Genomic DNA, 144,179 nt, shown 5'->3' with positions numbered 1-144,179 from the left:
CCATCGCAATCCATTTCTGGAATCCGCGGAAGGAATCAAAGCACAGATAGTCAGAAGCATTACTCTCTCGGACAGAAGTCTGCATGGTGCCTGTTGTAATCAATTCCGACGCAATTTCAGTATTTCATCGTCAAGCTGAAGGTCCACAAGTTACAGTAAACCTTTCCATGTCCATCGGAATCTTTTACTGGAATCCTAGGAAGGCATCAAAGCACAGATAGTTAGAAGCATTACTCTCACGGACAGAAGTCGGCATGGTGCCTGTTGTATTCAATTCCGACGCAATTTCAGTGCTCGATCGTGACGCCGAAGCTCCACAGGTTACAGTAAACCTTCCCATGTCCATCGGGATCTATTACTGGAATCCGCGGAAGGCATCAAACCACAGATAGTTAGAAGCATTACTCCCCCGGACAGAAAACGGCATGGTGCCTGTTGTATTCAATTCCGACGCAATTTCAGTGCTTCATGGTCAAGCTGAAGGTCCACAGGTTAGAGTACAATTTGAAGAGCAAAATAAAATAACATAGCAATGGAAATAATGTCTACTTAATTGCCAGCACAGCTGCGAAATACTTGGTGCAAATCTACATGCATGCCACAACTGTTTTACTGTACAACAATGAAAAACTACAACTACAAAGGAAATTCTCTCTATGATTACGCGCTACCAATAAACAATAGCTACACCAATTACACAAACTACAAGAAAAATCAGAAGATTCCAGTGAGGTATCCTAGGCGAGGGGTCGACATATGAAACGTCCCCTTTGAACAATTATGCAAGGACTGTGCTTAAACTGACACACAATATTTTGTTAGCGCAACGCAATCTGACTTTCAAAATTCCCTACAAAAGAATGGCCCTGACTAACATTAAACTATACCTTTCACAAATCACTTACCTCACAAAAATCTTCGCTGCTCAAGCTACTGCAATACAGCGAGCGCCACTACTGCCAGCTAAATAAAAGATTCAAACTACTGAAGGCACTAACTACTGATAGGGATAGTTAGCAAAATCCGAGGAAGGAATCAAAGCACAGATAGTTAGATGCATTACCCTCCCGGACAGAAGTCGGCATGGTGCCTGTTGTATTCAATTCCGACGCAATTTCAGTGCTTCATCGTCAAGTTGAAGGTCCACAGGTTACAGCAATGCTTCCCATGTCCATCGGAATCTATTACTAGAATCCCAGGAAAGAATCAAAGCTCAGACAGTTAGAAGCATTACTTTCCCGGACAGAAGTCGTATGGTGCCTGTTGTATTCAATTCCGACGCAATTTCAGGGCTTCATCGTCATGCTCAAGGTCCACAGGTTACAGTGAACCATTCCATGTCCATCTGAGTCTATTACTGGAATCCGAGGAAGGCATCAAAGCACAGATAGGTAGAAGCATTACTCTATCGGACAGAAGTCGGCATGGTGCCTGTTGTATTCAATTCCGACGCAATTACAGTGCTTCATTGTCAAGCTGGAGGTCCACAGGTTACAGTGAACCTTTCCAAGTCCATCGGAATCTATTACTGGAATCCGAGGAAGGCATCAAAGCTAGATAGTTAGAAGCATTACTCTCCCGGACAGAAGTCGGCATGGTGCCTGTTGTATTCAATTCCGACGCAATTACAGTGCTTCATTGTCAAGCTGGAGGTCCAGAGGTTACAGCAAACCTTCCCATGTTCATCGGAATCTATTTCTGGAATCCCAGGAAAGAATCAGAGCACAGACAGTTAGAGCATTGCTCTCCCGGACAGAAGTCAGCATGGTGCCTGTTGTATTCAATTCAGTCGCAATTTCTGTGTTTCATCGTCAAGTTGAAGGTCCACAGGTTACAGTAAACCTTCCCATGTCCATCGGAATCTATTACTGGAATCCCAGAAAAAATCAAAGCACAGACAGTTAGAAGCCTTACTCTCCCGGACAGAAGTCGGCATGGTGCCTGTTGTATTCAACTCAGTCGCAATTTCTGCGTTTCATCGTCAAGTTGAAGGTCCACAGGTTACAGTAAATCCTTCCCATGTCCATCGGAATTTATTACTGGAATCCCAGGAAAGAATCAAATCACAGACAGTTAGAAGCATTACTCTCCTGGACAGAAGTCGGCCTGGTGCCTGTTGTATACAATTCAGTCGCAATTTCTGTGATTCATCGTCAAGTTGAAGGTCCACACGTTACAGTAAACCTTCCCATGTCCATCGGAATCTATTACTGGAATCCCAGGCATGAATCAAAGCACAGACAGTTAGAAGCATTAATCTCCCGGACATAAGTCGGGATGGTGCAGGTTGTATCAGTGCCGACGCAATGACTGTGTTTCATCGTCAAGTTGAAGGTCCACAGGTTACATTGAACCTACCCATGTCCATCGGTATCTATTACTGGAATCCAAGGAAAGAATCAAAGCACAGACAATTAGGAGCACTACTCTCCCGGACAGAAGACGGCATGGTGCCGGTAGTATTTAGTTCTGACGCAATATCTGTGTTTCATTGTCAAGTTGAAGGTCCAAAGGTTACAGCAAACCTTCCCATGTCCATCGGAGTCTATTACTGGTATCCGAGGAAGGCATCAAAGCACAGATAGTTAGAAGCATTATCCTCCCGGACAGAAGTCGGCATGGTGCCTGTTGTATTCTATTCCGACGCAATATCAGTGCTTCATCGTCAAGTTGAAGGTCCACAGGCTACAGCAAACCTTCCCATGTCCAGCGGAATCTATTACTGGAATCCCAGGAATGAATCAAAGCACAGACAGTTAGAAGCATTCCTCTCCCCGACAGAAGACGGCACGGTGCCTGTTGTATTCAATTCCGGCGCAATTTCAGTGCTTCTTCGTCAAGCTAAATTTCCACAGGTTACAGAGAACCTTTCCATGTCCATTCGAATCTATTACTGGAATCCGACGAAGGCATCAAAGCACAGACAGTTAGAAGCATTACTCTCCCGGACAGAAGTCGGCATGATGCCTGTTGTATTCAACTCCGACGCAATTTCTGTGGTTCATTGTCAAGCTGAAAGTCCATACGTTACAGTAAACCTTCCTATGCCCATCGGAATATATTACTGGAATCCCAGGAAAGAATCAAATCACAGATAGTTAGAAGCATTACTCTCCCGGACAGAAGTGGGTATGGTGCCTGTTGTATTCATTTCCGACGCAATTTCAGTGCTTCATTGTCAAGCTGGAGGTCCACAGGTTACAGTAAATCTTTCCATGTCCATCGAAATCTACTACTGGAATACGAGGAAGGCATCAAAGCACAGATAGTTAGAAGCATTACTCTCCCGGACAGAAGTCGGCATGGTGCCTGTTGTATTCAATTCCTACGCAATTTTATGTGTTTCATCGTCAAGTTGAAGGTCCACAGGTTACAGTAAACCTTCCCATGTCCAACGGAATCTGTTACTGAAACCCCAGGAAGGAATCAAAACACAGATAGCTAGAAGCATTACTCTCCCGGACAGAAGACGACATGGTGCCTGTTGTATTCAATTCGGACGCAATTTATGTGGTTCATTGTCATTTTGAAGGTTCACAGGTTACAGTAAACCTTCCCATGTCCATCGCAATCCATTTCTGGAATCCGAGGAAGGGATCATAGCACAGATAGTTAGAAGCATTACTCTCCCGGACAGAAGTCTGCATGGTGCCTGTTGTAATCAATTCCGACGCAATTTCAGTGCTTCATCGTCAAGCTGAAGGTCCACAGGTTACAGTAAACCTTCCCATGTCCATCGGAATCTATTACTGGAATCCGAAGAAGGCATCAAAGCACAGATGGTTAGAAACATTACTCTTCCGGACAGAAGTCGGCATGGTGCCTGTGGTATTCAATTCCTACGCAATATCAGAGCTTCCCTCCCCCCATGAACCATGGACCTTGCCGTTGGTGGGGAGGCTTGCGTGCCTCAGCGATACAGGTAGCCGTACCGTAGGTGCAACCACAACGGAGGGGTATCTGTTGAGAGGCCAGACAAACGTGTGGTTCCTGAAGAGGGGCAGCAGCCTTTTCAGTAGTTGCAAGGGCAACAGTCTGGATGATTGACTGATCTGGCCTTGTAACAATAACCAAAACGGCCTTGCTGTGCTGGTACTGCGAACGGCTGAAAGCAAGGGGAAACTACAGCCGTAATTTTTCCCGAGGGCATGCAGCTTTACTGTATGATTACATGATGATGGCGTCCTCTTGGGTAAAATATTCCGGAGGTAAAATAGTCCCCCATTCGGATCTCCGGGCGGGGACTACTCAGGAGGATGTCGTTATCAGGAGAAAGAAAACCGGCGTTCTACGGATCGGAGCGTGGAATGTCAGATCCCTTAATCGGGCAGGTAGGTTAGAAAATTTAAAAAGGGAAATGGATAGGTTGAAGTTAGATATAGTGGGAATTAGTGAAGTTCGGTGGCAGGAGGAACAAGACTTCTGGTCAGGTGACTACAGGGTTATAAACACAAAATCAAATAGGGGTAATGCAGGAGTAGGTTTAATAATGAATAGGAAAATAGGAATGCGGGTAAGCTACTACAAACAGCATAGTGAACGCATTATTGTGGCCAAGATAGATACGAAGCCCACACCTACTACAGTAGTACAAGTTTATATACCAACTAGCTCTGCAGATCACGAAGAAATTGAAGAAATGTATGATGAAATAAAAGAAATTATTCAGATTGTGAAGGGAGACGAAAATTTAATAGTCATGGGTGACTGGAATTCGAGTGTAGGAAAAGGGAGATAAGGAAACATAGTAGGTGAATATGGATTGGGGGACAGAAATGAAAGAGGAAGCCGCCTGGTAGAATTTTGCACAGAGCACAACATAATCATAACTAACACTTGGTTTAAGAATCATGAAAGAAGGTTGTATACATGGAAGAACCCTGGAGATACTAAAAGGTATCAGATAGATTATATAATGGTAAGACAGAGATTTAGGAACCAGGTTTTAAATTGTAAGACATTTCCAGGGGCAGATGTGGACTCTGACCACAATCTATTGGTTATGACCTGTAGATTAAAACTGAAGAAGCTGCAAAAAGGTGGGAATTTAAGGAGATGGGACCTGGATAAACTAAAAGAACCGGAGGTTGTACAGAGATTCAGGGAGAGCATAAGGGAGCAATTGACAGGAATGGGGGAAATAAATACAGTAGAAGAAGAATGGGTAGCTTTGAGGGATGAAGTAGTGAAGGCAGCAGAGGATCAAGTAGGTAAAAAGACGAGGGCTAGTAGAAATCCTTGGGTAACAGAAGAAATATTGAATTTAATTGATGAAAGGAGGAAATATAATAATGCAGTAAGTGAAACGGGCAAAAAGGAATACAAACGTCTCAAAAATGAGATCGACAGGAAGTGCAAAATGGCTAAGCAGGGATGGCTAGAAGACAAATGTAAAGATGTAGAGGCCTATCTCACTAGGGGTAAGATAGATACCGCCTACAGGAAAATTAAAGAGACCTTTGGAGATAAGAGAACGACTTGTATGAATATCAAGAGCTCAGATGGAAACCCAGTTCTAAGCAAAGAAGGGAAAGCAGAAAGGTGGAAGGAGTATATAGAGGGCCTATACAAGGGCGATGTACTTGAGGACAATATTATGGAAATGGAAGAGGATGTAGATGAAGATGAAATGGGAGATATGATACTGCGTGAAGAGTTTGACAGAGCACTGAAAGACCTGAGTCGAAACAAGGCCCCCGGAGTAGACAATATTCCATTGGAACTACTGACGGCCGTGGGAGAGCCAGTCCTGACAAAACTCTACCATCTGGTGAGCAAGATGTATGAAACAGGCGAAATACCCTCAGACTTCAAGAAGAATATAATAATTCCAATCCCAAAGAAAGCAGGTGTTGACAGATGTGAAAATTACCGAACTATCAGCTTAATAAGTCACAGCTGCAAAATACTAACACGAATTCTTTACAGACGAATGGAAAAACTGGTAGAGGCCAACCTCGGGGAAGATCAGTTTGGATTCCGTAGAAACACTGGAACACGTGAGGCAATACTGACCTTACGACTTATCTTAGAAGAAAGATTAAGGAAAGGCAAACCTATGTTTCTAGCATTTGTAGACTTAGAGAAAGCTTTTGACAATGTTGACTGGAATACTCTCTTTCAAATTCTAAAGGTGGCAGGGGTAAAATACAGGGAGCGAAAGGCTATTTACAATTTGTACAGAAACCAGATGGCAGTTATAAGAGTCGAGGGACATGAAAGGGAAGCAGTGGTTGGGAAGGGAGTAAGACAGGGTTGTAGCCTCTCCCCGATGTTGTTCAATCTGTATATTGAGCAAGCAGTAAAGGAAACAAAAGAAAAATTCGGAGTAGGTATTAAAATTCATGGAGAAGAAATAAAAACTTTGAGGTTCGCCGATGACACTGTAATTCTGTCAGAGACAGCAAAGGACTTGGAAGAGCAGTTGAATGGAATGGACAGAGTCTTGAAAGGAGGATATAAGATGAACATCAACAAAAGCAAAACGAGGATAATGGAATGTAGTCTAATTAAGTCGGGTGATGCTGAGGGAATTAGATTAGGAAATGAGGCACTTAAAGTAGTAAAGGAGTTTTGCTATTTGGGGAGCAAAATAACTGATGATGGTCGAAGTAGAGAGGATATAAAATGTAGGCTGGCAATGGCAAGGAAAGCGTTTCTGAAGAAGAGAAATTTGTTAACATCCAGTATTGATTTAAGTGTCAGGAAGTCATTTCTGAAAGTATTCGTATGGAGTGTAGCCATGTATGGAAGTGAAACATGGACGATAAATAGTTTGGACAAGAAGAGAATAGAAGCTTTCGAAATGTGGTGCTACAGAAGAATGCTGAAGATTAGATGGGTAGATCACGTAACTAATGAGGAAGTATTGAATAGGATTGGGGAGAAGAGGAGTTTGTGGCACAACTTGACCAGAAGAAGGGATCGGTTGGTAGGACATGTTCTGAGGCATCAAGGGATCACCAATTTAGTATTGGAGGGCAGCGTGGAGGGTAAAAATCGTAGAGGGAGACCAAGAGATGAATACACTAAGCAGATTCAGAAGGATGTAGGTTGCAGTAGGTACTGGGAGATGAAAAAGCTTGCACAGGATAGAGTAGCATGGAGAGCTGCATCAAACCAGTCTCAGGACTGAAGACCACAACAACAACAACATCAGAGCTTCATCGTCAAGCTGAAGGTCCACAGGTTACAGTAGACCTTCCCATGTCCATCGGAATCTATTACTGGAATCCGAGGAAGGCATCAACGCACAGATAGTTAGAAGCATTACCCTCCCTGACAGAAGTCGGCATGGTGCCTGTTGTATTCAATTCCGACGCAATTTCAGTGCTTCATCGTCAATTTGAAGGTCCACAGGTTACAGCAATTCTTCCCATGTCCATCGGAATCTATTACTAGAATCCCAGGAAAGAATCAAAGCACAGACAGTTAGAAGCATTACTTTCCCGGACAGAAGTCGGCATGGTGCCTGTTGTATTCAATTCCGACGAAATTTCTGGGCTTCATCGTCATGCTCAAGGTCCACAGGTTACAGTGAACCTTTCCATGTCCATCTGAGGCTATTAATGGAATCCGAGGAAGGCATCAAAGCACAGATAGTTAGAAGCATTACTCTATCGGACAGAAGTCGGCATGGTGCCTGTTGTATTCAATTCCGACGCAATTACAGTGCTTCAATGTCAAGCTGGAGGTCCACAGGTTACAGTGAACCTTTCCATGTCCATCGGAATCTATTACTGGAATCCGAGGAAGGCATCAAAGCTAGATAGTTGGAAGCATTACTCTCCCGGACAGAAGTCGGCATGGTGCCTGTTGCATACAATTCCGACTTAATTTCAGTGCTTCATCGTCAAGCTGAAGGTCCACAGGTTACAGTTAACCTTCCCATGTCCATCGGAATCTGTCGCTGGAATCCGAGGAAGGCATCAAAGCACAGATAGTTAGAAGCATTACCCTCCCGGACAGCTGTCGGCATGGTGCCTGTTGTATTCAATTCCGACGCAATTTCTGTGTTTCATCGTCAAGACGAAGGTTCACAGGTTACAGTAAACCTTCCCATGTCCATCGGAACAAATTACTGGATACCCAGGAAAGAATCAAAGCACAGACAGTTAGAAGCATTACTCTCCCGGACAGAAGCCGGCATGGTGCCTGTTGTATTCAATTCCGACGCAATTTCAGTGTTTCGTCCTCAAGTTGAAAGTTCACAGGTTACAGTAAACCTTCCAATGTCCCTCGGAATCTATTACTGGAATCCCAGGAAAGAATCATAGCAAAGACAGTTAGAAGCATTAATCTCCCGGACATAAGTCGGGATGGTGCAGGTTGTATCAGTGCCGACGCAATGACCGTGTTTCATCGTGACGTTGAAGGTCCACAGGTTACATTGAACCTACCCATGTCCATCGGAATCTATTACTGGAATCCAAGGAAAGAATCAAAACACAGACAATTAGGAGCACTACTCTCCCGGACAGAAGACGGCATGGTGCCGGTAGTATTTAGTTCTGACGCAATATCTGTGTTTCATTGTCAAGTTGAAGGTCCACAGGTTACAGTAAACCTTCCCATGTCCATCGGAATCTATTACTGGTATCCGAGGAAGGCATCAAAGCACAGATAGTTAGAAGCATTACCCTCCCGGACAGAAGTCGGCATGGTGCCTGTTGTATTCTATTCCGAAGCAATATCAGTGCTTCATCGTCAAGTTGAAGGTCCACAGGTTACAGCAAAGCTTCCCATGTCCATCGGAATCTATTACTGGAATCCCAGGAAAGAATCAAAGCACAGACAATTAGAAGCATTCCTCTCCACGACAGAAGACGGCACGGTGCCTGTTGTATTCAATTCCGACGCAATTTCAGTGCTTCTTCGTCAAGCTAAAGGTCCACAGGTTACAGAGAACCTTTCCATGTCCATTCGAATCTATTACTGGAATCCGACGGAGGCATCAAAGCACAGATAGTTAGAAGCATTACTCTCCCGGACAGAAGTCGGCATGGTGCCTGTTGTAATCAATTCCGACTTAATTTCAGTGCTTCATCGTCAAGTTGAAAGTCCACAGGTTACAGTAAACCTTCCAATGTCCATCGGAATCTATTACTGGAATCCCAGGTCTGAATCAAAGCACAGACAGTTAGAAGCATTACTCTCCCGGACAGAAGTCGGCATGATGCCTGTTGTATTCAACTCCGACGCAATTTCTGTGGTTAATCGTCAAGCTGAAAGTCCATACGTTACAGTAAATCTTTCCATGTCCATCGAAATCTACTACTGGAATACGAGGATGGCATCAAAGCACAGATAGCTAGAAGCATTACCCTCTCGGACAGAGGTCGGCATGGTGCCTGTTGTATTCAATTCCGACGCAATTTCTGTGTTTCATCGTCAAGTTGAAGGTCCACAGGTTACAGTAAACCTTCCCATGTCCAACGGAATCTGTTACTGAAATCCCAGGAAAGAATCAAAACACAGATAGCTAGATGCATTACTCTCCCGGACAGAAGACGGCATGGTGCCAGTTGTATTCAATTCGGACGCAATTTAAGTGGTTCATCGTCATTTTGAAGGTCCACAGGTTACAGTAAACCTTCCCATGTCCATCGCAATCCATTTCTGGAATCCGAGGAAGGGATCAAAGCACAGATAGTCAGAAGCATTCCTCTCCCCGACAGAAGACGGCACGGTGCCTGTTGTATTCAATTCCGGCGCAATTTCAGTTCTTCTTCGTCAAGCTAAATTTCCACAGGTTACAGAGAACCTTTCCATGTCCATTCGAATCTATTACTGGAATCCGACGAAGGCATCAAAGCACAGTCCGTTAGAAGCATTACTCTCCCGGACAGAAGTCGGCATGATGCCTGTTGTATTCAACTCCGACGCAATTTCTGTGGTTCATTGTCAAGCTGAAAGTCCATACGTTACAGTAAACCTTCCTATGTCCATCGGAATATATTACTGGAATCCCAGGAATGAATCAAATCACAGATAGTTAGAAGCATTACTCTCCCGGACAGAAGTCGGTATGGTGCCTGTTGTATTCATTTCCGACGCAATTTCAGTGCTTCATTGTCAAGCTGGAGGTCCACAGGTTACAGTAAATCTTTCCATGTCCATCGAAATCTACTACTGGAATACGAGGAAGGCATCAAAGCACAGATAGTTAGAAGCATTACTCTCCCGGACAGAAGTCGGCATGGTGCCTGTTGTATTCAATTCCTACGCAATTTTATGTGTTTCATCGTCAAGTTGAAGGTCCACAGGTTACAGTAAACCTTCCCATGTCCAACGGAATCTGTTACTGAAACCCCAGGAAAGAATCAAAACACAGATAGCTAGAAGCATTACTCTCCCGGACAGAAGACGACATGGTGCCTGTTGTATTCAATTCGGACGCAATTTATGTGGTTCATTGTCATTTTGAAGGTCCACAGGTTACAGTAAACCTTCCCATGTCTATCGCAATCCATTTCTGGAATCCGAGGAAGGGATCATAGCACAGATAGTTAGAAGCATTACTCTCCCGGACAGAAGTCTGCATGGTGCCTGTTGTAATCAATTCCGACGCAATTTCAGTGCTTCATCGTCAAGCTGAAGGTCCACAAGTTACAGTAAACCTTTCCATGTCCATCGGAATCTTTTACTGGAATCCTAGGAAGGCATCAAAGCACAGATAGTTAGAAGCATTACTCTCACGGACAGAAGTCGGCATGGTGCCTGTTGTATTCAATTCCGACGCAATTTCAGTGCTTCATCGTGAAGACGAAGGTCCACAGGTTGCAGTAAACTTTCCCATGTCCATCGGAATCTATTACTGGAATCTGAAAAAGGCATCAAAGCACAGATGGTTAGTAACATTACTCTTCCGGACAGAAGTCGGCATGGTGCCTGTGGTATTCAATTCCTACGCAATATCAGAGCTTCATCGTCAAGCTGAAGGTCCACACGTTACAGTAAACCTTCCCATGTCCATCGGAATCTATTACTGGAATCCCAGGCATGAATCAAAGCACAGACAGTTAGAAGCATTAATCTCCCGGACATAAGTCGGGATGGTGCAGGTTGTATCAGTGCCGACGCAATGGCTGTGTTTCATCGTCAAGTTGAAGGTCCACAGGTTACATTGAACCTACCCTTGTCCATCGGTATCTATTACTGGAATCCAAGGAAAGAATCAAAGCACAGACAATTAGGAGCACTACTCTCCCGGACAGAAGACGGCATGGTGCCGGTAGTATTTAGTTCTGACGCAATATCTGTGTTTAATTGTCAAGTTGAAGGTCCAAAGGTTACAGCAAACCTTCCCATGTCCATCGGAGTCTATTACTGGTATCCGAGGAAGGCATCGAAGCACAGATAGTTAGAAGCATTAGCCTCCCGGACAGAAGTCGGCATGGTGCCTGTTGTATTCTATTCCGACGCAATATCAGTGCTTCATCGTCAAGTTGAAGGTCCACAGGCTACAGCAAACCTTCCCATGTCCATCGGAATCTATTACTGGAATCCCAGGAATGAATCAAAGCACAGACAGTTAGAAGCATTCCTCTCCCCGACAGAAGACGGCACGGTGCCTGTTGTATTCAATTCCGGCGCAATTTCAGTGCTTCTTCGTCAAGCTAAATTTCCACAGGTTACAGAGAACCTTTCCATGTCCATTCGAATCTATTACTGGAATCCGACGAAGGCATCAAAGCACAGACCGTTAGAAGCATTACTCTCCCGGACAGAAGTCGGCATGATGCCTGTTGTATTCAACTCCGACGCAATTTCTGTGGTTCATTGTCAAGCTGAAAGTCCATACATTACAGTAAACCTTCCTATGTCCATCGGAATATATTACTGGAATCCCAGGAAAGAATCAAATCACAGATGGTTAGAAGCATTACTCTCCCGGACAGAAGTCGGTATGGTGCCTGTTGTATTGAATTCGGACGCAATTTATGTGGTTCATTGTCATTTTGAAGGTCCACAGGTTACAGTAAACCTTCCCATGTCCATCGCAATCCATTTCTGAAATCCGAGGAAGGGATCATAGCACAGATAGTTAGAAGCATTACTCTCCCGGACAGAAGTCTGCATGGTGCCTGTTGCAATCAATTCCGACGCAATTTCAGTGCTTCATCGTCAAGCTGAAGGTCCACAAGTTACAGTAAACCTATCCATGTCCATCGGAATCTATTACTGGAATCCGAAAAAGGCATCAAAGCACAGATGGTTAGTAACATTACTCTTCCGGACAGAAGTCGGCATGGTGCCTATGGTATTCAATTCCTACGCAATATCAGAGCTTCATCGTCAAGCTGAAGGTCCACAGGTTACAGTAGACCTTCCCATGTCCATCGGAATCTATTACTGGAATCCGAGGAAGGCATCAAAGCACAGATAGTTAGAAGCATTACCCTCCCTGACAGAAGTCGGCATGGTGCCTGTTGTATTCAATTCCGACGCAATTTCAGTGCTTCATCGTCAATTTGAAGGTCCACAGGTTACAGCAATTCTTCCCATGTCCATCGGAATCTATTAGTAGAATCCCAGGAAAGAATCAAAGCACAGACAGTTAGAAGCATTACTTTCCCGGACAGAAGTCGGCATGGTGCCTGTTGTATTCAATTCCGACGCAATTTCAGGGCTTCATCGTCATGCTCAAGGTCCACAGGTTACAGTGAACCTTTCCATGTCCATCTGAGTCTATTACTGGAATCCGAGGAAGGCATCAAAGCACAGATAGTTAGAAGCATTACTCTATCGGACAGAAGTCGGCATGGTGCCTGTTGTATTCAATTCCGACGCAATTACAGTGCTTCATTGTCAAGCTGGAGGTCCACAGGTTACAGTGAACTTTTCCATGTCCATCGGAATCTATTACTGGAATCCGAGGAAGGCATCAAAGCTAGATAGTTGGAAGCATTACTCTCCCGGACAGAAGTCGGCATGGTGCCTGTTGCATACAATTCCGACTTAATTTCAGTGCTTCATCGTCAAGCTGAAGGTCCACAGGTTACAGTTAACCTTCCCATGTCCATCGGAATCTGTTGCTGGAATCCGAGGAAGGCATCAAAGCACAGATAGTTAGAAGCATTACCCTCCCACACAGAAGTCGGCATGGTGACTGTTGTATTCAATTCCGACGCAATTTCTGTGTTTCATCGTCAAGGTGAAGGTTCACAGGTTACAGTAATCCTTCCAATGTCCATCGGAATCTATTACTGGAATCCCAGGAAAAAATCAAAGCACAGACAGTTAGAAGCATTATTCTCTCGGAGAGAAGCCGGCAAGGTGCCAGTTGTATTCAATTCCGACACAATTTCTGTGTTTCATCGTCAAGTTGAAGGTTCACGGTTACAGTAAACCTTCCCATGTCCATCGGAATTTCTTACTGGAATCCCAGGAAAGAATCAAAGCACAGACAGTTAGAAGCATTATTTTCCCAGAGAGAAGCCGGCATGGTGCCTGTTGTATTCAATTCCGACGCAATTTCTGTATTTCATCGTCAAGATGAAGGTTCACAGGTTACAGTAAACCATCCCATGTCCATCGGAATCAATTACTGGATACCCAGGAAAGAATCAAAGCACAGACAGTTGGAAGCAATACTCTCCCGGACAGAAGCCGGCATGGTGCCTGTTGTATTCAATTCCGACGGAATTTCTGTGTTTCATCGTCAAGTTGAAGGTTAACAGGTTACAGTAAACCTTCCAATGTCCATCGGAATCCACTACTGGAATCCCAGGAAAGAATCAAAGCACAGACAGTTAGAAGCATTACTCTCGCGGACAGAAGTGGGCATGGTGACTGTTGTATTCAATTCCGACGCAATTTCTGTGTTTCATCCTCAAGTTGAAAGTTCACAGGTTACAGTAAACCTTCCAATGTCCCTCGGAATCTATTACTGGAATCCCAGGAAATAATCAGAGCACAAACAGTTGGAAGCAATACTCTCACGGACAGAAACCGGCATGGTGCCTGTTGTATTCAATTCCGACGCAATTTCTGTCTTTAATCGTCAGGTTGATGGTTCACAGGTTACAGTAAACCATCCAATGTCCATCGGAATCTTTTACTGGAATCCCAGGAAAGAATCAAAGCACAGACAGTTAGAAGCATTACTCTCCCGGACAGATGTCGGCATGGTGCCTGTTGCATTCAATTCCGACTCAATTTCTGTGTTTCATCGTAGAATTGAAGGTTCACAAAGTCACAGTAAACCTTCCCATGTCCATCGGAATCTGTTACTGGAATCCTTGGAAAGAATCAAAGCACAGACAGATAGAAGCATTACTCTGCCGGACAGAAGACTGCATGGTGCCTGTTGTATTCAATTCCGACGCAATTTCTTTGTTTCATCGTCAAGTTGAAGCTCCACAGGTTACAATAAACCTTCCCATGTCCATGGGAATCGATTACTGGAATCCCAGGAAAGAATCAAAGCACAGACAGTTAGAAGCATTTCTCTCCCGGACAGAAGTCGGCATGGTGCCTGTTGTATTATATTCCGACGCAAATTCTGTTTTTCATTGTCAAGTTGAAGGTCCACAGGTTACAGTAAACCTTCCCATGTCCATCGGTATCTATTACTGGAATCCCAGGAAAGAATCATAGCACAGACAGTTAGAAGCACTACTCTCGCGGACAGAAGTAGGAATGGTGCCTGTTGTATACAATTTCGACGCGATTTCTGTGTCTCGTCGTCAATTTAAAAGTCCACGGGTTACAGTAACCCTCTAGCTCTCCATCGGAAACTACTAGTATATTCCAGGAATGGAACAAAGCACAGAAAGTTTGATGCATTACTCCCCTGGACAAAAGTCAACATGGTGCCTGTTGTATCAACTCCGATGTGACTTCTGTGTTTCATCGTTAATTGGAAGGTCCACAGGTTACAGTAAACCTTCCCATGTCTTTCGGAATCTATTACTGCAATCCCAAGACAGAATCAAAGGACAGACGGTTAGAAGCATTACTCTCCCGGACAGAAATCGGCATGGTGCGTGTTGTACTCAATTTCGACGCAATTTGAGTGTATCATCGTCAAGTTGAAGATCGACAGGTTACAGTAAACCTTCCCATGTCCATCGGAGTCTATTGCTGGAATCCCAGGAACGAATCAAAACTCAGGCAGTTAGAAGCATTACTCTCCCAGACAGAAGTCGGCATGGTGAGTGTTGTATTCAATTCCGACGCAATTTGTGTATTTCATCGTCAAGTTGAACGTCAACAGGTTACAGTAAACCTTCCCATGTCCATCGCAATCTATTACTGGAATCCCAGGAAAGAATCAAATCACAGACAGTTAGAAGCATTACTCCCACCTGACAGAAGTCGGCATGGTGCCTGATGTATTCAATTCCGACACAAAATCTGTGTTTCAACCTCAACTTGAAGGTCCACAGGTTACAGTAAACCATCCCATGTCCATCGGAATCTATTACTGGAATCCTTGGAAAGAATCAAAGCACAGACAGATAGAAGCATTACTCTGCCGGACAGAAGTCGGCATGGTGCCTGTTGTATTCAATTCCAACGCAATTTCTTTGTTTCATCGTCAAGTTGAAGCTCCACGGGTTACAGTAAACTTTCCCATGTCCATAGGAATCTATTACTGGAATCCCAGGAAAGAATTAAAGCACAGACAGTTAGAAGCATTACTCTCCCGGACAGAAGTCGGCATGGTGCCTGTTGTATTATATTCCGACGCAATTTCTGTTTTTCATCGTCAAGTTGAAGGTCCACAGGTTACAGTAAACCTTCCCATGTCCATCGGAATCTATTACTGGAATCCGAGGAAGGCATCAAACCACAGATAGTTAGAAGCATTACTCCCCCGGACAGAAGACGGCATGGTGCCTGTTGTATTCAATTCCGACGCAATTTCAGGGCTTCATCGTCATGCTCAAGGTCCACAGGTTACAGTGAACCTTTCCATGTCCATCTGAGTCTATTACTGGAATCCGAGGAAGGCATCAAAGCACAGATAGTTAGAAGCATTACTCTGTCGGACAGAAGTCGGCATGGTGCCTGTTGTATGCAATTCCGACGCAATTACAGTGCTTCATTGTCAAGCTGAAGATCCACAGGTTATAGTTAACCTTCCCATGTCCATCGGAATCTGTTACTGGAATCCAGGGAAGGCATCAAAGCACAGATAGTTAGAAGCATTACCCACCCGGACAGAAGTCGGCATGGTGCCTGTTGTATTCAATTCCGACACAATTTCTGTGATTCATCGTCAAGTTGAAGGTTCACGGTTACAGTAAACCTTCAAATGTCCATCGGAATCTCTTACTGGATTCCCAGGAAAGAATCAAATCACAGACAGTTGGATGCAATACTCTAGCGGACAGAAGTTGGCATTGTGCCAGTTGTATTCAATTCCGACGCAATTTCTGTGTTTCATCGTCAAGTTGAAGGTCCACAGGTTACAGTAAACCTTCCCATGTCCATCGGAATCTATTACTGGAATCCAAGGAAAGAATCAAAGCACAGACAGTTAGAAGCATTACTCTCCCGGACAAATGTCGGCATTGTGCCGGTTGTATTCAATTCCGACGCAATTTCTGTGTTTCATCGTCAAGTTGAACGTCCACAGGTTACAGTAAACCTTCCCATATCTATCGGAATCAATTACTGGAATCCCAGGAAAGAATCAAATCACAGACAGTTAGAAGCATTACTCTCCCGGACAGAAGTCGGCATGGTGCTTGTTGTATACAATTCTGACGCAATTTCTGTGTTTCATCGTCATGTTGAAGGTCCACAGGTTAAAGTAAACCTTCGCATGCAAATCCGAATCTATTACTGGAATCCTAGGAAATAATCAAAGAACAGACAGGTAGAAGAATTACTCTCCCGGACAGAAGTCGCCATGGTGCCAGTTGTATTCAATTCCGAAGCAATTTCTGTGTTTCATCGTCAAGTTGAAGGTCCACAGGTTACAGTAAACCTTCCCATGTCCATCGGAATCTATTAATGGAATCCCAGGAAAGATTCATAGGAGAGTCAGTTAGAAGCATTACTCTCCCAGACAGAAGTAGGAATGGTGCCTGTTGTATTCAATTCCGACGCAATTTCCGTGTCTCGCCGTCTATTTAAACGTCCAGGGGTTACTGTAACCCTCTAGCTCTCCATCAGAAACCACTAGTGTAGTCCGGGAATGGAATAAAGCACAGAAATTTTAATGCATTACTCCCCTGGTTGGAAGTCGGCATGGTGCCTGTTGTATCAACTCCGATGTAACTTCTGTATTGCATCGTTAATTTGGAGGTCCACAGGTTACAGTAAAACTTCCCATACCCTTCGGAACCAATTACTGGAATCCCAGGAAAGATTCAAAAGACAGACAGTTAGAAGCATTACTTGCCCGGAGAGAAGTCGGCGTGGTGCCTATTGTATTCAATTCCGACACAATATCTGTGTTTCATCGTCTAGTTGAAGGTCCTCAGGTTACAGTAAACCTTCCCATATCTTTCGGAATCAATTACTGGAATCCCAGAAAAAAATCAAATCACAGACAGTTAGAAGCATTACTCGCCCGGAGAGAAGTCGGCATGGTGCCTATTGTATTCAATTCCGACACAATTTCTGTGTTTCATCGTCTAGTTGAAGGTCCTCAGGTTACAGTAAACCTTCCCATGTTCATCGGAATCTATTACTGGAATCCCAGGAAAGAATCAAAGCACAGGCAGTTAGAAGCATTTCTCTCCCGGAGAGAAGTCGGCATGGTGCCTTTTGTATTAGATTCCGACGCAATTTCTGTGTTTCATCGTCAAGTTGAAGGTCGACAGGTTACAGTAAACCTTCCCATGTCCATCGGAACCTATTACTGGAATCCCAGGAAAGAATCAAAGCGCAGATAGTTAGAAGCATTACTCTCCCGGACAAATGTCGGCATGGTGCCTGTTGTATTCAATTCCGACGCAATTTCTGTGTTTCATCGTCAGGTTGAAGGTCCACAGGTTACAGTAAACCTTCCCATATGTTTCGGAATCAATTACTGGAATCCCAGGAAAGAATCAAATTACAGACAGTTAGAAGCATTAATCTCCCGGACAGAAGTCGGCATGGTGCCTGTTGGATTCAATTCCGACGCAATTTCTGTGTTTCATGGTCACGTTGAATGTCCAAAGGTTAAAGTAAGCCCACCCATGTCCATCGGAATCTATTACTGGAATCCCAGGAAAGAAGCAAAGCACAGACGGTTAGATGCATTACTCTCCTGGTGAGTAGTCGGCATTGTGCCTGTTGTATTCAATTCCGACGCAATTTCTGTTTTTCATCGTCAAGTTGAAGGTCCACAGGTAACAGTAGACCTTGCCATGTCCATCGGAATCTATTACTGGAATCCCAAATAAGAATCAAAGCACAGACATTTAGAAGCATTACTCTCCTGGACAGAAGTCGTCATGGTGCCTGTTGTATTCCAATCCGGCGCAATTTCTGTGTTTCATCGCAAAGTTGAAGGTCCACAGGTTACGGTAAACCTTCCCATGTTCATCGGAATCTATTACTGGAATCCCAGGAAAGAATCAAAGCAAAGACTGTGAGTAGCATTACTCTACCGGACACAAGTCTGCATGGTGCCCGTTGTATTCAATTCCGACGCAATTTCTGAGTTTCATCGTCAAGTTGAAGGTCCACAGGTTACAGTAAACCTCCCCATGTCCATCTTAATCTATTACTGGAATCCCAGGAAAGAATCAAAGCAAAGACTGTGAGTAGCATTACTCTACCGGACACAAGTCTGCATGGTGCCTGTTGTATACAATTCCTACGAAATTTCTGTGTTTCATCGTCATGTTGAAGGTCCATAGGCTAAAGTAAACCTTCCCGTGTAAATCGGAATCTATTACTGGAATCCTAGGAAAGAATCAAAGCACAGACAGGTAGAAGCATTACTCTCCCGGACAGAAGTTGCCATGGTGCCAGTTGTATTCAATTCCGAAGCAATTTCTCTGTTTCATCGTCAAGTTGAAGGTCCACAGGTTACAGTAAACCTTCCTATGTCCATCGGAACCTATTACTGGAATCCTAGAAAAGATTCAGAGGAGAGTCGGTTAGAAGCATTACTCTCCCGTACAGAAGTCGGCATGCTGCCTGTTGTATTCAATTCCGACGCAATTTCTGTGTTTCATCGACACGTTGAAGGTCCACAAGTTGCAGTAAACTTTCCCATGTCCATCGGAAGCCTTTACTGGAATCCCAGGAAAGAATCAAAGCACAGACAGTTAGAAGCATTACTCTCCAGGACAGAAGTCGGCATGGTGCCTCTTGTATTCAATTCCGACGCTATTTCAGTGTTGCATCGACAAGTTGAAGGTCGACAGGTTACAGTAAACCTTCCCATGTCCATCGGAATCTATTACTGGAATCTCAGGAAAAAATCAAAACACTGACAGTTGGAAGCATTACTCTCCGAGACAGAAGTTGGCATGGTGCCTGTTGTATTCAATTCCGATGCAATTTCTGTGTTTCATCGTCAAGATGAAGGTCCGCAGGTTACAGTAAACCTTCCCATGTCCATCTTAATCTATTACTGGAATACCATGAAAGAATCAAAGCACAGACAGTTAGAAGCATTACTCTTCCGGACAGAAGTCAGCATCGTGCTTGTTGTATTCAATTCCGACGCAATTTCTGTGATTAATCGACACGTTGGAGGTCCACTGGTTAAAGTAAATCTTCCCATGTCCATCGGAATCTATTACTGGAATCCCAGGAAACAATCAAATCACAGACAGTTAGAAGCATTACTCTCACCTGACAGAAACCGGCATGGTGCCTGATGTATTCAATTCCGACACAAAATCTGTGTTTCAACCTCAAGTTGAAGGTCCACAGGTTACAGTAAACCATCCCATGTCCATCGGAATCTATTACTGGAATCCCAGGAAAAAATCAAAGCACAGACACTTAGAAGCATTATTCTCTCGGAGAGAAGCCGGCAAGGTGCCAGTTGTATTCAATTCCGACACAATTTCTGTGATTCATCGTCAAGTTGAAGGTTCACGGTTACAGTAAACCTTCAAATGTCCATCGGAATCTCTTACTGGATTCCCAGGAAAGAATCAAAGCACAGACAGTTAGAAGCATTACTCTCGCGGACAGAAGTCGGCATGGTGACTGATGTATTCAATTCCGACGCAATTTCTGTGTTTCATCCTCAAGTTGAAAGTTCACAGGTTACAGTAAAGCTTCCAATGTCCCTCGGAATGTATTACTGGTATCCCAGGAATGAATCAAAGCACAGACAGTTAGAAGCATTACTCTCCCGGACAGAAGTAGGCATGGTGCCTGTTGTATTCAATTCCGACGCAATTTCTTTGTTTCATCATCAAGTTGAAGCTCCACGGGTTACAGTAAACCGTCCCATGTCCGTCGGAATCTATTACTGCAATCCCGGGAAAGAATCAAAGGACAGACAGTTAGAAGCATTACTCTTCCGGAGAGAAATCGGCTTGGTGCCTGTTGTATTCAATTTCGACGCAATTTGAGTGTATCATCGTCAAGTTGAAGTCCACAGGTTAAAGTAAACCTTCCCATGTCCATCGGAACCTATTACTGAAATGCCAGAGAAGATTCAAAGCATAGACAGTTAGAAGCGCTACTGTCCCCGACAGAAGTAGGAATGGTGCCTGTTGTATACAATTCCGACGCAGTTTCTGTGTCTCGTCGTCAATTTAATCGTCCACGGTCTACAGTAACCCTCTAGCTCTCAATCGGAAACTACTAGTGTAGTATAGGAATGGAACATAGCACAGAAGGTTTGATGCATTACTCCCCTGGACAGAAGTCAGCCTGGTGCCTGTTGTATCAACTCCCATGTACCTTCTGTGTTTCATCGTTCATTTGAAGGTCCACAGGTTACAGTAAACCTTCCCATGTCCATTGGAATCTATTGCTGGAATCCCAGGAAAGAATCAAAGGACAGACTGTTAGAAGCATTTCTCTCCCGGACAGAAATCGGCATGGTGCCTGTTGCATTCAATTCCGACTCAATTTCTGTGTTTCATCGTAGAGTTAAAGGTTCACAAAGTCACAGTAAAACTTCCCATGTCCATCGGAATCTTTTACTGGATTCCCAGGAACGAATCAAAGCACAGACATTTAGAAGCATTACTCTCCCGGACAGAAGTCGGCATGGTGCCTGTTGTATTCAATTCCGATGCAATTTTTGTATTTTATCGTCAAGTTGAAAGTCAACAGGTTACAGTAAACCTTCCCATGTCCATCAAAAACTATTACTGGAATCCCAGGAAAGAATCGAAGCACAGACTGTTAGAAGCATTATTCTCCCGGGCACAAGTCGGCATGGTGCCTGTTGTATTCAATTCAGAATTAATTTCTGTGTTTCATCGTCAAGCTAAAGCTCCATAGGTTCCAGTAAACCTTCCCATGTCCTTCGGAATCTATTACTGGAATCCCAGGAAAGAATCAAAGCACAAACAGTTAGAAGCATTAGTCTCCCGGGCACAAGTCGGCGTGGTGCCAGTTGTATTCAATTCCGACGCCATTTCTGTGTTTCATCATCAAGCTAAAGCTCCATAGATTACAGTAACCCTTCCCATGTCCATCGGAATCTATTACTGGAATCCCAGGAAAGAATCAAAGCACAGACAGTTAGAAGCATTACTCTCCGGGACAGTAGTCGTCGTAGTGCCATTTGTATTCAATTCCGACGCAATTTCTGTGTTTCATTGTCAAGCGGAAGGTACACAGGTTAGAGTAAACTTTCCCATGTCTATCGGAATCTATTACTGGAATCCCAGGAAAGAATCAAATCACAGACAGTTGGATGCAATACTCTAGCGGACAGAAGTTGGCATTGTGCCAGTTGTATTCAATTCCGACGCAATTTCTGTGTTTCATCGTCAAGTTGAAGGTCCACAGGTTACAGTAAACCTTCCCATGTCCATCGGAATCTATTACTGGAATCCAAGGAAAGAATCAAAGCACAGACAGTTAGAAGCATTACTCTCCCGGACAAATGTCGGCATTGTGCCGGTTGTATTCAATTCCGACGCAATTTCTGTGTTTCATCGTCAAGTTGAACGTCCACAGGTTACAGTAAACCTTCCCATATCTATCGGAATCAATTACTGGAATCCCAGGAAAGAATCAAATCACAGACAGTTAGAAGCATTACTCTCCCGGACAGAAGTCGGCATGGTGCTTGTTGTATACAATTCTGACGCAATTTCTGTGTTTCATCGTCATGTTGAAGGTCCACAGGTTAAAGTAAACCTTCGCATGCAAATCCGAATCTATTACTGGAATCCTAGGAAATAATCAAAGAACAGACAGGTAGAAGAATTACTCTCCCGGACAGAAGTCGCCATGGTGCCAGTTGTATTCAATTCCGAAGCAATTTCTGTGTTTCATCGTCAAGTTGAAGGTCCACAGGTTACAGTAAACCTTCCCATGTCCATCGGAATCTATTAATGGAATCCCAGGAAAGATTCATAGGAGAGTCAGTTAGAAGCATTACTCTCCCAGACAGAAGTAGGAATGGTGCCTGTTGTATTCAATTCCGACGCAATTTCCGTGTCTCGCCGTCTATTTAAACGTCCAGGGGTTACTGTAACCCTCTAGCTCTCCATCAGAAACCACTAGTGTAGTCCGGGAATGGAATAAAGCACAGAAATTTTAATGCATTACTCCCCTGGTTGGAAGTCGGCATGGTGCCTGTTGTATCAACTCCGATGTAACTTCTGTATTGCATCGTTAATTTGGAGGTCCACAGGTTACAGTAAAACTTCCCATACCCTTCGGAACCAATTACTGGAATCCCAGGAAAGATTCAAGGGACAGACAGTTAGAAGCATTACTTGCCCGGAGAGAAGTCAGCGTGGTGCCTATTGTATTCAATTCCGACACAATATCTGTGTTTCATCGTCTAGTTGAAGGTCCTCAGGTTACGGTAAACCTTCCCATATCTTTCGGAATCAATTACTGGAATCCCAGAGAAAAATCAAATCACAGACAGTTAGAAGCATTACTCGCCCGGAGAGAAGTCGGCATGGTGCCTATTGTATTCAATTCCGACACAATTTCTGTGTTTCATCGTCTAGTTGAAGGTCCTCAGGTTACAGTAAACCTTCCCATGTTCATCGGAATCTATTACTGGAATCCCAGGAAAGAATCAAAGCACAGGCAGTTAGAAGCATTTCTCTCCCGGAGAGAAGTCGGCATGGTGCCTTTTGTATTAGATTCCGACGCAATTTCTGTGTTTCATCGTCAACTTGAAGGTCGACAGGTTACAGTAAACCTTCCCATGTCCATCGGAACCTATTACTGGAATCCCAGGAAAGAATCAAAGCGCAGATAGTTAGAAGCATTACTCTCCCGGACAAATGTCGGCATGGTGCCTGTTGTATTCAATTCCGACGCAATTTCTGTGTTTCATCGTCAGGTTGAAGGTCCACAGGTTACAGTAAACCTTCCCATATGTTTCGGAATCAATTACTGGAATCCCAGGAAAGAATCAAATTACAGACAGTTAGAAGCATTAATCTCCCGGACAGAAGTCGGCATGGTGCCTGTTGGATTCAATTCCGACGCAATTTCTGTGTTTCATGGTCACGTTGAATGTCCAAAGGTTAAAGTAAGCCCACCCATGTCCATCGGAATCTATTACTGGAATCCCAGGAAAGAAGCAAAGTACAGACGGTTAGATGCATTACTCTCCTGGTGAGTAGTCGGCATTGTGCCTGTTGTATTCAATTCCGACGCAATTTCTGTTTTTCATCGTCAAGTTGAAGGTCCACAGGTAACAGTAGACCTTGCCATGTCCATCGGAATCTATTACTGGAATCCCAAATAAGAATCAAAGCACAGACATTTAGAAGCATTACTCTCCTGGACAGAAGTCGTCATGGTGCCTGTTGTATTCCAATCCGGCGCAATTTCTGTGTTTCATCGCAAAGTTGAAGGTCCACAGGTTACGGTAAACCTTCCCATGTTCATCGGAATCTATTACTGGAATCCCAGGAAAGAATCAAAGCAAAGACTGTGAGTAGCATTACTCTACCGGACACAAGTCTGCATGGTGCCCGTTGTATTCAATTCCGACGCAATTTCTGAGTTTCATCGTCAAGTTGAAGGTCCACAGGTTACAGTAAACCTCCCCATGTCCATCGGAATCAATTACTGGAATACCTCGAAAGAATCAAAGCATAGACAGTTAGAAGCTCTTCTCTCCCGGACAGAAGTAGGAATGGTGCCTGTTGTATACAATTCCTACGAAATTTCTGTGTTTCATCGTCATGTTGAAGGTCCATAGGCTAAAGTAAACCTTCCCGTGTAAATCGGAATCTATTACTGGAATCCTAGGAAAGAATCAAAGCACAGACAGGTAGAAGCATTACTCTCCCGGACAGAAGTTGCCATGGTGCCAGTTGTATTCAATTCCGAAGCAATTTCTGTGTTTCATCGTCAAGTTGAAGGTCCACAGGTTACAGTAAACCTTCCTATGTCCATCGGAACCTATTACTGGAATCCCAGAAAAGATTCAGAGGAGAGTCGGTTAGAAGCATTACTCTCCCGTACAGAAGTCGGCATGCTGCCTGTTGTATTCAATTCCGACGCAATTTCTGTGTTTCATCGACACGTTGAAGGTCCACAAGTTGCAGTAAACCTTCCCATGTCCATCGGAAGCCTTTACTGGAATCCCAGGAAAGAATCAAAGCACAGACAGTTAGAAGCATTACTCTCCAGGACAGAAGTCGGCATGGTGCCTCTTGTATTCAATTCCGACGCTATTTCAGTGTTGCATCGACAAGTTGAAGGTCGACAGGTTACAGTAAACCTTCCCATGTCCATCGGAATCTATTACTGGAATCTCAGGAAAAAATCAAAACACTGACAGTTGGAAGCATTACTCTCCGAGACAGAAGTTGGCATGGTGCCTGTTGTATTCAATTCCGATGCAATTTCTGTGTTTCATCGTCAAGATGAAGGTCCGCAGGTTACAGTAAACCTTCCCATGTCCATCTTAATCTATTACTGGAATACCATGAAAGAATCAAAGCACAGACAGTTAGAAGCATTACTCTTCCGGACAGAAGTCAGCATCGTGCTTGTTGTATTCAATTCCGACGCAATTTCTGTGATTAATCGACACGTTGGAGGTCCACTGGTTAAAGTAAATCTTCCCATGTCCATCGGAATCTATTACTGGAATCCCAGGAAACAATCAAAGCACTGACAGTTGGAAGCATTACTCTCCGAGACAGAAGTTGGCATGGTGCCGCTTGTATTTAGTTCCGACGCAATTTCTGTGTTTCATCGTCAAGTTGAAGGTCCACAGGTTACAGTAAACCTTCCCATGTCTATCGGAATCTATTACTGGAATCCCAGGAGAGAATCAAAGGACAGACAGTTAGAAGCATTGTTCTCCCGGACAGCGGTCGGCATGGTGCCTGTTGTATTCAATTCCGAAGCAATTTCTGTGTTTCAGCGTCAAGTAGAAGGTCTACAGGTTAAAGTAAACCTTAACAAGTCCATCGCAATCTATTACTGGAATCCCAGGAATGAATCAGAGCTCAGACAGTTAGAAGCATTACTCTCCCGGACAGAATACGGCATGGTGCCTGTTGTATTCAATTCCGACGCAATTTCTGTGTTTCATCGTCAAGTTGAAGGTCCAAAGGGAACTGCAGACCTTGCCATGTCCATCGGAATCTATTACTGGAATCCAAGGAAAGAATCAAAGCATACACAGTTAAAAGCACTACTCTCCCGGACAGAAGTAGGATGGGAGCCTGTTGTATACAATTCCGACGCAATTTCTGTGTCTCGTCGTCAATTTAAAAGTCCACAGGTTACAGTAACCCTCTAGTTCTTCATTAAAAACTACTGGTGTAGTCCAGGAATGGAATAAAGCACAGAAAGTTTGATGAATTACTCCCCTAGTTAGAAGTCGGCATGGTGCCTGTTGTATCAACTTCGATGTAACTTCTGTGTTGCATCGTTGATTTTAAGGTACACAGGTTACAGTAAACCTTCCCATTCCCATCGGAATCTATTACTGGAATCCCAGGAGAGAATCAAAGGACAGACAGTTAGAAGCATTACTCTCATTTACAGAAATCGGCATGGTGCCTGTTGTATTCAACTCCGACTTAATATCTGTGTTTCATCGTCGAGTTGAAGGTTCACAGGTTACTGTAACCCTTCCCATGTCCATCGGAATCTATTACTGCAATCCCAGGAACGAATCATAGCACAGACAGTTAGAAGCATCATTCACACGGACAGAAGTCGGCATGGTGCCTGTTGTATTTAATTCCGAAGCAATTTTTGAGTTTAATCGTCAAGTTGAAGGTCCACAGGTTACAGTAAACCTTCCCATGTCCTTCGGAATCTATTACTGGAATCCCAGGAATGAATCAGAGCACCGCCTGTTAGAAGCATTACTCTCCCGGACAGAAGTCGGTATCGTGCCTGTTGTATTGAATTCCGACGCAATTTCTGTGATACATCGACACGTTGAAGGTCCACAGGTTAAAGTAAACCTTCCAATTGCCATCGGAATCTATTACTGGAATCCCAGGAGAGAGTCAAAGTACAGACAGTTAGAAGCATTACTCTCCCGGACAGATGTCGGCATGGTGCCTGTTGTATTCAATTCCGACGCAATTTCTGTGTTTCATGGTCATGTTGAAGGTCCAAAGGTATAGGTATACCTACCCACGTCCATCGGAATCTATTACTGGAATCCGAGGAAAGAAGCAAAGCACAGACGGTTAGACGCATTACTCTCCTGGAGAGAAATCAGCATTGTGCCTGTTGTATTCAATTCCGACGAAATTTCTGTGTTTCATCGTCAAGTTGAAGGGCCACAGGTAAAAGTAAACCTTCCCATGTAAATCGGAATCTATTACTGGAATCCTAGGAAAGAAACAAAGCACAGACAGGTAGAAGCATTACTCTCCCGGACAGAAGTCGCCATGGTGCCAGTTGTATTCAATTCCGAAGCAATTACTGTGTTTCATCGTCAAGTTGAAGGTCCATAGGTAACAGTAAACCTTCCCGTATCCATCGGAATCTTCTACTGGAATCCCAGGAAAGATTCAAACGAGAGTCAGTTAGAAGCATTACTCTCCCGGACAGAAGTCGGCATCGTGCCTGTTGTATTCAATTCGGACGCAACTTCTGTGACTCATCGACACGTTGAAGGTCCACAGGTTAAAGTAATCCTTCCCATCTCCATCGGAATCTGTTACAGGAATCCCAGGAGAGAATCAAAGCACAGACAGTTAGAAGCATTACTCTCCCGGACAGATGTCGGCATGGTGCCTGTTTTATTCAATTCAGACGCAATTTCTGTGTTTCATCGTCAAATTGAAGGTCCACAGGTTACAGTAAACCTACCCATGTCCATCGGAATCTATTACAGGAATCCCAGGAAAGAATCAAAATACAGACAGTTAGAAGCATTACTCTCTCCGAGAGAAGTCGGCATGGTGCCTGTTGTATTCAATTCCGACGCAATTTCTGTGTTTCATCTTCAAGTTGAAGGCCACAGGTTACAGTAAACGTTCCCATGTCCATCGGATTTTATTACTGGAATCCAAGGAAAGAATCGAATCATACACAAAGCACCACTCTCCCGGACAGAAGTAGGAGTGGTGCCTGTTGTATACAATTCCGACGCAATTTCTGTGTCTCGTCGTCTATTTAAACGTCCAGGGGTTACAGTAACACTCAAGCTCTCCATCAGAAACTACTAGTGTAGTCCAGGAATGGAATAAAGCACAGAGATTTTGATGCATTACTCCCCTGCTTGGAAGTCGGCATGGTGCCTGTGTATTCAATTCCGACGGAATTTCTGAGTTTCATCGTCAAGTTGAAGGTCCACAGGTTACAGTAAACCTTCCCATGTCCATCGGAAACTGTTACTGAAATCCCAGGACACACTGTGGACACAGGAGAGTCAGTTAGAAGCAATACTCTCCTGGACAGAAGTCGGCATGGAGCCTGTTGTATACAATTCCGACGCAATTTCTGTGTCTCGTCGTCTATTTAAACGTCCAGGGGTTAGAGTAACACTCAAGCTCTCCATCAGAAACTACTAGTGTAGTCCAGGAATGGAATAAAGCACAGAGATTTTGATGCATTACTCCCCTGCTTGGAAGTCGGCATGGTGCCTGTGTATTCAATTCCGACGGAATTTCTGTGTTTCATCGTCAAGTTGAAGGTCCACAGGTTACAGTAAAACTTCCCATGTCCATCGGAATCTATTACTGGAATCCCAGGAAAGAATCAAAGTACAGACAGTTAGAGGCATTACTCGCCCGGAGAGAAGTCGGCATGGTTCCTATTGCATTCAATTCCGACACAATTTCTGTGTTTCATCGTCTAGTTGAAGGTCCTCAGGTTACAGTAAATTTTCCCATGTTCATCGGAATCTATTACTGGAATCCCAGGAAAGAATCAAAGCACAGACAGTTAGAAGCATTTCTCTCCCGGAGAGAAGTCGGCATGGTGCCTGTTGTATTCGATTCCGACGCTATTTCTGTGTTTCATCGTCAAGTTGAAGGTCCACAGGTTACAGTAAACCTTCCCATGTCCATCGGAATCTATTACTGGAATCCCAGGAAAGAATCAAAACACAGACAGTTAGAAGCATTACTCGCCCGGAGAGAAGTCGGAATGGTTCCGATTGCATTCAATTCCGACACAATTTCTGTGTTTCATCGTCTAGTTGAAGGTCCTCAGGTTACAGTAAACCTTCCCATGTTCATCGGAATCTATTACTAGTATCCCAGGAAACAATCAAAGCACAGACAGTTAGAAGCATTTCTCTCCGGGACAGAAGTTGGAATGGTGCCTGTTGTATACAATTCCGACGCAATTTCTGTGTTTCATCGTCATGTTGAATTGCCACAGGTAAAAGTAAACCTTCCCATGTCCATCGGATTCTATTACTTGAGTCCCAGGAAGAATCAAAGCACAGACAGTTAGAAACATTACTCTCCCGGACAGAAGTCGGCATTGTGCCAGTTGTATTCAATTCGGACGCAACTTCTGTGATTCATCGACACGTTGACGGTCCACAGGTTAAAGTAATCCTTCCCATGGCCATCGGAATCTGTTACAGGAATCCCAGGAGAGAATCAAAGCACAGACAGTTAGAAGCATTACTCTCCCGGACAGAAGTCGGCATGGTGCCTGTTGTATTCAATTCCGACGCAATTTCTGAGTTTCATCGTCAAGTTGAAGGTCCACAGGTTACAGTAAACCTTCCCATGTCCATCGGAAACTGTTACTGAAATCCCAGGACACACTGTGGACACAGGAGAGTCAGTTAGAAGCAATACTCTCCTGGACAGAAGTCGGCATGGAGCCTGTTGTATACAATTCCGACGCAATTTCTGTGTCTCGTCGTCTATTTAAACGTCCAGGGGTTACAGTAACACTCTAGCTCTCCATCAGAAACTACTAGTGTAGTGCAGGAATGGAATACAGCACAGAAATTTTGATGCATTACTCCCCTGGTTGGAAGTCGGCATGGTGCCTTTGTATTCAATTCCGACGCAATTTCTGTGTTTCATCGTCAAGTTGAAGGTCCACAGGTTACAGTAAACCTTCCCATGTCCATCGGAATCTATTACTGGAATCCCAGGAAAGAATCAAAGCACGGACAGTTAGAAGCATTACTCGCCCGGAGAGAAGTCGGCATGGTTCCTATTGCATTCAATTCCGACACAATTTCTGTGTTGCATCGTCTAGGTGAAGGTCCTCAGGTTACAGTAAACCTTCCGTTGTTCATCGGAATCTATTACTGGAATCCCAGGAAAGAATCAAAGCACAGACAGCTAGAAGCATTTCTCTCCCGGAGAGAAGTCGGCATGGTGCCTGTTGTATTCGATTCCGACGCAATTTCTGTGTTTCATCGTCAAGTTGAAGGTCCACAGGTTACAGTAAACCTTCCCATGTCCATCGGAATCTATTACTGGAATCCAAGGAAAGAATCAAAGCACAGACAGTTAGAAGCATTACTCTCCCGGACAAATATCGGCATTGTGCCGGTTGTATTCAATTCCGACGCAATTTCTGTGTTTCATCGTCAAGTTGAACGTCCACAGGTTACAGTAAACCTTCCCATATCTATCGGAATCAATTACTGGAATCCCAGGAAAGAATCAAATCACAGACAGTTAGAAGCATTACTCTCCCGGACAGAAGTCGGCATGGTGCAATTCTATACAATTCTGACGCAATTTCTGTGTTTCATCGTCATGTTGAAGGTCCACAGGTTAAAGTAAACCTTCGCATGCAAATCCGAATCTATTACTGGAATCCTAGGAAATAATCAAAGAACAGACAGGTAGAAGAATTACTCTCCCGGACAGAAGTCGCCATGGTGCCAGTTGTATTCAATTCCGAAGCAAATTCTGTGTTTCATCGTCAAGTTGAAGGTCCACAGGTTACAGTAAACCTTCCCATGTCCATCGGAATCTATTAATGGAATCCCAGGAAAGATTCATAGGAGAGTCAGTTAGAAGCATTACTCTCCCAGACAGAAGTAGGAATGGTGCCTGTTGTATTCAATTCCGACGCAATTTCCGTGTCTCGCCGTCTATTTAAACGTCCAGGGGTTACTGTAACCCTCTAGCTCTCCATCAGAAACCACTAGTGTAGTCCGGGAATGGAATAAAGCACAGAAATTTTAATGCATTACTCCCCTGGTTGGAAGTCGGCATGGTGCCTGTTGTATCAACTCCGATGTAACTTCTGTATTGCATCGTTAATTTGGAGGTCCACAGGTTACAGTAAAACTTCCCATACCCTTCGGAACCAATTACTGGAATCCCAGGAAAGATTCAAGGGACAGACAGTTAGAAGCATTACTTGCCCGGAGAGAAGTCGGCGTGGTGCCTATTGTATTCAATTCCGACACAATATCTGTGTTTCATCGTCTAGTTGAAGGTCCTCAGGTTACAGTAAACCTTCCCATATCTTTCGGAATCAATTACTGGAATCCCAGAAAAAAATCAAATCACAGACAGTTAGAAGCATTACTCGCCCGGAGAGAAGTCGGCATGGTGCCTATTGTATTCAATTCCGACACAATTTCTGTGTTTCATCGTCTAGTTGAAGGTCCTCAGGTTACAGTAAACCTTCCCATGTTCATCGGAATCTATTACTGGAATCCCAGGAAAGAATCAAAGCACAGGCAGTTAGAAGCATTTCTCTCCCGGAGAGAAGTCGGCATGGTGCCTTTTGTATTAGATTCCGACGCAATTTCTGTGTTTCATCGTCAAGTTGAAAGTCGACAGGTTACAGTAAACCTTCCCATGTCCATCGGAACCTATTACTGGAATCCCAGGAAAGAATCAAAGCGCAGATAGTTAGAAGCATTACTCTCCCGGACAAATGTCGGCATGGTGCCTGTTGTATTCAATTCCGACGCAATTTCTGTGTTTCATCGTCAGGTTGAAGGTCCACAGGTTACAGTAAACCTTCCCATATGTTTCGGAATCAATTACTGGAATCCCAGGAAAGAATCAAATTACAGACAGTTAGAAGCATTAATCTCCCGGACAGAAGTCGGCATGGTGCCTGTTGGATTCAATTCCGACGCAATTTCTGTGTTTCATGGTCGCGTTGAATGTCCAAAGGTTAAAGTAAGCCCACCCATGTCCATCGGAATCTATTACTGGAATCCCAGGAAAGAAGCAAAGCACAGACGGTTAGATGCATTACTCTCCTGGTGAGTAGTCGGCATTGTGCCTGTTGTATTCAATTCCGACGCAATTTCTGTTTTTCATCGTCAAGTTGAAGGTCCACAGGTAACAGTAGACCTTGCCATGTCCATCGGAATCTATTACTGGAATCCCAGATAAGAATCAAAGCACAGACATTTAGAAGCATTACTCTCCTGGACAGAAGTCGTCATGGTGCCTGTTGTATTCCAATCCGGCGCAATTTCTGTGTTTCATCGCAAAGTTGAAGGTCCACAGGTTACGGTAAACCTTCCCATGTCCATCGGAATCTATTACTGGAATCCCAGGAAAGAATCAAAGCAAAGACTGTGAGTAGCATTACTCTACCGGACAGAAGTCTGCATGGTGCCCGTTGTATTCAATTCCGACGCAATTTCTGAGTTTCATCGTCAAGTTGACGGTCCACAGGTTACAGTAAACCACCCCATGTCCATCGGAATCAATTACTGGAATACCTCGAAAGAATCAAAGCATAGACAGTTAGAAGCTCTTCTCTCCCGGACAGAAGTAGGAATGGTGCCTGTTGTATACAATTCCTACGAAATTTCTGTGTTTCATCGTCATGTTGAAGGTCCATAGGCTAAAGTAAACCTTCCCGTGTAAATCGGAATCTATTACTGGAATCCTAGGAAAGAATCAAAGCACAGACAGGTAGAAGCATTACTCTCCCGGACAGAAGTTGCCATGGTGCCAGTTGTATTCAATTCCGAAGCAATTTCTGTGTTTCATCATCAAGTTGAAGGTCCACAGGTTACAGTAAACCTTCCTATGTCCATCGGAACCTACTACTGGAATCCCAGAAAAGATTCAGAGGAGAGTCGGTTAGAAGCATTACTCTCCCGTACAGAAGTCGGCATGCTGCCTGTTGTATTCAATTCCGACGCAATTTCTGTGTCTCGTCGTCTATTTAAACGTCAACGGGTTACAGTAACCCTATAGCTCTCCATCAGAAACTACTAGTGTAGACCAGGAATGGAGTAAAGCACAGAAATTTTGATGCCTTACTCTCCTGGTTGGAAGTCGGCATGGTGCCTGTTGTATCAACTCCGATGTAACTTCTGTGTTGCAACGTTAATTTGGAGATCCACAGGTTACAGTAAACCTTCCCATACCCATTGAAATCTATTACTGGAATCCCAGGAAAGAATCAAACCACGGACAGTTAGAAGCATTACTCCTGGACAGAAGTCGGCATGGTGCCTGCTGTATTCAATTCCGTCGCAATTTCTGTGTTTCATCGTCAAGTTGAATTTCCTCAGGTTACAGTAAACCTTCCCATGTCCATCGGAATCTATTACTGGAATCCCAGGAAAGAATTAAAAACACAGGCAGTGAGAAGCATTACTCTCCCGGACAGAAGTCGGCATGCTGCCTGTTGTATTCAATTCCGACGCAATTTCTGTGTTTCATGGCCATGTTGAACGTGCAAAGGTTAAAGTAAACCTACCCATTTCCATCGGAATCTGTTACTGGAGTCCCAGGAAAGAAGCAAAGCACAGACGGTTAGAAGCATTACTCTCCTGGAGAGAAGTCAGCATTGTGCCTGTTGTATTCAATTCCAACGCAATTTCTGTGTTTCATCGTCATGTTGAAGGACCAAAGTTTACAGAAAACCTTCCAATGTCCATCGGAAACTATTACTGTAATCCCAGGAAAGAATCAAAGCAGAGACAGTTAGAAACATAAATCTCTCGGAAAGAAGTCGGCATGGTGCCTCTTGTATTCAATTCCGACGCAATTTCTGCGGTTCATCGTAACGTTGAAGGTCAACAGGTTACAGTAAACCTTCCCATGTCCATCGGAATATAATCCCACATAAGAATCAAAACTCAGACAGTTAAAAGCTATACTCTCCCGGACAGAAGTTGGCATGGTGCCTGTTGTATTCAATTCCGAACCAAATTTCTGTGTTTCAACGTCACGTTGAAGGTCCACAGGTTACAGTAAACCATCCCATGTCCATCGGAATCTATAACTGGAATCCCAGGAATCAATCAAAACACAGTCAGTTAGAAGCATTACTCTCCCGGAGAGAAGTCGGCATGGTCCCTGTTGTATTCAATTCCGACGCAATATCTGTGTTTCATCGTCAAGTTGGGGGTCCACAGGTAACAGTAAACTTTCCCATGTCCATCGGAATCCGTTAATGGAATCCCAGGGTAGAAGCAAAGCTCAGACAGTTGGAAGCATTACCCTCCCGGAGAGAAGTCGGCATGGTGCCTGTTGTATTCAATTCCGACGCAATTTCTGTGTTTCATCGTCAAGTTGAAGGTCCACAGGTTACAGTTTACCTTCCCATGTAAATTGGAATCTATTACTGGAATCCCAGGAAAGAATCTAATCACAGACAGTTAGAAGCATTATTCTCCCGGAGAGAAGTCGGCATGGTGCCTGTTGTATTGAAGTCCGTTGCAATTTCTGTGCTCATCGTCAAGTTGAAGGTCCACAGGTTACAGTAAACATTCCCATGATCATCGGAATCCATTTCTGGAATCCCAGAAAAGAATCAAAGCACAGGCAGTTAGAAGGATGACTCTCCCGGAGAGAAGTCGGCATGGTGCCTGTTGTATTCAATTTCGACTCAATACCTGTGTTTCATCGTCAAGTTGAAGTTCCACAGGTTACAGTAAACTTTCCCATGTCTTTCGGAATCTATTAATGGAATCCCAGGGTAGAAGCAAAGCTCAGACAGTTGGAAGCATTACCCTCCCGGAGAGAAGTCGGCATGGTGCCTGTTGTATTCAATTCCGACGCTATTTCTGTGTTTCATCGTGAGGTTGAAGGTCCACAGGTTACAGTAAACCTTCCCATGTCCATCGGAATCTGTTACTGGAATCGCAGGAAAGAGTCAAAGCACAGACAGTTAGGAGGTTTATCCTCCCGGACAGAAATCGGCATGTTGCCTGTTGTATTCAATTCCGACGAAATTTCTGTGTTTCATCGTCAAGTTGAAGGTCCAAAGGTAACCGTCAACCTCCCCATGTCCATCGGAATCTATTACTGGAATCCTAGGAAAGAATCAAAATCACAGACAGTGAGAAGCATTACTCTCCCGGACAGAAGTAGGCATGGTGCCTGTTGTATTCAATTCCGACGCAATTTCTGAGTTTCATCGTCAAGTTGAAGGTCCACAGGTTACAGTAACCCTTCCCATGTCCATCGGAATCTATGACTGGAATCCCAGGAAAGAATCAAAGCATAGACAGGTAGAAGCTCTTCTCTCCCGGACAGAAGTAGGAGTGTTGCCTGTTGTATACAATTCCGACGCAATTTCTGTGTCACGTCGTCTATTTAAACGTCCACGGGTTACAGTATACCCTCTAGCTCTCCATCAGAAGCTACTAGTGTAGTCCAGGAATGGAATAAAGCACAGAAATTTTAATGCATTACTCCCCTGGTTAGTAGTCGGCATGGTGCCTGTTGTGTCAACTCCGATGTAACTCCTGTGTTGCATCGTTAATTTGGAGGCACACAGGTTACAGTAAACCTTCCCATGTCCATAGGAATCTATTACTGGAATCCCAGGAAAGAATCAAGGGACAGACAGTTAGAAACATTACTCTCCCGGACAGAAATTGGCATGGTGCCTGTGGTATTCAAATCGGACGCAATTTCTGTGTTCCATCGTCGAGTTGAAGGATCACAGGTTACAGTAAACCCTCCCATGTCCATAGGAATCTATTACTGGAATCCCAGGAAAGAATCAAAGCACAGACAGATAGAAGCATTACTCTCCGGGAAACATGTCGGCATGGTGCCTGTTGTATTCAATTCCGACGCAATTTCTGTGTTTCATCGTCAAGATGAAGGTCCACAGGTTATAGTAAACCTTCCCATGTCCATCGGAATCTATTACTGGAAACCCAGAAAGAATCAACGCACAGACAGTTAGAAGCATTACTCTTCCGGAGAGAAGACGGCATGGTGCTTGTTGAATTCAATTCCGACGCCATTTCTGTGTCTCATCGTGAAGTTGAAGGCCACAGGTTACAAGAAACCGTCTCATGTCCATCGGAATCTTTTACTGCAATCCCAGAAAAAAATCCAAGCACAGACAGTTAGAAGCATTACTCTCCCGGAGAGAAGCCGGCATGATGTCTGTTACATTCAATTCCGACTCATTTTCTGTGTTTCATCGTCAAGTTGAACGACCACAGGTTACAGGAAACCTTACCATGTCCATCGGAATCTATTACTGGAATCCCAGGAAAGAATGAAAGCACAGACAGTTAGAAGCATTACTCTCCCGGACAGAAGTCGGCATGATGCCTGTTGTTTTCAATTCCAACGCAATTTCTGGGTTTCATCGTCAAGTTGAAGGTCCACAAGTTACAGTAAACCTTCCCATGTCCATCGGAATCTATTACTGGAAACCCAGAAAGAATCAACGCACAGACAGTTAGAAGCATTACTCTTCCGGAGAGAAGACGGCATGGTGCTTGTTGAATTCAATTCCGACGCCATTTCTGTGTCTCATCGTGAAGTTGAAGGCCACAGGTTACAAGAAACCGTCTCATGTCCATCGGAATCTTTTACTGCAATCCCAGAAAAAAATCCAAGCACAGACAGTTAGAGGCATTACTCTCCCGGAGAGAAGCCGGCATGGTTCCTGTTGTATGCAATTCCGACGCAATTTCTGTGTTTCATCGTCAAGTTGAAGGTCCACAGGTTACAGTAAACCTTCCCATGTCCATCGGAATCTATTACTGGAATCCCAGGAAAGAATCAGAGCACAGACAGTTAGAAGCAGTACTCTCCCGGAGAGAAGTCGGCATGATGCCTTTTGTATTATGTTCCGACGCAATTTCTGTGTTTCGTCGTCAAGTTGAAGGTACACATGTTACAGTAAACCTCCCCATGTTAATCGGAATCTATTATTGGATTCCCAGGAAAGAATCAAAGCACAGACAGTTAGAAGCATTACTCTCCCGGAGAGAAGTCGGCATGGTGCTTGTTGTATTCAATTCCGACACAATGTCTGAGTTTCGTCGTCACGTTGAAGATCCAAAGGTTACAGTAAACCTTCCCATGTCCATCGTAATCTATTACTGGAAACCCAGGAAAGAATCAAAGCACAGACAGTTAGAAGCATTACTACCCCGGAGAGAAGTCGGCATGTTGCCTGTTGTATTTAATTCCGGCCCAATGTCTGTGTTTCATCGTCAAATTGAAGTTCCACAGGTTACATTAAATCTTCCCATGTCCATCGCAATCTATTACTGGAATCCCAGGAAAGAATCAAAGCACAGACAGTTAGAAGAATTACTCTCCCGGACAGGAGTAGGAATGGTGCCTCTTATATTCTATTCCGACGCAATTTCTGTGTTTCATCGTCAAGTTGAAGGTCCACAGGTTACAGTAAACCTTCCCATGTCCATCGAAATCTATTACTGGAATCGCAGGAAAGAATCACAGCACAGACAATTAGCAGCATTACTCTCCCGGACAGAAGTCGGCATGGTGCCTGTTGTATTCAATTCCGGCGCAATTAATGTGTCTCATCGTCAAGTGGAAGGTCCACAGGGTACAGCAAACCTTCCCATGTCCATGGGAATCTATTACTGGAATCCCAAGAAAGAATCAAAGCACAGACATTTAGAAGCATTACTCTCCCGGAGAGAAGTCCGCATGGTGCCTGTTGTATTCAAGTCCGTCGCAATTTCGGTGGTTCATCGTCAAGTCGAAGGTCCACAGGTTACAGTAAACATTCCCATGACCATTGGAATCTATTACTGGAATCCCAAAAAAGAATCAATGCACAGACAGTTAGAAGCATTACTCTCCCGGAGAGAAGTCGGCATGGTGTCTGTTGTACTCAATTCCGACGCAATTTCTGTGTTTCATCGTAAAGTTGAAGGTCCACAGGTTACAGTAAACAATCACATGTCCATCGGAATCTATTACTGGAATCCCAGGAAAGAATCAAAGCACAGACAATTAGAAGGTTTACCCTCCCTGACAGAAGTCGGCATGGTGCCTGTTGTATTCGATTCCGACACAATTTCTGTGATTCATCGGCAAGTTGAAGGTCCACAGGTTACAGTAAACGTTCCCATTTCCATCGGAACCTATTACTGGAATCCCAGGAATGAATCAAAGCACAGACAGTTAGAAGCATTACTCTCCCGGAGAGAAGTCGGCATAGTGCCTGTTGTATTCAATTCCGACGCAATTTCTGTGTTTCATCAACAAGTTGAAGGTCCACAGGTTACAGTAAACCCTCCCATGTTTATCGGAATCTATTACTGGAATCCCAGGAGTGAATCAAAGCGCACACAGTTAGAAGCATTACTCTCCCGGAGATAAGTCGGCATGGTGCCTGTTGTATTCAATTCCGACGCAATTTCTTTGTTTCATCGTCAAGGTGAAGGTCCACAGGTTACAGTAAACTTTCTCATGTCCATCGGAATCTATTAATGGAATCCCAGGGTAGAATCAAAGCTCAGACAGTTAGAAGCATTTCTCTCCCGGAGAGAGGCCAGCAGGGTGCCTGTTGTATTCAATTCCGACGCTATTGCTGTGTTTCATCGTCAAGTTGAAGGACCACAGTTTACAGAAAACCTTCCAATGTCCATCGGTATTTATTACTGTAATCCCAGGAAAGAATCAAAGCAGAGACAGTTAGAAACATTAATCTCCCGCATAGAAGTCGGCATGGTGCCTTTTGTATTCAATTCCGACGCAATTTCTGAAGTTCTTCGTCACGTTGAAGGTCCACAGGTTACAATAAACCTTCCCATGTCCTTCGGAAACTATTATTGGGATACCAGGAAAGAATCAATGCACAGACAGTTAGAAGCGTTACTCTCCCGGACAGAAAACAGCATGGTGCCCGTTATATTCAGTTCCGACGTAATTTCTGTGTTTCATCGTCAATTTGAAGGTCCACAGGTTACAGTAAACTATCCCATGTCTATCGGAATCTATTAATGGAATCCCACATAAGAATCAAAGCTCAGACAGTTAGTAGCAATACTCTCCCGGACAGAAGTCGGCATGGTGCCTGTTGTATTCGATTGCGACGCAAGTTCTGTGATTGATCGTCAAGTTGAATGTCCACAGGTTACAGTAAACCCTCCCATGTCAGTCGGAATCAGTTACTGGAATCCCAGGAACGAATCAAAGCACAGACAGTTAAAAGGATTACTCTCCCGGAGAGAAATCGGCATGGTGCCTGTTGTATTCAATTCCGAACCAAATTTCTGTGATTCAACGTCACGTTGAATGTCCACAGGTTACAGTAAGCCTTCCCATGTCCATCGGAATCTATAACTAAAATTTCAGGAATGAATCAAAGCACAGACAGTTAGAAGGTTTACCCTCCCTGACAGAAGTCGGCATGGTGCCTGTTGTATTCAAATCCGACGCATTTTCTGTGTTTCATCGTCAAGTTGAAGGACCACAGGGTACAGTAAACCTTCCCACGTCCATCGCAATCTATTACTGGAATCCCAGGAATGAATCAAAGCAGAGACAGTTAGAAGCATTACTCTCCCGGAGAGAAGTCGGCATAGTGCTTGTTGTATTCAATTCCGACGCAATTTCTGTGTTTCATCGTCAAGTTGAAGGTCCACAGGTTACAGTAAACCCTCCCATGTTTATCGCAATCTATTACTGGAATCCCAGGAATGAATCAAAGCAGAGACAATTAGAAGCATTACTCTCCCGGAGAGAAAACGGCATAGTGCTTGTTGTATTCAATTCCGTCGCAATTTCTGTGTTTCATCGTCACGTTGAAGGTCAACAGGTTACAGTTAACCTTGCCATGTCCATTGGAATCTATTACTGGAATCCCAGGAAAGAATCAAATCACAGACAGTTAGAAGCATTACTCTCCCGGAGAGAAGTCGGCATGGTGCCTGTTGTATTCAATTCCGAACCAAATTTCTGTGTTTCATCGTAAAGTTGAAGGTCCACAGGTTACAGTAAACCATCACATGTACATCGGAATCTATTACTTTTATTCCAGGAAAGAATCAAAGCACAGACAGTTAGAAGCATTACTCTCCCGTACAGAAGGCGGCAAGGGGCCGTATGTATTCAATTCCGACGGACGCAATTTCTGTGTTTCATTGTCAAGTAGAAGGTACACAGATTATAGTAAACTTTCCCATGTCCATCGGAATCTATTACTGGAATCCCAGGAAAGAATCAAAGCAGAGACAGTTAGAAGCATTACTCTCCCGGAGAGAAGTCGGCATAGTGCTTGTTGTATTCAATTCCGACGCAATTTCTGAGTTTCATCATCAAGTTGAAGGTCCACAAATTACAGTATACCCTCCCATGTATATCGGAATCTATTACTGGAATCCCAGGTAAGAATCAAAACACAGACAGTTAGAAGGATGACTCTCCCGGAGAGAAGTGGGCATGGTGCCTGTTGTATTCAATTCCGAACCAAATTTCTGTGTTTCATCGTCAAGGTGAAGGGCCACAGCTTACAGTAAACCTTCCCATGTCCATCGGAATCTATAACTGGAATCCCAGGAATGTATCAAATCACAGAAAGTTAGAAGCATTACTCCCCCGGAGAGAAGTCGGCATGGTGCCTGTTGAATTCAATTCCGACGCAATACCTGTGATTCATCGTCAAGTTGAAGGTACACTGGTTACAATAAACTTTCGAATGTCCATCGGAATCTATTAATGGAATCCCAGGATAGAACCAAAGCTCAGAGAGTTGAAGCATTACCCTCCCGGAGAGAAGTCGGCATGGTGCCTGTTGTATTCAAGTCCGACGCAACTTCTGTGTTTTATCGTCAAGTTGAAGGCCCACAGGTTACAGTAAACCTTCCCATGTCCAACGGAATCTATTAATGAAATCCCAGGGTAGAATCAAAGGTCAGACAGTTAGAAGCATTACTCTCCCGGAGAGAGGTCAGCGGGGTGCCTGTTGTATTCAATTCCGACGCAACTTCTGTGTTTCATCGTCAAGTTGAAGGACCACAGGTTAAAGAAAACCTTCCAATGTCCATCGGAGTCTATTACTGTAATCCCGGGAAAGAATCAAAGCACAGACAGTTAGAAGCATTACTCTCCCGGAGAGAAGTCGGCATGGTGCCTTTTGTATTCAATTCCGACGCAATTTTTGTGGTTCATCGTCACGTGGAAGGTCCACAGGTTACAGTAAACCTTCCCATGTCCATCGGAATCTATTACTGGAATCCTAGGAAAGAATCAAACACAGACAGTTAGATGCATTACCCTCCCGGACAGAAGTCGGCTTGGTGCCTTTTGTACTCAATTCCGACGCAATTACTGTGTTCCATCGTCAAGTTGAAGATCCACAAGTAACCGTAAACCTTCCCATGTCCATCGGAATCTATTACTGGGTTACCAGGAAAGAATCAATGCACAGGCAGTTAGAAGGTTTACCCTCCCGGAGAGAAGTCGGCATGAAGCCTGTTGTATTCAATTCCGACGCAAAGTCTGTGTTTCATCGTCAAGTGGAAGGTCCTCAGGTTACAGTAAACCCTCCCATGTCCATCGGAATCTATTACTGGAATCCCAGGAATAAATCAAAGCACAGACAGTTAGAAGCATTACTCTCCCGGAGAGAAGTCGGCATGGTGCCTGTTGCATTCAATTCCAACGCAGTTTCTGTGTTTCATCGTCAAATTGAAGGTCCACAGGTCACAGTAAACCTTCCCATGTCCATCGGAATCTATTAATGGAATCGCAGGAAAAAAATCAAAGCACAGACAGTTGGAAGCATTACTCTCCTGGAGAGAAGTCAGCAGGGTGCCTGTTGTATTCAATTCCGACGCAATTTCTGTGTTTCATCGTCACGTTGAAAGTCCACAGGTTACAGTAAACCTTCCCAAGTCCATCGGAATCTATTACTGGAATCCTAGGAAAGAATCATAGCACAGACAGTTAAATGCAATACTCTCCCGGACAGAAGTCGGCATGGTGCCTGTTGTATTCAATTCCGACGCCATTTCTGTGTGTATCGTCACGTTTAAGGTCCACAGGTTACAATAAACCTTCCCATGTCCATCGTAATCTATTAATGGAATCCCAGGAAAGAATGAAAGCAGAGACAGTTAGAAGCATTACTAACCCGGAGAGAAGTCGGCATGGTGCCTGTTGTATTACGACGCAATTTCTGTGTTTCATCGTCAAGTTGAAGGTCCACAAGTTACAGTAAACCCTCCCATGTCCAACGGAATCTTTTACTGGAAGCCCAGGAATGAATCAATGTACAGACAGTTAGAAGCATTACTCTCCCGGAGAGAAATCGGCATGGTGCCTGTTGTATTCAATTCCGACGCAATTTCTGTGTTTCATCGTCAAATAGAAGGTCCACAGGTTTCAGTAAACCTTCCCATGTCCATCGGAATCTATTAACGAAACCGCAGGAAAGAATCAAAGCACAGACAGTAGGAAGCATTACTCTCCCGGAGAGAAGTCAACAGTGTGTCTGTTGTATTCAATTCCGAAGCACTTTGTGTGTTTCATCGAAACGTTGAAGGTCCACAGGTTACAGTAAACCTTCCCATGTCCACCGGAATCTATTACCGGAATCCTAGGAAAGTATCAAAGCACAGAGAGTTAGATGCATTAATCTCCCGGACAGAAGTCGGCATAGTGCCTGTTGTATTCAATTCCCACGCAATTTCTGTGTTTCATCGTCAAGTTGAAAGACCACAGGTTACAGTAAATCTTCCCATGTCCATCGGAATCTATTACTGGAATCCCAGGAAGGATTCAAAGCACAGATAGTTAGAAGCATTACTCTCCCGGAGAGAAGTCGGCATGGTGCCTGTTGTATTCAATTCCGAACCAAATTTCTGTGTTTCATCGTCAAGGTGATAGTCCACAGCTTACAGTAAACCTTCCCATGTCCATCGGAATCTATAACTGGAATCCCAGGAATGAATCAAAGCACAGACAGTTAGAAGCATTACTCTCCCGGTGAGAAGTCGGCATGGTGCCTGTTGAATTCAATTCCGTCACAATTTCTGTGCTTCATCGTCAAGTTGAAGGTCCGAAGGTTACAGTAAACATTCCCATGACCATCGGAATCAATTACTGGAATCCCAGATAAGAATCAAAGCACAGACAGATAGAAGCATTACTCTCCCGGAGAGAAGTCGGCATGGTGTCTGTTGTATTCAATTCCGACGCAATTTCTGTGTTTCACCGTAAAGTTGAAGGTCCACAGGTTACAGTAAACCATCTCATGTACATCGGAATCTATTACTTTTATTCCAGGAAAGAATCAAAGCACAGACAGTTACAAGCATTACTCTCCCGGACAGAAGTCGGCAAGGGGCCGTATGTATTCAATTCCGACGCAATTTCTTTGTTTCATTGTCAAGTAGAAGGTACACAGATTACAGTAAACTTTCCCATGTCCATCGGAATCTATAACTGGAATCCCAGGAAAGAATCAAAGCAGAGACAGTTAGAAGCATTACTCTCCTGGAGAGAAGTCGGCATAGTGCTTGTTGTATTCAATTCCGACGCAATTTCTGTGTTTCATCATCAAGTTGAAGGTCCACAAATTACAGTATACCCTCCCATGTATATCGGAATCTATTACTGGAATCCCAGGTAAGAATCAAAGCACAGACAGTTAGAAGGATGACTCTCCCGGAGAGAAGTGGGCATGGTGCCTGTTGTATTCAATTCCGAACCAAATTTCTGTGTTTCATCGTCAAGGTGTAGGTCCACAGCTTACAGTAAACCTTCCCATGTCCATCGGAATCTATAACTGGAATCCCAGGAATGTATCAAATCACAGAAAGTTAGAAGCATTACTCTCCCGGAGAGAAGTCGGCATGGTGCCTGTTGAATTCAATTCCGACGCAATACCTGTGATTCATCGTCAAGTTGTAGGTACACTGGTTACAATAAACTTTCGAATGTCCATCGGAATCTATTAATGGAATCCCAGGGTAGAACCAAAGCTCAGACAGTTGAAGCATTACCCTCCCGGAGAGAAGTCGGCATGGTGCCTATTGTATTCAATTCCGACGCAATTTCTGTGTTTCATCGTCAAGTTGAAGGTCCAAAGGTAACCGTCAACCTTCCCATGTCCATCGGAATCTATTACTGGGATACCAGGAAAGAATCAAAACACAGACAGTTGGAAGCGTTACTCTCCCAGAGAGAAGTCGGCATGGTGCCTGCTGTATTCAATTCCGACGCAAGTTCTGTGTTTCATCGTCAAGTTGAAGGCCCACAGGTTACAGTAAACCTTCCCATGTCCAACGGAATCTATTAATGAAATCCCAGGGTAGAATCAAAACTCAGACAGTTAGAAGCATTACTCTCCCGGAGTGAGGTCAGCGGGGTGCCTGTTGTATTCAATTCCGACGCAACTTCTGTGTTTCATCGTCAAGTTGAAGGACCACAGGTTACAGAAAACCTTCCAATGTCCATCGGAGTCTATTACTGTAATCCCAGGAAAGAATCAAAGCACAGACAGTTAGAAGCATTACTCTCCCGGAGAGCAGTCGGCATGGTGCCTTTTGTATTCAATTCCGACGCAATTTCTGTGGTTCATCGTCACGTGGAAGGTCCACAGGTTACAGTAAACCTTCCCATGTCCATCGGAATCTATTACTGGAATCCTAGGAATGAATCAAACACAGACAGTTAGATGCATTACTCTCCCGGACAGAAGTCGGCTTGGTGCCTTTTGTACTCAATTCCGACGCTATTTCTGTGTTCCATCGTCAAGTTGAAGGTCCACAAGTAACCGTAAACCTTCCCATGTCCATCGGAATCTATTACTGGGTTACCAGGAAAGAATCAATGCACAGGCAGTTAGAAGGTTTACCCTCCCGGAGAGAAGTCGGCATGATGCCTGTTGTATTCAATTCCAACGCAGTTTCTGTGTTTCATCGTCAAATTGAAGGTCCACAGGTTACAGTAAACCTTCCCATGTCCATCGGAATCTATTAATGGAATCGCAGGAAAAAAATCAAAGCACAGACAGTTGGAAGCATTACTCTCCTGGAGAGAAGTCAGCAGGGTGCCTGTTGTATTCAATTCCGACGCAATTTCTGTGTTTCATCGTCACGTTGAAAGTCCACAGGTTACAGTAAACCTTCCCAAGTCCATCGGAATCTATTACTGGAATCCTAGGAAAGAATCATAGCACAGACAGTTAAATGCAATACTCTCCCGGACAGAAGTCGGCATGGTGCCTGTTGTATTCAATTCCGACGCTATTTCTGTGTGTCATCGTCACGTTTAAGGTCCACAGGTTACAGTAAACCTTCCCATGTCCATCGGAATCTATTACTGGAATCCCAGGAATGAATCAAAGCACAGACAGTTAGAAGCATTACTCTCCCGGAGAGAAGTCGGCATTGTGCCTGTTGTATTCAATTCCAACGCAGTTTCTGTGTTTCATCGTCAAATTGAAGGTCCACAGGTTACAGTAAACCTTCCCATGTCCATCGGAATCTATTAATGGAATCGCAGGAAAAAAATCAAAGCACAGACAGTTGGAAGCATTACTCTCCTGGAGAGAAGTCAGCAGGGTGCCTGTTGTATTCAATTCCGACGCAATTTCTGTGTTTCATCGTCAAATAGAAGGTCCACAGGTTTCAGTAAACCTTCCCATGTCCATCGGAATCTATTAACGAAACCGCAGGAAAGAATCAAAGCACAGACAGTAGGAAGCATTACTCTCCCGGAGAGAAGTCAACAGTGTGTCTGTTGTATTCAATTCCGAAGCACTTTGTGTGTTTCATCGAAACGTTGAAGGTCCACAGGTTACAGTAAACCTTCCCATGTCCACCGGAATCTATTACCGGAATCCTAGGAAAGTATCAAAGCACAGAGAGTTAGATGCATTAATCTCCCGGACAGAAGTCGGCATAGTGCCTGTTGTATTCAATTCCCAGGCAATTTCTGTGTTTCATCGTCAAGTTGAAAGACCACAGGTTACAGTAAATCTTCCCATGTCCATCGGAATCTATTACTGGAATCCCAGGAAGGAATCAAAGCACAGATAGTTAGAAGCATTACTCTCCCGGAGAGAAGTCGGCATGGTGCCTGTTGTATTCAATTCCGAACCAAATTTCTGTGTTTCATCGTCAAGGTGATAGTCCACAGCTTACAGTAAACCTTCCCATGTCCATCGGAATCTATAACTGGAATCCCAGGAATGAATCAAAGCACAGACAGTTAGAAGCATTACTCTCCCGGTGAGAAGTCGGCATGGTGCCTGTTGAATTCAATTCCGTCACAATTTCTGTGCTTCATCGTCAAGTTGAAGGTCCACAGGTTACAGTAAACATTCCCATGACCATCGGAATCAATTACTGGAATCCCAGATAAGAATCAAAGCACAGACAGATAGAAGCATTACTCTCCCGGAGAGAAGTCGGCATGGTGTCTGTTGTATTCAATTCCGACGCAATTTCTGTGTTTCATCGTAAAGTTGAAGGTCCACAGGTTACAGTAAACCATCACATGTACATCGGAATCTATTACTTTTATTCCAGGAAAGAATCAAAGCACAGACAGTTAGAAGCATTACTCTCCCGGACAGAAGTCGGCAAGGGGCCGCATGTATTCAATTCCGACGCAATTTCTTGGTTTCATTGTCAAGTAGAAGGTACACAGATTACAGTAAACTTTCCCATGTCCATCGGAATCTATAACTGGAATCCCAGGAAAGAATCAAAGCAGAGACAGTTAGAAGCATTACTCTCCCGGAGAGAAGTCGGCATAGTGCTTGTTGTATTCAATTCCGACGCAATTTCTGTGTTTCTTCATCAAGTTGAAGCTCCACAAATTACAGTATACCCTCCCATGTATATCGGAATCTATTACTGGAATCCCAGGTAAGAATCAAAGCACAGACAGTTAGAAGGATGACTCTCCCGGAGAAAAGTGGGCATGGTGCCTGTTGTATTCAATTCCGAACCAAATTTCTGTGTTTCATCGTCAAGGTGTAGGTCCACAGCTTACAGTAAACCTTCCCATGTCCATCGGAATCTATAACTGGAATCCCAGGAATGTATCAAATCACAGAAAGTTAGAATCATTACTCTCCCGGAGAGAAGTCGGCATGGTGCCTGTTGAATTCAATTCCGACGCAATACCTGTGATTCATCGTCAAGTTGAAGGTACACTGGTTACAATAAACTTTCGAATGTCCATCGGAATCTATTAATGGAATCCCAGGGTAGAACCAAAGCTCAGACAGTTGAAGCATTACCCTCCCGGAGAGAAGTCGGCATGGTGCCTATTGTATTTAATTCCGACGCAATTTCTGTGTTTCATCGTCAAGTTGAAGGTCCAAAGGTAACCGTCAACCTTCCCATGTCCATCGGAATCTATTACTGGGATACCAGGAAAGAATCAAAGCACAGACAGTTGGAAGCGTTACTCTCCCAGAGAGAAGTCGGCATGGTGCCTGCTGTATTCAATTCCGACGCAAGTTCTGTGTTTCATCGTCAAGTTGAAGGCCCACAGGTTACAGTAAACCTTCCCATGTCCAACGGAATCTATTAATGAAATCCCAGGGTAGAATCAAAGCTCAGACAGTTAGAAGCATTACTCTCCCGGAGAGAGGTCAGCGGGGTGCCTGTTGTATTCAATTCCGACGTAACTTCTGTGTTTCATCGTCAAGTTGAAGGACCACAGGTTACAGAAAACCTTCCAATGTCCATCGGAGTCTATTACTGTAATCCCGGGAAAGAATCAAAGCACAGACAGTTAGAAGCATTACTCTCCCGGAGAGCAGTCGGCATGGTGCCTTTTGTATTCAATTCCGACGCAATTTCTGTGGTTCATCGTCACGTGGAAGGTCCACAGGTTACAGTAAACCTTCCCATGTCCATCGGAATCTATTACTGGAATCCTAGGAAAGAATCAAACACAGACAGTTAGATGCATTACTCTCCCGGACAGAAGTCGGCTTGGTGCCTTTTGTACTCAATTCCGACGCAATTTCTGTGTTCCATCGTCAAGTTGAAGGTCCACAAGTAACCGTAAACCCTCCCATGTCCATCGGAATCTTTTACTGGAAGCCCAGGAATGAATCTAAGTACAGACAGTTAGAAGCATTACACTCCCGGAGAGAAATCGGCATGGTGCCTGTTGTATTCAATTCCGACGCAATTTCTGTGTTTCATCGTCAAATAGAAGGTCCACAGGTTTCAGTAAACCTTCCCATGTCCATCGGAATCTATTAATGAAACCGCAGGAAAGAATCAAAGCACAGACAGTAGGAAGCATTACTCTCCCGGAGAGAAGTCAACAGGGTGTCTGTTGTATTCAATTCCGAAGCACTTTGTGTGTTTCATCGAAACGTTGAAGGTCCACAGGTTACAGTAAACCTTCCCATGTCCACCGGAATCTATTACCGGAATCCTAGGAAAGTATCAAAGCACAGAGAGTTAGATGCATTAATCTCCCGGACAGAAGTCGGCATGGTGCCTGTTGTATTCAATTCCCACGCAATTTCTGTGTTTCATCGGCAAGTTGAAAGACCACAGGTTACAGTAAATCTTCCCATGTCCATCGGAATCTATTACTGGAATCCCAGGAAAGAATCAAAGCACAGACAGTTAGAAGCATTACTCTCCCGGAGTGAAGCCGGCATGGTGTCTGTTGTCTTACATTCCGACGCAATTTCTGTGTTTCATCGTAAAGTTTAAGGACCACAGGTTACAGTAAACATCCCATGTCCATCGGAATCTATTACTGGAATCCCAGGAAAGAAACAAAGCACAGACAGTTAGAAGCATTACTCTCCCGGAGAGAAGTCGGCATGGTGTTGTATTCTATTCCGACGCAATTTCTGTGTTTCATCGTAAAGTTGAAGGTCCACAGGTTACAGTAAACCCTCCCATGTCCATCGGAATCTATTACTGGAATCCCAGGAATGAATCAAAGCACAGACAGTTAGAAGCACTACTCTCCCGGAGAGAAGTCGGCATGGTGCCTGTTGTATTCAATTCCAACGCAGTTTCTGTGTTTCATCGTCAAATTGAAGGTCCACAGGTTACAGTAAACCTTCCCATGTCCATCGGAACCTATTAATGGAATCGCAGGAAAAAAATCAAAGCACAGACAGTTGGAAGCATTACTCTCCTGGAGAGAAGTCAGCAGGGTGCCGGTTGTATTCAATTCCGACGCAATTTCTGTGTTTCATCGTCACGTTGAAAGTCCACAGGTTACAGTAAACCTTCCCAAGTCCATCGGAATCTATTACTGGAATCCTAGGAAAGAATCATAGCACAGACAGTTAAATGCAATACTCTCCCGGACAAAAGTCGGCATGGTGCCTGTTGTATTCAATTCCGACGCTGTTTCTGTGTGTCATCGTCACGTTTAAGGTCCACAGGTTACAGTAAACCTTCCCATGTCCATCGTAATCTATTAATGGAATCCCAGGAAAGAATGAAAGCAGAGACAGTTAGAAGCATTACTCTCCCGGAGAGAAATCGGCATGGTGCCTGTTGGATTACGACGCAATTTCTGTGTTTCATCGTCAAGTTGAAGGTCCACAAGTTACAGTAAACCCTCCCATGTCCATCGGAATCTTTTACTGGAAGCCCAGGAATGAATCAAAGTACAGACAGTTAGAAGCATTACACTCCCGGAGAGAAATCGGCATGGTGCCTGTTGTATTCAATTCCGACGCAATTTCTGTGTTTCATCGTCAAATAGAAGGTCCACAGGTTTCAGTAAACCTTCCCATGTCCATCGGAATCTATTAATGAAACCGCAGGAAAGAATCAAAGCACAGACAGTAGGAAGCATTACTCTCCCGGAGAGAAGTCAACAGGGTGTCTGTTGTATTCAATTCCGAAGCACTTTGTGTGTTTCATCGAAACGTTGAAGGTCCACAGGTTACAGTAAACCTTCCCATGTCCACCGGAATCTATAACCGGAATCCTAGGAAAGTATCAAAGCACAGAGAGTTAGATGCATTAATCTCCCGGACAGAAGTCGGCATGGTTCCTCTTGTATTCAATTCCGACGCAATTTCTGTGTTTCATCATCACGTTCAAGGTCCACAGGTTACAGTACACCTTCCCATGTCCATCGGAATCTATTACTGGAATCCCAGGAAAGAATCAAAGCACAGGCAGTTAGCAGCATTACTCTCCCGGAGAGAAGTCGGCATGGGGCGTGTTAGATTCAATTCCGACGCAATTTCTGTGTTTCATCGTCAGGTTGAAGGGCCACAGGTTACAGTAAACCTTCCCATGTCCATCGGAATCTATTACTGGAATCCCAAGAAAGGATCAGAGGACAGACAGTTAGAGGGTCACCCTCCCGGACAGAAGTCGGCATGGTGCCTGTTGTATTCAATTTCGACCCAATTTCTGTGTTTCATCGTCAAGTTCAAGGTCCACAGGTAACTGTCAACCCTTCTATGTCCATCGGAATCTATTACTGGGATACCAGGATAGAATCAAAGCACAGACATATTAAAGTATTACTCTCCCGGAGAGAAGTCGGCATGGTGACTGTTGTATTCAAATCCGACGCAATTTCTGTGTTTCATCGTCAAGTTGATGATCCACAGGTTCCAGTAAACCATCCCATACCCATCGGAATCTACTACTGGAATCCCAGGAAAGAATCAAAGCACAGACTGTTTGAAGCAATACTCTCCCGGACAGAAGTCGGCATGGTGCCTGTTGTATTCAATTCCGCTGCAATATCTGTGTTTCACCGTCAAATTGAAGGTCCACAGATTACAGTAAACCTTCCCATATCCATCAGAATCTATTAATGGAATCGCAGGAAAGAATCAAAGCACAGACAGTTAGAAGCATTACTCTCCCGGAGAGAAGTCAACAGGGTGCCTGTTGTATTCAATTCCGACGCAATTTCTGTGTTTCATCGTACCGTTGAATGTCCACAGGTTACAGTAAACCTTCCCATGTCCATCGGAATCTATTACTGGAATCCCAGGAAAGAATCAAAGCACAGACAGTTAGAAGCATCACTCCCCTGGACAGAAGTCGGCAAGGTGCCTGTTGTGTTCAATTCCGACGCAATTTCTGTGTTTCACTGTCAGGTAGAAAATACACAGGTTACAGTAAACCTTCCCATGTCCATCGGAATCTATTACTGGAATCCCAGGAAACAATCAAAGCACAGATAGTTAGAAGGTTTACCTTCCCGGACAAAAGTCGGCATGGTGCCTGTTGTATTTAATTCTGAGGCAATTTCAGTGTTTCACCGTCAAGTTGAAGGTCCACACGTTACAGTAAACCTTCCCATGTCCAACGGAATCTTTTACTGGAATCCCAGGAATGAATCAAAGCAGAGACAGGTAGAAGCATTACTAACCCGGAGAGAAGTCAGCATGGTGCCTGTTGTATTACGACGCAATTTCTGTGTTTCATCGTCATGTTAGAGGTCCACAGGTTACAGTAAACCCACCTTTGTCCATCGGAATCTATTACTGGAATCCCAGGAATGAATCAAAGTACAGACAGTTAGAAGCATTACTCTCCCGGAGAGAAATCGGCATGGTGCCTGTTGTATTCAATTCCGACGCAATTTCTGTGTTTCATCGTCAATTAGAAAGTCCACAGGTTACAGTAAACCTTCCCATGTCCATCGAGATCTATTAATGGAATCGCAGGAAAGAATCAAAGCACAGGCAGCTAGAAGCATTACTCTCCCGGAGAGAAGTTAGCAGGGTGTCTGTTGTATTCAATTCCGAAGCACTTTGTGTGTTTCATCGAAACGTTGAGGGTCCACAGGTTACAGTAAACCTTCCCATGTCCATCGGAATCTATTACTGGAATCCTAGGATAGAATCAAAGCACAGACAGTTAAATGCATTAATCTCCCGGACAGAAGTCGGCATGGTGCCTGTTGTATTCAATTGCCACGCAATTTAAGTGTTTCATCGTCAAGTTGAAAGTCGACAGGTTACAGAAAAACCTGCCCATGTCCATCGTAATCTATTACTGGAATCCCTGGAAACAATCAAAGCACAGACAGTTGGAAGCATTACTCTCCCGGACAGACGTCGGCATGGTGCCTTTTGTATTCAATTCCCGCGCAATTTCTGTGTTTCATCGTCAAGTTGTAGGACCACAGGTTACAGGAAACCTTCCCATGTCCATCGGAATCTATTACTGTAATCCCAGGAAACAATGAAAGCAGAGACAGTTAGAAGCATTACTCTCCCTGAGAGAAGTCGGCATGGTGCCTGGTGTATTCAAGTCCGTCGCAATTTCTGTGTTTCATCATCACGGTGAAGGTCCACCGGCTACAGTAAACCTTCCCATGACCATCGAAATCTATTACTGGAATCCCAGGAAAGATTCAAAGCACAGACAGTTTGCAGCAATACTCTCCCGGACAGAAGTCGGCGCTGTGGCTGTCGTATTCAATTGCGACGCAATTCTTGTGTTTCACGGCCAAGTTGAAGGTCCACAGGTTACAGTAAACCTTCCCATGTTCATCGGGATCTATTACTGGAATCCCAGGAAAGAGTCAAAGCGCAGACAGTTAGAATTTTTATCCTCCCGGACAGGAGTCGGCATGGTGCCTGTTGTATTCAATTCCTACGCAATTTCTGTGCTTCATCGTCATGTGTAAGGTCCATAGGCTACAGTAAACCTTCCCATGTCCATCGGAATCTTTTACTGGAATCCCAGGAATGAATCAAAGCACAGACAGCTAGAAGCATTACTCTCCCGGAGAGAAGTCGGCATGTTGCCTGTTGTATTTAATTCCGGCCCAATGTCTGTGTTTCATCGTCAAGTTGAAGTTCCACAGGTTACATTAAATCTTCCCATGTCCATCGCAATCTATTACTGGAATCCCAGGAAAGAATCAAAGCACAGACAGTTAGAAGAATTACTCTCCCGGACAGGAGTAGGAATGGTGCCTCTTATATTCTATTCCGACGCAATTTCTGTGTTTCATCGTCAAGTTGAAGGTCCACAGGTTACAGTAAACCTTCCCATGTCCATCGAAATCTATTACTGGAATCGCAGGAAAGAATCACAGCACAGACAATTAGCAGCATTACTCTCCCGGACAGAAGTCGGCATGGTGCCTGTTGTATTCAATTCCGGCGCAATTAATGTGTCTCATCGTCAAGTGGAAGGTCCACAGGGTACAGCAAACCTTCCCATGTCCATGGGAATCTATTACTGGAATCCCAAGAAAGAATCAAAGCACAGACATTTAGAAGCATTACTCTCCCGGAGAGAAGTCCGCATGGTGCCTGTTGTATTCAAGTCCGTCGAAATTTCGGTGGTTCATCGTCAAGTCGAAGGTCCACAGGTTACAGTAAACATTCCCATGACCATTGGAATCTATTACTGGAATCCCAAAAAAGAATCAATGCACAGACAGTTAGAAGCATTACTCTCCCGGAGAGAAGTCGGCATGGTGTCTGTTGTACTCAATTCCGACGCAATTTCTGTGTTTCATCGTAAAGTTGAAGGTCCACAGGTTACAGTAAACAATCACATGTCCATCGGAATCTATTACTGGAATCCCAGGAAAGAATCAAAGCACAGACAATTAGAAGGTTTACCCTCCCTGACAGAAGTCGGCATGGTGCCTGTTGTATTCGATTCCGACACAATTTCTGTGATTCATCGGCAAGTTGAAGGTCCACAGGTTACAGTAAACGTTCCCATTTCCATCGGAACCTATTACTGGAATCCCAGGAATGAATCAAAGCACAGACAGTTAGAAGCATTACTCTCCCGGAGAGAAGTCGGCATAGTGCCTGTTGTATTCAATTCCGACGCAATTTCTGTGTTTCATCAACAAGTTGAAGGTCCACAGGTTACAGTAAACCCTCCCATGTTTATCGGAATCTATTACTGGAATCCCAGGAGTGAATCAAAGCACACACAGTTAGAAGCATTACTCTCCCGGAGATAAGTCGGCATGGTGCCTGTTGTATTCAATTCCGACGCAATTTCTTTGTTTCATCGTCAAGGTGAAGGTCCACAGGTTACAGTAAACTTTCTCATGTCCATCGGAATCTATTAATGGAATCCCAGGGTAGAATCAAAGCTCAGACAGTTAGAAGCATTACTCTCCCGGAGAGAGGCCAGCAGGGTGCCTGTTGTATTCAATTCCGACGCTATTGCTGTGTTTCATCGTCAAGTTGAAGGACCACAGTTTACAGAAAACCTTCCAATGTCCATCGGTATTTATTACTGTAATCCCAGGAAAGAATCAGAGCAGAGACAGTTAGAAACATTAATCTCCCGCATAGAAGTCGGCATGGTGCCTTTTGTATTCAATTCCGACGCAATTTCTGAAGTTCTTCGTCACGTTGAAGGTCCACAGGTTACAATAAACCTTCCCATGTCCTTCGGAAACTATTATTGGGATACCAGGAAAGAATCAATGCACAGACAGTTAGAAGCGTTACTCTCCCGGACAGAAAACAGCATGGTGCCCGTTATATTCAGTTCCGACGTAATTTCTGTGTTTCATCGTCAATTTGAAGGTCCACAGGTTACAGTAAACTATCCCATGTCTATCGGAATCTATTAATGGAATCCCACATAAGAATCAAAGCTCAGACAGTTAGTAGCAATACTCTCCCGGACAGAAGTCGGCATGGTGCCTGTTGTATTCGATTGCGACGCAAGTTCTGTGATTGATCGTCAAGTTGAATGTCCACAGGTTACAGTAAACCCTCCCATGTCAGTCGGAATCAGTTACTGGAATCCCAGGAACGAATCAAAGCACAGACAGTTAAAAGGATTACTCTCCCGGAGAGAAATCGGCATGGTGCCTGTTGTATTCAATTCCGAACCAAATTTCTGTGATTCAACGTCACGTTGAATGTCCACAGGTTACAGTAAGCCTTCCCATGTCCATCGGAATCTATAACTAAAATTTCAGGAATGAATCAAAGCACAGACAGTTAGAAGGTTTACCCTCCCTGACAGAAGTCGGCATGGTGCCTGTTGTATTCAAATCCGACGCATTTTCTGTGTTTCATCGTCAAGTTGAAGGACCACAGGGTACAGTAAACCTTCCCACGTCCATCGCAATCTATTACTGGAATCCCAGGAATGAATCAAAGCAGAGACAGTTAGAAGCATTACTCTCCCGGAGAGAAGTCGGCATAGTGCTTGTTGTATTCAATTCCGACGCAATTTCTGTGTTTCATCGTCAAGTTGAAGGTCCACAGGTTACAGTAAACCCTCCCATGTTTATCGCAATCTATTACTGGAATCCCAGGAATGAATCAAAGCAGAGACAATTAGAAGCATTACTCTCCCGGAGAGAAAACGGCATAGTGCTTGTTGTATTCAATTCCGTCGCAATTTCTGTGTTTCATCGTCACGTTGAAGGTCAACAGGTTACAGTTAACCTTGCCATGTCCATTGGAATCTATTACTGGAATCCCAGGAAAGAATCAAATCACAGACAGTTAGAAGCATTACTCTCCCGGAGAGAAGTCGGCATGGTGCCTGTTGTATTCAATTCCGAACCAAATTTCTGTGTTTCATCGTAAAGTTGAAGGTCCACAGGTTACAGTAAACCATCACATGTACATCGGAATCTATTACTTTTATTCCAGGAAAGAATCAAAGCACAGACAGTTAGAAGCATTACTCTCCCGTACAGAAGGCGGCAAGGGGCCGTATGTATTCAATTCCGACGGACGCAATTTCTGTGTTTCATTGTCAAGTAGAAGGTACACAGATTATAGTAAACTTTCCCATGTCCATCGGAATCTATTACTGGAATCCCAGGAAAGAATCAAAGCAGAGACAGTTAGAAGCATTACTCTCCCGGAGAGAAGTCGGCATAGTGCTTGTTGTATTCAATTCCGACGCAATTTCTGAGTTTCATCATCAAGTTGAAGGTCCACAAATTACAGTATACCCTCCCATGTATATCGGAATCTATTACTGGAATCCCAGGTAAGAATCAAAACACAGACAGTTAGAAGGATGACTCTCCCGGAGAGAAGTGGGCATGGTGCCTGTTGTATTCAATTCCGAACCAAATTTCTGTGTTTCATCGTCAAGGTGAAGGGCCACAGCTTACAGTAAACCTTCCCATGTCCATCGGAATCTATAACTGGAATCCCAGGAATGTATCAAATCACAGAAAGTTAGAAGCATTACTCCCCCGGAGAGAAGTCGGCATGGTGCCTGTTGAATTCAATTCCGACGCAATACCTGTGATTCATCGTCAAGTTGAAGGTACACTGGTTACAATAAACTTTCGAATGTCCATCGGAATCTATTAATGGAATCCCAGGATAGAACCAAAGCTCAGAGAGTTGAAGCATTACCCTCCCGGAGAGAAGTCGGCATGGTGCCTGTTGTATTCAAGTCCGACGCAATTTCTGTGTTTTATCGTCAAGTTGAAGGCCCACAGGTTACAGTAAACCTTCCCATGTCCAACGGAATCTATTAATGAAATCCCAGGGTAGAATCAAAGCTCAGACAGTTAGAAGCATTACTCTCCCGGAGAGAGGTCAGCGGGGTGCCTGTTGTATTCAATTCCGACGCAACTTCTGTGTTTCATCGTCAAGTTGAAGGACCACAGGTTACAGAAAACCTTCCAATGTCCATCGGAGTCTATTACTGTAATCCCGGGAAAGAATCAAAGCACAGACAGTTAGAAGCATTACTCTCCCGGAGAGAAGTCGGCATGGTGTCTGTTGTACTCAATTCCGACGCAATTTCTGTGTTTCATCGTAAAGTTGAAGGTCCACAGGTTACAGTAAACAATCACATGTCCATCGGAATCTATTACTGGAATCCCAGGAAAGAATCAAAGCACAGACAATTAGAAGGTTTACCCTCCCTGACAGAAGTCGGCATGGTGCCTGTTGTATTCGATTCCGACACAATTTCTGTGATTCATCGGCAAGTTGAAGGTCCACAGGTTACAGTAAACGTTCCCATTTCCATCGGAACCTATTACTGGAATCCCAGGAATGAATCAAAGCACAGACAGTTAGAAGCATTACTCTCCCGGAGAGAAGTCGGCATAGTGCCTGTTGTATTCAATTCCGACGCAATTTCTGTGTTTCATCAACAAGTTGAAGGTCCACAGGTTACAGTAAACCCTCCCATGTTTATCGGAATCTATTACTGGAATCCCAGGAGTGAATCAAAGCACACACAGTTAGAAGCATTACTCTCCCGGAGATAAGTCGGCATGGTGCCTGTTGTATTCAATTCCGACGCAATTTCTTTGTTTCATCGTCAAGGTGAAGGTCCACAGGTTACAGTAAACTTTCTCATGTCCATCGGAATCTATTAATGGAATCCCAGGGTAGAATCAAAGCTCAGACAGTTAGAAGCATTACTCTCCCGGAGAGAGGCCAGCAGGGTGCCTGTTGTATTCAATTCCGACGCTATTGCTGTGTTTCATCGTCAAGTTGAAGGACCACAGTTTACAGAAAACCTTCCAATGTCCATCGGTATTTATTACTGTAATCCCAGGAAAGAATCAGAGCAGAGACAGTTAGAAACATTAATCTCCCGCATAGAAGTCGGCATGGTGCCTTTTGTATTCAATTCCGACGCAATTTCTGAAGTTCTTCGTCACGTTGAAGGTCCACAGGTTACAATAAACCTTCCCATGTCCTTCGGAAACTATTATTGGGATACCAGGAAAGAATCAATGCACAGACAGTTAGAAGCGTTACTCTCCCGGACAGAAAACAGCATGGTGCCCGTTATATTCAGTTCCGACGTAATTTCTGTGTTTCATCGTCAATTTGAAGGTCCACAGGTTACAGTAAACTATCCCATGTCTATCGGAATCTATTAATGGAATCCCACATAAGAATCAAAGCTCAGACAGTTAGTAGCAATACTCTCCCGGACAGAAGTCGGCATGGTGCCTGTTGTATTCGATTGCGACGCAAGTTCTGTGATTGATCGTCAAGTTGAATGTCCACAGGTTACAGTAAACCCTCCCATGTCAGTCGGAATCAGTTACTGGAATCCCAGGAACGAATCAAAGCACAGACAGTTAAAAGGATTACTCTCCCGGAGAGAAATCGGCATGGTGCCTGTTGTATTCAATTCCGAACCAAATTTCTGTGATTCAACGTCACGTTGAATGTCCACAGGTTACAGTAAGCCTTCCCATGTCCATCGGAATCTATAACTAAAATTTCAGGAATGAATCAAAGCACAGACAGTTAGAAGGTTTACCCTCCCTGACAGAAGTCGGCATGGTGCCTGTTGTATTCAAATCCGACGCATTTTCTGTGTTTCATCGTCAAGTTGAAGGACCACAGGGTACAGTAAACCTTCCCACGTCCATCGCAATCTATTACTGGAATCCCAGGAATGAATCAAAGCAGAGACAGTTAGAAGCATTACTCTCCCGGAGAGAAGTCGGCATAGTGCTTGTTGTATTCAATTCCGACGCAATTTCTGTGTTTCATCGTCAAGTTGAAGGTCCACAGGTTACAGTAAACCCTCCCATGTTTATCGCAATCTATTACTGGAATCCCAGGAATGAATCAAAGCAGAGACAATTAGAAGCATTACTCTCCCGGAGAGAAAACGGCATAGTGCTTGTTGTATTCAATTCCGTCGCAATTTCTGTGTTTCATCGTCACGTTGAAGGTCAACAGGTTACAGTTAACCTTGCCATGTCCATTGGAATCTATTACTGGAATCCCAGGAAAGAATCAAATCACAGACAGTTAGAAGCATTACTCTCCCGGAGAGAAGTCGGCATGGTGCCTGTTGTATTCAATTCCGAACCAAATTTCTGTGTTTCATCGTAAAGTTGAAGGTCCACAGGTTACAGTAAACCATCACATGTACATCGGAATCTATTACTTTTATTCCAGGAAAGAATCAAAGCACAGACAGTTAGAAGCATTACTCTCCCGTACAGAAGGCGGCAAGGGGCCGTATGTATTCAATTCCGACGGACGCAATTTCTGTGTTTCATTGTCAAGTAGAAGGTACACAGATTATAGTAAACTTTCCCATGTCCATCGGAATCTATTACTGGAATCCCAGGAAAGAATCAAAGCAGAGACAGTTAGAAGCATTACTCTCCCGGAGAGAAGTCGGCATAGTGCTTGTTGTATTCAATTCCGACGCAATTTCTGAGTTTCATCATCAAGTTGAAGGTCCACAAATTACAGTATACCCTCCCATGTATATCGGAATCTATTACTGGAATCCCAGGTAAGAATCAAAACACAGACAGTTAGAAGGATGACTCTCCCGGAGAGAAGTGGGCATGGTGCCTGTTGTATTCAATTCCGAACCAAATTTCTGTGTTTCATCGTCAAGGTGAAGGGCCACAGCTTACAGTAAACCTTCCCATGTCCATCGGAATCTATAACTGGAATCCCAGGAATGTATCAAATCACAGAAAGTTAGAAGCATTACTCCCCCGGAGAGAAGTCGGCATGGTGCCTGTTGAATTCAATTCCGACGCAATACCTGTGATTCATCGTCAAGTTGAAGGTACACTGGTTACAATAAACTTTCGAATGTCCATCGGAATCTATTAATGGAATCCCAGGATAGAACCAAAGCTCAGAGAGTTGAAGCATTACCCTCCCGGAGAGAAGTCGGCATGGTGCCTGTTGTATTCAAGTCCGACGCAATTTCTGTGTTTTATCGTCAAGTTGAAGGCCCACAGGTTACAGTAAACCTTCCCATGTCCAACGGAATCTATTAATGAAATCCCAGGGTAGAATCAAAGCTCAGACAGTTAGAAGCATTACTCTCCCGGAGAGAGGTCAGCGGGGTGCCTGTTGTATTCAATTCCGACGCAACTTCTGTGTTTCATCGTCAAGTTGAAGGACCACAGGTTACAGAAAACCTTCCAATGTCCATCGGAGTCTATTACTGTAATCCCGGGAAAGAATCAAAGCACAGACAGTTAGAAGCATTACTCTCCCGGAGAGAAGTCGGCATGGTGCCTTTTGTATTCAATTCCGACGCAATTTTTGTGGTTCATCGTCACGTGGAAGGTCCACAGGTTACAGTAAACCTTCCCATGTCCATCGGAATCTATTACTGGAATCCTAGGAAAGAATCAAACACAGACAGTTAGATGCATTACCCTCCCGGACAGAAGTCGGCTTGGTGCCTTTTGTACTCAATTCCGACGCAATTACTGTGTTCCATCGTCAAGTTGAAGATCCACAAGTAACCGTAAACCTTCCCATGTCCATCGGAATCTATTACTGGGTTACCAGGAAAGAATCAATGCACAGGCAGTTAGAAGGTTCACCCTCCCGGAGAGAAGTCGGCATGAAGCCTGTTGTATTCAATTCCGACGCAAAGTCTGTGTTTCATCGTCAAGTGGAAGGTCCTCAGGTTACAGTAAACCCTCCCATGTCCATCGGAATCTATTACTGGAATCCCAGGAATAAATCAAAGCACAGACAGTTAGAAGCATTACTCTCCCGGAGAGAAGTCGGCATGGTGCCTGTTGCATTCAATTCCAACGCAGTTTCTGTGTTTCATCGTCAAATTGAAGGTCCACAGGTCACAGTAAACCTTCCCATGTCCATCGGAATCTATTAATGGAATCGCAGGAAAAAAATCAAAGCACAGACAGTTGGAAGCATTACTCTCCTGGAGAGAAGTCAGCAGGGTGCCTGTTGTATTCAATTCCGACGCAATTTCTGTGTTTCATCGTCACGTTGAAAGTCCACAGGTTACAGTAAACCTTCCCAAGTCCATCGGAATCTATTACTGGAATCCTAGGAAAGAATCATAGCACAGACAGTTAAATGCAATACTCTCCCGGACAGAAGTCGGCATGGTGCCTGTTGTATTCAATTCCGATGCCATTTCTGTGTGTCATCGTCACGTTTAAGGTCCACAGGTTACAATAAACCTTCCCATGTCCATCGTAATCTATTAATGGAATCCCAGGAAAGAATGAAAGCAGAGACAGTTAGAAGCATTACTAACCCGGAGAGAAGTCGGCATGGTGCCTGTTGTATTACGACGCAATTTCTGTGTTTCATCGTCAAGTTGAAGGTCCACAAGTTACAGTAAACCCTCCCATGTCCATCGGAATCTTTTACTGGAAGCCCAGGAATGAATCAATGTACAGACAGTTAGAAGCATTACTCTCCCGGAGAGAAATCGGCATGGTGCCTGTTGTATTCAATTCCGACGCAATTTCTGTGTTTCATCGTCAAATAGAAGGTCCACAGGTTTCAGTAAACCTTCCCATGTCCATCGGAATCCATTAACGAAACCGCAGGAAAGAATCAAAGCACAGACAGTAGGAAGCATTACTCTCCCGGAGAGAAGTCAACAGTGTGTCTGTTGTATTCAATTCCGAAGCACTTTGTGTGTTTCATCGAAACATTGAAGGTCCACAGGTTACAGTAAACCTTCCCATGTCCACCGGAATCTATTACCGGAATCCTAGGAAAGTATCAAAGCACAGAGAGTTAGATGCATTAATCTCCCGGACAGAAGTCGGCATAGTGCCTGTTGTATTCAATTCCCACGCAATTTCTGTGTTTCATCGTCAAGTTGAAAGACCACAGGTTACAGTAAATCTTCCCATGTCCATCGGAATCTATTACTGGAATCCCAGGAAGGATTCAAAGCACAGATAGTTAGAAGCATTACTCTCCCGGAGAGAAGTCGGCATGGTGCCTGTTGTATTCAATTCCGAACCAAATTTCTGTGTTTCATCGTCAAGGTGATAGTCCACAGCTTACAGTAAACCTTCCCATGTCCATCGGAATCTATAACTGGAATCCCAGGAATGAATCAAAGCACAGACAGTTAGAAGCATTACTCTCCCGGTGAGAAGTCGGCATGGTGCCTGTTGAATTCAATTCCGTCACAATTTCTGTGCTTCATCGTCAAGTTGAAGGTCCGAAGGTTACAGTAAACATTCCCATGACCATCGGAATCAATTACTGGAATCCCAGATAAGAATCAAAGCACAGACAGATAGAAGCATTACTCTCCCGGAGAGAAGTCGGCATGGTGTCTGTTGTATTCAATTCCGACGCAATTTCTGTGTTTCATCGTAAAGTTGAAGGTCCACAGGTTACAGTAAACCATCTCATGTACATCGGAATCTATTACTTTTATTCCAGGAAAGAATCAAAGCACAGACAGTTACAAGCATTACTCTCCCGGACAGAAGTCGGCAAGGGGCCGTATGTATTCAATTCCGACGCAATTTCTTTGTTTCATTGTCAAGTAGAAGGTACACAGATTACAGTAAACTTTCCCATGTCCATCGGAATCTATAACTGGAATCCCAGGAAAGAATCAAAGCAGAGACAGTTAGAAGCATTACTCTCCTGGAGAGAAGTCGGCATAGTGCTTGTTGTATTCAATTCCACCGCAATTTCTGTGTTTCATCATCAAGTTGAAGGTCCACAAATTACAGTATACCCTCCCATGTATATCGGAATCTATTACTGGAATCCCAGGTAAGAATCAAAGCACAGACAGTTAGAAGGATGACTCTCCCGGAGAGAAGTGGGCATGGTGCCTGTTGTATTCAATTCCGAACCAAATTTCTGTGTTTCATCGTCAAGGTGTAGGTCCACAGCTTACAGTAAACCTTCCCATGTCCATCGGAATCTATAACTGGAATCCCAGGAATGTATCAAATCACAGAAAGTTAGAAGCATTACTCTCCCGGAGAGAAGTCGGCATGGTGCCTGTTGAATTCAATTCCGACGCAATACCTGTGATTCATCGTCAAGTTGAAGGTACACTGGTTACAATAAACTTTCGAATGTCCATCGGAATCTATTAATGGAATCCCAGGGTAGAACCAAAGCTCAGACAGTTGAAGCATTACCCTCCCGGAGAGAAGTCGGCATGGTGCCTAGTGTATTCAATTCCGACGCAATTTCTGTGTTTCATCGTCAAGTTGAAGGTCCAAAGGTAACCGTCAACCTTCCCATGTCCATCGGAATCTATTACTGGGATACCAGGAAAGAATCAAAACACAGACAGTTGGAAGCGTTACTCTCCCAGAGAGAAGTCGGCATGGTGCCTGCTGTATTCAATTCCGACGCAAGTTCTGTGTTTCATCGTCAAGTTGAAGGCCCACAGGTTACAGTAAAACTTCCCATGTCCAACGGAATCTATTAATGAAATCCCAGGGTAGAATCAAAGCTCAGACAGTTAGAAGCATTACTCTCCCGGAGTGAGGTCAGCGGGGTGCCTGTTGTATTCAATTCCGACGCAACTTCTGTGTTTCATCGTCAAGTTGAAGGACCACAGGTTACAGAAAACCTTCCAATGTCCATCGGAGTCTATTACTGTAATCCCAGGAAAGAATCAAAGCACAGACAGTTAGAAGCATTACTCTCCCGGAGAGCAGTCGGCATGGTGCCTTTTGTATTCAATTCCGACGCAATTTCTGTGGTTCATCGTCACGTGGAAGGTCCACAGGTTACAGTAAACCTTCCCATGTCCATCGGAATCTATTACTGGAATCCTAGGAATGAATCAAACACAGACAGTTAGATGCATTACTCTCCCGGACAGAAGTCGGCTTGGTGCCTTTTGTACTCAATTCCGACGCTATTTCTGTGTTCCATCGTCAAGTTGAAGGTCCACAAGTAACCGTAAACCTTCCCATGTCCATCGGAATCTATTACTGGGTTACCAGGAAAGAATCAATGCACAGGCAGTTAGAAGGTTTACCCTCCCGGAGAGAAGTCGGCATGATGCCTGTTGTATTCAATTCCAACGCAGTTTCTGTGTTTCATCGTCAAATTGAAGGTCCACAGGTTACAGTAAACCTTCCCATGTCCATCGGAATCTATTAATGGAATCGCAGGAAAAAAATCAAAGCACAGACAGTTGGAAGCATTACTCTCCTGGAGAGAAGTCAGCAGGGTGCCTGTTGTATTCAATTCCGACGCAATTTCTGTGTTTCATCGTCACGTTGAAAGTCCACAGGTTACAGTAAACCTTCCCAAGTCCATCGGAATCTACTACTGGAATAGTAGGAAAGAATCATAGCACAGACAGTTAAATGCAATACTCTCCCGGACAGAAGTCGGCATGGTGCCTGTTGTATTCAATTCCGACGCTATTTCTGTGTGTCATCGTCACGTTTAAGGTCCACAGGTTACAGTAAACCTTCCCATGTCCATCGGAATCTATTACTGGAATCCCAGGAATGAATCAAAGCACAGACAGTTAGAAGCATTACTCTCCCGGAGAGAAGTCGGCATTGTGCCTGTTGTATTCAATTCCAACGCAGTTTCTGTGTTTCATCGTCAAATTGAAGGTCCACAGGTTACAGTAAACCTTCCCATGTCCATCGGAATCTATTAATGGAATCGCAGGAAAAAAATCAAAGCACAGACAGTTGGAAGCATTACTCTCCTGGAGAGAAGTCAGCAGGGTGCCTGTTGTATTCAATTCCGACGCAATTTCTGTGTTTCATCGTCAAATAGAAGGTCCACAGGTTTCAGTAAACCTTCCCATGTCCATCGGAATCTATTAACGAAACCGCAGGAAAGAATCAAAGCACAGACAGTAGGAAGCATTACTCTCCCGGAGAGAAGTCAACAGTGTGTCTGTTGTATTCAATTCCGAAGCACTTTGTGTGTTTCATCGAAACGTTGAAGGTCCACAGGTTACAGTAAACCTTCCCATGTCCACCGGAATCTATTACCGGAATCCTAGGAAAGTATCAAAGCACAGAGAGTTAGATGCATTAATCTCCCGGACAGAAGTCGGCATAGTGCCTGTTGTATTCAATTCCCACGCAATTTCTGTGTTTCATCGTCAAGTTGAAAGACCACAGGTTACAGTAAATCTTCCCATGTCCATCGGAATCTATTACTGGAATCCCAGGAAGGAATCAAAGCACAGATAGTTAGAAGCATTACTCTCCCGGAGAGAAGTCGGCATGGTGCCTGTTGTATTCAATTCCGAACCAAATTTCTGTGTTTCATCGTCAAGGTGATAGTCCACAGCTTACAGTAAACCTTCCCATGTCCATCGGAATCTATAACTGGAATCCCAGGAATGAATCAAAGCACAGACAGTTAGAAGCATTACTCTCCCGGTGAGAAGTCGGCATGGTGCCTGTTGAATTCAATTCCGTCACAATTTCTGTGCTTCATCGTCAAGTTGAAGGTCCACAGGTTACAGTAAACATTCCCATGACCATCGGAATCAATTACTGGAATCCCAGATAAGAATCAAAGCACAGACAGATAGAAGCATTACTCTCCCGGAGAGAAGTCGGCATGGTGTCTGTTGTATTCAATTCCGACGCAATTTCTGTGTTTCATCGTAAAGTTGAAGGTCCACAGGTTACAGTAAACCATCACATGTACATCGGAATCTATTACTTTTATTCCAGGAAAGAATCAAAGCACAGACAGTTAGAAGCATTACTCTCCCGGACAGAAGTCGGCAAGGGGCCGCATGTATTCAATTCCGACGCAATTTCTTGGTTTCATTGTCAAGTAGAAGGTACACAGATTACAGTAAACTTTCCCATGTCCATCGGAATCTATAACTGGAATCCCAGGAAAGAATCAAAGCAGAGACAGTTAGAAGCATTACTCTCCCGGAGAGAAGTCGGCATAGTGCTTGTTGTATTCAATTCCGACGCAATTTCTGTGTTTCTTCATCAAGTTGAAGCTCCACAAATTACAGTATACCCTCCCATGTATATCGGAATCTATTACTGGAATCCCAGGTAAGAATCAAAGCACAGACAGTTAGAAGGATGACTCTCCCGGAGAGAAGTGGGCATGGTGCCTGTTGTATTCAATTCCGAACCAAATTTCTGTGTTTCATCGTCAAGGTGTAGGTCCACAGCTTACAGTAAACCTTCCCATGTCCATCGGAATCTATAACTGGAATCCCAGGAATGTATCAAATCACAGAAAGTTAGAATCATTACTCTCCCGGAGAGAAGTCGGCATGGTGCCTGTTGAATTCAATTCCGACGCAATACCTGTGATTCATCGTCAAGTTGAAGGTACACTGGTTACAATAAACTTTCTAATGTCCATCGGAATCTATTAATGGAATCCCAGGGTAGAACCAAAGCTCAGACAGTTGAAGCATTACCCTCCCGGAGAGAAGTCGGCATGGTGCCTATTGTATTTAATTCCGACGCAATTTCTGTGTTTCATCGTCAAGTTGAAGGTCCAAAGGTAACCGTCAACCTTCCCATGTCCATCGGAATCTATTACTGGGATACCAGGAAAGAATCAAAGCACAGACAGTTGGAAGCGTTACTCTCCCAGAGAGAAGTCGGCATGGTGCCTGCTGTATTCAATTCCGACGCAAGTTCTGTGTTTCATCGTCAAGTTGAAGGCCCACAGGTTACAGTAAACCTTCCCATGTCCAACGGAATCTATTAATGAAATCCCAGGGTAGAATCAAAGCTCAGACAGTTAGAAGCATTACTCTCCCGGAGAGAGGTCAGCGGGGTGCCTGTTGTATTCAATTCCGACGTAACTTCTGTGTTTCATCGTCAAGTTGAAGGACCACAGGTTACAGAAAACCTTCCAATGTCCATCGGAGTCTATTACTGTAATCCCGGGAAAGAATCAAAGCACAGACAGTTAGAAGCATTACTCTCCCGGAGAGCAGTCGGCATGGTGCCTTTTGTATTCAATTCCGACGCAATTTCTGTGGTTCATCGTCACGTGGAAGGTCCACAGGTTACAGTAAACCTTCCCATGTCCATCGGAATCTATTACTGGAATCCTAGGAAAGAATCAAACACAGACAGTTAGATGCATTACTCTCCCGGACAGAATTCGGCTTGGTGCCTTTTGTACTCAATTCCGACGCAATTTCTGTGTTCCATCGTCAAGTTGAAGGTCCACAAGTAACCGTAAACCCTCCCATGTCCATCGGAATCTTTTACTGGAAGCCCAGGAATGAATCTAAGTACAGACAGTTAGAAGCATTACACTCCCGGAGAGAAATCGGCATGGTGCCTGTTGTATTCAATTCCGACGCAATTTCTGTGTTTCATCGTCAAATAGAAGGTCCACAGGTTTCAGTAAACCTTCCCATGTCCATCGGAATCTATTAATGAAACCGCAGGAAAGAATCAAAGCACAGACAGTAGGAAGCATTACTCTCCCGGAGAGAAGTCAACAGGGTGTCTGTTGTATTCAATTCCGAAGCACTTTGTGTGTTTCATCGAAACGTTGAAGGTCCACAGGTTACAGTAAACCTTCCCATGTCCACCGGAATCTATTACCGGAATCCTAGGAAAGTATCAAAGCACAGAGAGTTAGATGCATTAATCTCCCGGACAGAAGTCGGCATGGTGCCTGTTGTATTCAATTCCCACGCAATTTCTGTGTTTCATCGGCAAGTTGAAAGACCACAGGTTACAGTAAATCTTCCCATGTCCATCGGAATCTATTACTGGAATCCCAGGAAAGAATCAAAGCACAGACAGTTAGAAGCATTACTCTCCCGGAGTGAAGCCGGCATGGTGTCTGTTGTCTTACATTCCGACGCAATTTCTGTGTTTCATCGTAAAGTTGAAGGACCACAGGTTACAGTAAACATCCCATGTCCATCGGAATCTATTACTGGAATCCCAGGAAAGAAACAAAGCACAGACAGTTAGAAGCATTACTCTCCCGGAGAGAAGTCGGCATGGTGTCTGTTGTGTTCTATTCCGACGCAATTTCTGTGTTTCATCGTAAAGTTGAAGGTCCACAGGTTACAGTAAACCCTCCCATGTCCATCGGAATCTATTACTGGAATCCCAGGAATGAATCAAAGCACAGACAGTTAGAAGCACTACTCTCCCGGAGAGAAGTCGGCATGGTGCCTGTTGTATTCAATTCCAACGCAGTTTCTGTGTTTCATCGTCAAATTGAAGGTCCACAAGTTACAGTAAACCTTCCCATGTCCATCGGAACCTATTAATGGAATCGCAGGAAAAAAATCAAAGCACAGACAGTTGGAAGCATTACTCTCCTGGAGAGAAGTCAGCAGGGTGCCTGTTGTATTCAATTCCGACGCAATTTCTGTGTTTCATCGTCACGTTGAAAGTCCACAGGTTACAGTAAACCTTCCCAAGTCCATCGGAATCTATTACTGGAATCCTAGGAAAGAATCATAGCACAGACAGTTAAATGCAATACTCTCCCGGACAAAAGTCGGCATGGTGCCTGTTGTATTCAATTCCGACGCTGTTTCTGTGTGTCATCGTCACGTTTAAGGTCCACAGGTTACAGTAAACCTTCCCATGTCCATCGTAATCTATTAATGGAATCCCAGGAAAGAATGAAAGCAGAGACAGTTAGAAGCATTACTCTCCCGGAGAGAAATCGGCATGGTGCCTGTTGGATTACGACGCAATTTCTGTGTTTCATCGTCAAGTTGAAGGTCCACAAGTTACAGTAAACCCTCCCATGTCCATCGGAATCTTTTACTGGAAGCCCAGGAATGAATCAAAGTACAGACAGTTAGAAGCATTACACTCCCGGAGAGAAATCGGCATGGTGCCTGTTGTATTCAATTCCGACGCAATTTCTGTGTTTCATCGTCAAATAGAAGGTCCACAGGTTTCAGTAAACCTTCCCATGTCCATCGGAATCTATTAATGAAACCGCAGGAAAGAATCAAAGCACAGACAGTAGGAAGCATTACTCTCCCGGAGAGAAGTCAACAGGGTGTCTGTTGTATTCAATTCCGAAGCACTTTGTGTGTTTCATCGAAACGTTGAAGGTCCACAGGTTACAGTAAACCTTCCCATGTCCACCGGAATCTATAACCGGAATCCTAGGAAAGTATCAAAGCACAGAGAGTTAGATGCATTAATCTCCCGGACAGAAGTCGGCATGGTTCCTCTTGTATTCAATTCCGACGCAATTTCTGTGTTTCATCATCACGTTCAAGGTCCACAGGTTACAGTACACCTTCCCATGTCCATCGGAATCTATTACTGGAATCCCAAGAAAGGATCAGAGGACAGACAGTTAGAGGGTCACCCTCCCGGACAGAAGTCGGCATGGTGCCTGTTGTATTCAATTTCGACCCAATTTCTGTGTTTCATCGTCAAGTTCAAGGTCCACAGGTAACTGTCAACCCTTCTATGTCCATCGGAATCTATTACTGGGATACCAGGATAGAATCAAAGCACAGACATATTAAAGTATTACTCTCCCGGAGAGAAGTCGGCATAGTGCCTGTAGTATTCAATTCCGACGCAATTTCTGTGTTTCAGCGTCATGTTGAAGGCCCACAGGTTACAGTAAACCTTCCCATGTCCATCGGTTCCATTACTGGAATCCCAGGAAAGAATCAAAGCACAGACAGTAGGAAGCATTACTCTCCCAGAGAGAAGTCGGCATGGTGACTGTTGTATTCAAATCCGACGCAATTTCTGTGTTTCATCGTCAAGTTGATGATCCACAGGTTCCAGTAAACCATCCCATACCCATCGGAATCTACTACTGGAATCCCAGGAAAGAATCAAAGCACAGACTGTTTGAAGCAATACTCTCCCGGACAGAAGTCGGCATGGTGCCTGTTGTATTCAATTCCGCTGCAATATCTGTGTTTCACCGTCAAATTGAAGGTCCACAGATTACAGTAAACCTTCCCATATCCATCAGAATCTATTAATGGAATCGCAGGAAAGAATCAAAGCACAGACAGTTAGAAGCATTACTCTCCCGGAGAGAAGTCAACAGGGTGCCTGTTGTATTCAATTCCGACGCAATTTCTGTGTTTCATCGTACCGTTGAATGTCCACAGGTTACAGTAAACCTTCCCATGTCCATCGGAATCTATTACTGGAATCCCAGGAAAGAATCAAAGCACAGACAGTTAGAAGCATCACTCCCCTGGACAGAAGTCGGCAAGGTGCCTGTTGTGTTCAATTCCGACGCAATTTCTGTGTTTCACTGTCAGGTAGAAAATACACAGGTTACAGTAAACCTTCCCATGTCCATCGGAATCTATTACTGGAATCCCAGGAAACAATCAAAGCACAGATAGTTAGAAGGTTTACCTTCCCGGACAAAAGTCGGCATGGTGCCTGTTGTATTTAATTCTGAGGCAATTTCAGTGTTTCACCGTCAAGTTGAAGGTCCACACGTTACAGTAAACCTTCCCATGTCCAACGGAATCTTTTACTGGAATCCCAGGAATGAATCAAAGCAGAGACAGGTAGAAGCATTACTAACCCGGAGAGAAGTCAGCATGGTGCCTGTTGTATTACGACGCAATTTCTGTGTTTCATCGTCATGTTAGAGGTTCACAGGTTACAGTAAACCCACCTTTGTCCATCGGAATCTATTACTGGAATCCCAGGAATGAATCAAAGTACAGACAGTTAGAAGCATTACTCTCCCGGAGAGAAATCGGCATGGTGCCTGTTGTATTCAATTCCGACGCAATTTCTGTGTTTCATCGTCAATTAGAAAGTCCACAGGTTACAGTAAACCTTCCCATGTCCATCGAGATCTATTAATGGAATCGCAGGAAAGAATCAAAGCACAGGCAGCTAGAAGCATTACTCTCCCGGAGAGAAGTTAGCAGGGTGTCTGTTGTATTCAATTCCGAAGCACTTTGTGTGTTTCATCGAAACGTTGAGGGTCCACAGGTTACAGTAAACCTTCCCATGTCCATCGGAATCTATTACTGGAATCCTAGGATAGAATCAAAGCACAGACAGTTAGATGCATTAATCTCCCGGACAGAAGTCGGCATGGTGCCTGTTGTATTCAATTGCCACGCAATTTAAGTGTTTCATCGTCAAGTTGAAAGTCGACAGGTTACAGAAAAACCTGCCCATGTCCATCGTAATCTATTACTGGAATCCCTGGAAACAATCAAAGCACAGACAGTTGGAAGCATTACTCTCCCGGACAGACGTCGGCATGGTGCCTTTTGTATTCAATTCCCGCGCAATTTCTGTGTTTCATCGTCAAGTTGTAGGACCACAGGTTACAGGAAACCTTCCCATGTCCATCGGAATCTATTACTGTAATCCCAGGAAAGAATGAAAGCAGAGACAGTTAGAAGCATTACTCTCCCTGAGAGAAGTCGGCATGGTGCCAGGTGTATTCAAGTCCGTCGCAATTTCTGTGTTTCATCATCACGGTGAAGGTCCACCGGCTACAGTAAACCTTCCCATGACCATCGAAATCTATTACTGGAATCCCAGGAAAGATTCAAAGCACAGACAGTTTGCAGCAATACTCTCCCGGACAGAAGTCGGCGCTGTGGCTGTCGTATTCAATTGCGACGCAATTCTTGTGTTTCACGGCCAAGTTGAAGGTCCACAGGTTACAGTAAACCTTCCCATGTTCATCGGGATCTATTACTGGAATCCCAGGAAAGAGTCAAAGCGCAGACAGTTAGAATTTTTATCCTCCCGGACAGGAGTCGGCATGGTGCCTGTTGTATTCAATTCCTACGCAATTTCTGTGCTTCATCGTCATGTGTAAGGTCCATAGGCTACAGTAAACCTTCCCATGTCCATCGGAATCTTTTACTGGAATCCCAGGAATGAATCAAAGCACAGACAGCTAGAAGCATTACTCTCCCGGAGAGAAGTCGGCATGGTTCCTGTTGTATTCAATTCCGACGCAATTTCTGTGTTTCATCATCACGGTGAAGGTCCACAGGTTACAGTAAACCTTCCCATGTCCATCGGATTCTAATACTGGAATCCCAGGAAAGAATCAAAGCACAGACAGTTAGAAGCGTAACTCTCCCGGAGAGAAGTCGGCATGGTGCCCGTTGTATTCAAATCCGACGCAATTTCTGTGTTTCATCGTCAAGTAGAAGGTCCAAAGGTTACAGTAAACCCTCCCATGTCCATCGGAAACCATTACTGGAATCCCAGGAAAAAAATCAAAGAACAGACAGTTGGAAGCATTACTCTCCCGGAGAGAAGTCGGCATGGTGCCTTTAGTATTCAATTCCGACGCAAGTTCTGTGTTACATCGTCAAGTTGAAGGTCCACAGGTTACAGTAAACCTTCCCATGTCCATCGGAATCTATTACCGCCATCCCAGGAAAGATGCAAATCACAGACAGTTAGACGCATTACTCTCCCGCACAGAAGTCGGCATGATGCCTGTTGAATTCAATTCCGACACAATTTCTGTGATTCATCGTCAAGTTGAAGGTCGACAGGTCACCGTTAACCTTTCCATGTCCATCGGAAGTTATTACTGGAATCCCAGAAAAGAATCAAAGCACAGACAGTTACAAGCATTACCCTCCCGGAGAGAAGTCGGCATGGGAGCTGTTGTATTCAATTCCGACGCCATTTCTGTGTTTCATCGTCAAGTTGAAGTTCCACAGGTAACAGTAAACCTTCCCATGTCCACCGGAATCTATTACTGGAATCCCAGGAAAGAATCAAAGCGCAGACCGTTAGCAGCATTACTCTCCCGGAGAGAAGTCAGCATAATGCCTGTGGTATGCAATTCCGACGCAATTTCTGTTTTTCATCGTCATGTTGAAGGTCCACAGGTTACAGTAAACCTGCCCATGTCCATCGGATCCATTACTTTAATCCCAGGAAAGAATCAAAGCCCAAACAGTAGAAAGCATTACTCTCCCAGAGAGAAGTCGGCATGGTGACTGCTGTATTCAAATCCGCCACAATTTCTGTGTTTCATCGTCAAGTTGAAGGTCCACAGGTTCCAGTAAACCATCCCATACCCATCGGAATCTACTACTGGAATCCCAGGAAAGATTCAAAGCACAGACAGTTTGAACAATACTCCCCCGAACAGAAGTCGGCATGGTGGCTGTTGTATTCAATTCCGACGCAATATCTGTGTCTCATTGTCAAGTTGAACGACCACAGGTTACTGAAAAACTTCCCATGTCCATCGGAATCTATTACTGGAATCCTAGGAAAGAATCAAAGCACAGACAGTTAGAAGCAATACTCTCCCGATAAGAAGTCGGCATGGTGAACGTTGTATACAATTGCGACTCAATTTCTGTGTTTCATGGTCAACTTGAAGGTCCACAGGTTACAGTAAACCTTCCCATGTCCATCGGAATCTATTACTGGAATCCCAGGAAAGGGTCAAAGCACAGACAGTAAGAATTTTTACCCTCCCGGACAGAAGTCGGCATGGTGCCTGTTGTATTCAATTCCGACGCAATATCTGTGTTTCATCGTCAACTGTAAGGTCCACAGGTTACAGTAAACCTTCCCATGTCCGTCGGAAACTATTACTGGAATCCCAGGAATGAATCAAAGCACAGACAGTTAGAAGCATTACTCTCCCGGAGAGAAGTCGGCATGGTTCCTGTTGTATTCAATTCCGACGCAATTTCTGTGTTTCATCATCAAGTTGAAGGTCCACAGGTTACAGTAAACCGTCCCATGTCCATCGGAATCTATTACTGGAATCCCAGGAAGGAATCAAAGCACAGACAGTTAGCAGCATTACTCTCAGGGAGAGAAGTCGGCATGGTGACTGTAGTATTCAATTCCGACGCAAGTTCTGTGTTTCATCGGGAAGTTGAAGGTCCACAGGTTACAGTAAACCTTCCCATGTCCATCGGAAACTATTACCGGCATCACAGGAAAGATGCAAAACACAGACAGTTAGACGCATTACTCTCCCGGGCAGAAGTCAGCATGATGCCTCTGGAATCAATTCCGACACAATTTCTGTGATTCATCGTCAAGTTGAAGGTCCACAGGTTACAGTAAACCTTCCCATGTCCATCGGAATTTATTACTGGAATCCCAGAAAAGAATCAAAGCACAGACAGTTACAAGCATTACCCTCCCGGAGAGAAGTCGGCATGGGAGCTGTTGTATTCAATTCCGACGCCATTTCTGTTTTTCATCGTCATGTTGAAGGTCCACAGGTTACAGTAAACCTTACCATGTCCATCGGATCCATTACTGGAATGCCAGGAAAGATTTAAAGCACAGACAGTAGGAAGCATTACTCTCCAAGAAAGAAGTCGGCATGGTGACTGTTGTATTCAAATCCGACGCAATTTCTGTGTTTTATTGTCAAGTTGAAGGTCCACAGGTTGCAGTAAACCTTCCCATACCCATCGGAATCTACTACTGGAATCCCAGGAAAGAATCAAAGCACTGACAGTTTGAAGCAATACTCTCCCGGACAGAAGTCAGCATGGTGGCTGTTGTATTCAATTCCGACGCATTTTCTGTGTTTCTTCGTCAAGTTGAAAGTCTACAAGTTACAGTAAACCTTCCCATGTCCATCGTAATCTATTACTGGAATCCCAGGAAAGAATCAAAGCACAGACAGTTAGAAGCATTACTCTCCCGGACAGAAGTCGGCATGGTGCCTTTTGTATTCAAAAAATGGTTCAAATGGTTCTGAGCACTATGGGACTCAACTGCTGAGGTCATTAGTCCCTAGAACTTAGAACTAGTTAAACCTAACTAACCTAATGACATCACAAACATCCATGCCCGAGGCAGGATTCGAACCTGCGACCATAGCGGGCTCGCGGTTCCAGGCTGCAGCGCCTTTAACCGTACGTCCACTTCGGCCGGCCCTTTTGTATTCAATTCCGACGCAATTTCTGTGTGTCATCGTCAAGTTGAAGGACCACAGGTTACAGAAAACCTTCCCATGTCCATCGGAATCTATTACTGTAATCCCAGTAAACAATGAAAGCAGAGACAGTTAGAAGCATTACTCTCCCGGAGAGAAGTCGGCATGGTGCCTGTTGTATTCAAGTCCGTCGCAATTTCTGTGCTACATCGTCAAGTTGAAGGTCCACAGGTGACAGTAAACATTCCCATGACCATCGGAATCTATTACAGGAATCCCAGGAAAGAAACAAAGCACAGACAGTTAGAAGCATTACTCTCCCGGAGTGAAGTCGCCATGGTGTCTGTTGTATTCCATTCCGAGGAAATTTCTGTGTTTCATCGTAAAGTTGAAGGTCCACAAGTTACAGTACACCATCCCATGTCCATCGGAATCTATTACTGGAATCCCAGGAAAGAAGCAAAGCACAGACAGTATGCAGCAATACTCTTCGGATAGAAGTCGGCATGGTGGCTGTTGTATGAAATTGCGACGCAATTTCTGGGTTTCATCGTCACGTTGAAGGTCCACAGGTTACAGTAAACCTTCCCATTTCTATCGGAATCTATTACTGGAATCCTAGGAAGGAATCAAAGCACAGACAGTTAGATGCATTACTCTCCCCGACGGAAGTCGGCACGGTGCCTGTTGTATTTCATTCCGACGCAATTTCTGTGTTTCATCGTCAAGTTTAAGGTCCACAGGTTACAGTAAACCTTCCCATGTCCATCGGAATCTATTACTGGAATCCCAGGAAAGAATCAAAGCACAGACAGTGGGAAGCATTACTCTCCCAGAGAGAAGTCGGCATGGTGACTGTTGTATTCAAATCCGACGCAATTTCTGTGATTCATCGTGAAGCAGAAGGTCCACAGGTTGCAGTGAACCTTCCCATACCCATCGGAATCTACTACTGGAATCCCAAGAAAGAATCAAAGCACAAACAGTTTGAAGCAATACTCTCTCGGACAGAAGTCGGCATGGTCCCTGTTGTATTCAATTCCGACGCAATTTCTGTGTTTCATGGTCAAGTTGAAGGTTCACAGGTTACAGTAAACCTTCCCATGTCCATCGGATCCATTACTGGAATCCCAGGAAAGAATCAAAGCACAGACAGTAGGAAGCATTACTCTCCCAGAGAGAAGTCGGCATGGTGACTGTTGTATTCAAATTAGACGCAATTTCTGTGTTTCATCGTCAAGTTGAGGGTCCACAGGTTGCAGTAAACCTTCCCATGACCATCGGAATCTATAACTGGATTCCCAGGAAAGAACCAAAGCACAGACAGTTAGAAGCATTACTCCCTCGGACAGAAGTCGAGAAGGTGCCTGTTGTATTCAATTCCAACGCAATTTCTGTGTTTCATCGTCACGTTGAAGGTCCACAGGTTACAGTAAACCATCCCAAGTCTATGAAAATCTATTACTGGAATCCTAGGAAAGAATCAAAGCACAGACAGTCAGAAGCAATACTCTGTCGGACAGAAGTCGGCATGGTGCCTGTTGCTTTCAATTGCGACCCAATATCTGTGTTTCATAATCAAGTTTAAGGTCCCCAGGTTACAGTAAACCTTCCCATGTCCATCGGAATCTATTACTGGAATCCCAGGAATGAATCAAAGCACAGACAGTTAGAAGCACTACTCTCCCGGACAGAAGTCGGCATAGTGCCTGTTGTATTCAATTTCGACGCAGTTAATGTGTTTCATCGTCAAGTTGAAGGTCCACAGGTTACAGTAATCCTTACAATGTCCATCGGAATCTATTACTGGAATCCCAGGAGAGAATCAAAGCACAGACAGTTAGCAGCATTACTCTCCCGGAGAGAAGTCGGCATGGTGCTTGTTGTATTCAACTCCGATGCAATTTCTGTGTTTCACCGTCAAGTTGAAGGTCCAAAGGTTACAGTAAACCTTACCATGTCCATCGGAATCCATTACTGTAATCCAGGAAAGAATCAAAGTACAGACAGTTGGAAGCATTACTCTCCCGGGGAGAAGTCGGCATGGTGCCTGTAGTATTCAATTCCGACGCAATTTCTGTGTTTCTTCGTCAGGTTGAAAGTCCACAGGTTACAGGATACCTTCCCATGTCCATCGGAATCTATTACTGGAATCCCATGCAAGGATCAAAGCACAGACAGTTAGAAGGTTTACCCTCCCGGACAGAAGTCGGCATGGTGCCTGTTGTATTCAATTCCGACGCAATTTCTGTGTTTCATCGTCAGGTGGAAGGTCCACAGGTAACCGTCATTCTTCCTGTGTCCATCAGAATGTATTACTGGGATACCAGGAAATAATCAAAGCAAAGACAGTTAGAAGCACTACTCTCCCGGTGAGAAGTCAGCATGATGCCTGTTGTATTCAATTCCGACGCAAGTTCTATGTTTAATCGTCAAGTTGAAGGTCCACAGGTTACAGTAAACCTTGCCATTTCAATCGGAATCTATTACCTGCAACCCAGGAAAGATGCAAAGCACAGACAGTTAGACGCATAACTCTCCCGGACAGAAGTCGGCACGATGCCTGTTGAATTCATTTCCGACACAATTTCTGTTCTTCATCGTCAAGTAGAAGGTCCACAGGTTAGAGTAACCCGTCCCATGTCCATCGGAATGTATTACTGGAATCCCAGGAAAGATTCAAAGCACAGACAGTTACAAGCAATACTCTCCCGGACAGAAGTCGGCATGGTGGCTGTCGTATTCAATTCCGAAGCAATTTCTGTGTTTCATCGTCAAGTAGAAGGTCCACAGGTAACTGTCAACCTTCCTATGACCATCGGAATCTATTACTGGGATACCAGGAAAGAATCAAAGCACAGACATATAGAAGCATTACTCTCCCGGAGAGAAGTCGGCATGTTGCCTATTGTATTCAATTCCGACGCAAGTTCTATGTCTCATCGTCATATTAAAGGTCCACAGGTTACAGTAAACCTTCCCATCTCAATCGGAATTTATTACCTGCATACCAGGAAAGATGCAAACACAGACAGTTAGACGCATACCTCTCCCGGACAGAAGTCGGCATGGTGCCTGTTGTAATCAATTCCGATACAATTTCTGTTATTCATCGTCAAGTAGAAGGTCCACAGGTAGAAGTAACCCTTCCCATGTCCATCGCAATCTATTACTGGAATCCCAGGAAAGAATCAAAGCACAGACAGTAACAAGCATTACCTTCCCGGAGGGAAGTCGGCATGGTGCCGGTTGTATTCTATTCCGACGTAATTTCTGTGTTTCATCGTCAAGTGTAAGGTACACAGGTTACAGTAAACCTTCCCGTGTCCATCGGAATCTATTACTGGAATCCCAGGAAAGAATCAAAGCACAGACAGTTAGAAGCATTACTGTCCCGGAGAGAAGTCGGCATGGTGCTTGTTGTATTCAACTCCGATGCAATTTCTGTGTTTCACCGTCAAGTTGAAGGTCCAAAGGTTACAGTAAACCTTCCCATGTCCATCGGAATCCATTACTGTAATCCAGGAAAGAATCAAAGTACAGATAGTTGGAAGCATTACTCTCCCGGGGAGAAGTCGGCATGGTGCCTGTAGTATTCAATTCCGGCGCAAGTACTGTGTTTCATCATCAAGTTGAAGGTCCACAGGTTACAGTAAACCTTCCCATGTCCATCGGAATCTATTACCGGCATCCCAGGAAAGATGCAAAACACAGACAGTTAGACGCATTACTCTCCCGGACTGAAGTCGGCATGTTGCCTGTTGAATTCAATTCCGACACAATTTCTGTGATTCATCGTCAAGTTGAAGATCTACAGGTTACAGTAAACCTTCCCATGTCCATCGGAATTTTTTACTGGATCCCAGAAAAGAATCAAACCACAGACAGTTACAAGCATTACCGTCCCGGAGAGAAGTCGGCATGGTGCCTGTTGTATTCAATTCCGACGCAATATCTGTGTTTCATCGTCAAGTTGAAGGTCGACAGGTTACAGTAAACCTTCCCATGTCCATCGGAATCTATTACTGGAATCCCAGGAATGAATCAAAGCACAGACAGTTAGCAGCATTACTATCCCGGAGAGAAGTCGGCATAATGCCTGTTGTATTCAATTCCGACGCAATTTCTGTTTTTCATCGACAGGTTGAAAGTCCACAAGTTTCAGGCAATCTTCCCATGTCCATCGGAGACCATTACTGGAATCCCAGGAAAGAATCAAAGCACAGACAATTCGAAGCATTACTCTCCCGGAGAGAAGTCGGCATGTTTCCTGTTGAATTCAATTCCGATGCAATTTCGGTGTTTCATCGTCAAGTTGAAGGTCCACAGGATACAGTAAACCTTCCCATGTACATCGGATCCATTACTGAAATCCCAGGAAAGAATCAAAGCACAGACAGTAGGAAGCATTACTCTCCCAGAGAGAAGTCGGCATGGTGACTGTTGTATTCAAATCCGACGTAATTTCTGTGTTTCATCGTCAAGTTGAAGGTCCACAGGTTGCAGTAAACCTTCCCATACCCATCGGAATCTACTACTGGAATCCCAGGAAAGAATCAAAGCACAGACAGTTTGAAGCAATACTCTCCCGGACAGAAGTCGGCATGGTGGTTGTTGTATTCAATTCCGACGCAATTTCTGTGTTTCATCGTCATGTTGAAAGTCCACAGGTTGCAGTAAACCTTCCCACGTCCATCGTAATTTATGACTGGTATCCCAGGAAAGAATCAAAGCACAGACAGTTAGAAGCAATACTTTCCCGGACAGAAGACGGCATGGTGCCTTTTGCATACAATTCCGACGCAATTTCTGTGTTTCATCGTCCAGTTGAAGGACCACAGGTTACAGAAAACTTTCCCATGTCCATCGGATTCTATTATTGTAATCCCAGGAAACAATGAAAGCAGAGACAGTTAGAAGCATTACTCTCCCGGAGAGAAGTCTGCATGGTGCCTGTTGTATTCAAGTCCGTCGCAATTTCTGTGCTACATCGTCAAGTTGAAGGTCCACAGGTTACAGTAAACCTTCTCATGTACATCTTAATCTATTACTGGAATCCCAGGAAAGAATCAAAGCGCAGACAGTTAGTCGCATTACTCTCCCGGAGAGAGGTCGGCATGGTGCCTTTTGTATTCAATTCCGACGCAATTTCTACAATTCATCATGAAGTTGAAGGTTCACAGGTTACAGTAAACCATCCCATGTCCATCGGAATCTATTACTGGAATCCCACTAAAGAAACAAAGCACAGACAGTTAGAAGCATTATTTTCCCGGAGAGAAGTCGGCGTGGTGCCTGTTGTATTCAATTCCGACGCAATTTCTGTGTTTCATCGTTAGGTTGAAGGTCCACAGGTTACAGGAAACCTTCCCATGTCCATCGGAGTATATTACTGGAATCCCAAAAAAGAAACTAAGCACAGACAGTTTGCAGCAATACTCTCCCGGACAGAAGTCGGCATGGTGGCTGTTGTATGAAATTGCGACGCAATTTCTGTGTTTCATCGTCAGGTTGAAAGTCCACAGGTTACAGAAAACATTCCCATGTCCATCGGAATCTATTACTGGAATCCTAGGAAATAATCAAAGCACAGACAGTTAGAAGCAATACTCTGTCGGACAGAAGTCGGCATGGTGGCTGTTGTATGAAATTGCGACGCAATTTCTGTGTTTCATCGTCAACTGTAAGGTCCACATGTTACAGTAAACCCTCCCATGTCCATCGGAATCTATTACTGGAATCCCAGGAATGAATCAAAGCACAGACAGTTAGAAGCACTACTCTCCCGGAGAGAAGTCGGCATAGTGCCTGTTGTATTCAATTCCGACGCAATTTCTGTGTTTCATCGTCAGGTTGAAGGTCCACAGGTTGCAGGAAACCATCCCATGTCCATCGGAATCTATTACTGGAATACCATGAAAGGATAAAAGCTCAGACAGTTACAAGGTTTATCCTCACGGACAGAGGTCGGCATGGTGCCTGTTCTATTCAATTCCGACGCAATTTCTGTGTTTCATCGTCAAGTTGAAGGTCCACAGGTACCCGTCATTCTTCCTATGTCCATCGGAATCTATTGCTGGTATACCAGGAAAGAATAAAAGCACAGACAGTTACAAGCATTACTCTTCTGGTGAGAAGTCGGCATGATGCCTGTTGTATTCAATTCCAACACAAGTTCTATGTTTCATCGTCATGTTGAAGGTCCAAAGGTTGCAGTAAACCTTCCCATGTCCATCGGAATCCATTACTGGAATCGCAGGAAAGAATCAAAGCACAGTCAGTTGGAATCATTACTCTCCCGGAGAGAAGTCAGCATGGTGCCTGTAGTTTTCAATTCCGACCCAAGTTCTGTGTTTCATCGTCAAGTTGAAGGACCACAGGTTACAGAAAACTTTCCCATGTCCATCGGATTCTATTATTGTAATCCCAGGAAACAATGAAAGCAGAGACAGTTAGAAGCATTACCCTCCCGGAGAGAAGTCGGCATGGTGCCTGTTGTATTCAATTCCGACGCAATTTCTGCGTTTCATCGTCACGTTGAAGGTACAGGTTACAGTAAACCTTCCCAAGTCCATCGGAATCCATTACTGGAATCCCAGGAAGGAATCAAAGCACAGACAGTAGGAAGCATTACTCTCCCAGAGAGAAGTCGCATGGTGCCTGTTGTATTCAAATCCGACACAATTTCTGTTATTCATCGTGAAGTAGATGGTCCACAGGTTACAGTAACCCTTCCCATGTCCATCGAGATCTATTAATGGAATCGCAGGAAAGAATCAAAGCACAGGCAGCTAGAAGCATTACTCTCCCGGAGAGAAGTTAGCAGGGTGTCTGTTGTATTCAATTCCGAAGCACTTTGTGTGTTTCATCGAAACGTTGAGGGTCCACAGGTTACAGTAAACCTTCCCATGTCCATCGGAATCTATTACTGGAATCCTAGGATAGAATCAAAGCACAGACAGTTAGATGCATTAATCTCCCGGACAGACGTCGGCATGGTGCCTGTTGTATTCAATTGCCACGCAATTTAAGTGTTTCATCGTCAAGTTGAAAGTCGACAGGTTACAGAAAAACCTGCCCATGTCCATCGTAATCTATTACTGGAATCCCTGGAAACAATCAAAGCACAGACAGTTGGAAGCATTACTCTCCCGGACAGACGTCGGCATGGTGCCTTTTGTATTCAATTCCCGCGCAATTTCTGTGTTTCATCGTCAAGTTGTAGGACCACAGGTTACAGGAAACCTTCCCATGTCCATCGGAATCTATTACTGTAATCCCAGGAAACAATGAAAGCAGAGACAGTTAGAAGCATTACTCTCCCTGAGAGAAGTCGGCATGGTGCCTGGTGTATTCAAGTCCGTCGCAATTTCTGTGTTTCATCATCACGGTGAAGGTCCACCGGCTACAGTAAACCTTCCCATGACCATCGAAATCTATTACTGGAATCCCAGGAAAGATTCAAAGCACAGACAGTTTGCAGCAATACTCTCCCGGACAGAAGTCGGCGCTGTGGCTGTCGTATTCAATTGCGACGCAATTCTTGTGTTTCACGGCCAAGTTGAAGGTCCACAGGTTACAGTAAACCTTCCCATGTTCATCGGGATCTATTACTGGAATCCCAGGAAAGAGTCAAAGCGCAGACAGTTAGAATTTTTATCCTCCCGGACAGGAGTCGGCATGGTGCCTGTTGTATTCAATTCCTACGCAATTTCTGTGCTTCATCGTCATGTGTAAGGTCCATAGGCTACAGTAAACCTTCCCATGTCCATCGGAATCTTTTACTGGAATCCCAGGAATGAATCAAAGCACAGACAGCTAGAAGCATTACTCTCCCGGAGAGAAGTCGGCATGGTTCCTGTTGTATTCAATTCCGACGCAATTTCTGTGTTTCATCATCACGGTGAAGGTCCACAGGTTACAGTAAACCTTCCCATGTCCATCGGATTCTAATACTGGAATCCCAGGAAAGAATCAAAGCACAGACAGTTAGAAGCGTAACTCTCCCGGAGAGAAGTCGGCATGGTGCCCGTTGTATTCAAATCCGACGCAATTTCTGTGTTTCATCGTCAAGTAGAAGGTCCAAAGGTTACAGTAAACCCTCCCATGTCCATCGGAAACCATTACTGGAATCCCAGGAAAAAAATCAAAGAACAGACAGTTGGAAGCATTACTCTCCCGGAGAGAAGTCGGCATGGTGCCTTTAGTATTCAATTCCGACGCAAGTTCTGTGTTACATCGTCAAGTTGAAGGTCCACAGGTTACAGTAAACCTTCCCATGTCCATCGGAATCTATTACCGCCATCCCAGGAAAGATGCAAATCACAGACAGTTAGACGCATTACTCTCCCGCACAGAAGTCGGCATGATGCCTGTTGAATTCAATTCCGACACAATTTCTGTGATTCATCGTCAAGTTGAAGGTCGACAGGTCACCGTTAACCTTTCCATGTCCATCGGAAGTTATTACTGGAATCCCAGAAAAGAATCAAAGCACAGACAGTTACAAGCATTACCCTCCCGGAGAGAAGTCGGCATGGGAGCTGTTGTATTCAATTCCGACGCCATTTCTGTGTTTCATCGTCAAGTTGAAGTTCCACAGGTAACAGTAAACCTTCCCATGTCCACCGGAATCTATTACTGGAATCCCAGGAAAGAATCAAAGCGCAGACCGTTAGCAGCATTACTCTCCCGGAGAGAAGTCAGCATAATGCCTGTGGTATGCAATTCCGACGCAATTTCTGTTTTTCATCGTCATGTTGAAGGTCCACAGGTTACAGTAAACCTGCCCATGTCCATCGGATCCATTACTTTAATCCCAGGAAAGAATCAAAGCCCAAACAGTAGAAAGCATTACTCTCCCAGAGAGAAGTCGGCATGGTGACTGCTGTATTCAAATCCGCCACAATTTCTGTGTTTCATCGTCAAGTTGAAGGTCCACAGGTTCCAGTAAACCATCCCATACCCATCGGAATCTACTACTGGAATCCCAGGAAAGATTCAAAGCACAGACAGTTTGAACAATACTCCCCCGAACAGAAGTCGGCATGGTGGCTGTTGTATTCAATTCCGACGCAATATCTGTGTCTCATTGTCAAGTTGAACGACCACAGGTTACTGAAAAACTTCCCATGTCCATCGGAATCTATTACTGGAATCCTAGGAAAGAATCAAAGCACAGACAGTTAGAAGCAATACTCTCCCGATAAGAAGTCGGCATGGTGCCTGTTGTATACAATTGCGACTCAATTTCTGTGTTTCATGGTCAACTTGAAGGTCCACAGGTTACAGTAAACCTTCCCATGTCCATCGGAATCTATTACTGGAATCCCAGGAAAGGGTCAAAGCACAGACAGTAAGAATTTTTACCCTCCCGGACAGAAGTCGGCATGGTGCCTGTTGTATTCAATTCCGACGCAATATCTGTGTTTCATCGTCAACTGTAAGGTCCACAGGTTACAGTAAACCTTCCCATGTCCGTCGGAAACTATTACTGGAATCCCAGGAATGAATCAAAGCACAGACAGTTAGAAGCATTACTCTCCCGGAGAGAAGTCGGCATGGTTCCTGTTGTATTCAATTCCGACGCAATTTCTGTGTTTCATCATCAAGTTGAAGGTCCACAGGTTACAGTAAACCGTCCCATGTCCATCGGAATCTATTACTGGAATCCCAGGAAGGAATCAAAGCACAGACAGTTAGCAGCATTACTCTCAGGGAGAGAAGTCGGCATGGTGACTGTAGTATTCAATTCCGACGCAAGTTCTGTGTTTCATCGGGAAGTTGAAGGTCCACAGGTTACAGTAAACCTTCCCATGTCCATCGGAAACTATTACCGGCATCACAGGAAAGATGCAAAACACAGACAGTTAGACGCATTACTCTCCCGGGCAGAAGTCAGCATGATGCCTCTGGAATCAATTCCGACACAATTTCTGTGAGTCATCGTCAAGTTGAAGGTCCACAGGTTACAGTAAACCTTCCCATGTCCATCGGAATTTATTACTGGAATCCCAGAAAAGAATCAAAGCACAGACAGTTACAAGCATTACCCTCCCGGAGAGAAGTCGGCATGGGAGCTGTTGTATTCAATTCCGACGCCATTTCTGTTTTTCATCGTCATGTTGAAGGTCCACAGGTTACAGTAAACCTTACCATGTCCATCGGATCCATTACTGGAATGCCAGGAAAGATTTAAAGCACAGACAGTAGGAAGCATTACTCTCCAAGAAAGAAGTCGGCATGGTGACTGTTGTATTCAAATCCGACGCAATTTCTGTGTTTTATTGTCAAGTTGAAGGTCCACAGGTTGCAGTAAACCTTCCCATACCCATCGGAATCTACTACTGGAATCCCAGGAAAGAATCAAAGCACTGACAGTTTGAAGCAATACTCTCCCGGACAGAAGTCAGCATGGTGGCTGTTGTATTCAATTCCGACGCATTTTCTGTGTTTCTTCGTCAAGTTGAAAGTCTACAAGTTACAGTAAACCTTCCCATGTCCATCGTAATCTATTACTGGAATCCCAGGAAAGAATCAAAGCACAGACAGTTAGAAGCATTACTCTCCCGGACAGAAGTCGGCATGGTGCCTTTTGTATTCAAAAAATGGTTCAAATGGTTCTGAGCACTATGGGACTCAACTGCTGAGGTCATTAGTCCCTAGAACTTAGAACTAGTTAAACCTAACTAACCTAATGACATCACAAACATCCATGCCCGAGGCAGGATTCGAACCTGCGACCATAGCGGGCTCGCGGTTCCAGGCTGCAGCGCCTTTAACCGTACGTCCACTTCGGCCGGCCCTTTTGTATTCAATTCCGACGCAATTTCTGTGTGTCATCGTCAAGTTGAAGGACCACAGGTTACAGAAAACCTTCCCATGTCCATCGGAATCTATTACTGTAATCCCAGTAAACAATGAAAGCAGAGACAGTTAGAAGCATTACTCTCCCGGAGAGAAGTCGGCATGGTGCCTGTTGTATTCAAGTCCGTCGCAATTTCTGTGCTACATCGTCAAGTTGAAGGTCCACAGGTGACAGTAAACATTCCCATGACCATCGGAATCTATTACAGGAATCCCAGGAAAGAAACAAAGCACAGACAGTTAGAAGCATTACTCTCCCGGAGTGAAGTCGCCATGGTGTCTGTTGTATTCCATTCCGAGGAAATTTCTGTGTTTCATCGTAAAGTTGAAGGTCCACAAGTTACAGTACACCATCCCATGTCCATCGGAATCTATTACTGGAATCCCAGGAAAGAAGCAAAGCACAGACAGTATGCAGCAATACTCTTCGGATAGAAGTCGGCATGGTGGCTGTTGTATGAAATTGCGACGCAATTTCTGGGTTTCATCGTCACGTTGAAGGTCCACAGGTTACAGTAAACCTTCCCATTTCTATCGGAATCTATTACTGGAATCCTAGGAAGGAATCAAAGCACAGACAGTTAGATGCATTACTCTCCCCGACGGAAGTCGGCACGGTGCCTGTTGTATTTCATTCCGACGCAATTTCTGTGTTTCATCGTCAAGTTTAAGGTCCACAGGTTACAGTAAACCTTCCCATGTCCATCGGAATCTATTACTGGAATCCCAGGAAAGAATCAAAGCACAGACAGTGGGAAGCATTACTCTCCCAGAGAGAAGTCGGCATGGTGACTGTTGTATTCAAATCCGACGCAATTTCTGTGATTCATCGTGAAGCAGAAGGTCCACAGGTTGCAGTGAACCTTCCCATACCCATCGGAATCTACTACTGGAATCCCAAGAAAGAATCAAAGCACAAACAGTTTGAAGCAATACTCTCTCGGACAGAAGTCGGCATGGTCCCTGTTGTATTCAATTCCGACGCAATTTCTGTGTTTCATGGTCAAGTTGAAGGTTCACAGGTTACAGTAAACCTTCCCATGTCCATCGGATCCATTACTGGAATCCCAGGAAAGAATCAAAGCACAGACAGTAGGAAGCATTACTCTCCCAGAGAGAAGTCGGCATGGTGACTGTTGTATTCAAATTAGACGCAATTTCTGTGTTTCATCGTCAAGTTGAGGGTCCACAGGTTGCAGTAAACCTTCCCATGACCATCGGAATCTATAACTGGATTCCCAGGAAAGAACCAAAGCACAGACAGTTAGAAGCATTACTCCCTCGGACAGAAGTCGAGAAGGTGCCTGTTGTATTCAATTCCAACGCAATTTCTGTGTTTCATCGTCACGTTGAAGGTCCACAGGTTACAGTAAACCATCCCAAGTCTATGAAAATCTATTACTGGAATCCTAGGAAAGAATCAAAGCACAGACAGTCAGAAGCAATACTCTGTCGGACAGAAGTCGGCATGGTGCCTGTTGCTTTCAATTGCGACCCAATATCTGTGTTTCATAATCAAGTTTAAGGTCCCCAGGTTACAGTAAACCTTCCCATGTCCATCGGAATCTATTACTGGAATCCCAGGAATGAATCAAAGCACAGACAGTTAGAAGCACTACTCTCCCGGACAGAAGTCGGCATAGTGCCTGTTGTATTCAATTTCGACGCAGTTAATGTGTTTCATCGTCAAGTTGAAGGTCCACAGGTTACAGTAATCCTTACAATGTCCATCGGAATCTATTACTGGAATCCCAGGAGAGAATCAAAGCACAGACAGTTAGCAGCATTACTCTCCCGGAGAGAAGTCGGCATGGTGCTTGTTGTATTCAACTCCGATGCAATTTCTGTGTTTCACCGTCAAGTTGAAGGTCCAAAGGTTACAGTAAACCTTACCATGTCCATCGGAATCCATTACTGTAATCCAGGAAAGAATCAAAGTACAGACAGTTGGAAGCATTACTCTCCCGGGGAGAAGTCGGCATGGTGCCTGTAGTATTCAATTCCGACGCAATTTCTGTGTTTCTTCGTCAGGTTGAAAGTCCACAGGTTACAGGATACCTTCCCATGTCCATCGGAATCTATTACTGGAATCCCATGCAAGGATCAAAGCACAGACAGTTAGAAGGTTTACCCTCCCGGACAGAAGTCGGCATGGTGCCTGTTGTATTCAATTCCGACGCAATTTCTGTGTTTCATCGTCAGGTGGAAGGTCCACAGGTAACCGTCATTCTTCCTGTGTCCATCAGAATGTATTACTGGGATACCAGGAAATAATCAAAGCGAAGACAGTTAGAAGCACTACTCTCCCGGTGAGAAGTCAGCATGATGCCTGTTGTATTCAATTCCGACGCAAGTTCTATGTTTAATCGTCAAGTTGAAGGTCCACAGGTTACAGTAAACCTTGCCATTTCAATCGGAATCTATTACCTGCAACCCAGGAAAGATGCAAAGCACAGACAGTTAGACGCATAACTCTCCCGGACAGAAGTCGGCACGATGCCTGTTGAATTCATTTCCGACACAATTTCTGTTCTTCATCGTCAAGTAGAAGGTCCACAGGTTAGAGTAACCCGTCCCATGTCCATCGGAATGTATTACTGGAATCCCAGGAAAGATTCAAAGCACAGACAGTTACAAGCAATACTCTCCCGGACAGAAGTCGGCATGGTGGCTGTCGTATTCAATTCCGAAGCAATTTCTGTGTTTCATCGTCAAGTAGAAGGTCCACAGGTAACTGTCAACCTACCTATGACCATCGGAATCTATTACTGGGATACCAGGAAAGAATCAAAGCACAGACATATAGAAGCATTACTCTCCCGGAGAGAAGTCGGCATGTTGCCTATTGTATTCAATTCCGACGCAAGTTCTATGTCTCATCGTCATATTAAAGGTCCACAGGTTACAGTAAACCTTCCCATCTCAATCGGAATTTATTACCTGCATACCAGGAAAGATGCAAACACAGACAGTTAGACGCATACCTCTCCCGGACAGAAGTCGGCATGGTGCCTGTTGTAATCAATTCCGATACAATTTCTGTTATTCATCGTCAAGTAGAAGGTCCACAGGTAGAAATAACCCTTCCCATGTCCATCGCAATCTATTACTGGAATCCCAGGAAAGAATCAAAGCACAGACAGTAACAAGCATTACCTTCCCGGAGGGAAGTCGGCATGGTGCCGGTTGTATTCTATTCCGACGTAATTTCTGTGTTTCATCGTCAAGTGTAAGGTACACAGGTTACAGTAAACCTTCCCGTGTCCATCGGAATCTATTACTGGAATCCCAGGAAAGAATCAAAGCACAGACAGTTAGAAGCATTACTGTCCCGGAGAGAAGTCGGCATGGTGCTTGTTGTATTCAACTCCGATGCAATTTCTGTGTTTCACCGTCAAGTTGAAGGTCCAAAGGTTACAGTAAACCTTCCCATGTCCATCGGAATCCATTACTGTAATCCAGGAAAGAATCAAAGTACAGACAGTTGGAAGCATTACTCTCCCGGGGAGAAGTCGGCATGGTGCCTGTAGTATTCAATTCCGGCGCAAGTACTGTGTTTCATCATGAAGTTGAAGGTCCACAGGTTACAGTAAACCTTCCCATGTCCATCGGAATCTATTACCGGCATCCCAGGAAAGATGCAAAACACAGACAGTTAGACGCATTACTCTCCCGGACTGAAGTCGGCATGTTGCCTGTTGAATTCAATTCCGACACAATTTCTGTGATTCATCGTCAAGTTGAAGATCTACAGGTTACAGTAAACCTTCCCATGTCCATCGGAATTTTTTACTGGATCCCAGAAAAGAATCAAACCACAGACAGTTACAAGCATTACCGTCCCGGAGAGAAGTCGGCATGGTGCCTGTTGTATTCAATTCCGACGCAATATCTGTGTTTCATCGTCAAGTTGAAGGTCGACAGGTTACAGTAAACCTTCCCATGTCCATCGGAATCTATTACTGGAATCCCAGGAATGAATCAAAGCACAGACAGTTAGCAGCATTACTATCCCGGAGAGAAGTCGGCATAATGCCTGTTGTATTCAATTCCGACGCAATTTCTGTTTTTCATCGACAGGTTGAAAGTCCACAAGTTTCAGGCAATCTTCCCATGTCCATCGGAGACCATTACTGGAATCCAAGGAAAGAATCAAAGCACAGACAATTCGAAGCATTACTCTCCCGGAGAGAAGTCGGCATGTTTCCTGTTGAATTCAATTCCGATGCAATTTCGGTGTTTCATCGTCAAGTTGAAGGTCCACAGGATACAGTAAACCTTCCCATGTACATCGGATCCATTACTGGAATCCCAGGAAAGAATCAAAGCACAGACAGTAGGAAGCATTACTCTCCCAGAGAGAAGTCGGCATGGTGACTGTTGTATTCAAATCCGACGTAATTTCTGTGTTTCATCGTCAAGTTGAAGGTCCACAGGTTGCAGTAAACCTTCCCATACCCATCGGAATCTACTACTGGAATCCCAGGAAAGAATCAAAGCACAGACAGTTTGAAGCAATACTCTCCCGGACAGAAGTCGGCATGGTGGTTGTTGTATTCAATTCCGACGCAATTTCTGTGTTTCATCGTCATGTTGAAAGTCCACAGGTTGCAGTAAACCTTCCCACGTCCATCGTAATTTATGACTGGTATCCCAGGAAAGAATCAAAGCACAGACAGTTAGAAGCAATACTTTCCCGGACAGAAGACGGCATGGTGCCTTTTGCATACAATTCCGACGCAATTTCTGTGTTTCATCGTCCAGTTGAAGGACCACAGGTTACAGAAAACTTTCCCATGTCCATCGGATTCTATTATTGTAATCCCAGGAAACAATGAAAGCAGAGACAGTTAGAAGCATTACTCTCCCGGAGAGAAGTCTGCATGGTGCCTGTTGTATTCAAGTCCGTCGCAATTTCTGTGCTACATCGTCAAGTTGAAGGTCCACAGGTTACAGTAAACCTTCTCATGTACATCTTAATCTATTACTGGAATCCCAGGAAAGAATCAAAGCGCAGACAGTTAGTCGCATTACTCTCCCGGAGAGAGGTCGGCATGGTGCCTTTTGTATTCAATTCCGACGCAATTTCTACAATTCATCATGAAGTTGAAGGTTCACAGGTTACAGTAAACCATCCCATGTCCATCGGAATCTATTACTGGAATCCCACTAAAGAAACAAAGCACAGACAGTTAGAAGCATTATTTTCCCGGAGAGAAGTCGGCGTGGTGCCTGTTGTATTCAATTCCGACGCAATTTCTGTGTTTCATCGTTAGGTTGAAGGTCCACAGGTTACAGGAAACCTTCCCATGTCCATCGGAGTATATTACTGGAATCCCAAAAAAGAAACTAAGCACAGACAGTTTGCAGCAATACTCTCCCGGACAGAAGTCGGCATGGTGGCTGTTGTATGAAATTGCGACGCAATTTCTGTGTTTCATCGTCAGGTTGAAAGTCCACAGGTTACAGAAAACATTCCCATGTCCATCGGAATCTATTACTGGAATCCTAGGAAATAATCAAAGCACAGACAGTTAGAAGCAATACTCTGTCGGACAGAAGTCGGCATGGTGGCTGTTGTATGAAATTGCGACGCAATTTCTGTGTTTCATCGTCAACTGTAAGGTCCACATGTTACAGTAAACCTTCCCATGTCCATCGGAATCTATTACTGGAATCCCAGGAATGAATCAAAGCACAGACAGTTAGAAGCACTACTCTCCCGGAGAGAAGTCGGCATAGTGCCTGTTGTATTCAATTCCGACGCAATTTCTGTGTTTCATCGTCAGGTTGAAGGTCCACAGGTTACAGGAAACCATCCCATGTCCATCGGAATCTATTACTGGAATACCATGAAAGGATAAAAGCTCAGACAGTTACAAGGTTTATCCTCACGGACAGAGGTCGGCATGGTGCCTGTTCTATTCAATTCCGACGCAATTTCTGTGTTTCATCGTCAAGTTGAAGGTCCACAGGTACCCGTCATTCTTCCTATGTCCATCGGAATCTATTGCTGGTATACCAGGAAAGAATAAAAGCACAGACAGTTACAAGCATTACTCTTCTGGTGAGAAGTCGGCATGATGAATGTTGTATTCAATTCCAACACAAGTTCTATGTTTCATCGTCAAGTTGAAGGTCCAAAGGTTGCAGTAAACCTTCCCATGTCCATCGGAATCCATTACTGGAATCGCAGGAAAGAATCAAAGCACAGTCAGTTGGAATCATTACTCTCCCGGAGAGAAGTCAGCATGGTGCCTGTAGTTTTCAATTCCGACCCAAGTTCTGTGTTTCATCGTCAAGTTGAAGGACCACAGGTTACAGAAAACTTTCCCATGTCCATCGGATTCTATTATTGTAATCCCAGGAAACAATGAAAGCAGAGACAGTTAGAAGCATTACCCTCCCGGAGAGAAGTCGGCATGGTGCCTGTTGTATTCAATTCCGACGCAATTTCTGCGTTTCATCGTCACGTTGAAGGTACAGGTTACAGTAAACCTTCCCAAGTCCATCGGAATCCATTACTGGAATCCCAGGAAAGAATCAAAGCACAGACAGTAGGAAGCATTACTCTCCCAGAGAGAAGTCGCATGGTGCCTGTTGTATTCAAATCCGACACAATTTCTGTTATTCATCGTGAAGTAGATGGTCCACAGGTTACAGTAACCCTTCCCATGTCCATCGGAATCTCTTACTGGAATCCCAGGAAAGAATCAAAGAACAGACAGTTACAAGCATTACCCTCCCGTAGAGAAATCGGCATGGTGCCTTTTGTATTCAATTGCGACGTAATTTCTTTGTTTCATCGTCAAGTTGAAGGTCCACAGGCTACAGAAAACCTTCCCATGTCCATCGGATTCCACTACTGGAATCCCAGGCAAGAATCATATCACAGACAGTTAGAAGTATTACCCTCCCTGAGAGAAGACGGCATGGTGCCTGTTGTATTCACTTCCGACGCAATTTCTGCGTTTCATCGTCAAGTTGAAGGTACAGGTTACAGTAAACCTTCCCAAGTCCATCGGAATCCATTACTGGAATCCCAGGAAAGAATCAAAGCACAGACAGTAGGAAGCATTACTCTCCCAGAGAGAAGTCGCATGGTGCCTGTTGTATTCAAATCCGACACAATTTCTGTTATTCATCGTGAAGTAGATGGTCCACAGGTTACAGTAACCCTTCCCATGTCCATCGGAATCTCTTACTGGAATCCCAGGAAAGAATCAAAGAACAGACAGTTACAAGCATTACCCTCCCGTAGAGAAATCGGCATGGTGCCTTTTGTATTCAATTGCGACGTAATTTCTTTGTTTCATCGTCAAGTTGAAGGTCCACAGGCTACAGAAAACCTTCCCATGTCCATCGGATTCTACTACTGGAATCCCAGGAAAGAATCATATCACAGACAGTTAGAAGTATTACCCTCCCGGAGAGAAGTCGGCATGGAGCCTGTAGTTTTCAATTCCGACCCAAGTTCTGTGTTTCTTCGTCACGTTGAAGGTACACAGGTTACAGTAAACCTTCCCATGTCCATCGGAATCTATTACCGGCATCCCAGGAAAGATGCATAGCACAGACAAATAGACGCATTACTCTCCCGGACAGAAGTCGGCATGATGCCTGTTGAATTCATTTCCGACACAATTTCTGTGATTCATCGGCAAGTTGAAGATCCACAGGTTACATTAAACATTCCCATGTCCATCGGAATCTATTACTCGAATCCCAGGAGAGATTCAAAGCACAGGCAGTTACATGCATTACCCTCCCGGAGAGAAGTCGGCATGGTGCCTGTTGTATTCAATTCCGACGCAATTTCTGCGTTTCATCGTCAAGTTGAAGGTCCACAGGTTACAGTAAACCTTGCCATTTCAATCGAAATCTATTACCTGCATCCCAGGAAAGATTCAAAGTACAGACAGTTAGACGCATAACTCTCCCGGACAGAAGTCGGCATGGTGCCTGTTGTATTCAAATCCGACACAATTTCTGTTATTCATCGTCAAGTAGATGGTCCACAGGTTACAGTAACCCTTCCCATGTCCATCGGAATCTCTTACTGGAATCCCAGGAAAGAATCAAAGCACAGACAGTTACAAGCATTACCCTCCCATAGAGAAGTCGGCATGGTGCCTGTTGTATTCAATTCCGTCGTAATTTCTTTGTTTCATCGTCAAGTTGAAGGTCCACAGGCTGCAGAAAACCTTCCCATGTCAATCGGATTCTATTACTGGAATCCCAGGAAAGAATCATAGCACAGACAGTTAGAAACATTACCCTCCCTGAGAGAAGACGGCATGGTGCCTGTTGTATTCAATTCCGGCGAAATTTCTGTGATTCATCGTCAAGTTGAAGGTCCAAAGGTTACAGTAAACCTTCCCATGTCCATCGGAATCCATTACTGGAATCCCAGGAAAGAATCAAAGCACATCCAGTTGGAAGCATTACTCTCCCGGACAGAAGTCGGCATGGTGCTTGTAGTTTTCAATTCCGACCCACGTTCTGTGTTTCATCGTCAAGTGGAAGGTACACAGGTTACAGTAAACCTTCCCATGTCCATCGGAATCTATTACCGGCATCCCAGGAAAGATGCATAGCACAGACAAATAGACGCATTACTCTCCCGGACAGAAGTCGGCATGATGCCTGTTGAATTCATTTCCGACACAATTTCTGTGATTAATCGTCAAGTTGAAGGTCCACAGGTTACAGTAACCCTTCCCATGCCCATCGGAATCTATTACTGGAATCCCAGGAAAGAATCAAAGCACAGACAGTTTGAGGCCATACTCTCCCGGACAGAAGTCGGCATGATGGCTGTTGTATCAATTGCGACGCAATTTCTGTGTTTCATCGTCAAGTTGAAAGTCCACAGGTTACAGTAAACCTTCCCATGACCATCGGAACCTTTTACTGGAATCCCAGGAAAGAATCAAAGCATAGACAGTTAGAAGCATTACTCCCCCGGACAGAAGTCGGCAAGGTGCCTGTTGTATTCAATTCCGACGCAATTTCCGTGATTCATCGTCAAGTTTAAGGGCACACAGGTTACAGTAAACCTTCCCACGTCCATCGGAATCTATTACTGGAATCCCAGGAAGGAATCAAAGCACAGACAGTTAGAAGGTTTACCCTCCCGGTCAGAAGTCGGCATGGTGCCTGTTGTATTCAATTCCGAGGCGATTTCAGTGTTTCATCGTCAAGTTGAAGGTCCACAGGTTACAGTAAACCTTCCCTTACCCATCGGAATCTATTACTGGAATCCCAGGAGAGAATCAAACACAGACAGTTTGAAGCAATACTCTCCCTTACAGAAATCGGCGTGGTGGCTATTGTATTCATTTGCGACGAAATTTCTGTGTATCATCGTCAGGTTGAAAGTCCACAGGTTACAGTAAACGTTTCCATGTCCATCGGAATCTATTACTGGAATCCCAGGAATGAATCAAAGCAGAGACAGTTAGAAGCATTACTCTCACGGAGAGAAGTCTTCATGGTGCCTGTTGTATTCAACTCCGACGCAAGTTCTATTTTTCATCGTCAAGTTGAAGGTCCACAGGTTACATTAAACATTCCCATGTCCATCGGAATCTATTACTCGGATCCCAGGAGAGAATCAAAGCACAGGCAGTTACATGCATTACCCTCCCGGAGAGAAGTCGGCATGGTGCCTGTTGTATTCAATTCCGACGCAATTTCTGCGTTTCATCGTCAAGTTGAAGGTACAGGTTACAGTAAACCTTCCCAAGTCCATTGGAATCCATTACTGGAATCCCAGGAAAGAATCAAAGCACAGACAGTAGGAAACATTACTCTCCCAGAGAGAAGTCGGATGGTGACTGTTGTATTCAAATCCGTCGCAATTTCTGTGTTTCATCGTCAAGGTAAATGTCCAAAGGTTACAGTAAACCTTCCCTTACCCATCGGAATCTATTACTGGAATCCCAGGAAAGAATCAAACACAGACAGTTTGAAGCAATACTCTCCCTTACAGAAATCGGCGTGGTGGCTGTTGTATTCAATTGCGACGAAATTTCTGTGTTTCATCGTCAGGTTGAAAGTCCACAGGTTACAGTAAACCTTTCCATGTCCATCGGAATCTATTACTGGAATCCGAGGAATGAATCAAAGCACAGACAGTTAGAAGCATTACTCTCACGGAGAGAAGTCGGCATGGTGCCTGTTGTATTCATTTCCGACACAATATCTGTGTTTCATCGTCACGTTGAAGGTCCACAGGTTACAGTAAACCTTCCCATGTCCATCAGAATTTTTTACTGGATCCCAGAAAAGAATCAAAGCACAGACAGTTACAAGCATTACCGTCCCGGAGAGAAGCCGGCATGGTGCCTGTTGTATTCAATTCCGACGCAATATCTGTGTTTCATCGTCACGTTGAAGGTCCACAGGTTACAGTAAACCTTCCCGTTTACATCGGATCCATTACTGGAATCCTAGGAAAGAATCAAAGCACAGACAGTAGGAAGCATTACTCTCCCAGAGAGAAGTCGGCATGGTGACTGTTGTATTCAAATCCGACGTAATTTCTGTGTTTCATCGTCAAGTTGAAGGAGCACAGGTTACAGAAAACCTTCCCATGTCCATCGGATTCTATTATTGTAATCCCAGGAAACAATGAAAACAGAGACAGTTAGAAGCATTACTCTCCCGGAGAGAAGTCTGCATGGTGCCTGTTGTATTCAAGTCCGTCGCAATTTCTGTGCTACATCGTCAAGTTGAAGGTCTCCAGGTTACAGTAAACCTTCCCATGTACATCGTAATCTATTACTGGAATCCCAGGAAAGAATCAAAGCACATACAGTTAGTCGCATTTCTCTCCCAGAGAGAGGTCGGCATGGTGCCTTTTCTATTCAATTACGACGCAATTTCTACAATTCATCATCAAGTTGAAGGTTCACAGGTTACAGTAAACCTTCCCATGTCCATCGGAATCTATTACTGGAATCCTAGTAAAGAACTAAAGCACAGACAGTTGGAAGCATTACTTTCCCGCTGAGAAGTCGGCGTGGTGCCTGTTGTATTCAATTCCGACGCAATTTCTTTGTTTCATCGTTAGGTTGAAGGTCCACAGGTTACAGGAAACCTTCCCATGTCCATCGGAGTCTATTACTGGAATCCCAAAAAAGAAACTAAGCACAGACAGTTTGCAGCAATACTCTCCCGGACAGAATTCGGCATGGTGGCTGTTGTATGAAATTGCGACGCAATTTCTGTGTTTCATCGTCAGGTTGAAAGTCCACAGGTTACAGAAAACATTCCCATGTCCATCGGAATCTATTACTGGAATCCTAGGAAAGAATCAAAGCACAGACAGTTAGAAGCAATACTCTGTCGGACAGAAGTCGGCATGGTGGCTGTTGTATGAAATTGCGACGCAATGTCTGTGTTTCATCGTCAACTGTAAGGTCCACATGTTACAGTATACCTTCCCATGTCCATCGGAATCTATTACTGGAATCCCAGGAATGAATCAAAGCACAGACAGTTAGAAGCACTACTCTCCCGGAGAGAAGTCGGCATAGTGCCTGTTGTATTCAATTCCGACGCAATTTCTGTGTTTCATCGTCAGGTTGAAGGTCCACAGGTTACAGGAACCCTTCCCATGTCCATCGGAATCTATTACTGGAATACCATGAAAGGATCAAAACTCAGACAGTTAGAAGGTTTATCCTCCCGGACAGAAGTCGGCGTGGTGCCTGTTGTATTCAAATCCGACACAATTTCTGTTATTCATCGTCAAGTAGATGGTCCACAGGTTACAGTAACCCTTCCCATGTCCATCGGAATCTCTTACTGGAATCCCAGGAAAGAATCAAAGCACAGACAGTAGGAAGCATTACTCTCCCATAGAGAAGTCGGCATGGTGCCTGTTGTATTCAATTCCGACGAAATTTCTGTGTTTCATCGTCAAGTTGAAGGTCCAAAGGTTAGAGTAAACCTTCCCATGTCCATCGGAATCCATTACTGGAATCCCAGGAAAGAATCAAAGCACATCCAGTTGGAAGCATTACTCTTCCGGACAGAAGTCGGCATGGTGCTTGTAGTTTTCAATTCCGACCCACGTTCTGTGTTTCATCGTCAAGTGGAAGGTACACAGGTTACAGTAAACCTTCCCATGTCCATCGGAATCTATTACCGGCATCCCAGGAAAGATGCATAGCACAGACAAATAGACGCATTACTCTCCCGGACAGAAGTCGGCATGATGCCTGTTGAATTCATTTCCGACACAATTTCTGTGATTAATCGTCAAGTTGAAGGTCCACAGGTTACAGGAAACCTTCCCATGTCCATCGGAATCTATTACTGGAATACCATGAAAGGATCAAAGCTCAGACAGTTAGAAGGTTTATCCTCCCGGACAGAAGTCGGCATGGTGCCTGTTCTATTCAATTCCGACGCAATTTCTGTGTTTCATCGTCAAGTTGAAGGTCCACAGGTAACCGTCATTCTTCCTATGTCCATCGGAATCTATTACTGGGATACCAGGAAAGAATCAAAGCACAGACAGTTCAAGCATTACTCTCCCGGTGAGAAGTCGGCATGATGCCTGTTGTATTCAATTCCGACGTAACTTCTTTGTTTCTTCGTCAAGTTGAAGGTCCACAGGCTACAGAAAACCTTCCCATGTCCATCGGATTCTATTACTGGAATCCCAGGAAAGAATCATAGCACAGACAGTTTGAAGCAGTACTCTCCCTTACAGAAATCGGCGTGGTGGCTGTTGTATTCATTTGCGACGAAATTTCTGTGTTTCATCGTCAGGTTGAAAGTCCACAGGTTACAGTAAACGTTTCCATGTCCATCGGAATCTATTACTGGAATCCCAGGAATGAATCAAAGCAGAGACAGTTAGAAGTATTACTCTCACGGAGAGAAGTCGGCATGGTGCCTGTTGTATTCATTTCCGACACAATTTCTGTGATTCATCGTCAAGTTGAAGGTCCACAGGTTACAATACACCTTCCCATGTCCATCGGAATCTATTACTCGAATCCCAGGAAAGAATGAAAGCACAGACAGTTAGAAGCACTACTCTCCCGGAGAGAAGTCGGCATAGTGATTGTTGTATTCAATTCCGACGCAATTTCTGTGTTTCATCGTCAGGTTAAATGTCCACAGGTTACAGGAAACCTTCCCATGTCCATCGGAATCTATTAATGGAATGCCATGAAAGGATCAAATTTCAGACAGTTAGAAGGTTTATCCTCCCGGACAGAAGTTTTCATGGTGCCTGTTCTATTCAATTCCGACGCAAGTTCTATTTTTCATCGTCAAGTTGAAGGTCCACAGGTTACAGTAAACCTTGCCATTTCAATCGGAATCTATTACCTGCATCCCAGGAAAGATGCAAAGGACAGACAGTTAGACGCATAGCTCTCCCGGACAGAAGTCGGCATGGTGCCTGTTGTATTCAATTCCGACGCAATTTCTGCGTTTCATCGTCAAGTTGAAGGTACAGGTTACAGTAAACCTTCCCAAGTCCATCGGAATCCATTACTGGAATCCCAGGAAAGAATCAAAGCACAGACAGTAGGAAGCATTACCCTCCCTGAGAGAAGTCGGCATGGTGCCTGTTGTATTCAAATCCGACGCAATTTCTGTGTTTCATCGTCAGGTTGAAAGTCCACAGGTTACAGTAAACCTTTCCATGTCCATCGGAATCTATTACTGGAATCCCAGGAATGAATCAAAGCACAGACAGTTAGAAGCATTACTCTCACGGAGAGAGGTCGGCATGGTGCCTGTTGTATTCAATTCCGACACAATTTCTGTTATTCATCGTCAAGCAGAAGGTCCAAAGGTTACAGTAACCCTTCCCATGCCCATCGGAATCTATTACTGGAATCCCAGGAAAGAATCAAAGCATAGACAGTTAGAAGCATTACTCCCCCGGACAGAAGTCGGCAAGGTGCCTGTTGTATTCAATTCCGACGCAATTTCCGTGATTCATCGTCAAGTTTAAGGGCACACAGGTTACAGTAAACCTTCCCACGTCCATCGGAATCTATTACTGGAATCCCAGGAAGGAATCAAAGCACAGACAGTTAGAAGGTTTACCCTCCCGGTCAGAAGTCGGCATGGTGCCTGTTGTATTCAATTCCGAGGCGATTTCAGTGTTTCATCGTCAAGTTGAAGGTCCACAGGTTACAGTAAACCTTCCCTTACCCATCGGAATCTATTACTGGAATCCCAGGAAAGAATCAAACACAGACAGTTTGAAGCAATACTCTCCCTTACAGAAATCGGCGTGGTGGCTGTTGTATTCATTTGCGACGAAATTTCTGTGTTTCATCGTCAGGTTGAAAGTCCACAGGTTACAGTAAACGTTTCCATGTCCATCGGAATCTATTACTGGAATCCCAGGAATGAATCAAAGCATAGACAGTTAGAAGCAATACTCTCACGGAGAGAAGTCGGCATGGTGCCTGTTGTATTCAATTCCGACACAATTTCTGTTATTCATCGTCAAGTAGAAGGTCCACAGGTTACAGTAAACCTTCCCATGTCCATCGGAATCTATTACTCGAATCCCAGGAAAGAATGAAAGCACAGACAGTTAGAAGCACTACTCTCCCGGAGAGAAGTCGGCATAGTGCCTGTTGTATTCAATTCCGACGCAATTTCTGTGTTTCATCTTCAGGTTAAATGTCCACAGGTTACAGGAAACCTTCCCATGTCCATCGGAATCTATTACTGGAATACCATGAAAGGATCAAAGTTCAGACAGTTAGAAGGTTTATCCTCCCGGACAGAAGTCTTCATGGTGCCTGTTCTATTCAATTCCGACGCAAGTTCTATTTTTCATCGTCAAGTTGAAGGTCCACAGGTTACAGTAAACCTTGCCATTTCAATCGGAATCTATTACCTGCATCCCAGGAAAGATGCAAAAGACAGACAGTTAGACGCATAGCTCTCCCGGACAGAAGTCGGCATGGTGCCTGTTGTATTCAAATCCGACACAATTTCTGTTATTCTTCGTCAAGTAGTTGGTCCACAGGTTACAGTAACCCTTCCCATGTCCATCGGAATCTCTTACTGGAATCCCAGGAAAGAATCAAAGCACAGACAGTTACAAGCATTACCCTCCCGTAGAGAAGTCGGCATAGTGCCTGTTGTATTCAATTCCGACACAATTTCTGTGTTTCATCGTCAGGTTAAATGTCCATAGGTTACAGGAAACCTTCCCATGTCCATCGGAATCTATTACTGGAATACCATGAAAGGATCAAAGCTCAGACAGTTAGAAGGTTTATCCTCCCGGACAGAAGTCGGCATGGTGCCTGTTCTATTCAATCCCGACGCAATTTCTGTGTTTCATCGTCAAGTTGAAGGTCCACAGGTAACCGTCATTCTTCCTATGTCCATCGGAATCTATTACTGGGATACCAGGAAAGAATCAAAGCACAGACAGTTAGAAGCATTACTCTCACGGAGAGAAGTCGGCATGGTGCCTGTTGTATTCAATTCCGACACAATTTCTGTTATTCATCGTCAAGCAGAAGGTCCAAAGGTTACAGTAACCCTTCCCATGCCCATCGGAATCTATTACTGGAATCCCAGGAAAGAATCGAAGCACAGACAGTTTGAGGCCATACTCTCCCGGACAGAAGTCGGCATGATGGCTGTTGTATCAATTGCGACGCAATTTCTGTGTTTCATCGTCAAGTTGAAAGTCCACAGGTTACAGTAAACCTTCCCATGACCATCGGAACCTTTTACTGGAATCCCAGGAAAGAATCAAAGCATAGACAGTTAGAAGCATTACTCCCCCGGACAGAAGTCGGCAAGGTGCCTGTTGTATTCAATTCCGACGCAATTTCCGTGATTCATCGTCAAGTTTAAGGGCACACAGGTTACAGTAAACCTTCCCACGTCCATCGGAATCTATTACTGGAATCCCAGGAAGGAATCAAAGCACAGACAGTTAGAAGGTTTACCCTCCCGGTCAGAAGTCGGCATGGTGCCTGTTGTATTCAATTCCGAGGCGATTTCAGTGTTTCATCGTCAAGTTGAAGGTCCACAGGTTACAGTAAACCTTCCCATGTCCATCGGAATCTGTTACTGGAATCCCAGGGATGAATCAATGCAGAGACAGTTAGAAGCATTACTCTGCCAGAGAGAAGTCGGCATAGTGCGTGTGGTATCCGATTCCGGCGCAATTTCTGCGTTCCATCGTTAAGTTGAAGGTTCAGGTTACAGTAAACCTTCCCAAGTCCATCGGAATCCATTACTGGAATCCCAGGAAAGAATCAGAGCACAGACAGTAGGAAGCATTACTCTCCCAGAGAGAAGTCGCTTGGTGACTGTTGTATTCAAATCCGACGCAATTTCTGTGTTTCATCGTCAAGTTGAAGGTCCACAGGTTACAGTAAACCTTCCCTTAACCATCGGAATCTATTACTGGAATCCCAGGAAAGAATCAAACCACAGGCAGTTTGAAGCAATACTCTCCCGGAGAGAAATCGGCGTGGTGGCTGTTGTATTCAATTGCGACGAAATTTCTGTGTTTCATCGTCAGGTTGAAAGGCCACAGGTTACAGTAAACCTTCCCATGTCCATCGGAATCTATTACTGGAATCCCAGGAATGAATCAAAGCACAGACAGTTAGAAGCAGTACCCTCCCTGAGAGAAGTCGGTATGGTGCCTGTTGTATTCAATTCCGACGCAATTCCTGTGTTTCATCGTCAAGTTGAAGGTCCAAAGGTTACAGTAAACCTTCCCATGTCCATCGGAATCTATTACTGGAACCCCAGGATAGAATCAAAGCATAGACAGTTAGAAGCATTACTCACCCGGAGAGAAGTCGGCATGGTGCCTGTAGTATTCAATTCCGACGCAAGACCTGTGTTTCATCGTCAAGTTGAAGCTCCACAGGTTACAGTAAACCGTCCCATACCCATCGGAATCTATTACTGGAATCCCAGGAAAGGATCAAACCACAGACAGTTAGAAGCATTACTCCATCGTACAGAAGTCGTTAAGGTGCCTGTTGTATTCAATTCCAATTTCTGTGGTTCATCGTCACGTTGGAGGTCCACAGGTTTCATTAAACCTCCCCATGTCCGTCGGAGTCTATTACTGGAATCCCAGGAAAGAATCAAAGCACTGACAATTAGAAGCATTACTCTCCCGGAGAGAAGTGGGCATGGTGCCAGTTGTGTTCAATTACGACGTAATTTCTGTGTTTCATCGTCAAGGTGCAGGTCGACAGGTTACAGTAAACCTTCCCATGTCCATCGGAAGCAATTACTGGAATCCCAAGAAAGAATCAAAGCGCAGACAGTTGGAAGCATTACTCTCCCGGAGAGTAGTCGGCATGGTGCCTGTTGTATTCAAGTCCGTCGCAATGTCTGTGCTACATCGTCAAGTTGAAGGTCCACAGTTTACAGTAAAGCTTCCCATGTCCATCGGAACCTATTACTGGAATCCCATTCAAGAATCAAAGCACAGACAGTTAGAAGCATTACTCTCACGGAGAGAAGTCGGCATGGTGCCTGTTGTATTCAAGTCCGTCGCAATTTTTGTGCTACATCGTCAAGTTGAAGGTCCACAGGTTACAGTAAACCTTCCCATGACCAGAGGAATCTATTACTGGAAGCCCAGGATAGAATCAAAGCACAGACAGTTAGCAGCATTACTCTCCAGGAGAAAAGAGGGCATGGTGTCAGTTGTATTCCATTCCGACGCAATTTCTGTGTTTCATTGTAAAGTTGAAGGTCCACAGGTTACAGTAAACCATCCCATGTCCATCGGAATCTATTACTGGAATCCCAGGGAAGAATCAAAGCACAGACAGTGAGAGGCATTACTCCCCCGGACAGAAGTCGTCAAGGTGCCTGTTGTATTCAATTCAAACGCAATATCTGTGTTTCATCGAAAAGTAGAAGGTTCACAGGTTTCAGTAAACCTTCCAATGTCCATCGGAATCTATTACAGGAATCCCAAGAAAGAATCAAAGCACAGACAGTTAAAAGGTTTACCCTCCCGGACAGTAGTCGGCATGGTGCCAGTTGTATTCAATTCCGAGGCAATTTCAGTGTTTCATCGTCAAGTTGAAGGTCCACAGGTTGCGGTAAACCTTCCCATGTCCATCGGAATCTATTACTGGAATCCCAGGAAAGATTCAAAGCACAGTCAGTTACAAGCATTACCCTCCCGGAGAGGAGTCGGCATGGTGCCTGTTGTATTGAATTACGACGATATTTCTGTCTTTCATCGTCAAGTTGAAGGTCCACAGGTTACAGTAAACCTTCCCATGTCCATCGGAATCTACTACTGGGATCCCAGGAAAGAATCAAAGCACAGACAGATAGAAGCATTACTCTACCGGAGAGAAGTCGGCATTGTGCCTGTTGTATTCAATTCCGACGCAATTTCTGTGTTTCATCGTCAAGTTGACGGACCACAGGTTACAGAAAACCTTCCCATGTCCATCGGGATGTATTACTGGAATCCCAGGAAACAATGAAAGCAGAGACAGTTAGAAGCATTACTCCCCCGGAGACAAGTCGGCATGGTGCCTTTTGTATTCAATTCCGACGCAATTTCTGTGGTTCATCGTCACGTTGGAGGTCCACAGGTTACAGTAAACCTTCCCATGTCCATCGGAGTCCATTACTGGAATCCCAGGAGAGAATCAAAGCACTGACAATTAGAAGCATTACTATCCCGGAGAGAAGTCGGCATTGTGCCTGTTGTATTCAAATCCTACTCAATTTCTGTGTTTCATCGTCAAGTTGAAGGTCCACAGGTTACAGTAAACATTCACATGTCCATCGGAATCTATTACTGGAATCCCAGGAATGAATCAAAGCACAAACAGTTACACGCATTACTCTCCCGGAGAGAAGTCGGCACAGTGCCTGTTGTATTCAATTCCGACGCAATTTCTGTGTTTCATCGTCAAGTTGAAGGTCCACAGGTTACAGCAAACCTTTTCATGTCCATCGGAATCTATTACTGGAATACCAGTAAAGAATCAAAGCACAGACAGTTGGAAGCTTTCCTCTCCCGGAGAGATGTCAGTAAGGTGCCTGTTGTATTCAATTCCGACGTATTTTCTGTGTTTCATCGTCACGTTGAAGGTCCACAGGTAACCGTAAACCTTCCCATGTCCTTCGGAATCTATTACTGGGATACCAGGAAAGAATCAAAGCACAGACAGTTAGAAGCATTACTCTCCCAGAGAAAAGTCTGCATGGTGCCTGTTGTATTCAATGCCGACGCAATTTCTGTGTTTCATCGTCAGGTTGAAGGTCCACAGGTTACAGGAAACTTTCCCATGTCCATCGGAGTCTATTACTGGAATCCCAGGAAAGAATCAAAGCACAGACGATTAGAAGCATTACTCTCCCGGAGAGAAGTCGGCATGGTCCCTGTTGTATTCGATTCCGACGCAAATTCTGTGTTTCATCGTCAAGTTGAAGGTCCACAGGTTACAGTAAACCTTCCCATGTCCATCGGAAGCCATTACTGGAATCCCAGGAAAGAATCAAAGCACAGACAGTTGGAAGCATTACTCTCCCAGAGAAAAGTCGGCATGGTGACTGTTGTATTCAAATCCGACGCAATTTCTGTGTTTCATCGTCAAGTTGAAGGTCAACAGGTTACAGTAAACCATCCCATTTCCATCGGAATCTATTACTGGAATCCCACGAGAGAATCAAAGCACAGACAGTTAGAACCATTACTCCCCCTTACAGAAGTCAGGCAAGGTGCCTGTTGTACTCACTTCAAACGCAATTTCTGTGTTTCATCGTCAAGTAGAAGGTACACAGGTTACAATAAACCTTCCCATGTCCATCGGAATCTATTACTGGAATCCCAGGAAAGAATCAAAGCACAGACAGTTACAAGGTTTACCCTCCCGGACAGAAGTCGGCATGGTGCCTGTTGTATTCAATTCCGAGGCAATTTCAGTGTTTCATCGTCACGTTGAAGGACCATAGGTTACAGTAAACCTTCCATGTCCATCGGAATCTATTACTGGAATCCCAGGAAAGATTCAAAGCACAGACTGTTACAAGCATTACGCTCCCGGAGAGAAGTCTTCATGGTGCCTGTTGAATTCAATTCCGACGCAATCTCTGTGTTTCATCGTCAAGTTGAAGGTCCACAGGTTACAGTAAACCTTTCCATGTCCATCGGAATCTATTACTGGAATCCCAGGAAAGAATCAAAGCACAGACAGTTAGCAGCATTACTCTACCTTAGAGAAGTCGGCATGGTACCTGTTGTATTCAATTCCGACGCAATTTCTGTGTTTCATCATCAGGTTGAAGGACCACAGGTTACAGTAAACCTTCCCATGTCCTTCGGAATCTATTACCGGCATCCCAGGAGTGAATCAAATCACAGCCAGTTAGACGCATTACACTCCCAACCAGAAGTCGGCATGGTGCCTATTGTATTCAATTCCGACACAATATCTATGATTCATCGTCAAGTTGAAGGTCTACAGGTTACAGTAAACTTTCCCATGTACATCGGAATCCATTACTGGAATCCCAGGAAAGAATCAAAGCACAGACAGTTTGAAGCATTACTCTCCCCGAGAGAAGTCGTCAAGTTGAGTGTTGTATTCAATTCCGACGCAATATCTGTGTTTCATCGACAAGTTGAAGGATCACAGGTTACAGTGAACCTTCCCATGTCCATCGGAATCTATAACTGGAATCCCAGGTAATAATGAAAGCAGAGACAGTTAGAAGCATTTCTCTCCCGGAAAGAAGTCGGCATGGTGCCTGTTGTATTCAAGTCCGTAGCAATTTCTGTGCTACATCGTCAAGTTGAAGGTCCACAGGTTACAGTAAACCTTCCCATGACCATCGGAATCTATTACTGGAATCCGAGGAAAGAATCAAAGCACAGACAGTTTGAAGCATTACTCTCCCGGAGAGAAGTCGGCATGGTGTCTGTTGTATTCCATTCCGACGCAATATCTGTGTTTCATCGTAAAGTTGAAGGTCCACAGGTTACAGTAAACCATCCCATGTCCATCGGAATCTATTAAATATAATCGCAGGAAAGAATCAAAGCACAGACAGCTAGAAGCATTACTCCCCCGGAGAGAAGTCAGCAGGGTGCCTGTTGTATTCGATTCCGACGCAATTTCTGTGTTTCATCGCCACGTTGAAGGTCCAACAGGTTACAGTAAACCTTCCCATGTCCATCGGAATCTATTACTGGTATCCTAGGAAAGAATCAAAGCACAGACAGTTAGATGCATTACTCTCCATGACATAAGTCGGCATGGTGCCTGTTGTATTCAAATCCGACGCAATTTCTGTGTTTCATCGTCAAGTTTAAGGTCCACAGGTTACAGTAAATCTTCCCATGTCCATCGTAATCCATTACTGGAATCCCAGGAAAGAATCAAAGCACAGACAGTTAGAAGCATTAATCTCCCGGAGACAAGTCGGCATGGTGCCTTTTGTATTCAATTCCGACGCAATTTCTGTGTTTCATGGTCCAGTTGAAGGTCCACAGGTTACAGTAAACCTTCCCATGTCAATCGGAATCTGTTACTGGAATACCAGTAAAGAATCAAAGAACAGACAGTTGGAAGCTTTACTCTCCCGGAGAGATGTCAGTATGGTGCCTGTTGTATTTAATTCCGACGCATTTTCTGTGTTCATGGTCAGGTTGAAGGTCCACAGGTTACAGGAAACCTTCCCATGTCCATCGGAGTCTATTACTGGAATCCCAGGAAAGAATCAAAGCACAGACGATTAGAAGCATTACTCTCCCGGAGAGAAGTCGGCATGGTGCCTGTTGTATTCAATTCCGACGCAAATTCTTTGTTTCATTGCCAAGTTGAAGGTCCACAGGTTACAGTAAACCTTCCCATGTCCATCGGAATCCATTACTGGAATCCCAGGAAAGAATCAAAGCACAGACAGTTGGAAGCATTACTTTCCCAGAGAGAAGTCGGCATGGTGACTGTTGTATTCAAATCCGACGTAATTTCTGTGTTTCATCGTCAAGTTGAAGGTCCACAGGTTATAGTGAACCTTCCCATACCGATCGGAATCTATTACTGGAATCCCAGGAAAGAGTCAAATCACAGACAGTTTGAAGCAATACTCTCCCGGACAGAAGTCGGCATGGTGGCTGTTGTATTCAATTGCGACGAAATTTCTGTATTTCATCGTCAGGTTGAAAGTCCATAGGATACAGTAAACCTTCCCATGTCCATCGGAAACTATTACTGGAATCCCAGGAAAGAATCAAAGCACAGACAGTTAGAAGCGTTACTCTCCCGGAGAGAAGTCGGCATGGTGACTGTTGTATTCAATTCTGACACAATTTCTGTGTTTCATCATCAGGTTGAAGGTCCACAGGTTACAGGAAACCTTCCCATGTCCATCGGAGTCTATTACTGGAATCCCAGGAAAGAGTCAAAGCACAGACAGTTAGAAGTATTACTCTACCGGAGAGAAGTCGGCATGGTGCCTGTTGTATTCAATTCCTACGCAATTTCTGTGTTTCATCGTCAAGTTGACGGACCACAGGTTGCAGCGAAATTTCCCATGTCCATCGGAGTCTATTACTGGAATCCCAGGAAACAATGACAGCAGAGACAGTTGGAAGCATTACTCTCCCGGATACAGGTCGGCATGGTGCCTTTTGTATTCATTTCCGACGCAATTTCTGTGGATCATCGTCACGTTGGAGGTCCACAGGTTACAGTAAACCTTCCCATGTCCATCGGAGTCTATTACTGGAATCCCAGGAAAGAATCAAAGCACTGACAATTATAAGCATTGTTCTCCCGGAGAGAAGTCGGCATGGTGCCAGTTGTATTCAATTACGACGCAATTTCTGTGTTTCATCGTCAAGTTGAAGGTCGACAGGTTACAGTAAACCTTCCCATGTCCATCGGAATCAATTACTGGAATCGCAGGAAGGAATCAAAGCACAGACAGTTGGAAGCATTACTCTCCCGGAGAGAATTCGGCATGGTGCCCGTTGTATTCAATTCCGACGCAAATTCTGTGTTTCATCGTCACATTGAAGGACCACAGGTCACAGTAAACCTTCCCATGTCCATCGGAATCTATAACTGGAATCCCAGGAAACAATGAAAGCAGAGACAGTTAGAACCATTACTCTCACGGACAGAAGTCGGCATGGTGCCTGTTGTAATCACGTCCGTCGCAATTTCTGTGCTACATCGTCAAGTTGAAGGTCCACAGGTTACAGTAAACCTTGCCATGACCATCGAAATCTATTACTGGAATCCCAGGAAAGAATCAAAGCACTGACAGTTACAAGCATTATTCTCCCGGAGAGAAGTGGGCATGGTGTCTGTTATATTCCATTCCGACGCAATTACAGTGTTTCATCGTAAAATTGAAGGTCCACAGGTTACAGTAAACCATCCCATGTCCATCGGAATCTAATACTGGAATCCCAGGAAAGAATCAAAGCACTGACAGTTACAAGCATTCCCCTCCCGGAGAGAAGTCGGCATGGTGCCTGTTGTATTCAATTCCGACGCAATTTCTGTGTTACATCGTTAAGTTGAAGGTCCACAGGTTACAGTAAGCTTTCCCATGTCCATCGGAATCCATTACTGGAATCCCAGGAAAGAATCAAAGCTCAGACAGTTACAAGCATTACCCTCCCGGAGAGAAGTCGGCATGGTGCCTGTTGTATTCAATTCCGACGCAATCTCTGTGTTTCATCGTCAAGTTGAAGGTCCACAGGTTACACTAAACCTTCCCATGTCCATCGGAATCTATTTCTGGAATCCCAGGAAAGAATCAAAACACAGACAGTTAGCAGCATTACTCTACCGGAGAGAAGTCGGCATGGTGCCTGTTGTATTCAATTCCGACACAATTTCTATGATTCATCGTCACGTTGAGGGTCCACAGGTTACAGTAAACTTTCTCTTGTCCATCGGAATCCATTACTGGAATCCCAGGAAAGAATCAAAGCACAGACAGTGAGAAGCATTACTCTCTCCGAGAGAAGTCGTCATGGTACCTGTTGTATTAAATTCCGCCGCAATTTCTGTGTTTCATCATCAAGTTGAGGGTCCACAGGTTACAGAAAACCTTCCCATGTCCATCGGAATCTATTACTTGAATCCCAGGACAGCATCGAAAGACAGACAGTTAGAAGCATTACTCTCCCGGAGGGAAGACGGCATGGTGCCTGTTGTATTCAATTCCGACGCAATTTCTGTGTTACATCGTAAAGTTGAAGGTACACAGGTTACAGTAAGCTTTCCCATGTCCATCGGAATCCATTACTGGAATCCCAGGAAAGAATCAAAGCTCAGACAGTTACAAGCATTACCCTCCCGGAGAGAAGTCGACATGGTGCCTGTTGTATTCAATTCCGACGCAATCTCTGTGTCTCATCGTCAAGTTGAAGGTCCACAGGTTCAGTAAACCTCCCCAGATAAATCGCAATCTATGACTGGAATCCCAGGAAAGAATCAAAGCACTGACAATTATAAGCATTACACTCCCGGAGAGAAGTCGGCATGGTGCCTGTTGTATTCAATTCCGACACAATTTCTATGATTCATTGTCAAGTTGAAGGTCTACAGGTTACAGTAAACTTACCCATGTCCGTCGGAATCTATTACTGGAATACCTGGAAAGAATCATAGTACAGACAGTTGGAAGCATTACCCTCCCGGAGAGAAGTCGGCATGGTGCATTTTGGATTCAATTCCGACGCAATTTCTGTGTTTCATCGTCAAGTTGAAGGTCCACAGGTTACAGTAAACCATCCCATGTCCATCGGCATGTATTACCGGACTCCCAGGAAACAATCAAAACATTGACAGTTAGAAGCATTACTCTCCCGTCGAGGAGTCGGCATGGCGCCTGTTGTATTCAATTCCGACGCACGTTCTGTGTTTCATCGTCAAGTTGAAGGTCCACAGGTTACAGTAAACCTTCCCATGTCCATCGGAATCTATTACCGGCATCCCAGGAATGAATCAAATCACAGACAGTTAGACGCATTACTCTCCCAAACAGAAGTCGGCATGGTGCCTGTAGTATTCAATTCCGACACAATTTCTATGATTCATCGTCACGTTGAGGGTCCACAGGTTACAGTAAACTTTCTCTTGTCCATCGGAATCCATTACTGGAATCCCAGGAAAGAATCAAAGCACAGACAGTGAGAAGCATTACTCTCTCCGAGAGAAGTCGTCATGGTACCTGTTGTATTAAATTCCGCCGCAATTTCTGTGTTTCATCATCAAGTTGAGGGTCCACAGGTTACAGAAAACCTTCCCATGTCCATCGGAATCTATTACTTGAATCCCAGGACAGCATCGAAAGACAGACAGTTAGAAGCATTACTCTCCCGGAGGGAAGACGGCATGGTGCCTGTTGTATTAAATTCCGACGCAATCTCTGTGTTTCATCGTCAAGTTGAAGGTCCACAGGTTACAGTAAACCTTCTTATGTCCATCGGTATCTGTTTCTGGAATCCCAGGAAAGAATCAAAGCACAGACAGTTAAAGGCATTTCTCTCCCGGAGAGAAGTAGGCATGGTGCCTGTTGTATTCAATTACGACGCAATTTCTGTGTTTCATCGTCAAGTTGATGGTCCACAGGTTACAGTAAACCTTTCCATGTCCATCGGAATCTATTACTGGAATCCCAGGAAAGAATCAAAGCACAGACAATTAGAAGCATTACTCTCCCGGACAGAAGGCGACATGGTGCCTGTTGTATTCAATTACGACGCAATTTCTGTGTTTCATCGTCAAGTTGATGGTCCACAGGTTACAGGAAGCCTTCCCATGTCGATCGGAGTCTATTACTGGAATCCCACGAAAGAATCAAAGCACAGACAATTAGAAGCATTCCTCTCCCGGAGAGAAGTCGGCATGGTGCCTGTTGTATTCAATTACGACGCAATTTCTGTGTTTCATCGTCAAGTTGATGGTCCACAGGTTACAGTAAACCTTTCCATGTCCATCGGAATCTATTACTGGAATCCCAGGAAAGAATCAAAGCACAGACAATTAGAAGCATTACTCTCCCGGACAGAAGGCGACATGGTGCCTGTTGTATTCCATTCGGACGCAATTTCTGTGTTTCATCGTCAAGTTGAAGGTGCACAGGTTACAGTAGACCTTGCCATGTCCATCGGAATCTATTACTGGAATCCCAGGACAGAATCAAAGTACAGACAGTTAGAAGCACAACTCTCCCGGAGAGATATCGGCATGATGACTGTTGGATTTAATTCCGGCGCAATTTCCGTGTTTCATTGTCAAATTGAAGGTCCACAGGTAATAGTAAACCTTCCCATGTCCATCGGAATCTATTAATAGAATCCCAGGAAGGAAACAAAGCACAGACAGTTAGGAGCAGTACTGTCCCGGGGGGAAGTCAGCATTGTGCCCGTTGTATTCAATTCAGACGCAATTTCTGTGTTTCATCGTCAAGTTGAAGGTCCACAGGTTACAGAAAATCTTCCCATGTACATTGGAATCTATTAATAGAATCCCAGGAAAGAATCAAGGCACAGACAGTTAGAAGCATTACTCTCCCGGAGAGAAGTCGGCATGGTGCCCGTTGTATTCAATTCCGACGCAATTTCCTTGTTTTATCGTCAAGTTGAAGGTCCACAGGTTACAGTAAACCTGCCCATGTCCATCGGAATCTATTACTGGAATCCCAGGAAAGACTCAAATCACAGACTGATAGAGTATTACTCTCCCCGAGAGAAGACGGCATGGTACCTATTGTACTCAATTCCGACGCAATTTCTGTGTCTCATCGTCAAGTGAAGGTCCACAGGTTACAATAAACCTTCCCATGTCCATCGGAACCTATTACTAAAATCCCAGGAAACAATCAAAGCACGGACAATTAGAAGCATTAGTCTCCCGAATAGAAGTGGTCATGGTGTTTGTTGTATTCAATTCGGACGCAATTTCTGTGTTTCATCGTCAAGTCGAAGGTCCACAGGTTACAGTAAACGTTCCCATGTCCATCGGAATCTATCACTGGAATCCGAGGAAAGAATCAAAGCACAGACAGGTAGAAGCATTACTCTCCCTGATAGAAGTCGCCATGGTGCCTGTTGTATTTTTAATTCCGACGCAATTTCTGTGTTTCATCGTCACTTTGAAGGGCCACAGGTCAAAGTAAACCTTCCCATCTCCATCGTAATCTATTACTGGAATCCCAGGAAGGAATCAAAGCACAGACAGTTAAACGCATTACTCTCCCGGATAGAAGTCGGCATAGTGCCTGTTGGATTCAATTCCGACGCAATTACTCTGTAGCATCGTCAAGTTGAAGGTCCACAGGTTACAGTAAACCTTCCCATGTCCATCGGAATCTATTACTGGAATCCCAGGAAAGAATCCAAGCACAGACAGTTAGAGGCATTACTCTCCGAGATAGAAGTCGGAATGGTGCCCGTTGTATTCAATTCCGACGCAATTTCTGTGTTTCATCGTCTCTTTGAAGCTCCACAGGTTACAGTAAACCACCCCATGTCCATCGGAATCTATTACTGGAATCCCAGGAAAGAATCAAAGCACAGGCAGTCAGAAGGATTTCTCTAGCAGAGAGAAAATGACATGGTGTCAGTTGTATTCAATTTCGACGAAGTTTCTGTGTTTCATCGTGAAGTTGAAGGTCCACAGGCTACAGTAGAACTTCCCATGTCCATCGGAATCTATTATTGGAATACCAGGAAAGGATCAAAGCACAGACAGTTAGAAGAATTACTCTCCCAGATAGAAGTCGGCAAGGTGCCGGTTGTATTCAATTCCGACGCAATTTCTGTGTTTCATCGTCAGGTTGAAGGCCCACAGGTTACACGAAACCTTCCCGTGCCCATCGGAATCTATTACTAGAATCCCAGGAAAGAATCAAATCACAGACAATTAGAAGCATTACTCTCCCGGACTAAAGTCGGCATGGTGCCTGTTGTATTCAATTCCGAAGTAATTTCCGTGTGTCTTCGTCAAGTTGAAATACCACAGGTTACAGTAAACCTTCCCATGTCCATCGGAATCTATTACTGGAATCCCAGGACAGAATCAAAGTACAGACAGTTAGACGCATTACTCTCCCGGACATAGGTCGGCATGGTGCCTGTTATATTAAATTCCGAAGCAATTTCTTTGTTTCATCGTCAAGTTGAAGGTCCACAGGTTACAGTAAACCTTCCCATGTCCATCGGAATCTATTACTGGAATCCCAGGAAAGAATCAAAGCACAGATAGTCAGAAGCATTACTCTCCCGGACAGAAGTCGGCATGGTGCCTGGTGTATTAGGTTCCGACGCAATTTCTGTGTTTCACCGTCAAGTTGAAGGTCCACAGGGTACAGTAAACCATCCCATGTCCATCGGAATCTAATACTGGAATCCCAGGAAAGAGTCAAAGCACAGACAGTTTTAAGCCTTACACTCCCGTTGAGAATTCGGCATGGTGCCTATTGGATTCAATTCCGACACAATATTTGTGTTTCATCGTCAAGTTGAAGGTCCACAGGTTACAGTAAGCCATCCCATGACCATCGGAATCTATTACTGGAATTCCACGAAAGAATCAAAGCACAGACAGTTAGAAGCATTACTCTACCGGTCAGAAGTCGGCATGGTGCCTGTTGGATTCAATTCCGACGCAGTTTCTGAGATTGGTCGTCAAGTTGAAGGTCCACAGGTTACAGTAAATCTTCCCATGTCCATTGGAATCAATTACTGGAATCCCAGGAAAGAATCAAAACACAGACAGATAGAGTATTACTCTCCCGTTGAGAAGTCAGCATGGTGCCTGTTGGATTCAAATCCGACGCAATTTCTGTGTTTCATCGTCAAGCTGAACGTCCACAGGTTACAGTAAATCTTTCCATGTCCATCGGAATCTATTACTGGAATCACAGGAAAGAATCAAAGCACAGACAGTTAGAAGCATTACTCTCCCGGATAGAAGTCGGCATGGTGCCCGTTGTATTCAATTCCGACGCAATTTCTGTGTTTCATCGTCACTTTGAAGGACCACAGAATACAGTAAACCTTCCCATGGCCATCGGAATCTATTACTGGAATCCCAGGAAAGAATCAAAGCACAGACAGTTAGAAGCATTACTCTCCCGGAGAAAAGACCGCATGGTGCCTGTTGTATCCAATTCCGACGCAATATCTGTCTTTCATCGTCAGGTTGAAGGTCCACAGGTTACACGAAACCTTAACATGTCCATCGGAATCTATTACTGGAATCCCAGGACAGAATCAATGTACACACAGTTAGAAGCATTTCTCTTCCGGACAGAAGTCGGCATGGTGCCTGTTGTTTTCAAATCCGACGCAATTTCTTTGTTTCATCGTCAAGTTGAAGGTCCACAGGTTACAGTAATCCTTCCCATGTCCATCGGAATCTATTACTGGAATCCCAGGAATGAATCAAAGCACAGATAGTCAGAAGCATTACTCTCCCATACAGAAGTCGGCATGGTGCCTGTTGTATTCAATTCAGTCGCAATTTCAGGGTTTCATCGTCACTTTGAAAGTTCACAGGTTACAGTAAACCTTCCCATGTCCGTCGGAAACTATTACTGGAATCGAAGGAAAGAATCAAAGCACAGGCAGTTAGAAGCATTACTCTCCCGGATAGAAGTTGGAATGGTGCCTGTTGTATTCAATTCCGACGCAGTTTCTGTGTTTTATCTACACTTTGAAGCCCTACAGGTTACAGCATACCTTCCCATGTCCATCGGAAACTACTACTGGAATGCCAAGAAAGCATCAAAGCACACGCAGTTAGTAGCATTTCTCTAGGGGAGAGAAGTTGACATGGTGTCAGTTGTTATCAATTTCGACGCATTTTCTGTGTTTCATCGTGAAGTTGAAGGTCCACATGTTACAGTAAACCTTCCCATGTCCATCGGAATCTATTACTGGAATCCCAGGAAAGAATCAAAGCACAGACAGTTGGAAAAATTACTCTCCCGGAGAGAAGTCGGCAAGGTGCCCGTTATATTTAATTCCGACGCAATTTAGGTGATTCATCGTCAAGTTGAAGGTCCACAGGTTACAGTCGTCCTTCCCATGTCCATCGGAAACTATTACTGGAATTCCAGGAAAGAATCAAAGCACAGGCAGTTAGAAGGTTTACCCGCCCTGACAGATTTCGGCAAGGTGCCAGTTGTATTGAATTCCGACGCAATTTCTGTGTTTCATCGTCAATTTGAAGGTCGACAGGTTACAGTAAACCTTCCCATGTCCATCATATTCTATTACTGGAATCCCAGGAATGAATCAAAACACAGACAATTAGAAGCATTACTCTCCCGGAGAGAAGTCGGCATGGTGCCTGTTGTATTCAATTCCGACGCAATTTCTGTGTTTCATCGTCAAGTTGAAGATCCACAGGTTACAGTAAACCTTCCCATGTCCATTATAATCTACTACTGGAATCCCAGGAATGAATCAAACCACAGGCAGTTAGAAGCATTACTCTCGCGGACAAAAGTCGGCATGATGCCCGTTGCATTCAATTCCAACGCAATGCCTGTGTTACATCGCCAAGTTGAAGGTCCACAGGTTACAGAAAGCCTTCCCATGTCCATCGGAATCTAGTAATGAAATCCCAGGGTAGAATTAAATCTGCGACAGTTAGAAGCATTGCTCTCCCGGAGAGATGTCGGCATGGTGCCTTTTGTATTCAATTCCGACGCAATTTCTGTGATTCATCGTCACGTTGAAGGGCCACAGGTTACAGTAAACATTCCCATGTCCATCGGAATCTATTACTGGAATCCCAGGAAAAAATCAAAGCACAGACAATTAGAAGCATTACTCTCCCGGACAGATGTCGGCATGGTGCCCCTTGTGTTCAATTCCGACGCAATTTCTGTGTTTCATCGTCAAGTTGAAGTTCCACAGGTTACAGTAAATCTTCCCATGTCCATCGCAATCAGTTACTGGAATCCCAGGAAAGAGTGAAAGCACAGACATTTAGAAGCATTACACAACGGACAGAAGTCAGCATGGTGCCTCTTATATTTAAATCCGACGAAATATCTGTGTCTCATCGACAACTTGAAGGTCCACAGGTAACAGTAAACCTTCCCATGTCCATCGGAATCTATTACTGGAACCACTGTAAAGAATCAAAGCACAGACAATTAGAAGCATTACTCTCCCGGACAGAAGTCTGCATGGTGCCTGTTGGATTGAGTTCCGACGCAATTTCTGTGTTTCATCGTGAAGTTGAAGGTCCACAGGTTACAGTAAACCTTCCCATGTCCATCGGAATCTATTAATGGATTCCCAGGGTAGAATCAAAGCTCCGACAGTTAGAAGCATTACTCTCCCAGAGAGAAGTCAGCATGGTGCCTGTTGTATTCAATTCCGACGCAATTTCTGTGATTCATCGTCAATTTGAAAGTCCACAGGTTACAGAAAAGCTTCCCATGTCCATCGGAATCTATTACTGGAATCCCAGGAAAAAATCAAAGCACAGACAGTTAGAAGCATTACTCTCCCGGAGAGAAGTCGGCATGGTTCCATTTGTATTCAATTCCGACGCAATTTCTGCGTTTCATTGTCACGTTGAAGGTCCACAGAATACAATAAACCATCCCATGTCCATCGGAATCTATAACTGGAATCCCAGGAAAGAATCAAAGCACAGACAGTTAGAAGCATTACTCTCCCGGAGAGAAGTCGGCATGGTGCCTGTTGTATTCAATTCCTACCCAATTTCTGTGTTTCATCGTCAAGTTGAAGTCCCACAGGTTACAGTTAATCTTCCCATGTCCATCGGAAACTATTACTGGAATCCCAGGAAAGAGTCAGAGCACAGAAATGTAGAAGCATTACTCCCCCGGAGAGAAGCTCGCATGGTGCCTGTTGTAGTGAATTCCGACGCAATATCTGTCTTTCATCGTCAGGTGGAAGGTTTACAGGTTACAGGAAACCTTCCCATGTCCATCGGAATCTATTACTGGAATCGCAGTTAGGAATCAAAGCACAGACAGTTAGAAGAATTACTCTCCCGGACAAGAGTCGGCATGGTGCCTGTTTTATTCAATTCCGACGCAATTTCTTAGTTTCATCGTCAAATTGAGGGTCCACAGGTTACAGTAAACCTTCCCATGTCCATCGGAATCTATTAATGGAATCCCAGGGTAGAATCATAGCGCCGACAGTTAGAAGCATTACTCTCCCAGAGAGAAGTCAGCATGGTGCCTGTTGTATTCAATTCCGATGCAATTTCTGTGTTTCATCGTCAAGCTGAACGTCCACTGGTTACAGTAAATCTTTCCATGTCCATCGGAATCTATTACTGGAATCCCAGGAAAGAATCAAAGCACAGACAGTTAGAAGCATTACTCTCCCGGAGAAATGTTCGCATGGTGCCTGTTGTATCCAATTCCGACGCAATATCTGTCTTTCATCGTCAGGTTGAAGGTCCACAGGTTACACGAAACCTTAACATGTCCATCGGAATCTATTACTGGAATCCCAGGACAGAATCAATGTACACACAGTTAGAAGCATTACTCTTCCGGAGAGAAGTCGGCATGGTGCCTGTTGTTTTCAATTCCGACGCAATTTCTTTGTTTCATCGCCAAGTTGAAGGTCCACAGGTTACAGTAATCCTTCCCATGTCCATCGGAATCTATTACTGGAATCCCAGGAAAGAATCAAAGCACAGATAGTCATAAGCATTACTCTCCCATACAGAAGTCGGCATGGTGCCTGTTGTATTCAATTCAGTCGCAATTTCAGGGTTTCATCGTCAATTTGAAGGTTCACAGGTTACAGTAAACCTTCCCATGTCCATCGGAAACTATTACTGGAATCGAAGGAAAGAATCAAAGCACAGACAGTTAGAAGCATTACTCTCCCGGATAGAAGTTGGAATGGTGCCTGTTGTATTCAATTCCGACGCAATTTCTGTGTTTTATCTACACTTTGAAGCCCTACAGGTTACAGCAAACCTTCCCATGTCCATCGGAAACTACTACTGGAATGCCATGAAAGCATCAAAGCACACGCAGTTAGTAGCATTTCTCTAGGGGAGAGAAGTTGACATGGTGTAAGTTGTTATCAATTTCGACGCATTTTCTGTGTTTCATCGTGAAGTTGAAGGTCCACATGTTACAGTAAACCTTCCCATGTCCATCGGAATCTATTACTGGAATCCCAGGAAAGAATCAAAGTACAGACAGTTGGAAGAATTACTCTCCCGGAGAGAAGTCGGCAAGGTGCCTGTTATATTTAATTCCGACGCAATTTAGGTGATTCATCGTCAAGTTGAAGGTCCACAGGTTACAGTCATCCTTCCCATGTCCATCGGAAGCTATTACTGGAATTCCAGGAAAGAAACAAAGCACAGGCAGTTAGAAGGTTTACCCTCCCGGACAGATTTCGGCAGGTGCCTGTTGTATTCATTTCCGACGCAATTTCTGTGTTTCATCGTCAAGTTGAAGTTCCACAGGTTACAGTAAATCTTCCCATGTCCATCGCAATCAGTTACTGGAATCCCAGGAAAGAATCAAAGCTCAGACATTTAGAAGCATTACTCTCCGGACAGAAGTCAGCATGGTGCCTCTTATATTCAAATCCGACGCAATATTTGTGTCTCATCGACAACTTGAATGTCCACAGGTAACAGTAAACCTTCCCATGTCCATCGGAATCTATTACTGGAATCACTGTGAAGAATCAAAGCACAGACAATTAGAAGCATTACTCTCCCGGACAGAAGTCGGCATGGTGCCTGTTGGATTCAATTCCGACGCAATTTCTGTGTTTCATCGTCAAGTTGAAGGTCCACAGGATACAGTAAACCTTCCCATGACCATCGGAATCTATTACTGGAATCCCAGGAAAGAATCAAAGCACAGACAGATAGAGTATTATTCTCCCGTTGAGAAGCCGGCATAGTACCTGTTGGATTCAATTCCGACGCAATTTCTGTGTTTCATCGTAGATGTGAAGGTCCACAGGTTACAGTAAACTTTCGCATGTCCATCGGAATCTATTAATGGATTCCCAGGGTAGAATTAAAGCTCCGACAGTTAGAAGCATTACTCTCCCAGAGAGAAGTCAGCATGGTGCCTGTTGTATTCATTTCCGACACAATTTCTGTGATTCATCGTCACGTTGAAGGTCCACAGAATACAGTAAACCTTCCCATGTCCATCGGAAACTATTACTGGAATCCCAGGAAAGAGTCAGAGCACAGAAAGGCAGAAGCATTACTCTCCCGGAGAGAAGCTCGCATGGTGCCTGTTGTAGTGAATTCCGACGCAATATCTGTCTTTCATCGTCAGGTTGAAGGTCCACAGGTTACAGGAAAACTTCCCATGTCCAGCGGAATATGTTACTGGAATCGCAGAAAAGAATCAAAGCACAGACAGTTAGATGAATTACTCTCCCGGACAGAAGTCGGCATGGTGCCTGTTGTATTCAATTCCGACGCAATTTCTTAGTTTTATCGTAAAGTTGAAGGTTCACAGGTTACAGTAAACCTTCCCATGTCCATCGGAATCTATTAATGGAATCCCAGGGTAGAATCAAAGCGCCGACAGTTAGAAGCATTACTCTCCCAGAGAGAAGTCAGCATGGTGCCTGTTGTATTCAATTACGACGCAATTTCTGTGTTTCATCGTCACGTTGAAAACCACAGAATACAGTAAACATTCCCATGTCCATCGGAATCCATTACTGGAATCCCAGGAAAGAATCAAAGCACAGACAGTTAGAAGCATTACTCTACCGGACAGAAGTCGGCATGGTGCCTGTTGTATTCAATTCCGTCGCAATTTGTTAGTTTCATCGTCAAGTTGAAGGTCCACAGGTTACAGTAAATCTTCCCATGTCCATCGGAATCAATTACTGGAATCCCAGGAAATAATCAAAGCACAGACATTTAGAAGCATTACTCTCCAGACAGAAGTCGGCATGGTGCCTCTTATATTCAAATCCGACGCAATTTCTATGTTTCATTGTCAAGTTGATAGTCCACAGGTTACGGTAAACCTTCCCATGTCCATTGGAATCTGTTACTGGAATCGCAGTAAAGAATCAAAGCACAGACAATTAGAAACATTACTCTCCCGGACAGAAGTGGGCATGGTGCCTGTTGTATTCAATTCCGACGCAATTTCTGTGTTTCAACGTCGTGCTGAAGGTCCACAGGATACAGTAAACCTTCCCATGTCCATCGGAAACTATTACTGGAATCCCAGGAAAGAATCAGAGCGCAGACAGTTAGAAGCGTTACTCTCCCGGAGAGAAGTCCGCATGGTGCTTGTTGCATTTAATTCCGACACAATATCTGTGTTCCATCGTCAAGTTGAAGGTCCACAGGTTACAGTAAATCTTCCCATGTCCATCGGAATCAATTACTAGAATCCCAGGAAAGAATCAAAGCACAGACAATTAGAAGCATTATTCTCCGGACAGAAGTCGGCATGGTGCCTCTTATATTCAAATCCGACTCAATTTCTGTGTTTCATCGTCAAGTTGAAGTTCCACAAGTTACAGTAAATCTTCCCATTTCCATCGCAATCAGTTACTGGAATCCCAGGAAAGAATCAAAGCACAGACATTTAGAAGCATTACTCTCCCGGACAGAAGTGGGCATGGTGCCTGTTATATTCAATTGCGACGCAATTTCTGTTTTCATCATCAGGTTGAAGGTCCACAGGTCACAGTAGACCTTCCCATGTCCATCGGAATCTATTACTGGAATCCCAGGACACAATCAATGTACAGACAGTTAGAAGCATTACTGTCCCTGACAGAAGTCGGCATGGTTATTGTTGTATTCAAATCCGACGCAATTTTTGTGGTTCATCGTCAAGTTGATGGTCCACAGGTTACAGTAAGCTTTCCTATGTCAATCGGAATCTATTCCTGGAATCCCAGGTAAGTATCAAAGCACAGACAGATAGAGTATTACTCTCCCGGAGAGAAGTCGGCATGGTGCCTGTTGGATTCAATTCCGACGCAATTTCTGTGTTTCATCGTCAAGATAAAGGTCCACAGGTTACAGTAAATCTTCCAATGTCCATCGGAATCAATTACTGGAATCCCAGGAAAGAATCAAAGCACAGACAATTAGAAGCATTATTCTCCGGACAGAAGTCGGCATGGTGCCTCTTATATTCAAATCCGACTCAATTTCTGTGATTCATCGTCACGTTGAAGGTCCACGGTTACAGTAAACATTCCCATGTCCGTCGGAATCTATTACTGGAATCCCAGGATAGAATCAAAGCACAGACAATTAGAAGCATTATTCTCCGGACAGAAGTCGGCATGGTGCCTCTCATATTCAAATCCGACGCAATTTCTGTGTTTCAGCGTCAAGTTGAAGTTCCACAAGTTACAGTAAATCTTCCCATTTCCATCGCAATCAGTTACTGGAATCCCAGGAAAGAATCAAAGCACAGACATTTAGAAGCATTACTCTCCCGGACAGAAGTCGGCATGGTGCCTGTTGGATTCAATTCCGCCGCAATTTCTGTGTTTCATCGTCAAGTTGAAGGTCCACAGGTTACAGTAAACCTTAGCATGTCCATCGGAATCTATTACTGGAATCCCAGGAAAGAATCAAAGCACAGACAGATAGAGTATTACTCTCCCATTGAGAAGTCGGCATAGTACCTGTTGGATTCAATTCCGACGCAATTTCTGTGTTTCATCGTAGATTTGAAGGTCCACAGGTTACAGTAACCATTTCCATGTCCATCGGAATCTATTAATGGATTCCCAGGGTAGAATCAAAGCTCCGACAGTTAGAAGCATTACTCTCCCAGAGAGAAGTCAGCATGGTGCCTGTTGTATTCAATTCCGACGCAATTTCAATGTTTCATCGACAATTTGATAGTCCACAGGTTACAGAATACCTTCCCATGTCCGTCGGAATCTATTACTGCAATTCCAGGAAAAAATCAAAGAACAGACAGTTAGAAGCATTACTCTCCCAGAGAGAAGTCGGCATGGTGCCTGTTATATTCAATTCCGACGCAATTTCTGTGTTTCATCGTCAAGTAGAAGGTCCACAGGTTACAGTTAATCTTCCCATGTCCATCGGAAACTATTACTGGAATCCCAGCAAAGAGTCAGAGCAGAGACAGGTAGAAGCATTACTCTCCCGGAGAGAAGCTCACATGGTGCCTGTTGTAGTCAATTACGACGCAATATCTGTCTTTCATCGTCAGGTTGAAGGTCCACAGGTTACAGGAGACCTTCCCATGTCCATCGGAATCTATTACTGGAATCGCAGTAAAGAATCAAAGCACAGACAGATAGAGTATTACTCTCCCGGACAGAAGTCGGCATGGTGCCTGTTTGATTCAATTCCGACGCAATTTCTGTGTTTCATCGTCAAGCTGAAGGTCCACAGGTTACAGTAATCCTTCCCATGTCGTTCGGAATCTATTACTGGAATCCCAGGAGAGAATCAATGCACAGACACTTAGAAGCATTACTCTCCCGGATAGAAGTCGGCATGGTGCCCGTTGTATTCTATTCCGACGCAATTTCTGTGTTTCATCGTCACTTTGAAGGTCCACAGGTTACAGTAAGCCTTCCCATGTTCGTAGAATCTATTACTGGAATCCCAGGAAAGAATCAAAGCACAGACAGTTAGAAGCATTTCTCTCCCGGAGAGAAGTTGGCATGGTGTCAGTTGTATTCAATTCCGACGCAATTTCTGTGTTTCATCGTCAAATTGAAGGTCCACAGGTTACAGTAAACCTTCCCATGTCCATCGGAGACTATTACTGGAATCCCAGGAAAAAATCAAAGCACAGACAGTTAGAAGAATTACTCTCCCGGACAGAAGTCGGCAAGGTGCCTGTTGTATTCACTACCGACGCCATTTCTGTGTTTCATCGTCAAGTTGAAGGTCCACAGGTTACAGTAATACTTCCCATGCCCATCGGAATCTATTACTGGAATTCCAGGAAAGAATCAAATCACAGGCAGTTAGAAAGTTTACCCTCCCGGACAAATGTCGGCAAGGAGCCAGTTGTATTCAATTCTGACGTAATTTCTGTGGTTCATCGTCAAGGTGAAGGTCCACAGGTTACAGTAAACCTCCCCATTTCCATCATAATCTATTACTGGAATCCAAGGAATGAATCAAAGCACAGACAGTTAGAAGCATTACTCTTTCGGACAGAAGCCGGCATGGTGCCTGTTGTATTCAATTCCGGCGCAATTTCTGTGTTTCTTCGTCAAATTGAAGGTGCACAGGTTACAGTAAATCTTCCTATGTCCATCGGAATCTATTACTGGAATCCCGGGAAAGAATCAAAGCACAGGCAGTTTGAAGCATTACTCTTCCGGACAGAAGTCGGCATGGTGTCTTTTATATTCAATTCCGAACGCATTTTCAGTGTTTCATCGTCAAGTTGAAGGTCCACAGGTTACAGTAAAGCTTCCCATGTCCATCGGAATCTATTACTGGAATCGCAGGAAAGAATCAAAGCACAGACATTTAGAAGCATTACTCTCCCGGACAGAAGTCGGCATGGTGCCTGTTGTATTCAATTCCGACGCAATTTCTGTGTTTCATCGTCAAGTTGAAGGTCCACAGGTTACAGTAAATCTTCCCATGTCCATCTGAATCTATTACTGGAATCCCAGGAAGGAATCGAAGCACAGACATTTAGAAGCATTACTCTCCCGGAGAGAAATCGGCATGTTGCCTGTTGTAATCAATTCCGATGCAATTTCTGTGTTTCATCGTCAAGTTGAAGGTCCACAGGTTACAGTAAACCTTCCCATGTCCATCGGAATCTATTACGGAATCCCAGGAAAGAATCAAAGTACAGACTGTTAGAAGCAATACTCTCCTGGTGAGAAGACGGCATGGTGCCTGTTGTATTCAATTCCGACGCAATATCTGTGTTTCATCGTCATGTTGAAGGTCCACGGGTCCAGTAAATGTTCCCATGTCCATCGGAATATATTCCTGGAATTCCAGGAATGAATCAAAGCACAGACAGTTAGAAGCATTACTCTCCCGGAGAGAAGTCGGTATGTTGCCTTTTGTATTCAATTCCGATGCAATTTCTGTGTTTCATCGTCAAGTTGTAGGTCCACAGGTTACAGTAAACCTTCCCATGTCCATCGTACTTGTAAATTCGGAGCTCCCACGGGTCCTACGTAAACTAAAAAGTGACATTCTGTGCATACAGGAGCCCTACACTAGACAAGGGCATATCCCCAACTTTCTTCCAAGTGTGGTGACAATTGCGGAGGGGACAGGCTGCATGGCATCTGTCATAATCCTAAACAAAGAAATACATATAGTCAAAATTACAGAACTCTGTTCCGAGCACTTAGTTACAGTTGATGTCACACACAAGGGGGATACTTGGATCATCGCGTCGCTGTACGTCCAATTCTGTCATTGCATCAAACCATACGCAGACCTCATCAGAGATGTTGCGCAATACGCTGGCAACAAAAAACTTCTCATCTGTGCAGACATAAATGCCAGATCAACCCCGTGGCATTCAGACAGAACTGACGACAGAGGTAGAATAATAAATGACATCATCCAAGAAAACAGACTCCACGTACTCAACAAGGAAGGACATCACCCGACTCACATCGGACACAACGGTCTTTCATCAAACATAGACATCACCCTCGTTAATAATGCCGCCATCAACCACGTACGAGACTGGACCGTACATGACCAGATCACTGCTACCGAACACAACATCATCACACTAACCTTAAGTGGCACACCAAACGTCAACACAGAAACACTACCAAAAAGAGTATTATTTGACAAAACAGACTGGGACAGGGTCAGACAAAAAATACATGAGCACATACCGCAAGACATCAGCGGCAGTGTTGATTACAGAGCACACATGCTGACAGATATCATTACACACACACAGAACACCTGCATACCCACACAAAGAATGACAAAACACCAAAATATTCCCTGGACTATACAATTAACACGACTCAAACAAGACTCAAAACGTAAACGTAAACTTTACCAACGAGCAATTTCAGATAGAGAAAGACAATTACGACTACACGACTACCGGCTTGCCAAGGATAAATATAAACTTGAGCTGAATAAGACAAGGAAAGACCATTGGAACAGCCATGTAGCAGCACAAACACAACTCAACATTTGGGGGGAACCATAGAAAATCGTGACAGAGAAAATTAAGAGCCCACTGGTTCTGGGAACGCTGCGACAGGAGGATGGTGAGATGACTAAGGGCTGGAGACGCACAGCGGAGTTCCTGCTGAGCAAACTCCTGCCCGACGACATCGCAGACACAGACACACCACAACATGCAGCACTGAGACGCGAAGTAGACACAGTATACACCACACCAAACGTCACCTGTCCATTTGCGCAGGAAGAAGTGGCGACAGCGATCTCAGAACTCAAAAACAAAAAGGCGCCTGGACCGGGTGGTATCCACTCTGAGGTACTGAAACAAATTGCACCGCAGATCACCCCGTTTCTCACAACGTTGTTAAACGATGCATTAAGGCTGGGCCGTGTGCCTGCAGTGTGGAACACCTCGAAGGCGATTATCATCAAAAAGGCTCCAGACAAAGACCCATCAGACCTCAAGTCATACAGACCAATTTGCCTTATCAATACACTCGGTAAAGTACAAGAAAAACTACTCTGCAAAAGACTACAAGCACACCGAACACTACGGGGACTGACACCACACCAATACGGCTTCAGGGAAGGGAAATCTATAGACGACGCAATTAACAGAGCACTCCAAATAGTACACGACACACCCTCCAAATACACACTTGCAATTATGATAGACATCTCAGGTGCCTTCGACAACCTCTGGTGGCCGGCCTTGTTCAAGAGGCTCAGACACCTGCAGGTACCGGAGTCTCTGTATAATAGTTTCATGGACTACTGCAGAGACAGAACGGTCGTTTGGCAAATGGACAACCAGAAAGTGATTAAACGAATTACAAAAGGCTGTCCACAAGGGTCGATCTGCGGCCCCATCTTCTGGGACATAGTTATAGAACTGCTCCTACAGTTACTAGAGGAGCACATCTTGACAGATGGAGCTGTCGCTTATGGTGATGATCTACTCGTCGTAGTTTCGGCAAATAACCGTGCCCAGCTAGAAGAAAGAGCCAATGGAACACTTAGAACAATAACCCAATGGTGCACAGATAATAAATTAAAGATAGCAGGAAAGAAGACAACTTATACATTGCTAAAGGGTATCCTGCACAGGAACCCAATAGTCAAAATCGGGGACACAAACATAAAAAGACTAGCAGTCACACGCTATCTAGGAGTATACATTGATGAACGATTGAACTTCCACGAACACATGCGAATACGCACAAACAAAGCAGAAAAGATACTACACAAACTGGCTAGGCTAAATTCGGAACAATTCAGACTACCCCTGTCAGTGACACGAACATACCATTGCGCTCTCTTCGAGTCAGTCCTATGCTTTGCTGCCAGTACGTGGGCCCACAGGTTAAATCTCTCAACCAACAGAACCATTGTACGTCGAGGCCAAAGAAGTGTTCTACTTCGACTAACAGGGGCATTCAACACAACATCAAATGACGCACTATGTGTCGTCATGGGAATTTTCCCCATAGATATCACCATCAGGTACCGCGCAGCAATGTACTGGTTTAGGATGGGGAGAATAGACCAGGTTCGGCAGATCACTGGTGTACCGATTGAGACAACACGCCAACTCAGTGCATGGCAAGTGGATACCTGGCAGAGCGAGTGGGCCAACAGCGATAAGGGCCGCCGAGTCTACAACTTCTTCTCTGACATCCGGGAAAGACTAAAACTAAAACATATTGATCCCAGCCGCGGTATGGTACATTTCATCACAGGACATGGCCTTATCCCACGCACCTGTATCGCGTGAGTCTGCAGCACACTAATAGATGCACATGCGGGGAAGAAGGTTACCCTGAACATACTGTCTTCTTCTGCGGACAACGCACGAACATAAGACACACAGTACACATAAATCGCCTGAACACACAGAACGAACTACATGCCATAATACGCGACCCGGAAAGGTGGACTGAACTCAACAAACTAACGGACGAAATCTCGAAGATCCAACAAATAGAATACTTGCGCAACAGACCCTACCGAAGGGAAGTCGGTCCAAACAGACGTCACGATGCCCAGGGGGATACAGATATGATTAGCACCACGAGTGATGAAGAAGAAACAGATACGGACCAGGGCAACAACACAGATATTGAAGCGTCCAGCGTGGATGATCCATAGTGTCAACCAAGTCAAATTCAAAGAACAGAGTGGAACAACCGACAAGAGGTGCACAAGTCACACACAATCCTAAAAACAGATTGCATCGTATATATAAATAGTTAACAGCATCTCCATGTCCAATAAGAGCTTAAAGCTAGGTACCTCTTCAAGGGATCTACACCTTCCGTTAAGAGGCAGCGCACAGTCTGTATGGAAGGATCTTAATTGTGGTCCCTCTCTTTTGAGCCCAACCCCACGGATACCTACGGTAGATTGGGGAAAACCACCGCTCAGGCTGTGTTGCTGGCGGGGCCGGAAGGTGCTAACTGCCATACCACGTATCATTGTAAGTCTCATTGGCTCAGTGTGAACTGTTTGTACAACCAACCTACACAGCCTATACCTCAACCTCCACTATACTAAGAACCTCTCATCTGAAGCTTAAAGTTGGGCACCTCTTCAAGGGACCTACGCCCCCCTGGTAAGAGGCGGCGCACGTCCTGGATGGAAGGATCTTAATTGTGGTTCCTCTCTTTTGAGCCCAACCCGACGGATACCTATGGTAGATCGGGGAAAACCACCGTTCAGGTCGTGTTGTTGGCGGGGAGCCGAGGTGCTTGCGCCTGATGTACTCTACTAGGAGCCTTGCAGGCTCAACACAAACAGTTAGCGTCATTACCTTACTACTTTTACTACGAGTACCCTTTCATTAGCAACTATGAGCCAAGCACAAAATCAGTTACCTCTCCATTGTATATCGTAAATAGTTTAGCAGGCTGGACATGGAGGTCTTAGTCTTAGTTTCTAGCTTTAACGTACCCTAATCTCTACTAGTTAAGGTAGTTTTTAGGATAGTAGATGTTAAAGGCATGGTGAGCAACGGCCAGCGTCTTGAGGGTCATTCCAAGACCCGGGCCGCCGCCCACAACCAGGTGACGGGCCATATTATACCTATAACTTCTCTATTCAGTTCTCTTCCTTCCTTCTTTCTAAATATTTAATTTCGTTTGTTTATTAATATCTTACTTGATTTTGTATTAGTTATAAGTTTTTCTACTGCTGCACAAAAAAAAAAAAGATACCAAATGGATCTAAACAGAGCCCGCCTCCACGTGGCGGGACACGGGCAACGGTGTCAGTGGGGACGGGAGCCGGTGTGGTGTTACTTTAAGTCACTGTGGACCCCGGACCCAGTCACAGCGGCTAAGTGGCAATATACGACCCACCATAAGAAATTAGACGGTGGGTCATAAAATATAAGCAGCTAGTGAAAAAAAAAAAAGTGAAAAAGTGTCCATCGGAATCTATTACTGGAATCTCAGGAAAGAATCAAAGCACAGACAATTAGAAGCATTACCCTCCCGGAGAGAAATCGGCATGGTGCCTGGTGTATAACGTTCCGATGCAATTTCTGTGTTTCATCGTCAAGTTGAAAGTCCACAGGTTACAGTAAACCTTCCCATGTCCATCGGAATCTATTACTGGAATCTAAGGAAAGAATCATAGGACAGACTGTTAGAAGCATTACTCTCCCGGAGAGAAGTAGGAATGGTGCCTGTTGTATTCAATTCCGACGCAATTTCTGTGTTTCATCGTCATGTTAATGGTCCACAGGTTACAGTAAATCTTCCCATGTCCTTCGGAATCTATTACAGGAATCCCAGGGAAGAATCAAAGCACAGACAGTTAGAAGCATTACTCTCCCGGACAGAAGTCGGCATGGTGCCTCTTATATTCAATTCCTAACGCAATTTCAGTGTTTCATCGTCAAGTTGAAGGTCTACAGGTTACAGTAAAACTTCCCATGTCCATCGGAATCTATTACTGGAGTCGCAGGAAAGAATCAAAGCACAGACAATTAGAAGCATTACTCTCCCGGACAGAAGTCGGCATGGTGCCTGTTGTATTCAATTCCGACGCAATTTCTGTGTTTCATCGTCAAGTTGAAGGTCCACAGGTTACAGTAAACCTTCCCATGTCCATCGGAATCTATTACTGGAATCCCAGGAAAGAATCAAAGTACAGACAGTTAGAAGCATTACTCATCCGGACAGAAGACAGCATGGTGCCTGTTGTATTCAATTCCGACGCAATTTCTGTGTTTCATCGCCAAGTTGAAGGTCCACAGGTTACAGTAAACTTTCCCATGTCCATCGGAATCTATTACTGGAATCCCAGGAAAGAGTCAAAACACAGACAGATAGAGTATTACTCTCCCGGAAAGAAGTCGGCATGGTGACTGTTGTATTCAATTCCGACGCAATTTCCGTGTTCCATCATTCAGTAGAAAGGTCCAAAGGTTACAGTAATCTTTCTCATGTCCATTGGAATCTATTACTGGAATCCCGGGAAAGAATCATAGCACAGACTGTTAGAAGCATTACTCTCCCGGAGAGAAGTCCGCATGGTGCCTGTTGTATGCAATTCCGACGCAATTTCTGTCTATCATCGTCAAGGTGAAGGTCCACAGGTTACAGAAAACCTTCCCATGTCCATCGGAATCTATTACTGGAACTCCAGGAAAGAATCAAAACACAGAGAGTTAGAAGCATTACTCTCCCGGACAGAAGTCGGCATGGTGCCTGTTGTATTCAATTCCGACGCAATTTCTGTATTGCATCTTCAATTTGAAGGTCCAAAGGTTACAGTAAACCTTCCCATGTCCATTGGAATCTTTTACAGGAATCCCAGGAAAAAATCAAGACACACACGGTTAGAAGCATTACTCTCCAGGAGAGAAGTCGGAATGGTGCCTGTTGTATTCAATTCCGATGCAATTTCTCTGTTTCATCGTCAGGTTGAAGGTCCACAGGTTATAGTAAACATTCCCATTTCCATCGGAAACTATTACTGGAATCCCAGGAAAGAATCAAAGCACAGACAGTTGGAAGCATTACTCTGCCGGACAGAAGTCGGCATGGTGCCTGTTGAATTAAGTTCCGACGCAATTTCTGTGTTTCATCGTCTAGTTGAAGGTCCACAGGTTGTAGTAAATCTTCCCATGTCCACCGGAGACTATTACTGGAATCCCAGGAAAGAATCAAAGCACAGACAGTTAGAAGCATTACTCTCCCTGACAGAAGTCTGCTTGGTGCCTGTTGGATTCAATTCAGACGCAATTTCTGTGTTTCATCGTCACGTTGAAGGTCCACAGGTTACAATAAATCTTCGCATGTCCATAGGAATCTATTACTGGAATCCCAGGAAAGGATCAAAGCGCAGACAGTTAGAAACATTACCCTCCCTGAGAAAAGTCGGCATGGTGCCTGTTGTATTCAATTCCGACGCAATTTCTGTGTCTCATCGTCAAGCTGAAGGTCAACAGGTTATAGGTAACCTTCCCAAGTACATCGGAAACTATTACTGGAATCATAGGAAAGAAAGAAAGCACAGACAGTTAGGAGTATTATTCTGCGGGAGAGAAGTCGGCATTGTGCCTATTGTATTCAGTTCCAAAGCAATTTCTGTGTTTCATCGTCAACTTGAAGGTCCACAGCTTACAGTAAACCTTTCCATGTCCATCGGATTCTATTACAGGAATACCAGGAAGGAGTCAAAACACAGACAGTTAGAGGCATTACTAACCCGGAAAGAAATCGGCATGGTGCCTGTTGTATTCAATTCCGAGGCAAATTCTGTGTTTCATCGTCAAGTTGAAGGTCCACAGGTCACAGTAAAACTTCCCAGGTCCATTCGAATCTATTACTGGAATCCCAGGAATGTATCAAAGCACAGACAGTTAGAAGCATTATTCTGCGGGAGAGAAGTCGGCATTGTGCCTGTTGTATTCAGTTCCAACGCAATTTCTGTGTTTCATCGTCAACTTGAAGGTCCACAGCTTACAGTAAACCTTTCCATGTCCATCGGAATATAATACTGGAATCCCAGGAAAGAATCAAAGCACAGACAGTTAGAAGCACTACTCTCCCGCAGAGAAGTCGGCATGGTGCATGTTGTATTCAATTCCGAGGCAATTTCTGTGTTTCATCGTCAAGTTGAAGGTCCACAGGTTACAGCAAACCTTCCCATGTCCATCAGAATCTATTACTGGCATCCCAGGAAAGAATCAAAGCAGAGACAGTTAGAAGTATTACTCTCCCGGACAGAAGTCGGCATGGTGCCTGTTGTATTCAATTCCGACGCATTTTCTGTGTTTCATCGTTAAGTTGAAGGTCCAAAGGTTACAGTAAACCTTCCCATGTCCATCGGAATCTATTACTGGAATTCCAGGAAAGAATCAAAGCACAGACTGTTAGAAGCAATACTCTCCCGGAGAGAAGTCGGCTTGGTGCCTGTTGTATTTAATTCCGACCCAATTTCTGTGTTTCATCGTCAAGTTGAAGGTCCACAGGTTAGAGTAAACCTTCCCATGTCCATCGGAATCTATTACTGGAATCCCAGGAAAGAATCCAAGGACAGACAGTTAGAAGCATTACTCTGCTGGAGAGAAATCGGCATGGTGCCTGTTGTATTCAATTCCGACGTAATTTCTGTGTTTCATCGTCAAGTTGAAGGTCCACGGGTTACAGTAAACCATCCCATGTCCATCGGAATCTATTACTGGAATCCCAGGAAAGAATCAAAGCACAGACAGTTAGAAGCGTTACTGTCCCGGAGATTTGTCGACATGGTGCCTGTTGTATTCAATTCCGACGCATTTTCTGTGTTTCGCCGTCAAGTTGAAGGTCCACAAGTTACAGTAAACCTTCCCATGTCCATCGGAATCTATTAGTGGAATCCCAGGAAAGAATCAAAGCACAGACAGTTAGAAGCATTACACTCCCGGAGAAAAGTCCGCATGGTGCCTGTTGTATGCAATTCCGACGCAATTTCTGTCTATCATCGTCAAGTTGAAGGGCCACAGGTTACAGTAAACCATCCCATGTCCATCGGAATCTATTACTGGAATCCCAGGAAAGAATCAAAGCACAGACAGTTAGAAGAATTACTCTCCCGGACAGAAGTCGGCATGGTGCGTGTTGTATTCAAGTCCGACGCAATTTCTGTATTTCATCTTCAATTTGATGGTCCACAGGTTACAGTAAACCATCCCATGTCCATCGGAATCTATTACTGGAATCCCAGAAAAGAATCAAAGCACAGACAGTTAGAAGCATTACTCTCCCGGAGAGAAGTCGGAATGGTGCCAGTTGAATTCAATTCCGACGCAATTTCTGTGTTTCATTATCGAGTTGAAGGTCCACAGGTTACAGTAAACCTTCCCATGTCCATCGGATCTATTTCTGGAATCCCAGGAAAGAATCAAAGCACAGACAGTTTGAAGCATTACTCTCCCGGACAGAAGTCGGTATGGTGCCTGTTCTATACAATTCCGACGCAATTTATGTGTTTCATCGTCAAGTTGAAGGTCCACAGGGTACAGTAAACCTTCCCATGTCCATCGGAATCTATTACTGGAATCCCAGGAAAGAATCAAAGCACAGACAGTTAAATGCATTACTCTGCCGGAGAGAAGTCGGCATGGTGCCTGTTGTATTCAGTTCCGACGCAATTTTTGTGTTTCATCGTCTAGTTGAAGTTCCACAGGTTATAGTAAACCTTCTTATGTCTATCGGAAACTATTACTGGAATCCCAGGAAAGAATTAAGTCAGAGACAGTTAGAAGCATTACTCTCCCGGAGATGTGTGGGCATGGTGCCTGTTGTATTCAATTCTGACGCACTTTCTGTGTTTCATCGTCACGTTGAAGGTCCATAGGTTACAGTAAACATTCCCATGTCCATCGGACATTCCTTAGAGCACGAGCGCGTACGGACGTGTCTCGCGCGCGCTACCGCAACTACGGCCTTTTTGTCGGTTCTTTTGGGAACAATCACGCCAGTGAACGAAAAAAACAGGGATCAGTGATGGATAATAGTGAAGTGAAGCAGTCCTACAAAATCTTCTCGTGTTTAGACTAGAGAAATAGTGCATTAGTGACTTCGCGGGCACATTTACGGAATGTCGGACGTCATCAAAGGTTTTTCACTACATTTAATATCCAAAAACACTACTAATACGATTAGGAACGCTTGACATTACTAACATTACTAACCGCAGTGCTGTGAAAGTGTTAAAAACAATATGAAAGGAAAGTTACCGTGTGACGAATCATCAAAGTAACGTATGGTAGGATTTTTCTCCGTAATTAGACGTTAAATATCCACCAAACTCACGATAACATGTTAGAGCAGTGAAGGGTAGCTTCCAAAAGTGTCCCGAATAAAAAATTGATAATAACGGACTTAGACTAAAATGAAGACTAACATATGGTAGCAAATCTCGCAGAAAAGACTAGCTTAATATGAAACAAATCAGTGTGAACAATATCCATACAGTGAAGGGAAACGATCATAATTCTGAATTATAGACATGTTATAGGTAAAAGTCATAAACTGTCGATAGTGAAGAAAATTGATTACGAGTAACGTAAAGCGATACGCCGAGCGACGGAACGCAAAGTCCCAAGAGTAGGTCGCAGTGCGCCAGCTGACACGCACTACGCGTGAGTTTCGCAAGTAGGCCAAACTGCGCTGGCCACAGCAAACCTGTGTTGCTAAACACGACTCGTGTTTCCGCGCCCAACCGCGGGAGTCAGCAGCTTACGCGGGCTCACAGTCCCCACCTGGTCCCGCGAACCACGTGGCCGGCTGACGTGCGGAGCTGACCGCGGCGCTCGGTGTCGATCGGACATCGCCGGCGAAGCCACCCAGCCCACATTCGGCCTCGCTCTGTGACGTATCGCTTTTGGGACTCACGTGTCACAATGTGGTGCCGCACACGCAATACACACTAAAAAAAGGTCACTCTTTAAGAACTATAACACAGATTCGCAATCCTGGATCGAGCACGCCTACTAAGTGGTGCTAACACCACACCCAAGTCCACGAAAGGGACGCTTAGTAGAGCGCAGAGCAGCACCAGTTGCAAAGTATCGCCTATAGGCATGGCGTCTGGTGTCCACGAATATGCCGTTATGTCACCGAGCCAGAAGATCGCTGCAATTGACGAGCTATTAAATGACATTGGGGCGGAATTAAAGGCCAAACACGTATCGAGTAGCGTACTGAATACGATAAGGAATAAAATATTCCCTTTGGCTTTCCAACTCACGTCAGCAGAAGCAAAGGTCGAGCTGCTGCAAGAGCAGAACAAAGATCTACTGCGCGAACTTCAGCACTCAGCTGACCCAGTTAAGGACCTTAGAATTGAGTCTCTCACAGAACAGGTCAACAAACTCGAGGAAGACAATACAAAACTCGCTGAAATTAACCAAGAGCTCAGGGACCAAATTAGGGATCTGACAGGAAAGGTTACTGAACAGGCACAGCAACAGGCCAAGGCACTAACATACGCTGCGGCACTCTCCACCGCACCCAAAGAACATAAACGCATTGAGGTGGCAAAAGCCAAGCAGGCAACCACTCTCTTCATAAAGTCTACCAACAACCAAGACACGAAAACAATAAAACAAACGTTGACAAATAACATCAACCCAAGACGAGACAACCTACACATTAAGTCAATAAGAAACACGAAGACAGCTGTGATTGTCGAAACAGCAACACAGGAGGACTGTAGGAAAATAATAGAAAAGACGAAAGATATTGAGAATATCGCGTGTGAGGGGCCCAGAAAGCGGCAACCTTTGGTGATAGTCTATCGAGTGACAGACACTATCTCGGATAGAGAATTTCTTGAGTGTTTATACGACCAAAATCTCAGTGACGACTTCACAAAAGACGAATTCGACAAAGACGTGAAAATCAGATTCCGCACAGGGCCCAAAGGAAAGGGATACAACCACCAAGTGTTGGAAGTCACACCAAGAATTTATTGGTACCTCACCAAAAAAGGAAGGGTGTACATAGACTTCCAATCCCTATCTGTCAAAGACTATACGTCAGTGAGCCAGTGTTACAACTGTTGTGACCTTGGCCATATAACCAAAGCCTGCGCAGACACAGGTACGACCTGTTCAAGGTGTGGCAAAAAGGGCCACAAACGCGCGGACTGTCGAGCATCAGAGCCCATCGATTGCATCCCTTGCAGGAACAGAAACCGAATTTGCAATAAGAGCAGGGGTGGCGTCTGCCAGACCTACAAACAGCTGCTTGATAGACTAATTGACAGTACTGACTATGGCAACTGAACACCCCCCTGAGTCAAACAACATGCTCCATAAATCAACCCCTGAAAAAATAAGATCATACAAGTCACCATCCACCAGGCACAGAAACCATCTACGTGCAATACTCTGGCGTAAGAGGCAAAAACTATTACCTGACGACTATCCCAACAATGGTCACATTCCAGGCTTGATACACAATACAAACCTGGAGGACAGCCATCATGCAATCACTGAATACATAGACGACCTAACACTCACAGGACAAATGTCACCAGAAGCCGCCAAACTAATCAAAAGACAAATAATGTACTGGATGACATTCCAGACGACCCTTATGAACAGGATAGACGAACTCGAAGACGAACTACTGAGAATAGACATGATAACCCCAAATCCTGATACCGACAGACCTGAAAACCATACCACACATGACCAACCAAAGCAACTGCACAAAACAGCGTTGCTAACGACTCAAGATCACCCATCCACTCCAGCACAACGACGCACATACGACACTACAAAATGCGAAGGACGTATCAAACCAATCAAATTCATACAAGGCGAGACCTTGAACCCAACGGTGCTAAACACAACCGTAACGCAAGCAAGCACAACTGGAGTCCAAACGGAAAACATGAACAAATCAGACACCTCAGACTGTAATCAAATCAAACGCAAAATAACTCTCTCTGACTCACTGACAGAGGAAGAAGACGACGTCTATTATTGCCCTTACGCCAGAGATTGTAGTGTTCATAATAATGATATTCGAAACAGTAATACCGACCTTGAACAGGCCACAGCGCCGGCAGACATCACGAATGCCACACAAAAAGCCGCAGCAACAACCGCATCAAAAGTCTGCGGAGGGTCTGGCAACAGAGGCGACAGTGCGCATATCATACCAAAAGCTGTTATGCCTGTCACAGGTAGCGCAGACGAGCAGTCAAGTGGGAACCAAATCACGTCAAATCAATGCAGAATGGAGGCACAAACAACCAACACATCTGATACACATCAAGACTGCACAAACGAAACACACACAAAAAACAAACGAATCATCGCAGCCTTTAGGAAACTAAAACCGCATAGGAAACCCAAAAAGCCTAAGAGAGTCCCGAAAGTGAAAGCGTCTGACGACCAATCGCGGCAATCGCAGGCTGCCTCAAAACCTAGTGATACGAAAGTGCATACCCCTGATGATACCAACACCTTCGCAGCCTCCCAACCAACAGCCTCAATGCCGACGCCCAAGGAAACCCCCACAACAACCAACGAGGACGCCAATCCAGCGCCCCCCCCCCCCCCCCCCCCGCAGAGGTGCACAACAACGCCACTACACCATCACGACACGTCACGGCTGCAGAGACGCCAGCACACGCCATCGACACCGATAGTTTTAGTTACGACAAGCTAGATATAAATGTAAAATTAAGTAGGCTAGAAAAAAGAGACATCTTAGAGACGGCACAGCGGATGCTCATCCGCACCCTACACCCGTACGGCCAATCTGTTTGTTTCCGTACATCAGAGCAAACCGATAGACTGATTCTCAAAACGGAGAATATTCCAACAGATCCAGACAGCCTACTAGACCTGCTCATGCAGGTGTGCCACCGCAGGGAGGAACCATTCGATATGGACAAGCTTTACAAGGATCACGTAAGGGCTCATGGGAGAACATACTTCGATTACAGTCAAACTGGCAGCAAGTGCTACGCCACAGTTAAACACCCAAACTGCTAATAGCACAGCTTAATGGTATGCGGAGTATACTTGTAAATTCGGAGCTCCCACGGGTCCTACGTGAACTAAAAAGTGACATTCTGTGCATACAGGAGCCCTACACTAGACAAGGGCATATCCCCAATTTTCTCGAAGTGCGGTGACAGTTGCGGAGGGGACAGGCTGCATGGCATCTGTCATAATCCTAAACAAAGAAATACATCCAGACAAAATTACAGAACTCTGTTCCGAGCACCTAGTTACAGTTGAAGTCACACACAAGGGGGATACTTGGATCATCGCGTCGCTGTACGCCCAATTCTGTCATTGCATCAAACCATACGCAGACCTCATCAGAGATGTTGCGCAATACGCTGGCAACAAAAAACTTCTCATCTGTGCAGACATAAATGCCAGATCAACCCTGTGGCATTCAGACAGAACTGACGACAGAGGTAGAATAATAAATGACATCATCCAAGAAAACAGACTACACGTACTCAACAAGGAAGGACATCACCCGACTCACATCGGACACAACGGTCATTCATCAAACATAGACATCACCCTCGTTAATAATGCCTCCATCAACCACGTACGAGACTGGACCGTACATGACCAGATCACTGCTAGCGACCACAACATCATCACACTAACCTTAAGTGGCACACCAAACGTCAACACAGAAACACTACCAAAAAGAGTATTATTTGACAAAACAGACTGGGACAGGGTCAGACAAAAAATACATGAGCACATACCGCAAGACATCACCGGCAGTGTTGATTACAGAGCACACATGCTGACAGATATCATTACACACACACAGAACACCTGCATACCCACACAAAGAATGACAAAACACCAAAATATTCCCTGGACTATACAATTAACACGACTCAATCAAAACTCAAAACGTAAACGTAAACTTTACCAACGAGCAATTTCAGATAGAGAAAGACAATTACGACTACACGACTACCGGCTTGCCAAGGATAAATATAAACTTGAGCTGAATAAGACCAGGAAAGACCATTGGAACAGCCATGTAGCAGCACAAACACAACTAAACATTTGGGGGGAACCATACAAAATCGTGACAGAGAAAATTAAGAGCCCACTGGTTCTGGGAACGCTGCGACAGGAGGATGGTGAGATGACTAAGGGCTGGAGACGCACAGCGGAGTTCCTGCTGAGCAAACTCCTGCCCGACGACATCGCAGACACAGACACACCACAACATGCAGCACTGAGACGCGAAGTAGACACAGTATACACCACACCAAACGTCACCTGTCCATTTGCGCAGGAAGAAGTGGCGACAGCGATCTCAGAACTCAAAAACAAAAAGGCGCCTGGACGTGATGGTATCCACTCTGAGGTACTGAAACAAATTGCACAGCAGATCACCCAGTTTCTCACAACGTTGTTAAACGATGCATTAAGGCTGGGCCGTGTGCCTGCAGTGTGGAAGACCTCGAAGGCGGTTATCATCAAGAAGGCTCCAGACAAAGACCCATCAGACCCCAAGTCATACAGACCAATTTGCCTTATCAATACACTCGGTAAAGTACAAGAAAAACTACTCTGCAAAAGACTACAAGCACACCGAACACTACGGGGACTGACACCACACCAATACGGCTTCAGGGAAGGGAAATCTATAGACGACGCAATTAACAGAGCACTCCAAACAGTACACGACACACCCTCCAAATACACACTTGCAATTATGATAGACATCTCAGGTGCCTTCGACAACCTCTGGTGGCCGGCCTTGTTCAAGAGGCTCAGACACCTGCAGGTACCGGAGTCTCTGTATAATAGTTTCATGGACTACTGCAGAGACAGAACGGTCGTTTGGCAAATGGACAACCAGAAAGTGATTAAACGAATTACAAAAGGCTGTCCACAAGGGTCGATCTGCGGCCCCATCTTCTGGGACATAAATATAGAACCGCTCCTACAGTTACTAGAGGAGCACATCTTGACAGATGGAGCTGTCGCTTATGCTGATGATCTACTCGTCGTAGTTTCAGCAAATAACCGTGCCCAGCTAGAAGAAAGAGCCAATGGAACACTTAGGACAATAACCCAATGGTGCACAGATAATAAATTAAAGATAGCAGGAAACAAAACAACTTATACATTGCTAAAGGGTATCCTGCGCAGGAACCCAATAGTCAAAATTGGGGACACAAACATAAAAAGACTAGCAGTCACACGCTATCTAGGAGTATACATTGATGAACGATTGAACTTCCACGAACACATGCGAATATGCACAAACAAAGCAGAAAAGATACTACACAAACTGGCTAGGCTCAATTCGGAACAATTCAGACTACCCCTGTCAGTGACACGAACATACCATTGCGCTCTCTTCGAGTCAGTACTATGCTTTGCTGCCAGTACGTGGGCCCACAGGTTAAATCTCTCAACCAACAGAACCATTGTACGTCGAGGCCAAAGAAGTGTTCTACTTCGACTAACAGGGGCATTCAACACAACATCAAATGACGCACTATGTGTCGTCATGGGAATTTTCCCCATAGATATCACCATCAGGTACCGCGCAGCAATGTACTGGCTTAGGATGGGGAGAATAGACCAGGTTCAGCAGATCACTGGTGTACCGATTGAGACAACACGCCAACTCAGAGCATGGCGAGTGGATACCTGGCAGAGCGAGTGGGCCAACAGCGATAAGGGCCGCCGTGTCTACAACTTCTTCCCTGACATCCGGGAAAGACTAAAACTAAAACATATTGATCCCAGCCGCGGTATGGTACATTTCATCACAGGACATGGCCCTTATCCCACGCACCTGTACCGCGTGAGTCTGCAGCAGACTAATAGATGCACATGCGGGGAAGAAGGTTCCCCTGAACATACTGTCTTCTTCTGCGGACAACGCACGAACATAAGACACACAGTACACATAAATCGCCTGAACACACAGAACGAACTACATGCCATAATACGCGACCCGGAAAGGTGGACTGAACTCAACAAACTAACGGACGAAATCTCGAAGATCCAACAAATAGAATACTTGCGCAACAGACCCTACCGAAGGCAAGTCGGTCCAAACAGACGTCACGATGCCCAGGGGGATACAGATATGATTAGCACCACGAGTGATGAAGAAGAAACAGATACAGACCAGGGCACCAACACAGATATTGAAGCGTCCAGCGCGGATGATCCATAGTGTCAACCAAGTCAAATTCAAAGAACAGAGTGGAACAACCGACAAGAGGTGCACAAGTCACACACAATCCTAAAAACAGATTGCACCGTATATATAAATAGTTTACAGCATCTCCATGTCCAATAAGAGCTTAAAGCTAGGTACCTCTTCAAGGGACCTACACCTTCCGTCAAGAGGCAGCGCACAGTCTGTATGGAAGGATCTTAATTGTGGTCCCTCTCTTTTGAGCCCAACCCGACGGATACCTATGGTAGATCGGGGAAAACCACCGCTCAGGGTGTGTTGCTGGCGGGGCCGCAAGGTGCTAACTGCCACACCAAGTATCATTGTAAGTCTCATTGGCTCAGTGTGAACTGTTTGTACAACCAACCTACACAACCTATACCTCAACCTCAACTATACTAAGAACCTCTCATCTGAAGCTTAAAGTTGGGCACCTCTTCAAGGGACCTACGCCCCCCTGGTAAGAGGCGGTGCACGTCCTGGATGGAAGGACCTTAATTGTGGTTCCTCTCTTTTGAGCCCAACCCGACGGATAGCTATGGTAGATCGGGGAAAACCACCGTTCAGGTCCTGTTGTCGGCGGGGCCGGGAGGTGCTTGCGCCTGATGTACTCTACTAGGAGCCTTGCAGGCTCAACACAAACCGTTAGCGTCATTACCTTATTACTTTTACCACGAGTACCCTTTCATTAGCAACTTTGAGCCAAGCACAAAATCAGTTACCTCTCTATTGTATATCGTAAATAGTTTAAAAGGCTGGACATGGAGGTCTTAGTCTTAGTTTCTAGCTTTAACGTACCCTAATCTCTTCTAGTTAAGGTAGTTTTTAGGATGGTAGGTGTTAAAGGCATGGTGAGCAACGGCCAGCGTCTTGAGGGTCATTCCAAGACCTGGGCCGCCGCCCACAACCAGGTGACGGGCCATATTATACCTATAACTTCTCTATTCAGTTCTCTTCCTTCCTTCTTTCTAAATATTTAATTTCGTTTTGTTTATTAATATCTTACTTGATTTTGTATTAGTTATAAGTTTTTCTAATGCTGCAGAAAAAAAAAAGATAACAAATGGATCTAAACAGAGCCCGCCTCCACGTGGCGGGACACGGGCAACGGTGTGAGTGGGGACGGAAGCCGGTGTGGTGTTACTTTAAGTCACTGCGGACCCCGGACCCAGTCACAGCGGCTAAGTGGCGATATACGACCCACCATAAGAAATTAGACGGTGGGTCATAAAATATAAGCAGCTAGGGGAAAAAAAAAAAAAAGCGTCCATCGGAATCTATTACTGGAATCCCAGGAACGAATCAATGCACAGATACTTAGAAGCATTACTCTCCCAGAGAGAAGTCAGCATGGTGCCTGTTGTATTCAATTCCGACGCAATTTCTGTGTTTCATCGTCAAGACGAAGGTCCACAGGTTACAGTAAACCTCCCCATGTCCATCGGAATCTATTACTGGCATCCCAGGAAAGAATCAAAGCAGAGACAGTTAGAAATATTACTCTCCCGGACAGAAGTCGGCATGGTGCCTGTTGTATTCAATTCCGACGCAATTTCTGTGTTTCATCGTCAAGATGAGGGTCCACAGGTTACAGTAAACCTTCCCATGTCCATCGGAATCTATTACTGGCATCCCAGGAACGAATCAAAACATAGATAGTTAGAAGCATTACTCTCCCGGAGAGAAGTCGGCATGGTGTCCGTTGTATTCAATTCCGACGCAATTTCTGTGTTTCATCGTCAAGATGAAGGTCCACAGGTTACAGTAAACCTTCCCATGTCCATCGGAATCTATTACTGGAATCCCAGGAAAGAATCACAGCAGAGACAGTTAGAAGTATTACTCTCCCGGACAGAAGTCGGCATGGTGCCTGTTGTATTCAATTCCGACGCAATTTCTGTGTTTCATCGTCAAGATGAAGGTCCACAGGTTACAGTAAACCTTCCCATGTCCATCGGAATCTATTACTGGCATCCCAGGCAAGAATCAAAGCACAGATAGTTAGAAGGATTACTCTACCGGAGAGAAGTCGGCATGGTGCCTGTTGCATTCAATTCCGACGCAATTTCTGTGCTTCATCGTCACGTTGAAGGTCCAGAGGTTACAGTAAACCTTCCCATGTCCATCGGAAACTATTACTGGCATCCCAGGAAAGAATCAAAGCAGAGAAAGTTACAAGTATTACTCTCCCGGACAGAAGTCGGTATGGTGCCTGTTGTATTCAATTCCGACGCAATTTCTGTGCTTCATCGTCAAGATGAAGGTCCACAGGTTACAGTAAACCTTCCCATGTCCATCGGAATCTATTACTGGAATCCCAGGAAAGAATCAAAGCACAGATAGTTAGAAGGATTACTACCCGGAGAGAAGTCGGCATGGTGCCTGTTGTATTCAATTCCGACGCAATTTCTGTGCTTCATAGTAACGTTGAAGGTCCACAGGTTACAGTAAACCTTCCCATGTCCATCGGAATCTATTACTGGCATCCCATGAAAGAATCAAAGCAGAGACAGTTAGAAGTATTACTCTCCCGGACAGAAGTCGGCATGGTGCCTGTTGTATTCAATTCCGACGCAATTTCTGTGTTTCATCGTCAAGATGAAGGTCCACAGGTTACAGTAAACCTTCCCATGTCCATCGGAATCTATTACTGGCATCCCAGGAAAGAATCAAAGCACAGATAGTTAGAAGGATTACTCTCCCGGAGAGAAGTCGGCATGGTGCCTGTTGTATTCAATTCCGACACAATTTCTGTGCTTCATCGTCACGTTGAAGGTCCACAGGTTACAGTAAACCTTCCCATGTCCATCGGTATCTATTACTGGCATCCCAGGAAAGAATCAAAGCACAGATAGTCAGAAGGATTACTCTCCCGGAGAGAAGTCGGCATGGTGCCTGTTGTATTCAATTCCGACGCAATTTCTGTGCTTCATCGTCACGTTGAAGGTCCACAGGTTACAGTAAACCTTCCCATGCCCATCAGAATCTATTACTGGCATCCCAGGAAAGAATCAAAGCAGAGACAGTTAGAAGTACTACTCTCCCGGATAGAAGCTGGCATGGTGCCTGTTGTATTCAATTCCGACGCAATTTCTGTGTTTCATCGTCAAGATGAAGGTCCACAGGTTACAGTAAACCTTCCCATGTCCATCGGAATCTATTACTGGCATCCCAGGAACGAATCAAAGCACAGATAGTTAGAAGCATTATCTCCCGGAGAGAAGTCGGCATGGTGCCTGTTGTATTCAATTCCGACGCAATTTCTGTGCTTCATCGTCACGTTGAAGGTCCAGAGGTTACAGTAAACCATCCCATGTCCATCGGAATCTATTACTGGCATCCCAGGAAAGAATCAAAGCAGAGAAAGTTACAAGTATTACTCTCCCGGACAGAAGTCGGTATGGTGCCTGTTGTATTCAATTCCGACGCAATTTCTGTGCTTCATCGTCAAGATGAAGGTCCACAGGTTACAGTAAACCTTCCCATGTCCATCGGAATCTATTACTGGAATCCCAGGAAAGAATCAAAGCACAGATAGTTAGAAGGATTACTACCCGGAGACAAGTCGGCATGGTGCCTGTTGTATTCAATTCCGACGCAATTTCTGTGCTTCATCGTCACGTTGAAGGTCCACAGGTTACAGTAAACCTTCCCATGTCCATCGGAATCTATTACTGGCATCCCATGAAAGAATCAAAGCAGAGACAGTTAGAAGTATTAATCTCCCGGATAGAAGCTGGCATGGTGCCTGTTGTATTCAATTCCGACGCAATTTCTGTGTTTCATCGTCAAGATGAAGGTCCAC

The sequence above is a fragment of the Schistocerca serialis genome, chromosome 5, assembly GCF_023864345.2.
Source record: "Schistocerca serialis cubense isolate TAMUIC-IGC-003099 chromosome 5, iqSchSeri2.2, whole genome shotgun sequence".
NCBI lineage: Eukaryota > Metazoa > Arthropoda > Insecta > Orthoptera > Acrididae > Schistocerca > Schistocerca serialis.
The sequence above is the reverse complement of the archived record's forward strand: the minus strand, read 5'-3'. Positions refer to the sequence as shown.